The following is a 115,059-nucleotide window of genomic DNA, read 5'->3' on the forward strand; positions in this document are numbered from 1 at the left end:
CATATCCTATAGTAACAGTGTACTGTTCTCCCTCTGCCAACCAGAGGCCATCTAATATGTAGCAATCAAACATCAAGGCACATTTGCCCTCTTATAAACCTGGAAAGCATAGGCAAAACAAATTAAAGTTCTCACAATATTGAGAGATTGAGTAATAGTTTTTCCACTGATTGTGTGATCACCCTTAATGTTTTATAGCAATATAATTTGTGATGTATTTTTTTTTTCCTTTGAGTTTAAATCCAACTACTATGAAAACAATGATTAGTGGAATGCAAATTCACTTCAAAAATATTTCTCTGGTATGGGAGAGGCCTCTGTTCCCATACCCTTTTTAAAATGAAATGACTTCTTCAGAAGCAGCGCTGCTGAGAGGCTTCCACCCAAAACACATCAACACTTAATTAAACTGTGGTGCTATCTGAGAACAGAGGTGCAGCAATTTCAGTGGCTGACAGCTGAATTTATACACATTGATTTGTGTTAGCTATGGCTCTGGTTTCATGATGCCCAGAGTTTGGCGGCAGTTTGACTTCATGGCATTGTGCCCTCACACTGTAGCTCACTACACCTGACTTGTGCCAACATCATCTAATGAGTCTGCAGGCTCTTTTCATGAAATAGATGGGCTCATGTGACTTAAAATGTAGGTTTTTTCCCAAAAACCTCTAAGACAATTCATGGTGCAACCTTTCAAACTGTCACGGGAAAGGTGCCTTGGAACATGAAGTGAAGAACAAGTGCCAGGAGGAAAGCTGGGAATTGTTGCCAAATCCTTTGCAACATGAAAATGCAGCCTGGGGCTGCATATGCTGGTTTGCTCTGTAAATGGGATTGTGCTCGAAGCTGCTTGCCAGCTTGTCTGGGGAGATTTTATACCATATTGCATGATTGAACTTAGTTGTCATTGTTCCTTTTTTTTTTTTTTAAAAAAAAAAAAAAAAGGCAAAAAACCCCACCCTTATACTGTTCTCTTTATCTTAGGATGTGTCAAGGCTTGTGTCTTAATGCAGTAACTGGATGGTTTCCTTTGAATTTGCTGCTTCATTCCCATTGTGCCTTGTTCGTAGATACTGGAGTGGTGATAAAACATTGTTTTTTCCCGAAGGCTGGGGGTGAGGTATAAGTGGAGATGAAATAATTCAAGGTTTCCAACTTCCTGTGATCAAAGATAACTCATGAGTAAAATCCACATATGTGTCCAGGTTAGACTTCTGGGCGGGTGCTGTGGTTTAACCTGGCAGGCAGCTAAACATCACATAACCATTTGCTCATTCCCACAGTGGGATGGGGAAGAGAATTGGAAAAAAAGACTTGTGGGTTGAGATCAAGGCAGTTTAATAGGACTGAAAAGGAAGGGGAAAAAATAGTGATAAAAGAATATATGAAACAAGTGATGCGTAATGCAATTGCTCGCCACCTGCTGACCAATGCCCAGCCAGTCCTTGAGCAGTCAGTGGCCCCCTGGCCAGTTCCCCCCAGTTTTTAATTCAGCAGGATGTCATATGGTACGGAATATCCCTTTGGTCAGTTAGGGACAGCTGTCCTGGATGTGTCCCCTCCTGGCTTCTCATGTACACCCAGCCCACTCACTAGTAGAATAATACAAGAAGCTGAAACGTCCTTGACCCTAGTGTAAGGGATGGTCAGCAATAACTAAAACATCAGAGATTTATCAATGTTATTCTCATCCTAAATCCAAAACACAGCACCATACAAGCTACTAGGGAGAAAATTAACACTCTCCTAGCCAAGACCAGGACAGCAGGTGATGTCGGACAGTATCAACTAATACCATAACTCCAGCAATGAAGCTAGTTTGAACCCCAGCAAAATTTACGTAAAATTTATACCTTCTATTCATCCCAAATTTTCAGCTGTTCATGTATTTATCTTCTCTTTCTTTTTAAATTAAGAGAAAGGGTAGAGGCCCAAGCTTCCTCCTTGTTTATGGGGAAATTAATGTGCTGACATTAAGTGACTGCTTTAAAGGGAAAAATGATCAAACACACAGTTTTTGTGGTTTTTGGCTCACAGTTAATTGCCAGAAAAACAGAAGACCCTTTTTCACTCAGCCTTGCTTTCAGGGAAACATGTAAATGACAATAGATACCTCAGTGAGGAAGGAGCTCTTGGGAGCAAGAGGAGATTTGTGATTTGTCTCCAACAGAGATGTATAGGTTGCTAATATTACATAGAAGCAGAGATGGTTTTGACAGCTTGATGATGGAGTTGTTACGTATGAAAGCCTGTGCACAGTGAAGTAAGTAAGAAGGAAATCTGAAGTCTATGGGAAGAAATTATGTCAAGAGGGTGAAGCCCACAAACTACATGGGAGTTATTGCAGTTGAAAGGAGAATTTGCTATTTCTGGATGGTGCCCAATGAACCTTCCAGTTTCTGCTTGTTTCTGGATATCTCATCACTCCTGTTCTAGTTGAGACTCCCTTTCCGGCAATTATCTTGGTCTCCTTCCTCATGTGTGCCTTGAAACTTTAATTGGAGCCCAGTTGTAGTTTTAAATGTACAGAATGCCACTGGCAGAACCACTTAGTCGTCTTCTTCCCTCTCACCGTGCCACCCAAAAAACCTGATTATTAGTAGGTTTGTTAAACGGAAAGGCCAACTGCATCCTAAGTGCCCAAGACCTCTTTTCCCAAATAGAAGAGGGGGTTCGGAAAACACTACTTGGGACGTACCTTACAGGTTCAGAATGGTAGCGTGACCCCGTGGTTTTTCCAGAGTACAACAGCAATTCTAATAAAAAAAAATAAATGATCCTTAGATCAGTGAATCCCATGTTGTAGCCCACCCATGACAAACTGCAAGTTTGTAAGGCTCATTGTAACCCACTGTGTCTCACTCAGTGTATTAAATAAACATAAAAAGCGTGATGCAGTGGAGGTAATGCTTGATATCTCTGAATTCAGTCTATTCCACTTTTGCTTACCCTTGAAAGTGGAAGCAATTACTTGTCTTTCTAGCAGAATCCCCAAACAGCTTTTAACAAATGGCAGTACCAGCCAGTACCACTAATTTTTCTCTAGAGGCTCAGAAAACTCTGCAATTCTATATTCATTTACTAATTAATTTGGCAAACTAGAAAGATCCTGTTGTATCCAGAAATTGAACTGTATCAACTCAAAACTTCCTTTCCTTTATAATAGATCTGCTTTTTCTCCTTACATAGTCATTAAGCCTGTTTGGGTTTGGTTTGTTTTGTATTTTATTTTTGCTGTAATACCTTCTTAGCATCTGAACACTCTCTTGGCTCTTTTCTCTCATTAGACACAGTTTTTCCATAAATTTGTCTGATTCCCAAGCTGTTCTTTTAGTCCATGAATATAACTCCTTACTAGAGAAACAGTACCATTTATTTTCTTGGGTTTGGTTTGCACAGCTGTTCGCCTTGTATCAAGTTTGAGCATCAGAATATGTGCCAAATCTGTTACTTGATGCTACTAATTCCTTCCAATCCATATTTCATTCTTCAACTATTTTAATACTAGCAAATACCTAAGATTTCTTCCTTGTTTGGCATTGTTTTAACAGTATCTGTGTGAACAAAATTATTCATATGGTGACACTTACTAGCTTGTACTCTTGTAATATCTATTGTCTCATCATCATACAAGAAGTCTGTACCAGATCTCAGGAACCAATCTCTCAACCCCAGCCCAGTTCTTCACCCACATCCTTTCTTTCAGTAGCATGGGCAGGAGAAACTGTTAAAGGAGAAAAGAAAGGGAGAGAAACATGAGTGCTTTATAAAGCGAACCGCTCCCTTTGCATTTTTTACACTACTTAATCACCTTTGCCAAATATGGTCTGCAAGCCCACAATTGTGTTTGGAAAAGCAGAAAGAGATCATGCTGAAATGATTTGGGTCTTCCAGGAAAGAGAATTAAGAATAAGGCCAATTATTATCCAGTGTTTACTTCTGCCTGTTTTATACAACTTTACATCCATAAAGAAGCAGAGGAAAGTGTGACCTGGTCTGTTTTAATTAGGCAGTACTAGTTGGATTTTTTTTATCCTGTTACTTGCTTTCCTCTTCATTAAACTTTTTGTGAGAAATCTTTATTCCTTAGTGGGGTCATGGTGGCTGTTATTCATTTTCATGATAAAAACATAGATTCTGCAGTTTGTTTTTACATTGTATTTTTTTGTACTGTAAAACATCAAAGGACCCAGACCCATTTCTAACCCATCAGCAATTAGGTGGTAACGCTAAAGAGGCATGATTTCCACTTCTGCCAGCCGTTGCATGCATGTTTTACTTGCTTCATACGAGTAGTGGGACTGTTCATGGTAGAAACCTTGAGCATGTATTTAAGCATTTGCAGGATCAAGGTCACAGTCAGAGTATGGTAAAGGAGATCGTGCAGAACCAGACTCCATTTCATTACACTCCCAAGTACTGTTAGGAGCCAGCGGGGAGAAGGTGTTTCCAAATGCCTTCAGGCGACTCTTGTACATTGTGAAAATCCTTATTATGCTGACAGACTTACCCTTGGGTTACATATGTACTGAATTACATCACCGTGCTACATTTCTGCAAATCAGAAACGTGTTTTCTGTTGCATCAGTGTTTCTGCATTTCTGTTTCCTTCTTTGTAGATGGTGCATTGAAGAGGTTGCGTTTGTGTGTTATATTCCATATAAGCTGTAATGGATTTCTTCCAGCCTGTAAGAACTTCTTACAGAATTGCATTGTATAGCATTTACAGCTTGTGTTAATGATGACTATAAAGTTGTTTTTCTTTATGGAATTAGACATATCCATCATACATTTGCCAGTTCAAATGTACTGAGTCTGTAAAGCAAATTCTGCTCACATTTCTCACAGCAGTAATTCCCAAATCATTAGTTTGTCATAATAGGTAATAGAACTGTAATGTGTATAGATCTGTGATGTGTCTCAGTCATAAACCACATAGACATGGTATAGGCATAAAACATTGCTGCTGTTTGAGAAATGCAAAATGAGAAATAAAATTGCCCAAGTTCAATAAGGAGCCACCTGCAAACTTCTCTGTTTTCATATCTCCTTGTGGAGTACTTTTTTTCTGTTTCTCAAATAAGGAAATCCTAGTTCTTAAAGTTTTCACTGGGCATGCTAGAAGTAGTCCCGGTAGTGCAGCCACACCGCTTGACATTGCACAGTTCAGTCAAAAAATGTATTAGTAAAATCATGCCTCTTTGGCATATAATTGTACTTATCATACACTTTTTGTCACTCTCTCTAGAACATCAAGAACTACATGACTGTTGTTAGTTGTGTTGTTATGCCAGCAGATTTCTCTCAAATGGATTTCCTAGTTTTTTCACTTCTAGTCACTTATTTGTTACTGGGAAGCAGTTATTTATATGTATCTATGTTTCATTTCCCTCTCTTTTCAAAGAGGAATATCAGTGCTTGCAAGCAGGAATGTGGGTGGGGTTCTTCCCCCCAATTTTACCTTCTGGCTGACTTTTTTCTATCCTGGCATAAAAAACTTCCCAGGGTGTAGTTCAGCCTGTAAATTGTTGTACATAGTGCTCACAGTGTTTAGTGAATGTTACATACGTAGGAAATTTACTGTCAGAAGATAAATCATCCTGAATAGGTTCCAAAAGCATTCAGCAAGTGTGTGTGTGTTTGTGCTTGGTTTTTGCCTATGTGGATTTAGGTTTTGTATCTGTAAAATAGTGCTCGATCACCATAGAAACAACAATATTCATACATACACTAAAATCACTTCAGTACAGGATATTACAGCAGTTTGCATCAGTGTTCAGCTACGTTTTCTTCCAGAAGAATTTGTAAAACAAATAAATATGTCCTTAAGCAAATCTCTACAATCATTGCAATAACAAAAAGGAGACAGATTGCTTGAAGCACGGAGTGTCATACAGTAATTTCCAAAGGAATAACAGAGAAAATGCTGGTGCCAGCTTTATTTTAGCTAGTGAAGTTTTACTGAGTGCTACTGTCTCTACCTGCTACCCTTAACTTTGTATGATGATAAAACCATCTACAGTTTGAAACTGGTTTTATAGTTTACCCTTCTTATAGGCAAACAGCTGGCAAAAAATGCTCGACTAAAAACACCTAAAATGCAAAATGTGGCAAAAAAATATCATCAATATAAAACATATATGGTTTGCTTAAATTTGTGGTAATGACCTCGCTGGATTCTCCAAAATGCAAAATAATGTGGATGTGTAAGTCAACCCTGAGTGTTAGGAAAGTCAGTGGAATAACATGTCTCCATGAAATCCCACTGGGAAAGTTATTTCTCTAGTTGATACTGTTCTAGACCCAATGTTAAATTGGTCTAGGGGATGGGAGTTCCCAAAAATAGGCATTCTCGCTGCTTTTTCTGTGAATTGGGACAGAACTATTAATAAGGTAACAATAAGATAAGCAATGTGTGAGAAAACATTTTGGAATCTCAGTTTTATGCTACTGTCAAAGCAAACACTCCATGTCCCTAATGCACAGCTTTCTGTATCATAGCTTTATTGGATTCACATTTCTTAATTGTGTTACGCAAATTAGAAGGTTCCAGCAGCTCTTTACAAGGTATAGAAATTACTCAAAGAATTTGTAGCAGAAAATGTTTGGGGTCCTGTCACTTCCAATTAAAAACAAACAAACAAAACAAAACAAAAAACCACCTGCCTATAATTATTTTCTTGCTGAACTTGTCCAACTCGCCAAGTTGACGTAATCTATTTGAATGATGTAAACTGACAGGACAGGAGAAAAAGCAGAGACAGGCTCTGCAGTGCAGACAATTAGGAGGGAGTTACACCGCAGTATCCTGGCAGCTTTCAGCACATCTAACCAGTCTCGGAGCAATCCAAATCAAATCAAGGTATTTTAACTTTGACTACAAGTGACCTCACAGGGAGTTTAACTAATCCATTTTAACATTCCTAGCTGCAGCTAACTCGGATTGGGTTTTCTGGTGTATCCCTAGGCAGACAGCTCTCTTTGTGCGTGATGTATTGAAATTCTGTGGTTCAACGGAATGTGGAAACCATTGAAAACAAACAGGTGAATAGGAAGTCTTGTAGTCTGGAAATCATAGGAGTTACACATGCAGAACTTCAGCAACTAGAAGTTAAATTATATAAAAATCTCCACTGACAACAGCGTATTATTTGTTAGTATGAGTTAGATCAAACCTTGCACACTTCAATCTTTTTACCCCCAAAATATTACCCAAGGGACTCTTCTTCTGAGTATTATGCTGTGCACTGGAAACAGCAGACTTGGATCGAAGCTCCAGATCAAAGTCTGATCAACACAATACCTTGCACTTGAGATTTAAGATGCCTACAGTATTAGTCATAAAATATGGAAAATAACAATGTTTCGTGTTCCAAGCCACCAAGCACATCCAGGTTACAGTGTCTGTGGAATTAGGGCCTGCAATTATGGGCCTGCAAAAATTGTTTGATATATTTGAAATGAGCCATCTAAGAATAGAACTGAGGATTTGAAATTTACTGTTAATAATTGTGAGAGGTCTGCTTAAACCAAGATATCAGTCTGGTTTACTGTAAACTAAGAAATTGAAATTAATGTCTTCATCAGTATAGTTAAAACTAGAGAAAAGAGCAATAGGACAATGGAGCTGATTGCAAACAAGGCCATTCTGGAAGGGAGCTCCTAGGTTTCTAGCTCCAGGTTTCTGCTCTAACAAACATTTATGTTTTCAAGTCACATTTATACAGCTGCCAAGTCAATCTTTAATCAGTGGCAGTCTGTATATTAAGCACACACAAGGCTTTTTGTTTTTCAGTAAGCAACTTGTGTGGTTGCCTATATACAGACCATGATTTTTACAGACGAGTTTGAGCATCCAAATAATAATTTTAATAACTATTTTTAATCATTGTATTCTGCTAGCAAAATCAAAATGTATTTTGGGGCATGTGTGCATTCAGTTAAACAATGTTTATGGTTTATGTTGCTTAACTCAGTTACAGATCATCTAGTGAATCGTACAACTTTTCTTCTATTTCTTTCTTGATTGTTCTAAACCTAATACTTTGCTTCTATGTAAAACAGGTGTATATTTTTATCATTCATACTGACTATCGTATTTGGGTTTCACTTCCGATAACTATTTCTATTAACAAAAGTCCACAGAGAAATGCAAACAAAAGGTGAAATACAGCTAAATGCTGTACTAGTGGCTTTTACAGTTTTGTCATTGAAAATTTACTTATGGACTCAAACCTGAGTGTGAGTGAAAAAAGAAATGTAGATTTCCTTTGTCTAGCTTTCTTTCTTGCATAAAAAGTTAAAATACAACGCATTAACAACTCAAAATTCAGAAGATGTAGGATCCAAAATGTATTAAACAAAAATATTTTTTCAAATCCCTTGAAGATTAGATGCCTCACCCATGATCTGAAGGCATAGAGCTTTGGCAGTATTACAAAAGTCCATGAATACATGTATTATTCTCTACCTTAGAGATAATATTTGAAGTAATTTCCTGTAGTGACAGACAGCTTGTATCTTAATATCCCTTTTCCCAAAACCAGAAGAGGGATGCAGTTTTAATGCACTTATAAGTAAACATTTCTGCAAGTCAGAACAAAAGACTTAGACATTCCTTCTTGATTATTATATTTTACACTACAATACTAGGGCACAAAATACAATTTATGTTTTTAATTTATGACGATTATAATAGTGGAAGTTTAGACCACACATGCCATTACTATGTCCAAATTTCTGAGGTTTTATGGTAGCAGGAAGTGGTCTTGTAGTGTGATTGAAATAAACTTTGAAATCCAGAACATCAAAAATCAACAGAAACAACTGTTCTATATCCATATATTTTTTAATTTGTATTAAAACTTTTGTGTGTGTGCGTACATACATCTACATAGATGTAAACATCGACCTACCAGCTGAACTGCTGAGACTTGGTTAAGGTGATGACAGTTTCTCAGGAATTTTTCCTCCTTTTTTTCCTTTGCATGTGGCAATCGTTTCTATTTCACCACATTTATAAGGCATATCACTGGGGAACTGAGAACACAAAAGAAGTGCAATTCCCTGTGAGCTGTGGCGATTGTTTCAACAGCTGCAGAATTGTGATGCTGTGCTGGCTTGTGTCATTCCAAGGGCTTCATGTGCAGCTCACCAGAGAGAGGACCATTTCCAGACACTTAAATGGATTTCACTTCAGGCTTTTTCTGGACTAATCAACCATTCCTTAGTCAAAACACATTCCTCATATCTGTAGGCTCTGTGGAGCAGCATGTCTTTAGTTGCACACTGCAAAATGATATATTTTTTCCAAGACTGTGTTTGGGAAGCGACCTGAAGTTGTCGATCTGTTCACACAAGGATATCTGCACAAAATCTCAACTCATCTGCAGTCTGTGGCAGAACCTCAGGTGTTTATTCTGGACTCTAAGGAAATGGTGAAGAAATAGGAGATGTCTGTTCTGTCTTTCGAGTACTTCTAAAAGAAAAGGAAATGGTTGCTCTGTAGAAACACATACAATGTTTGCTTTGAATGCTCTGCCTATTACTTTTTCTGTGCAGGATAGGTATTTGCTTCCCTATGTAACATGCAACACCGCAAAACTCATTAGGTAACATAAAAGTATTACTGTTCAGTGTATAAAAAGATTTGTCCCTGGTGGAGCTAAGCTTAATGATACTGTCAGGAGTACAGAGCGGGCAATGAAGTATCTGCATGGGTAATTCATCCCAAATGGGAAAGCAAGGAGACAGGAGGTTTTCATTTCAATTACTCCCTATCTGTGGTGGAGGAAATGCTAACCCACCTGGGAGAGCAGCTTGGTTTTATTGCAGGACTGTGTCTGTCTGGAGTCCTCTCACAGGAGCTGGCTGGTGTATAAATGAGTCTTGTACAATACTGCTTGCTTGGAAACAGGACGAAAGAAGGAACAGTTAATGAGAATAGATAAGAGCTGATCTGTGCTGAGGTGAGAGGGCAAGATAACAGACCATGCTGATGAATCTCAAATTTGTTTGTCTAGTAAAGCTTGCTTTCAGTGATCTTCCTGAAATGGGATTTAAGTTTCCTCTTTCCTTGCAGTCTTCGGTTACTTGTGGAGGTGTTTCAAAAGGCTTGCGTGTAATTGAAAAGACAGCCTGATGCGAGTCATTAAACATGCTTGACAGGAATTTGGAGGCGGGCATAGCGCTGTTAGGAAGAGAGAATCCATGGGGCTTCATCCATGAGCATGGGACAATGCTTGGGTTGTAGTTAATTAATCCAAGCAGTGCTATGTGTGATATTAGCAAAGCAGAACACTATAAAAGGTTCTGAGAAAATTCCTATTTTATTACATTTCCAGTTTGGGAAAGCAGGGGATGGTATGTTTTCATAAATTTTGGCAATCTTCCAGGCCAAGCTGAAATCCTGTTTAATGTATGGAGCTATCGCTAACTTTCTGAATGCTCATGAATTCCCAAAGGAAGCGATAGAAACCTCCTACCTGCAAAATTTAAGCTGATTGTTATTACTTACACTGTAATAGTGCCTTGAGGCTCTAATTTGCATGACATGCTCTTATACAGCAATTTGGCTGGAACTTCTTGTCCTCTGTAGAATCCAAGAGGTCACATTTTATGCTTTTTAATCACTAATTGAACTTAATCAGCGTTTTTTTATTATCCCAGTGTTCAGAATATACTACTGCCTACAGATTTTACATTTCCGTGTGATTCAAAGTTACACTGAATTTCATTCTAGGTGACTTTTGTAGTATAACTTGATTAATTTATTACCTTTTGATTCCTAAGCAACACCTATTTTCTGCCAAATTAGTTATTCCTTCACCTGATGCTCTATGACACGAAATATACAGTAGTTCTGCTGAAGTGATTTGTAGTGTTGCTCAGGGGGATTTTTTAAGAAGGGTTCCAGACTTGGATCTGAACCCATGTACAAATGGTTGAATGTCACTTACATGTATAGCTGCTGTATTCATTTTATAGAACTGGTGATTTCATCCTAGATTCCAGAAAAAAAAGTGTCTGTATCAAAAAAGACACGTGCGACCATTATTCATAACGGGCTTAGCAACACAAGGCAACATAAAAGAGATTTGGAAATTGCTTTTCTGTCCACTGTGACACTTGTGCCAAAGGTGGCTATAAAATCAAAATTATGAACAGGTTCAATATAAAACTGTTTAATCTCCATTTCAATTATTGATTGTGACACAACTTCTAACTCAGGAAATCCCGGAACGGCTGGTTGCTGGAAGGAGCCCATTTTTCAGACAAGAGGCATTTGTTCCCAGCTCTAGGTAGATAAGAAATAGACCAGATCAAGCTTCACTGCTTTCACCAGTGCCTCCAGAAGGAATGCAGTTAGTGTTTTTTCTGAGTTGACTGGTTAGTTCTCCTTTCGAGTGTAGTCCTTTTGTTCAGTGTGTGAATAGCTCCAATTGCTGAAATACACAGATTACATTTATGATATATTTCCTAACACTTTTCTACAGTAATGACATTCTAGCAGTTAATAATTCTGAACTAGAAACCAGCTGAACTAAGTGGTCTGGTTAAAGTTGAAGGAGTGAGGTGTTGGGGTTTTACAGGGGGAGGGGGAGGAAATTGGTTGGTTTGGGGTTGTTGTTGTTGGGTGTTTTGTTGGGGTTTTTTTGTGTTCTGTTGGGTTAGGCTTTGTTTGTATTTTTTTACTGAGAAAGGAAATAAGGGAAGAAATTATATTAGCAAATCAAGAGCATTTTCCTGTAAAACCTATTATGTCTTTGTGATTTCTTTATTGACTCTCCTCCCAATATTTATAGTTAGTGATGTCAACAGTTTGATGTTGAAATAAGCAAACAAGTCTCAGAAAAATGACAACTTGTCCTGCTCAATACATCTATCTTAATTTCATTCAGCCACTTAATGTGGTCACTCCCAGCCCCATTCAGAGACACCTCTTTGGCAAGAGTATAGTGAGGGGATTGTTTCACCTATCCTTGAAGAAAAGAGATGAGATAAGAAGTGGCAAGAAATTTAAGCATTTCACACAACTCCATTGCTCAGTTGTCTCCTAGCTTAGAGAAAACTCAGAAAAATCTCAATGACAAATTTAATATTGTTTTTAACTCTCTACCTTTGTACACTCAGTTGATCATCAGAATGCAGAACAATAGTTTTGTTCAACAAATTGTTGTGGCCCATGATCAGTCTTGTGCATTCAAAAGACAATACTCTGAATGACTGCAAGATTTTAGTGAGTTTGAATACTACTGTCCTGCTAATCCCTATGGATCCTGACCTGAGACACTGCTGCCAATAGCAAAAAAGTTTTGGGGTTTGTTTTGGTTGGTTGGTTTGTTTGTTTTTCCCTCCACTTGCAACAACTCTAGTGAAAGAATTGAGGAGTGGGTGAAAGAAAGCACTTGGTCAAGTATGGTTCTTTTGAGTAATACATCCTGGGAGCGAGAGCCCAGTAACTGTTCTGTCATGCTTTTTTAGCATACTCCAAGAATTTTTTGCTTAATCTTCCATGTAGATAAAATAAAAATTAATCTATTGCATTGCTCAGAAGACACTTGCCCATATGTGCTCACTCTATCATCAGTATGGAAGCAGATGCACTAATTTGAAAAATAAATTATTTCTTATGTCAAATTAACTCTGGATTTGTAGCCATTCACATAGGAAGCAAAGAAGCAGTCTGATGTTCCACAGAACGAGTTGTCAGACTGAAAAAAAAGATATGCAAGGGAAACCAGATTGTCAGTATTATCAAATAGGAAGGCAGGTGATTCCAGACTGCTGTGAAGAACCACGGTTGTGAGAGTGCAAGTCTAAAGAAAGTAAGAGTCATTATTACTTTAATCTCTTGGAAATCACATACTTGAAATTCAATACAGGTATCATTGGTTGGCATTATGTTCTCCTAGCACAAAGTGAATGTAAACATAGGCAACTACTTATGTTTCTGTCTGCTATTTATTTTTTTTTGTCAGCCAGTGTATTTTCCAGTATCAGCTTAGTATCAAGAACTCAATGCAAATTAACCCAACTGCTGTGTTTTAAGCGATCTATATGGTACAAAATGAAGCCTAGCATAACTCTGATGGTTCCAACTGGATCTTTAGAATGACATTTTCCACATTGTTTTTTCACAACCAGAGAAATCAATAGGAGAAAAAAAAAATATGTCTAAAATACAGAATTTCAAGTAGTCCTATATTTAATAACGATATCTCGAGTTCCTTTTGCTGTTATGCAGACCTTCAGGATCTCCTAAAACATCTGTGTGCTTGTTGTCAGACCTTGTATTCTAGAGGTCAGCCTTTTCCGTTAATGACTACTGTCTTTTTGACGTATTGTGAAAACTTAGTGCATGTTACCTATCTTAAGGCATTTTTCTTGGTATAAAACTGCATTCTGCAACCACAGTCAAGTACATAGGGTTATTTTTTTGCTTGTTTGTTTGACTACATTATTACCTTTTAAGCATCCATAGTACCTCAATAACCCTGAAATAGTCTTCTAACAGCGTATGCTTCAGGTCAGCCACAATTATTTTAATTTTGCACTGAATGAAATGTCAACACTGGACAATTTGTTCTGCACTGGGGCTTTTGTGTGATACAGCACTATTATATTCAATCAAATCCTTATTAGAAATGCTCTTTTGGGGCAGTAGGGTATAAGAAGGATGATTATGTAGGGATAGTGGAGTAGCAAAGGCATAAGAGGAAGAGAACTTAAAGCTGTTTATCTTCGGCTCTAAGTCCACTTGTTTGATAGGCAATCTGTAACATATATCCAATTATTTTCTATTTATAAGTTTCTTTATAAGCTTTACTTGACTATTGGGATTCACCTGACCAGTCCTGGTGTTCTGCATCACTTATGAAAATTCAAAAGCGATACCTATGAAATATTGTTTCACTGCTGTTGCCCTGCTCTAGTTGTGCTAAAAAATTACAGCCTCTGACTTGTCGCATTCTGGCTGTCATTCGTCTTTCCAGGCTGCAGTAACAACACACCAAATCGCATTGCTTTTCTTTAGCAAACGTTCTAGGAGCCATTATCATTCCATTTGTGCTTGCCTCGCCTGTCACATTTTTGACTGGTCGGTCATTTTGAATTAAACAGGGAAGAGGGAAAGAATGTCATGAGTTCTGTTGTTGAATATTGGCAGCCAGGTACAGGCAGGACAGGAGCAGAGCAGTTCCTGCGGCAGCAGCGAGTGGGACAAGCGACACTCGCAGGCTGGTGTGTCAGTCAGCGTGCATGTAATTCCAGGCTTAGCACCAGAAATGTTATCTCCTGTCCACTGGGTGTATCAAAGACTGTGCAGATGAGGCTGGAGAAGGAAACAAAAGTAGTCAAAGAAACAACTGGCACATAGTTATGTCAGCACCGTTCAACATGTAGCAGTCTGCCTAGTGAAAACCAGCAATAGAAGAAAACACAACACAGCATTGTGCAGCTTCAGAAATTGCTGCAAATATAGGCTCATCACAGTTTGTGGCCATTCTTCAAATAAAAGGGAAATTTGCAGGGGCTCTGAAGCCAATATCTTCTTTAACAGGAGTTCCAGCAGCTGCATAGCATGAAAATATTGTAGATTCCTAAGAGGTTAGCAACCACTAAAACATTTTGGGGCAGGACAATACTATAAATATCAAACTAGATGGAGGTTGTGCCAGAATATTTGTCGCTGTTTTAAAACATATCTGAAAGGATTAAACCATTATTGGCTATATTTCCAAAAGAACAAAGGAGAATCACTTACAAAACTGTAACATTAGACTATGGAAACGAAGAATGAAGACTTATCTGTGATAAATCTTTCCCATTGCCCTCTAGGCGAGTACAGGACAGTAACTATAGGAAGCGCTTATAAGTGTATGCAAACATATTTGTATGTGCTTGTTATAATTATGTTGTAAACTCCCTTTTGGTCAGGCACAGCTGGTAGAATTAGAAGACATTCTGAAAATGTATTTACATTTGTTTTAATTGCTGATCATTATAAAGTATAATTAAAACTCATTACCAAAGTAATCTCTGACATTATAATGTGTGAAGTGCTCTATGCATGACCTGAAGCTTGTATTTTGTATAGTAGTGAGTCATCCAAATGCCATTTCTAATATTTAACAAGTATTTAAAACATCCTTACAAGCACTTCATTAGCATTCCTCCTTCTGAAGACCATGCACCATTCCAAGTTAAAAGCATCTCTCCCTTCAAGCTCACATTAGAAAGGAGCAGCTTTGTTGCAGCTGTGCACCATAACCTTGAAATCCAATACTTCACGAGGACAAAAGCAATACTTAGAATTATATTTTGCTGTGGTTGTATCCTTTTGACCATCTTGTATTTTCAGCTTTACTGTTGTCTGGAAAAACTGTGCAGTTTTGTGAATGACAGGCAGTTGGTAAAACACTTTGCAGAAGGTTGTGGTATTATGCCTCATAAACTATAAATGTTTCTTTCTTTACAAAGGGAAAGCTTTCTCTCCACTGTAATACTTCAGTTATTCTGAAAACATCCATTCTGTTTAAACTTTCTAGATTTCTGTTGCATTGTAAGGTCATGCCCTGCCCCAGTTCTCTTGCTCTGGCCTTTGTAATTGCACTCATATTAAGACAGGTTCTAAACAAGACAAAGACCTCATGTATAAGAACCTGTGATCTAGGAACAAATTAGACTATTCGTTCTATAGTATCCACGGCAAGGAAACCGTATTGGAGATTATAGCTGTTCTCCAAGAAAGAGATGTTAACAATAGCGTACCAAAGCTTCAAAGCACTAACATCCTGATGGCTGTGGCAGCCTCCAGAAGTGCACTGTAATCTATTAAAACTATTTGGCTCTTCAGAAACTCAGTAAAACCAGAAAAATGTCCACACCCCTCACTCACTAACATCCAGACTGTAGCATTAAAAACAAAAATCAAAGGAGACTTTGTGTCTACGTTTGTATGAGGTTAAGGGCAAACCTTAACTGAGAACTAGCGTTGTTGCAGCAGAAACCCACCAACAGTACTTGCATCGGTGGCAAGCCAAAGAATCTGCCTGTCCAAGGACACTTCCCACAGACTTAACACATGTTGTTGGCAGTATCAGAGATGGGGGCCATGGCCAGGCACAGGCATGGGTGTGACAAACCACCAAACTGGGTCTGTAAAGCTCGTTCCTCTTTCAGTCCTGAGAAGTTCCCAGGATAGCACTCAGAAAAATGGGTAAGGGAGCTGTCTCACTGCCCATGCCAAATAAATTCTTTTGTGCACATTCTTGGTGCAGCAAAATTCGTTTTTCCCGTTACGAGTGAGAAGCCCTAGCTGTGAATGGATGGTGTAAATGCATAAATGCAGCTCCTTTGCAGACTGGGCTTCATAACTGGTAAGTGAATCTACCACATAGTGAGACAGCTGCTTCAAGTTGAGAGGGGTTACAGCATCTCCAATAACACTGAGAACTGTGTGATCCTTTTTTCAGTAAGGGCTTTCCCTGGCATCTGCTACTAAAATGCCCCCCTTTTCCTAAGGAAGCATACAAGGCAACATATCATCCCATTGCTGTTTCCAGAAGCAGTAGGACTATACAGATTTGAACACTTGGTTCTGTTTCTTTAGGTATAATGAACATTATGTAACTGGGAAAAGGAGGACCCTCTAGCAAGGCTGCTATCAGCTCCAAAGGTTTTGTTGTTTCAGTCATTACAGGGACTGCCATGAGACCTGTATCTAAGGTCAAGTTCTAAATTTCCGGAGTGACCTTATTGGCATCAGTTGAGTAGCTGCACATTTACATCACCACAGGCAACTGAGATCAGAACCTGGACCTTTGCCTATGAAAAACAGCAGTGGATTGAGGAAAATCTGTGTTAAATATAGGATAAGTTAACAGCAAAATTCTGGTTATGTCATCATAAACCAGGGAGTAAGCCATGGGTGGAATCTGATAATTCGCAAGTAGCACATCTGTAAATTAATTACCAGGGTCCCCCGACGAAGGCAAAGGGAATGATGTAAGTCCCATGACTCACCAGGTTTTTATTCATGTTCATAATACACTGTTTCCAGTGATGAGTGCCTGGCAAAAGCACAGCATCCACCTGGGAAAGAGCATGCAGTCAAGTCCTGACTTTTTTCCTTTCCCAACAGGAAGGTACGCTGAGGTCAGTGGCATGCAAAAAATTAACTGGGGTAAAAGGAAATGCCTAGTTACTTTTCCTCCTCTTGGAAATAGAAAGAATATTGTCTGTGTGTGTAGGCCAAAGCCCGCTTTGCTCTTACTACAGTTGTAGCTATTCAGCTAAAAATAACAGTTCAAAAAGCTGTTCTTTAGGCAAAAAGCTGTTCTTTAGGCAGACAAAGTTTTCTGGCCTCAGGCATAACCAGGAAGAGCACTGGAATGCACATCCTGAATCAAAACCTTTCTTTTGTAGTACCTGACAGCTCTGACTGGAAGGTAAGAAGAAACATGTAGTCCCAGCCTAGTAAGAATTACCCTTTTAAGACAGAACTAAGCATTAGAAGAACAGTTATAGTGTTATCATAGGACTTTTAGTACTGGAATCTATTTTCTTCTACAAACTGTCCTCTCAAGACCTCATTTATCTTTATTATTTCAGCTCCTCTTGAACTCGTGGGGAGATTCCCTCTCAGGACGTGTACTGGCACAAGGAATGAGAGGCTGCATCTTCCAGCCCTGCATGCTGCTCATGCTGGAGCTGTGTGCCAGTCGCCTCCTGCACCAGAGAAGCATCTCACTTCTGCACCAGCTGCCAGACAAGGCTAGGTAGGGCACAGAAAGAAAATACAACATGTGTTTTTTTCCTTTTTGGAAAAATATTTTAATCTGCGTTCCCCCAAGGTGTGTCTCCTTTTAAAACAGTTGTGGGTTTTGGTTGGTTGCTTGCTTGCTTGTTTCAAAACAACCCTTTAGATTCCCCATTACCTGAACCTGACTCAGTCCAGCCACAAGCGGCTTGGCAACCTGGAGGGAACAGGAGCGGAGCTGTGACTTGGAGACATCCCTCTGAGTCTCACTTCCCAGGGGCAATTCCTCAGAGCTGAGGCTTCAGACAGAAACTCATTCAACCAGACTAATTCTTTGCTGTCCTGTGCTGGTACTGACTCTTTGGTCTCTGTCACGATTGGCTTTGAAGGAAAAGCCTCATTTAATTTTTCAACTGTACTTAACCTTATGAAGCTGCTATCTTCTTGGGCTTCTTTTTGTGTGTCAGATATGTATGTCTCAGAAACAGAAAGGTTAGATTTCAGCCTGAACTGAAACAACTAGAAAAAGGAATGTTTAACAGCCCTACCTTGACTGACAATAACTACAGATGAGCCTTCAACTAAAGTCACCCTCTCTGCACATGTTTAATTGAGTTAATTTTATGGTGTCAACACACAGAGACTACATAAGAAGTACTAAAAATATATCATTTCCTAATGGTATAATAAATTCAGTTTTAACGACTGTATGTTTGAATTAATGTATTCACTGCACTCAAGTTTAAATACCAATGAAGGTTCTGTGTTTTTTCCCTAAGGGAAAAACACTTCTTCCGGCTTTCACAGCTGTTCTGTTCCTTTCACTGAGCATCCTGAATGGGCTGTATAAACCATGCTTGCAGCTCCTGAGTGTCTACAAATATTTTCTTAGGTGGAATATTAATAGCACGTTATCTTCCCAGGCCTCTTTACTTATAGGTTAGCAGAATATTTTGCTGACATAAGCCTACTTTTGTTTTCACAAAATTGGAGAAAAAAGGGAAGTTTTGTCAGGCTCATAAAGCAAGAAAGCCAAGTTCATAGATGTCTGACAGACAGGTTTTCATTTGCAGTTGGGTGCTGACTAACAGGGTTTGGTAATGCTAACGGGGCGCTGCCATAAGGCAGCCCTGGAAAATTGCAGGCTATGTTCTCCTGCTTTCCGCTAATAGCTGTGCTTTTTAGGGAGATAAACTCTCTTGCATCTGCATATTTATTTTTTTCCTACTATTCAAAAAAATTTTAATCCCAAACTCTCCTTTAGATGATTCTGTAGTTCTGCATACTGACGTTGGTCACCAACTCAGGAATGATCCCCTTTAGCCAGCCTCCTACCAATCTGAGTATTTTGGATGTGTTGGAAATATTTTGATTTTATAAGCAAAATCATATATGGCTAGTCACAGGTACATGGATATCATAAGGCGTGATAATAGCTGGTGTATGATATTTTTTAAAACAAACCAAGAAAGAATTAATGAAAAACATATTTAACTACCAGGAAGTATGAATACATTTGATCAGATGTTTAGTGCAATGCTCGAATGTTTGTCTAGGTCCACGGTTCTATTACAGCTTATAATATAAGGACGTTATATTTTGTTTGCCATTTTGCAGTAGGTCGGTTAAAGGCTATATAGCATTACTAATCCAATTTGTGTTTTACCATTTATAGTTGTAGGTTACTATATGTATTCTTTTGGTCTTGTAAAAGTGAGAGAAAAGCAGGACTAAAAAATGTGAATACAGAATTCCTTCAAAGAGAATGTAATTTCAGTATAGGAAAATTTAAGGGTTTCTTCAGTTTAAGGTTCTGAAGCTTGGTTTTTCATTTTTGTTTGTTTGGGTGTTTTTGTTTTTTAAAAGAACTTGAATTAACATGCTGTAAAGTTCCTCTGATTTCAGAAGATATTCTACTTCAAAAGTTAAGCTTTGTAGGTTTTACAATGCAGATGTAACTTTGTCAATATCACTTTCCAGCACACACAAGTCCTTAGGTAGCACATTAAAGTCACTAAATCCACTTTTATTCCTGTGTTCTTCCTGCTGCAGCATTGTGAACTGCAGCACAATGCTTAGTTCTTCCTAAATAGCTCTTTTTCAGTGGAAATTTTAGAGTGGGGACATCTTTTTTCACATTAGGTTGCACAAAATCAGTTACAGTTGACTCGAATTTCCCTCAAGACAGCATTATTTTTTCTCCCCAGAACAAGGACACCAAGTGCTCTTATGAACTGAATTACAGCAGACATCTGGGCAGACAAAATCCAGACACTTGCATTACAAAATGTTATTGAAGGGAATTGAAGTACATAAGCCAACATTCAACACCAATACACACACTGTGGATCTCAGTTAAGAAGCTGCTTCTCATGTCTGCTCTATCCATTTAATGCGTTGAAGGTTCTTTGAAGCATCCACTGGAAGGTGTACTGGAGAGAAAAATGTTAACTCAGTGCCATTAAATTGACTGTCATGCTGCCCCTTATGTTCTGGTACGATAAGGTTGACGTTGGGAACTTTTCATTAGAAGTGCACAAGTGAAAGCCATGCTGTGCACAAGGGAAGTTGTGCTCCATAAGAGAAGACCTAGCCCATCTAAAAGTATTGTGTTCGACAGAAAACTGTTTGAGGCAGCGTTATGCAGAGCCATGGGGAGCAGAGCAAATGTTTAAGAGCATACTGAACTTTCAGTACTAGAATCCATCACCTTTTAAGAATCCAAAGACAGAAAGGTTCGTGCGGAGGGATACCAGCCAGCCCAGCTGTTCGCAGGGAGCAGCTGGAGCTTCCGAGGGCTGAGGTGCACTAGCTGTAGGATTTTGTCCAAGTGGCTGGTTAAGAGTTAATGCTTTATAAAATCTAGTTTGAGTAAAAGTTGTTCCTGTCATGATGACTCATGTTAGACAGGTCAAACCTGCACATTTACTTCAGTTTAGCGTAATCATGCATGAATGTAAGCTTCTGCTTGTTTTGATGTCTTTCAGGACTAGGGTGAAGTTGTATTTTGCAGCTGCAGCACATTCATACTTTAACCCAAATTTTAAAAAATGATAGTACTTTGAAAGGGCGCATTCCCTACATTTGCCACAACCTTACCAGAATTCGAGGGTTTGGGATTTGTGACTGGTTTGTGGCTGAAAAGAAATCCAATACATTCATACCTTCCAGATGTTTGTGGCGATTTCAGAAACACTTAAAACAACCAATATTTCGGGTGGTGGAGGAGCGAAGGGCAAAACGACCACCTAGCTTTGGGAAGGAGACGTGGGACCCGCCGGCAGAAAGGGCTGCCCTTTGCAGCGAGGGAGATGACAGCGGGCGGTGCCCCGCCGAGCTGCCCTGGGGGGACTTCGACTCCCAAATGCGCGGAGCAGCGGGGGAAACAGCAGCATCCGAGCGGAGGCCGCTGGCCGAGAAGGGGCGGGGGGCGCCCCCGGGCCGGGCGAGGAAGGGGAGGAGGTGCGGAGAGAGGGGAGAAAGGAGGAGAGGCCGGGAGGGGAGGGAAGAAAGAAGTTGCGGGGGGAGCTGGCCGGAGGGGAGGCGCGGGCAGCAGATGGGTCTGCAGAGGGGGCGGGCAGCGGGGAGCAGCTCCGGCTGCCTCCTGGGGCCGGGGTGCCCCTGCCCCTGGAGGGGCCGCCAGCCCGTGCGCCGGGAGCCGCGGGGAGGGGCGAGGAACGGAGCAGCCCGGCAGCGCCGGAGGGGGCGGGCGGAGGGCGCTGCGCGGGCCGGGGGGGAGCGGGTGGGCGGGGGAGGCGGCCCGACCCGTCCCGTCCCGCGGGCCGCGCTGCGCCGGGGCGCCCTGACTCGCTCTGCCATGGGCACCGGCCCCGGGACGGGCAGGCAGCGGCGCCCCGGCGCGGGGCCGGAGGCGGGCCGAGGATGCTGTGACCCCCGGCAGGGCCCTGCCCACCCGGCCGGCACCGGCACCGGCTCCAGCACCGGGCAGAGCGGCCTCCGGCGCCTCTCCCGTAGCAGCGGTTGAAGTTGTTGAAGTTGGTGGTGGCTGCGATGAGAGGGGTTCCCCTCCGCTCCCCCGCCCGGCGAGACCCCTGACGGTCCCCAGCCGCGCCTCAGAGACTCCTTCGGTTTGTTGTGGTTTTTGGTTTTTCTTTTTATTATTAGTTTTCTGTCTCGCTCTTGCTCCAGCCCAGGTGAATGGCCCGCGGTGGGTGCAACTGGCCTCGCCGCCTCTGCAAGGGGAAAATGCTGGCCGTGGGGGTGCTGGCCGGCCTTTCGGTGCTCAGCCTTCTCACTTACGGCTACCTGTCCTGGGACAGCCTCGGACTCGGCCCCGGAGTGACAGAGGCGACAAGGACCGGGCTGGGAGAGGAGCTGGGGACAGGCGTCCCCAGCTCGCAGCCTCACATCATCTTCATCCTGGCTGACGATCAGGGATTCAGAGACGTAGGGTACCACGGATCGGAGATCAGGACACCCACTCTGGACAAGCTAGCTGCTGAAGGGGTTAAACTGGAGAACTATTACGTTCAGCCTATGTGCACACCATCCAGAAGCCAGTTTATCACTGGAAAGTAAGTTTACCACTTCATCGTTCACTTCACCAGTTTAAGCGCTGTCCCTGTTGAAAAGAGCATGGGTTGAACCTGGCTAAGTACACCTCTGTTTCATCCTGTAGGCAGAGAGGTGCCTTTCTGATTCACTTAAAAACCTGGGACAAAACGGACTTTCTAATATGTTTAAAATAGTGAAATAAAAGCTCACGCTTTGTGAGCCAATAAGGATTCAGCACTGTGAGCTACTCCTGCTGTGAAGTGCTGTAGGACATTTACATTTACTGCATTACTAACATACGTGCTGGTTGTCAAGTAACGTTGCTATTATTGGGAAGGAATCAGCTTAGGTTTTCTGTGTGATTTCAGAGTGACTTACAGGAGGAATCCGTGTTAGGGAACTGAAGAGTTTGCAGTTTCTCCAGTATATTCATTACAGCCAGTACACTGGATCACAAATCTCACTGAACCTTTACTTAATATGAGTTCTTGCTGAGGGTTATAGTGAATTTGAGAGGATTCTCCAGTGTGTCACGTGTAGATCAGTGCAAGGAATCCAAACTCTCTCTCAGGATCCTCTGAGCTGCAGCACTGTGCTTGTCATGATGCAATTGCAGCTTTATAAACTATTAGAAACTTTTAAGCCACTGAAATAGGTGCCTCACCAAAATGTTAAAAGCAGTGGGTTTGTATTGCGCACTTTGCTGTCTCTGGTAAATTGTGCTTTATTGTGGTCTGTTAAGTAAATAACCAATTAACCCAAGCAAAGGGTCTTCTTACATCTGAAGGTTAATAAGGATTGGGGTTGAGGGTGATGCATTTGAACTGTAGGAACGGTTCCCAGAGAACTCCAAGTGTGGACACATTTACTCTGGAACAAAACCGCCTTGTTTCTGTTTAGCTTAACTCACTTTGACAGGAACAGGGAACTCTTAAAAGAGCAAAACAAAATGAGAGGGAAAAAGTTACTTAGTTTATTTTCTCCTTTGCTTAAGTATAAACAGGAACAAGGCAATGTTAATATTGCTGGTAAAAGAAACACATGTTTAAATAAAACAAGCAACTGGCCTGGTCTCTTGCATCTCCATATGGTAGAGCTGGAGATAATTCCTGGTCTCGGTCTAGTTCCCAGACTTGCTGGAGCAGGGAAATTTTCACAGGGAGCTGACATATTTTCTAGAGTAAGACTTCCCAACATGTGTTATTTTTTTGATTGTTTGTGGGTTTTTGTTGTTAGGAGGTTTTTATTTGTTTTTTATTTGTTTTTGTTAGCTTTGGGGATTTTTTAGTTTTGTGTGTGTTCTTTTTTTTTTTTTTTATGTGGACTGTGTCTTAGAAGAGAAGTTATTTTGAGGTACCTACTCGCTCATTCACAAGAACATAGTTGCCCTGCAGCAACTTAAGTAACAGCTTACAAGGGAAATGTGTATCAGGATAGTGTTTAATGCATCTTGGTTGTCTTTAAGGCCATGCAGCAGTTGGAAGCGAGGACCCGCGCCAGCAGTGTGTAGCCAGCCAGCTTTCTGAGGACAGTGGTTTGGTAACCAGCACTTTACAAAGGGAATGTCATGCTACACAACAATGACTCATGCAGCAGCTGGAGGAATGGGATGACTGGGTTCCAGGGGAACCAGGGTGCTGTGTTGGCTCTTGGAGACTGTAGAGGTTGTCTAAACACACAAAAAAAGTAACGTAAGGGATAACAGTAACTCACTTTAACTATTTTAGTCCTTTGCTAAATATGGACCAGTTTGTGTGTAACTATATCCTAAGAGTAAAAGGTAGGCATGTTCTGAGGAATCCTGGTCTTTTCATCAGCTCATCAGGCGGAAATAGCTCTGCAAGTCTGCCTACTTTGGTTTTGGAACCTTTTAGAGGAAAAAAGAAATTTGCTTATACTTCATTTATATTTTCTTAGTCTGCAGTTTTTTTCATGTTGTTCTATTCTGGGAAAAAAGGAGCAGCAGATAGAAAGGACTGCCTCACATGACTGAGAAATAAGGATGGTAATGGTGAGGAGTTAATAGGTTTGGGTAGAGAATTAACAAGGCAGATCTAGAGGATACTATTATCCCTTCAGTCTGGAGATAAATGCTTGTGATAACTACTTTCAATGCTTTCTTAGTTGAGGTATCTTAATTAAAATGCCAGGACTCAGAAACTTCTAATCCAGGAGAAGTGCTGTTATATCTTGAATTCCAGAATAAGTTAGTTCAAGGCTAAAAGCCTGCTCGACCACTGAAGGACCACCTGGGTGCTCCATGCCTCTTAATACACATACCACACTTAGCGTGTGCCAAACATCACCTGATTGATCTATGCGAAACAGAGGGGCTTGTGTAAACTAGATTCATTAGGGAGCACTGACTCATGTTGCCAGCTGGAGCTTAGACTCCAGGCAAAGAGACTTCAAATGCTCCAAATTCTTCAGAGGTCTCCAGGCAGTCCCTCTAAGGCTTGTGGTAGTAAAGGGACCCTTCTTTTGGTAGCTGTCCTGTGCTGGGGAAGGAGGTTGGAGGTGACATGTTAGAAGGGAGGGGTAGAATTGGCTCTTTTTTCCCCTTCATGCCGTACCACAGCATAACAGCTGGTGAGCTGGTCTTTCTGACCACTTTTCCTTCCCTCTCTTTGCTTTCTCATGTCCTGTGCTTGAGGCTTTGGCCCACTTTCATGTCTTGCTTTCCGCCAGCATTACCTCTTTCTCCATGCACTCCATCAAAAACCATTGCTTTTAGGCTAATAGCAAGGCTGGCTTCCACAGCTTTTTTTCTATTTTGTGCTTTATTTATGGGTGTGGGGAGGGGGTTGCAGCTGAGCTGAATCTTGGGAGCAGAGAAGAAGTGTGAGCCAGTGGGCTGAGAGCCACACGTGATGTGCTGTCCCGGCGGGGAGGTCGGGGGGCGGCTCTCGGGAAGCAGCTCAGCCCTCGCTCTGCAGCTGCACAACTGCAATCGCGGGACCGACCCGGGTGAGAGGGTTGGCTCTGGATTGTGCTGCTCCTGGGACTGCTGCGGTTCCTGCCGCAGCCCCTACAGCTGCTTTGAAAATTTGGTAATCAGTGCATTTTGGAGACTCATCTCTATTGTTGCTTTGTGCTGATTTGAGCAGGGCAGTGGCCTGCATATAGTGGAGAGGTTATTGACCTGAGATAAATTGCAGAAAGACTCTAGGCGTGTTTGGCTTTTTTTTCTTTTCTTCTTCCAAAGGATGTGAATGAACACAAGTTGTCCTCCAGACTAATTGTATTGTGTGATATAGTTTTTTTGCTCTTGTTCTTTTCTCCTTGAAAGTAGTGGGCATGCCTCAATAAGCTAAATAATTTAAGCAGAATTATCCAGCAGGTTATCCAGCTTTAAACCAGTGCTGAGGTGACAACTATCTTACACAGGTACTGAGGTAGATGAGAAGAAATTTGCATGTGTGCATACATCAACCATTCTGAAGTATTCTTCAGATACAGAGTCATGAATATGGTACAGAACACAGCTAAACTAAAAGACTACTTTTAAGCTCATCCTTGTGTTTTGAAAGAAATGAAAAAGATACACATTTATGAGAAGTTTATTTTTATGAACATAAAAATAATGGCTCAGACTTCAGGTCTTCAAGTTCTTTCCCTAGGAAAAGGGGTTAAGAATGCATAAGGATACTCAGCTTGCACCCAGCAGCTTGCTGGCCAAGTGCGTATTGGGTTTGGTGTATCTGTGCACTTAATGGCCTTGATGACTTTTAATTGTATGAATAAACTTGTAGACTCATTTGGTAGTACAGTTTAAAAAGAACTGGATTTATTGAACAATGCAGGCCATGTCATGTACTAAGAAAGTCTAAGATTATTTGCGTGTGAAGTTTTGTGCATGTGTGTGGATGAGAGTTGATTGGGATGAGGGAGAAGGTAGAAGATTGATTTGTTATGGTCAGCTGTGGTATTGCTTGTTTAGATAATTTATTAAGTTACATCACAATGAAGAGTTATCTCCTTTTTAAAGGAAAGATTATTGAGCATAATCAGTGTACTGACAGTTTTCCAGAGGGTGTTTTTTAAATTTTGAAAGATTATGATTGAAAGGAGGAGTATTCCTTTGAGACAAAAAGACTATAAGCTTAGATGAACATCTGCTGGGGCAGCTGACCCAATTCTATAGATGGTGTTATGCAATGTGGTTGCATTTGCTGGAGCAATACTTAATTTAGCAAAGGAATTTGAGAAATAAGACTGACTGATAAGAAGGAATCTAGACATAATGCCCCCCAAATTTATGGCATATTATGTAGGCAGCAGACAATGACTTCCTCTTCTAGGTTCCCACTTTTCTGCTGACTATCAGACTTGTAGCCTTAGGACCATTATATACCCTGGAATCCCTTTGGGCCACAGGAAGGTTCCTGACTTGTGCAAGAATAGGATCTCTGTTTGTTGAAACCGATACACAGCCAGGGTTACAGGTCGCTAAGGAATCTGAACGCCATTTTACAGTGAACACTTATGAATCATGGAAGCACTACATTAATCTCAAAAATGAGCTTTGCATGATGGACGGAATGTGGACACGGAAGATGTTGAGAAATGTTGAACATCTGGGGAAATATATCATTTTTTCCCTGCGATAAAATGAAATACTGAGGATTTGCTCATCCAAAGCAGACAGAAATGGATTGTATAATCAGTAAGCGCTGATTTTTTAATAAAAATAATTACATCTATGTTGTCTAATTATAGAAATATTACACATTTATAAATATATGTGGCTATTTAAATACTTAGTATGCATTCTCTTGTAGGCATCCCTGTGTAACATTACATAGTTCACCATAGAAAATGACGTTTCAGCAAACTAATTTATTTTGACAAACAGAAATAGAGGACAGTTTACAGTACTTTGAATTCAAAGCAGTGCAGCTGACTTCCAAGCAAGCAGAAATATTGTATTCAGGGGGCTCAAACTTCTTGGTAAGCTTTCTCTTTTCCTGCCTCCTGGATGCATAATGGTCCAAACTACACTTTTGGCAGTTTGGTTGCTCTGAGAAGAATCCAGTACAGTGGTGTTGATTGGGAAGTTAATTTCTATGCTCTGAGTTGAAATGAAGTGTCTCAGAAACTTGATGGGATCTTGAGCTTTCTTGTGCCTTGAACAAACCAACAGTGCCCGACTGGTTTGGGGACTATCAAGCAGAGGAAGAACATTGGGCCATGCACTCTCAACCTTCCTTGCAGAGGGCGAAGTCCAAAGGAGAGGGGTGCCAGGCAGCCCTGTGGCCACGGCGTTTGTACCCACATGTACATTTAAGATGAGGAATCTAGTTGTGCGGAGAGAAATCTAACATTACAATGCATGTTCTGAAGGCATTTATTATACTAGAGAATAAATACTGGGAAATGTATGTAACACTCCATTATATGTATTCCTTATTTTGTAGTTAACAAAATATGAAGGACTGCACAACATCAGCCGTAAGTATCAAGAAATGGTCTGATGCTTTATTTGCTCTGAAACACAGACTTGGCAGTCATTGGTCCTGAGTTTGATTCTGATCAGTGTTTCCATTAGGAACCTGGATGATGAAATAAAATGTTCTGGTTAAATATGCCACTAAGATAGGAGGGGCTGCCAGCATTGGGAGGCTGTATTGATATTGGAAATCATCTTGACAAATTAGAAAAATAATCTGAAAAAAAGGAGAATTAAAGTCAGCAGTGACAAATAGACAATATTATGCTGGACCAGGAATAGCTTTTCAAGCAAAGGATGGTGAACAACTGCTTAGACAGCAGTTCTTTAGAAAAGTAGCTGGAATTAAGTGAATTGTGTACTGAATAAGAAGTCAGCAATGTTACAAGAAGTCAAACATCATACTAGTTTGTGTAAACAGGGGAGTGTAGCAGATATTTGAAGCTGTCCTTTTGCTCTATAGCTGGAGCACTCGTTCCCAAACTTGGGCATCTGCTCTCCAAGAACAGTGTGCATAATTGGATAGCATCCAGATAAGAGTGATCAGATATCTCAAAAAGATAACTATGGATAAAAGATCAGAAGAAATGGAGTTGTTTAGTCTAAAGAAGAGAAAAATGAGAATGGACATGGTAAGCCTTCACTCTCTTAAGAGCTATGCAAAGGGAATGGGCATAATGTATTTTCAGTGTCATGAGGGATGGTACAAGACACGAGGGGCTTACTTGAGTAGAGACAAAATATACCAGTTAGATAATAGGGAAAACTTTCCACTGCTAAAGATTGTGAAACACTGGAATAGCTGGCTTTGGGAAATTGCTGAGTTTCTTCGTTGGAAGTCATTAAGAACAGACAAGAGAAATATGTCAGGAATGACATAATGTAGTTGAATCTGTCTTGGGGAAAAGCGTTGAACTGGATGGCTTCTCTTCCAACTCGTATTCATCTGTGGCTCATTTGAAGTACATATTAACTACAGAAGGCATCCTGAAGGAGAGTGTTCATAAAACATTTTTAAACACTAGGAATGATTTCAGCATTCATTCTGAGAGAAGATAGTCTGTGTGAAACTTTCATTTCAGTTTAGCCCTAGAAAGTCCTGCTTTCCATATCCTCACTGTCTTTCAAAAATTTCAAGATTTTTTTCCCCCTAGGCCTTCGTAACTCTTGCAGTGTGTAATTATTTATTTCTACTGACTTCTTTAGGGATAATTTGTGGGACTGCTGCCAAAGATGTTGAGGTATCTTTTTTCCATGTTCTTGTTCTGTCTTTTGCTTAGAATGACATTGTCCATATATATGTATGCAGCATACACAGAGAATGAATAAATCATTAAATGCAAGGACTTCCGTTTCTTGTTTTGTTCTGTCCTCTCCTCTGCTCATTGTACAGAAAATTAGATCCAGTTACTGAATTGCTCTATGGTCTTAAGCTGTAAGAAATCTGTTCATATCTCCATAATTACAAATGCACTGTGCAAAGGAACGTTTGGAGGAAAGAGTTGGAAACTACTTACAAACAATAGAGATTAAAACAAGAAAAACATGGCGGAAGTAGCAAAGGGTAGTAGTACAGGTCGTGATATTTTTTTTCTTGCACCACTTTCTGGTAACATTTAAGAATATTGCTTGATAGTTTAGGTCCACTGCTTATAAGACAAACAGCATTATCTCACATATGTAACTAACTAGATAAGGGAAACTGTTTGACTTTTTTTTTTTTTTTTACATTGTCTGCTTTATGCAAAGTGAAGCTAAAGAAACTCAGTTGGAAATAAATTTACAAAATCTTTGATAGGAAATTGTCAGTACTCTGAGGAGTTTAAGTTACAGTATCACAGTATGTTTGGGATTGGAAGGGACCTCAAAAGATCATCCAGTCCAATCCCCCTGCTGGAGCAGGAACACCTAGGTGAGGTTGCACAGGAACATGTTCAGGCGGGTTTGAATGTCTGCAGAGTAGGAGACTCCACAACCCCCCTGGGCAGCCTGTTCCAGTGTCTGTCACCCTCATTGAGAAGAAGTTTCTTCTCAAATTTAAGTGGAATCTCTTGTGTTCCAGCTTGATCCCATTACCCCTTGCCCTATTATTGTTTGCCACTGAGAAGAGCCTGACTTCATCCTCGTGGCACTCACCCTTTATATATTTATAAACATTAATAAGGTCACCCCTCAGTCTCCTGTTCTCCAAACTAAAGAGACCCAGCTCCCTCAGCCTTTCTTCATAAGGGAGGTGCTCCATTCCCTTAATCATCTTTGTTGCCCTACGCTGGACCCTCTCCGGCAGTTCCCTGTCCTTCTCGAACTGAGGGACCCAGAACTGGGACACAATATTCCAGATGGGGTCTCACCAGGGCGGAGTAGAGGGGAAGGAGGACCTCTCTCGATCTACTAACCACCCCCCTTCTAATACACCCGAGGATGCCACTGGCTGTAGACTTTTAGCCTATTGGTTTGTTGGGTTTTTGTTTGTTTTTGTTTTGTTTGTGGTTGATGTGTGTTTGTTTGCTTTTGGTTTTAACTGGAAAAGATAAATTATATTCCATGGAAAAGTTAGATTTAAAATAATTAAGGAATTTTGCTCATTCAGCATTGTTCCTGATTGGTTTGCTTTGTAATTGATGGTGCATATTGCTGCCAGTAACAATAACTTGAATGAACGGTAGTGGTGGGCTCCTGTTACAACAACTCCCTGTTTTGAATGCTGCCTTTCCTTCATGAGGCCCTTTAAGTGAATCAAGATGGGAAACTGCAACAGGTATCTTGAAATAAAACTGTGTAGTAAAAAGATGGAGTTTACTTTCATGTCAAAGGATTTAGACTTTATCATAATACCCAAATAATGTCTCCAAGACAATCAAGTTAGATGGGACTTAAAATTTGGACAAATTAAATTCACGTTTTCATTAAAATACATTTCATAGAAATATTCGTTGGATTTATGAACTAATCATCAGAAGAGGGAAAAGATCTGTCTACTCTCTTTTTGTGAGGTTTTCTACACTTTTGGTTTTTAATCAATTTTGTATTTGATTTGTTGAATCAGAGACTTTGCATATGTTCACACAATATTGTTTTGAGGTAATGGAGATGTTTAGGCTTATAAAATGTTTGATCATTCTTGAATCCATTTCAAATGTGCCTCTAACTTTTGTGTGTATTTAGCAAAGCTGTGCTCGTAGAATTGAGGACATTCTTGTAATAATATTTTATATCCTTAGAGCACTTTTTCATTAATATATGGACAGGTACATAAGATTATAGTAAAATATGATAAATGAAAAGTGTAAGCATTTATTTTGTATTACCACATGTCAAGAAAGATGAGTGGTTGAAAACTAAACCATTAGATTTATGCAACTTGTGGTTACATTTATTTTTTTTTAATGTATTTATCTTTTCAACAAACTAACATAATAATCTATTTCAAATTTCTGGGAGCTGGATTTTTTTTCTTGTGTTATAGTAATCAGCGTTCATTCCTTTTTATATGAGAAGTTCATAATTTGTTGTACAATCTGGTAATTGCCATTAAAAATCTAAAATACCGATGTTTACTAGTGGATACTGTTAGACACACATGAGCAATTGCCTCTTCAGTGCATGATACATCACACTGATGTTTTCTTATTCTACTCCAGACTAGTGCAGTTTCTTGTGGTATGAGGAGCTTGTGCTTTCTCATTCATTCCTCGCTGTAATTCTTTGAGATTACCCTGTACTGTCCCTGCATTTTTTGCATTGTTTTGTTATTGATCATAGTCAGGTTTTCTACCCTGAGGTGAGTTTACTTAGTTTTAGAATGTGTGCTTAAGAATGAATAAGGTAATTTCACCAGCATTCATTTACTAGATTAATATAAATAGCGCAACATAAATGAAGATTGCGCCTGTGTGTAAATGATCCTGTGTAGGATATGTTTGCTTTCTATATAACTGTAGTCTTTTCATAATAGTTGCTCAATTTATTAGTTTTCTTATTGAAAAGTCAGTAGATCTGGCTGGTGACCTCATTTCGTCTCTGTAAATGTGAATTTGGTAAGCTGAAATGCAACAGGAGGAGTTCAGAAAGAAATCGAGGTAACACTAATGGGTAACAAATTTAAAATATTAATATAAAACATGTTTTAATCATTGAAGATTGACTAAAATAGCTTTTGAATTTTGGGGGTCTGTGACAAAACTGAAAAATTTTAAATAGGGAACTTGATTTTACCTGCTAGCTCATAATAAGTTAAACATGTTTCATCATTCTAGTTCAACTGCAATTGTAATACATTAGCTGTGTCAGCTATCACTTGCTTATTAATGTAGGCTGTTATCACCATACCGTCAAGCTCTGAGTTGGGGAAGGTGGAGGGAAGCATTGCTACAGTTAGAAAACAACTCTGGGAATACTTTTTAATGTGCTTTACACATGAAGTTCTCTTTATGCATACGTAAAGAGATTGTATTAGATCATAAGCATTAGACATTATTAATATTATAAGTATGCTGTGACCACAGAACCTTTATTTTCAACCTAGGGTCAGAAAACCAATAGATAGGAACCAGACTTATATCTAACTTTTCTTAAATGCTTGATTAATGAAGACATTTGTGCCACGGCGGCTTTGTCCCTGTGCTGGCATGCAGCGCGTGTGGGTGGGTGGTTGTGATCTGCACATGAGCCGCATCTCACACTGGGAGAGGGCGAAGGCTGCTGAGGAGTGTGTGACCTGGGGGGTCATTGCACGCAGAGGAGGGAGGAACATGGAGAGATTGTGGTTGTCATCTAAAGCACCAAATGTGCGTTCCCATCCTGCCTGTCGGTGGAAAGAGCAGTCCAATGCCTCCTTTAAAAGGCTTGTAACTAATAATAGAAATGTATTTGGTCATTAAAGCACAAGTATAGATGTGTTTATTCCCATATTTGAAAGCTCGAAATAGTATTAAAAAAGTGCAGAAAACGGTTCCACAAATCTTAATCCTGCTTAAAGTCACCATCCTCAGCAGATCCGTAGAAGAGGGCGTGAGCTCCCCGCTGTCTCAGTTTGCTTATGACACTAAGACAGACTTTGCAATGCATCTTACTCAGTCATCAGTTCCCAGCTTCTGTTTTACACATTGCATGGTCTGACTATCATTTTGTGCATAGCAAGCCACATGATTTAGGTGTTTCAGTATATGATTTATTAATGCTATCAGCTTCTCTTCCTCTTATGTGTTTGTTGTATCATGGCACAGAATGATGGCATACAGGAAGTTTCCATGATGGACAGTGGAAAACTGAAATTTCCCATTGTTGGACACTCAGATATTCAAAAGGATCAAACATATTTCTTCTAATAATTAAAAATACCTGGTAATTACCACTGAAAGCAAGACAGTGTCCTTATTTCTTAGTGATGTTTTAATCTGATTATAGAGCAATGTGAGATTCTAACCAAACTTCTCTGACTTTTACTTTGCTTTTACTTTTGTGGTTTGAAAAAAAAGATTGAAATATCAGTGTAGCTTTCCACAGTACATTTTTAATTTCAATGCATCCATTTGTTGGAATGTTATCTGTTTTGTAGATAAATCTCTTGTGTCCATTTCCAGATTCAGTCCACCTTTCTTTTCATTTCTGCATGTTCCCTGATAGAGAATACTGTACCATTATGAGATAACTTTATATAATTTTTCTTGACATTTACAGAACATAAGTGACTACCAAAGTACTACTGTAGAGGCAATCTCTGTGATAATAAACTCTCATAAGAAATTAGTTCCCTTCTGTTTCAAAGAAAGAGAAAATTACAGATTTGAAGAAACATTACAATCTGAGGAAGATATGAAGCTGGATGGAGTGGAGAAAACTGGTCTCAGGGTAGAATGTAGTATCTTTAGACTAAATATACTTTAATAGATATACTGTTACCACACAAATTGTGCCTCTGAATTTAATACATTTTGTTAAAACAATACTATCTCTATTTAAATTCTTAGTTTTAGTTGTTATGTATCATAGAATCATAGCAAACTGGGTTTGAGGGACCTCTGGAGGTTGTCTAATTAGGCCTCATGCCAATTTACATTACATAGCAGGGACATACTGACTTCATAAACTCTTTTTTTATTGTTTGTTTCCTCCTGAAAATAAGAATAAGTAATCAAGAAACTGGAATATAGACTGTTGTTAGGGAATAGTTCTCTAGCTTTAACAGGTTAGCAGTTTTAGTAAATTTAGGAAAACTGTTTCATGAACTTTTTAATATTTGCATTAATCTCTTACAAACAGATTGTTTCTTTTTAAAGACCAACTGATTAAATTAGTTTGGTGGATTTATTAATGATCACAGCATAATGGCAGCTCCTTCCTTAACTGTTGCATGAGACTTCAGAGAAGGCTATTCTAGTATGCTTGCCGATTTCATTTCAAAGTCCTCCTGATTCGCAGTCTCCTAGAATTTACTATCCTGCAGGATGCTTTTCTTCAGTTATCTCACTGCCAGATGCACAAGGTGAGGCTGTGAGAGCCGTGTTTGTCACTGTGCGGAAGGCGATGCTGAGGGGGATCTCGTCCCCATCTTCAGCCGCCTCCTGGGAGGAACATTGGAGGCAGAACCAGCTCTTTCAAAGGTGCCCAGGGAAGGGATGAAAGGCATTGGGCACTGGCCATGTCAAGGCCAGATCAGGTTGCTCAGAGAGGTTGTGCCATCTCCATTCTTGGAGAAATTTAAAGCAAACTGGAGAGTGTCCTAGCAACCTCGTTTAGCTTGGAATTAACCGTGCTTTTGTGGGGGTTTGGACCCAATGACCTCCACAAGTTACGTCCGGGTTAAATTACCTTGTGGTTCTAATTTGTCACGATAAACATTCCTGGTGGGACATGTGGTGAGGGAGAAGCAACTTACTTCTGCGTTGCATCTCCCCCTATAGAAGTACTCTAGGCACAAAAATAAAGTATTTGGGGTGTTCATCTGTTGGGTTGATGGCCCTCTTAACCAGCCTGAGCACTCTCTCCTGAGTCATTGTTATCACAGCCCTGTTAAAATCTTGTTTCTTTAAGAACACAGTATACCGGTAAGAATATAACACCACTAACTTTATCATTGTATCTCAGTTCTGAACAGTCGCTTGTACTTTTGCCACATCTATGCAGGAAGTATGTACATTACTAAGATAGAGAGACTTACATGCATCAGGTATATATGTCACTGAAGCTGCTGTACAATTTGTCAGATTTATTTCTGTCTCCTTAACTTCATTGTTGCTGCTGTTACAATATCAAATTCATTTTAATAGGATGAGAATTCGACCGTGTATGCAGTACAGAAGGAAGACAACATTTCCTTGGCTCTTAATTTTGTAACCATACAGTTTTGGCCCTTTTATTAATACATTGCCTGTAAGGCTTCGTGTAAGATTTTAAAAAATGAGCCCCTGTGATAGACTGAGGAATATTTGGCCATCTTGGTAATACTAGGCATATATGCTGTGAATGATGCAGTCTTATGTAATGATTAAGAGCTTAGGTAATACGGTTTGGCACCATTACAGCCTTGTTCAGGCTTTACTCTGTCATAGATCTCATTTTATAACCTTTGGCAGTAATGTGCTTCCCACAGTGAAACTGCGTGAGGGAGATTTAAGTTTATCTGTTGATTTCAGTTTTTGTAATGTTTTTGCCATCTGAGACAATTACATGGTTTATACATTGGGTGTCCATTGTTATTGTTACCAGCTTCTGTTTTCACGTTCCTTGTATCAATTTGAAATGTTGTCACTGTTTTACCTGGTTGTAGTAAGGCTTTGCAGAATGAATCTTGCCAGGGTTGAGCTGGTTGCAGACTGGAGCCCAGCAGCAGGAGGTTTTTTAGCCTCCATTTGGAGGAGTCAGATATTTTCATAGTTTTCAGTAGAAATGCTTCTGCTTGCTTTGAGCTCAGAGCTTTCTATATAGTACATTATAGTTCTGCCATGCAAAACATTGGCTATTTTCCACTGCGGAAACATAGCTCAAGTAGCGTGTTAATGTCTTCTATACTAACCTCCAGGCTCTTATCTGTGTTGTTACTACAAGTGCCTTTCTTCAACGTCCTTTTGATACTCTGCCTGCGGCTATTCAATGTGACCTTGAAGTGCAACAGAGCTTAATAGTCTGAGTTGATGCTGTTATCTCCGACGCTGCCGTTTCTTAACTAGGCATGATCGTTACCAGTAAGCGAATTTAATGGTTTTGTTTGTATAGATGTAGCTTTTCCGCGTTTATAGTGCTTTTGAATCTGAAAAACTGGCATGTCAAGATGACACTTTTATTATTCAACATGCATCCTTTACGTAACTGAGTCATACCTGCTCACTTCAGTAACAAAAACATGTATTTTGCTACCATTAACTATGGTGAATCAGTTTAACTAAGAGAAAATTAAGTTTGTGGGCTATTTTGCTTTGTTTTTCTTAGAGTCACAGGCTGAGACATGTTCCCATGTTGTTGATTTAAAGTATATGGAACACACAAATGGAAAAAAATCATCTTGAATGTTTTCAAATTCAGGTATTCATGCCAAACGTATTTTGGTATTCATAATGCAAAGATTTGTGTAACGAAAACAGCGGTAGTTGAAAATAATATGGCTGGCACAATGAAAAGCAGCGGTTTTGTGCAAGTTCGCCCCTTAAGAAATAATCAAGCCATCACACATAATCTACTTCTGGCATCTAACTTACATGCAAATGAAAGCACCTAAGCTGGAACCCTGTATAGCCGTATATATAGATACAGTCACCAAAGATATATGGACACGTCTGAGGAGATGACTCAAAACAACTTAGTTAAATGCTTATATGACTTCTCTCCCTGGGCATACAATGTGCTGAATAAAATTCTTTGAGCCTTACCATGCACGCTTTCTGACAGCTAGAGAAATATCAAATCAAGAGCCATATTGCAGAGTTCTGCTGGATGAAATGCTTTCATGAGGACAATGGCAGAATTATTTACTCGGGCTGGGGAGAAGTGAAATAGCAGCTATAGCGTACTACAAGGATTACCACATGTGTCCTGGACTCAGTCTCCCTTGGATTGACTTTAAGGCTGCAGGCAGACAGCATAACTCATCCAAGTTTCAGTTTGCACATCTGCATCAGTGAACCTTCTTATGACAGTGCTGTTTCAGGTTTGGAGCAGGGGAGGTTTCTGAAATTTAATCAATATTTATTAGCTTGAGCCAGTTCCCAGTTTCTCCACAATCTCCCGTCCTTGTAGGGGAAACACATAGGAAATTATTACGTCCATAGTAATACTGGTTCTCTGTGCAGCACTTCCCCTCCCATCCTTCAGGATGCCTTTTTGACCTTTTTCACAGTATTGTGAAAAACATTTGAAAACTAAAAAACCAAAACCGAACAAATGAACAAACAACAACAACAGCAACCAAAACAACGAAAAACCTGAGCTTTTCAGGTTGTGACAGAGTCAGTTTTAAACTTTTGCAGCCTCCCAAACATCTTCCAGTCTTTCCTGGATACCGGCCCGCCAGGTTGTCCTTTTGGAGTCTTCTGTCTGCTTCCAAGGCCAGTCAATTTGGCTGCCCAGACTTAAATCCATTTTCTTCATTTTCTCTCTATCCTGTCTCCGACACCAAGTGAAGTGGGAGCCAAAGCAACTCTTCTCCGCAAGAAAGAATTGTATCACCCTTTAATTCCCTTTCTCGTTCTTTAGGTAGTTTTTGGCTGAATAGCAAGCTTGATGTATCTTTCAGACACAATCAGAATTTGTCTTCCTGTTAATCAGTTACCAGCATGCATGTGTACAGCTTTTGTATCTGTAAGGTAAGAATATTTATACTTGCCTTATCTCAGTATTTTAAGGCTGGATTAATTATAGTTGATCACAGTAATAAATACACTTTAAGGAGTATCATAGATAATACTCCTTGCACAGTTCTGAAAATATTTTTTAAAACAGTTTAAAAGCCTGCTGTCACAGGACATTTTCTAATAAATGTTTGGTTTTCACCCTGTAGCTTGCTATCAGTGTAGTATTTGAAAACTGGACGAGAAAAGATAATACTAACAGGGAGGAAAAGGCACTTCACAAGGGCTGTGCTAATCCTAGGAATGTTTGAAAAAGAAAACAAACCTAAGGCACTTGGAAGCAGTTCAGGGGGTTCTAATTAGATATGACAAGATAAGATACGTGATGTGATATGATATATAGGCAAGATTGTTTACCTTTTAAGTTCACCCTTCTTTATTCAAACCAAACCATGCTGCACTGATTTACTACAAGTCCTGGAATTTAGTTCTCTGCTACTGCCAGTTTGTCTTAGCAGCGTAGGGAAATTTGTTACACTTCGGTTTGCAATCTGATATGAGAACAAGGTGTTTTCAGTAAAGCAGATGTTCAGTTTAAATCTGCAGTGTCCCGGGTTCAGCCCCTCTTCACGACGGCTTTGCTGGACCCGGCTCTGGCAGGCGCTGCCAGTGTTCCAGTAGCGGGGAGGAACTTGCCGTCTTTGTGCTAAAGGAACAAATTAAACCCTGTGCTGCTCAGGCTGGCTTTTCTCAACTCTTCTCTGTGGATCTATAATAGTTGTTTTTGCTGCACAGCAGAGCGGGCTATGATTGAGAGAATCTCAGCTGGACTGACTGGCTTAGGCACAGCTCCTGCTCTTTTAATGCTCCTAAACTGAAGCTCCCTTGCTTCTGACCGGTTAGGAATGGAGAGAACAAACTGGCATTTTCTGCTTTGCATCCATACAGATACCTCCAGAAAACAGAGATTTAAGAAATCATAATAAATTACCTGGTCCACCCTCCCTTAGGAAATTGTAACAGTAATAGTATTAAAATATGTGGAAATAACTTGTTCTTAAAAGCCTTCAACAAAGATTCCCGTAATTTCCCCAGGCAGTCTTAGCTGTAATTTCAGTTGTATAGTTTTTAAATTGCCTAACTTCCATGTTTCTTGCTGCAGTTTAAGCCTATGGTCTCTTGGCAGTTCCCAAGTGAAGAACTTACTTTGCTACCAAAAGGTGATAAATCTCCTGTGCGTCTGAAGTCTGTTATCATGTCCCCGCTCTTCCCTTTTCTAGCCTGAGCAAAATCAGTTATTTCCATTTTTCCACATAGATCTTAGTTTGTATACCTCCAAGGATTCTTAATGTTCTCCTCTGGGCTTTTTATATTTGGGTCTATTTTTTGTGGAAAGTGACATCCAGAACGGGACACAATGTTCCAGCTGAAGTTTGACCAGTACTGCCTCAAGATTTTGTCCTAAATCTCAAAGTTTCTAAAATATTTTTGCTGTTGAGTAATTGGGAGGCAGTACATCAACTCTTTTACTGGCATGAATTTACCTCAGCAGAAAATCTGGCCAAAGCATCTGTGTATCAAAGAGCATATGACTCTTTTTTTCCGCTGCTGGTGGGTAGAAAATGTCACAAGAACAACAGATCTTGTACTATTTTTACTAGTTAGGCTGTGATCTTCAAATTAAAACAAGATGATTATCCTTATGGGCTTGTTCCTGTTAGAACACCCACATTCTGGTGCAGGTCAAAGTGCACTCATGCCACCCCAAATCATAATAAGAAATGAACCAAGTTTGAGCTTTGTTCCCTCTCCAGTTTGCATGTTTGTATATGAAGAAAATACATTTCATTTTCCTCTAACAGACCTGAAAAAACATTGTCAGCTGTTGCATTATCTGATTTTAAACAGGATGTCATATGTTCTACTTAACCAATCACTTTTATACATCCCAATAAGATGATGCTGTTTTTCGCAGTGTCGGGTCATGGCTGACTCATCTTCAGATTGGGTTACCGGCAAGACTCAGATCTCTATGTATTTTTCCTGTGAGGAAAAAAGTTTGTGCAGTTAATTATTCCAACCTGACAGCGCTATTTTGCACTTGTCAGTGAGTTGCCTTCTGTTAAGTCCAGGCTATTCCTCTAAGTCAAGTTCATTGTGAATTTCAACTTTCCTCTCCAAAACGCAGTGCAGCAGCTCTACTAGCACAAATTCACAGACTGCACAGATAATTAAATATACTAGGTATCAATTTCACCTTAAAAATATGTATTCATAAACAATATTAAAATAGTTACTATAAATTTAATTAACCCAATTGCTTTTATGTCTTCCTAAAAGATGTATTTTAAGAATGAGAAAGGCTGTAGCTTAAATATATTTATTCAAAATGCTTCATCTTAGAAGTCTTGGGTATTTGTTTTGTTTGTTTTGGTTTTGAAGACTTTTTTACTTTCCCTTTGTGTTTCTGGTTCATCAAACAAAATAATTATCTCGGGTTTTGGCATTACGATGTCCAATGAACCACGCCATTGTCCGCGTATCTTGCTATACTAGAATTTTACTGGATGTCATCTGTAGGTAGGAAGTGAAGATAGAAATAGATTTATTATCTGATGTATTTCCCCCCCCCCTATATTTTTCTGAAGGAATGAGGGGAACAGTTACCAAAATGAGTGGACAGAACCTTCTCTGGAGCCGTGTTGTCTTGAAGCTGGCAGAACAAGGCCAGTGCTCACCAGGATACCGGGCTGTCCTGGTTGGAATCTGAGCTGGGTACTTCCCACAGTGAGTGAGGAAGGATTTGTATTTTACAAGTCATAATTTCTCCATAGGTGGCCCTGAGCCTTGTGGCTCATGCACGTTCATGATGAAGTTGCTTGAGTATATTTCTTCACAAAAAATTGTCTGTGTTGCAAATCAAGGTGGTCATAAATCTTATGCGGGGCTGGAAAGCTAAATGCGGGTACAGCTGCTGTATTCAACAATACGAGTATGCTTGTACTCTTTAGTATTCTTATTGTTTCTCTGCTGAGGAAAGACCAATATCATTAATTAATGGAAATTAATGGATGAAGGCATTTTCTTAAAAGACCTTTTGAAGCTTTCAGGTCGTTTGAAGTAGATATATGGTGTTTAACAGCAAGGACATTTTCTACAAAATTACTGTTGGGCCCTCATTAGGTTTTAAAGATTTGAGATGCCCAGTCAGGCATGTTCCAGGTGTTTCCCCTGCTATGGCTAATACCTAGTTTTATTAGCAATGTGACCTTTATTTTGCTTTTGAATCATGTCCAGCAAAATGGAATTGTCGCTTATTATCAGCGAATTGGATTTTGGTTTCAGGAGTAAACCGTGCATGTGCTTAATGATGCATAAGAGTTTTGTCTCTTCCTGTCAAAAGAACATGGGTTATGATTAAGGTAGGAAAAATAATCCCTTACTAGATTGAAACCATCAAGATTATATCACAAAAAAATGAAATAATTGGTTGCTTATTTAAACTAGCATTTCTAGAGATGGCAATGTCTGTTGTGCAGCCAGGAGTTCCTATGTTTATTATATCAGCGTTCTTCTTGTCTTTTTTTTCCTTAAACTGTGATAAAACGCCCTTGTGAATGGCAGATTTTGTGCACAGTACTGTAATTTAGTAAAATTCAGTTTTACTCATAATTTTCAGAAGAAAATGCTGCGGATTCTAAATTTCACTATTCAAAATAATAAGTGCTGTAAAAGTACCCAGACCTTTAAAAAGGCTTCCTAGAAGAAAAGCTTCCACGCTCAAAAATACATTACTACTAAAAAGAAATACTATCATTTTCATTCACTGATGATAGAACAGTCTGTAGAATAGATGTCTGTTGGCCTTCTTAATGTATTGCCTGACCTAATTTTTGTAAAGTGCAACTACTCTATGAGGAATCATCATCCAAATTAAAAGTATGACAGAAGAGTTCTAGTTATAAAATGATTCACACCAAATGATGGAAGCAGTTTTTAAAAGAACTATCTTGTGTGCAGTGTAAAAGGGAAAATAATGGAATACTGAATGCCAAGTAAAGTTTTGGTATCTAGAAAAGTATTAGCTAGGGAGACATAAAAGTTTTCATTTTCTCTACCACTGTTCTTCTATGGAAAATAAATTTGCTCTCTCACTTGAACTTTCAATCTTCTGGCAACAAATGTACATGGCCATAGTAGTTGGCTTGGAAAAAAAAATCCTAACTCCTTGTCTAGCCTAATTCTCTTGGCTTGCATGTGGGAACTTTTGAATTTAGCAAATGGAACAAGCATGGTCTGAATCTACTCTGTTTGGTAGCAGATTATGTCAAAACAGTCTTCTGTACTTGGAATTAAATTCTGCATGGTTTTGAAGGAAACACTTGCAAATATTACCACACTGCGAAACTGTCTGAAACAGTTGGTGCTGGTACAACACTGGCCAGGCAGGGATGGAATTAAAATATTTCCCCTCTGCCATCTGCTCTAGGCTTATCAGCTGGTAATGCTGTTCAGAAACTGTGTCTGTCTATAGTATACTGATCCAAACAAAATATTTTCCTGTATAAAGAGTTTTATTTTCAAAGGAATCTTTCAGCACCTTGGGCTTTAACAACCATGCTTTAACAGCTTGGGTTTTTTTTCATTTTTCTCACCCCAACACCTCCAATGCATCAAAATGCATTGCCCTTTACAATTAATCACTTAACATCAATTGCATTGACGTGAGTGGAAATACTCCGCGTTTGCAGTGGTCCAGTGCAGACTAGTTAGTGACTTCATATTGGAAAGTATTCAATTTCTGAGTCTAAATGAATTAGACACTGAGCATAAATTCAACTTCACATCCTTTAAAAGTATACTAAAATATTTTATGCAAATGGCCCAAACACTGAAGACTTCATATCATAAATTTCAATCACTTCTTTCAGGAAACCTTAGCAAAGGAAAGAGATCACACGGAAATGAACTCTAGAAAAGTTTACTGTAAATATAAATCAGTATAAGCAAGGTTCTTGCAGTTCGAAAATGTAATTGTTAAGATTTATTTTATTATTTTTAATTTTATTTTTACCAAAGACAACCAGTGACTGTACTTCTCTCCCACCTCATGCTGGCTGTATGGGTCATGCTGAGTCAACATATGTAATTCCTGTGGGGAAGTGTGCTTCCTGTTTTCCTCTGTGTCCCCATTCCATGGAGCAAGTGATGCTCAAGCAGTGGCAGGGATGAGGAATGGAACGTGTTCAGCCTGTGCCACCTCCTGTTGTGGCAATATCTTCTCCATGCCTGCAGAAAGAAGGGGAAGAAGGCAATATAAAACCATATAGGAGACATTTGTGTTTTCTACACTCACCATGACTCTTCAGATGCTTAGGACAGCCTTAAAATCTGGTAGAGAGCCAAAGATACAGCTCAGTGTGCTGATAACATCAAGTACATGGAGTCCATCTCTTGCATCACACACACAAGAAACAAAGAAAGCAAATGACCTTTGCCAGAGGTAAAACTTCATCCGTTTCCAGAGATGAAGTTTTATTTAGATGATTTGCTAATTTTCTTAGTTAATGACTGCATTCTTCCTAGTATTTGGTGTACATTTCAGAAATATTTTTCCATTAGTGTTTTGTTACATCAGTATTTCTTTGTTTTGATAGCTAGATAAAGTAAATTTAAGAGCCAGTGAAGCTGTTATTTACAAAATTGTATTTAGTACACATGATTTTGCATGGTTAATGAAAAATATATGACTTATTAAAATAGAAATAATTTGTTAAACATAAAATGTAATTCCATTAAAGCCATCATTTGATATAACATTTAGAAACATTAATGTGGGTTTTTTAAATTAGTTGTTTAGTTAAGCATATCTAAATAATGCCAGACAGCCTATTTAGGTAACTGGTAGGCACTTGAAGACAGATAATACACGAAAACCAGAGAAATGCACACAAACAAAACTGAATGCATCTTAACTGTGTGTCCCCTCCTGTTTTCTGTCCCTTGTTGGGACTGAGGATCCTGGTGAAAAAACGGAGTGTTCTGCATTTGCACGGTACAACTGAAGATTGGCAGGCCAGAAAACATGACAGGGAGAGAACAGATTGCTTCCCTTTACTGAAATAGATGACTTAACCTATTTACTATGTATGGCACACAGTCGTTAGTCTTTAAGAAAAAAGATGTTCACAGGCAGTGTGTGTTTGCTGATACCACTTGCTTCTAAATTTGCACCTCGTCAGTCCATTATTTAAGGAAGCAAGGAAGGAACTGTGTCTTCAGTGGTGTAGGTGGCTGATAATGCAAGAACCAGTGAAGCAGGAGGACAACCTGCTGCTGGTGGGCCAAGAGCAAAACTTCTGCTGTGGGCTGGGGTGCTGGGACTGGGGGGGACGGTCTGCCCTCCCCAAGATGCTGGTCAGTGACGTGGGTAAACTGGAAAAGGGAAAAAATAGCAAAGATGGTCCTGACTCCCTCTTCTGTCTGTCGTTCTCCATTGTAACATGCCCTCTCAACCTGGACTCTCTGAAAGCTGTTTTCAGAGGGATAAAGGACAAGAAATCCAGTATCTGTAATTGTCATCACAGACATTTGAGAAAGTCACTAAAGCATGGAAACCGAAGCTACTTTGGTCTTAAAGCAGACATTACAGTTTTGGTCCTCCATAGCTGCTTCTGTTAAAGGATTTCACACAGCTTCAGAGACATTAATAGGTTTGGCTTCACAGTACTCTGAGAGGAGGATAACTGAATTAATTATTCTCGTTTGATAAAACAAAGAACTGTGGTGGGCGAGTTCATTTTAGCTTAGCCGTGTGGCTTAAGATACTTTTGCATTGCTCAAATCTGCCCCATTCCTGAAGTCCATGTCACTGCCCAGGTGCTAGAGGGAGGAAAAGGGAATGTAATTTTGTCTTTGCTAAGTTGGACCACAGTCTGGGCCATTAGCTTCAACTATCATTGAAGATATGGTTATGTTAGGACTAAAGCAAATTTTATCTGGGGTGGGCAACCTCTGGGGAAGAGTAGAGAGAGCAAGATCTCTAGAGCATGCGGCTGTTTGTTAGAGAGTCTGAATCTTATGTACTTTGTCCCAAGTCTTGAGGTTTGACACAAATCAATAGACTCCATATTTCCCAAATCAGTATTTTGCTCCTTTAGCTGCCAGAATGGAAAAGTGCAATGTGCAGACATTTCATTTTTTTGGTTTCTTTTCTAGAAAATAAACTGTTGGCAGGTAATAAAAGATCATCAAATGCTTTTTAAACAGGCGGCTGAAAACATGGCCATAATTGGGAAGAATTTTGAAGCAGGAGTTACTGAGTCAGGAGAAGTGGAATTTTGTAAGCACATTCCTGAAGGAGTGAGTGGGGGAAATCATTCTTTCTGGTGAGAGCGTGAAATAGTGTATAGGCGTTTGGGGTTTTATTCAAAGGTATAGTATGCTTTGCATGATTCTGCTTGTTCAGCAACCTAATTTAAATCTTCCTTTTCCATCTATAGGCTAATCAAGAGCTCTGTAATAGTCATGCACTTGAAATCTTTAATGTTGTGAGATTATTTTGTCTCATTTTTCCTGTCTCAATAGAACAACTTTTTTTTCAGCTAGAAAAGCAGCAGCAAAACAGGTGAATGAGTGAAATCCAGTGCCACGTTGTACTGATGCATGAGAGCAAGAGAAAAACAAAAGTCTCAGGTGGTGGGGGGTGCATTTTAACATTGAAGAACCTGGTTTTGAGACTGTGATTGGAATCAGGAACCTGAACGCAGGAACTTGAGCCTGTCTGCCCAATATCCTTCCTAATATCCCTGCAGCTGTTAGAATAATGAATCCCTCCATTTCCTCGTTAAAAGTGCTGCACTATTCTTTGACCTAGAGACTGAATCTGCAGAGCAATAGAGTCCTCACCTGCAGTGTAGCTTGAGACCCTGTTCAGTGAACGTGTTAAAAAGAAAAACTGATAGAGATGTGGGCTGCCTCGGATCTCAGGCCACAGTGCTAATGATAAAGGATGACGCGTGTCTCTTCTAAGACATTTTTGAGTTTAAGTTTTGATGGTATTGTTTCTATTAAAAGATTGGGGTTCACTGGATTTTCTAAGGCAAAATTTGTGATGGAAATATTATTTCACCAGAAAGCTGACCAGATTTAATTACTCTGACTTTTCAAAAGTGCTTTTAGTGTGCTAGAGAAGACTCACATGCAATGGAAGATAGATAGCAACATGAATATCCATCCTGATTATCTACTGACAGGCTATATGAAGTGTGGGAAACCTATGGAAGGTGCACTGGTTTCCTGAAGCCTTGCAGAAAATTAAATAGCTGAAGCCGGGCAGAACAGGGACATTCGTGCAGAGGAAAACCATGTAAAACAGAGCAGAAGGCAAGATCAGAACTTCTCATAGCTGGAATCTGTGAAGCCTGTATTAGTTTGGGTCCGGGGACCCCAGTGACCCAGTGAGGATTTTATTCCAGCTCATAAAATCCCTAAATGTAGCTGACGCAAAGGATATTTAAGTGCTCAGAATGAATACTGATGAGAGATTTTTCCAGAACAAATGAAATAAAAAGGAGATTTATTTATAAGCAAGTGCTCTAAATCATAGTGAAGCTGAAGACTTAATTCCGATTTCAACCGTGAAACAGTTTGACCATCTATTTCAGGTCTTGTACAGGAAATGCAGGTAATCTCAGAAGAAAACTACGTATTTCCTTGTCAAAGCAAACATGCTAGGTTAGTTCCTAGAATTGCAATTGGGGTTTTTTCCTTCATCCCACAGAGAATGAAGACAGATGGGAAAAACTGGAGGGGGAAAAAGAAGACACTTTTTCTGAACTTGAAAAGTTTGGAGGATTGTAGAAACTGTAGTTGATGCAGACCTATTTAGCTATGTTGGACTGAGTTACTTTGATAGGCTGTATAAGATGCCTTGCATTAGATATTTATTTTTCCATAACACTACAAAATCTTGTGCACTTTATGAAGCAATGAATGTTAGCCTGGAATAGCCTCAGAATAGCCTGAGTTTCACTGTCACCTGTAATTCCAGATGTGCAATAAGATAAGTAGATGTATACAGCCACGTTTTTATTCTTCTGGTGGAAATTGGGATTTACATTACTCCACTTTGAAAGACAGGATATTCTTCCCTTATTCCTCTTTTAATTGTATTTTTGGGAGTGTCTAGCTCAAGGTTTATAAAGAATTAATTAAAAGCTATTTGAACTTTACTGCTTTGAATATGTCAGAATACAATTGTTTTCATGCAACCTTGATATTAAGCGCAAATTTATTGTCCTTCAAGTTGACCCGTAGCATTTGCAACAAACAGAATTACTGTTGTGGTTTTTTGTTGGAGCTTTTTTGGCAGACAAGGATGATGAATTTCTCATAGCATATGAGCTACGATTTCAAAGAGACAAATGAGAATCAGTCAATGGGTCAGAGAAACACAGTTCAAAGACCCATAGTTTGTAAAATATTTATGTACTGTTATGAAAGCAACGGGGAAAGGGAGCTTATGTAACATACTAAAGAACTGAAGAGTCAACATAAAACTTTCATATCCTACCAGCAAACCTAGCAGACACGTTTCAAGAGAAAGTGTGTCTAGCTACGGCTTTTGTGCAGCTGCCCCAGGGTGTATGTCGTCTCTAAATATAATAATTCAGTTCTTTTCTATTCTGTTGTTCCTAAATGGATACTTCATTTCCAAGCCATGCTTATTGTGACTAAGTGCATAAAACTTGTTTGCCACAAGATTTTTTTTCTGCGTGATAATGCAATCTGCAAATGAAAAAGGGGCAGGAAGGAAGCAACATCAGAAAACTTACTGGACTGTTTAAACTTGAATGACACTAAACCACAACCAACCAAAATAAAAACCACAACAACAGTATCACCACCACCAAAATAACAACAAACAAACAAAACCCCACCCCCAAAGCAGAAATCTTAACTTCCAGGCAGTGAAAGCCTAAGAAGTAATGATGTTGTCTGCTAGCTAGCTCGTGGTAGCTCATCATGTCTACATTAGATGCTTTTCAAATTATTTTTGATTTTCGATAATTAGCTATTTGTTTTTAAAATACTGCACTTACATAACAATACATACTACTGGCCTTATAGCTATAATATTAGTTACTGAAAGTTGTAAAAGAAAAGCGTACAAAAAGTAATGAAAGGCCTAACTTAAAGTTTCAGGTAATCTTAATAACTGGATGAAAAATCGATGTTCTACTCAGATTCTAATGTGTTTGCCATGGATTTTTCATCTTTCCTTTCTTTCTTTCATCTCCCTTCATGCTAATGTGGTGCAGTAGCTGCCATTCTTACCAGGAGAGACTGATGCTGTTTCCCCAGGTGACTGTCAGTACTTCAATACTGCTCTGTTGGTTAAAGAGATTGCATTAGAAAGATAGAAGGAACTTCATTTTCCCAAGTTGCAGCCAAAATGCATGTGTAGCCCACATTCTTAGCTCACCACAAATGCTAGCTAAGGCTTTACAGATCTGCTGTTGCTATCCTGTTTTATTGCTGCTAACTCTTTAGTATTTTGATTTTGAATGCACATATGTGAGCCTGGTTTTCAAAAGGAGTTGTTTGATTTTAATGCAGTAAAAGCTAAGAAGTTAGTCCTGCAATTTATAGAGCACCGCTCATGAAAAACTGGGCATAAAATGAACTGTTGAGGAATTTTAAAGTCATGAAGCCAGATTGCCAGAATTGAAAATATATGATGTGCTGAATATTGAACAAGTCAACTGGGACAGTTAGTGAAGAACTGGTGCACTTAGGCAGCATGGTTAAGTTGCAGAACAAGTTGAAAATGTGTTTTAAAGTGTGCACCCACTCTTGTGAGAAACCTGTTTAATTGATCCTTGATATGTCCATTGCTCTCAAGCAGTATTTGCAAAGTAGGCAATGGCTTAATAAGCTCAAGTTCTCTATAGCAAGGAAATGCTGTACAGGAAGTTTCAGGTTTGGTTAATGTAGATGGATAAAAATCTGTAGAGAAAATTGTCGAGACAAAAGCTTGATCTAGCTTGTACCTGAAAATCAGGTAGCACAATGCATCCTGCTGTGTTCTTGCTTTTCTAACCTTTCCTTGTGCGTGGCTGCGTTTTAAAGAGCTTTCTTGTTTTCCATCTCTGGAGCCCTGAACTTAATCATGGACTTTTCTTAGGCCATTGTGGAGCCTCAGGCTGAGACTGGGAAGATCAGGGCTCTTTCTACAGTTATGCCTTTGGTACTGGGTTACTTCTGTGAGATGCTTCATTTTTTTCTGTATCTCGGAGTGCGTATATTTAAAACAGGGAGGTTGATTTATCTGTTTTGTGAGACACTTTGAGACTGAGAAGGGAAAGCTGTGTAAATTAGTTATATATTGTTATTACTAATAGGAAAATATAGATAAGAATTTGTTACTGAGTTAGCTGACAGGCTCCCTGAAGGGTTTACAGCTTTTTCTGGATTGCTTCCCTCCTATGTGACCTATTAGAGCTACGCTGAGAAGACAGATTTGTTTAGTGAATGGAAAAGTCTCATACAAACAAATGGAACAGATGTGATGTTCTGATATTCGGCAGTTTTGTTAACATCTTCACGTTCCCTGAAATTAGGATAGCTCTGTGGTCTTGTCACAACTCATCAGCTCCGTGTGGTATTGCGTAGTCATAATGCAGACAATACTATGTAATGTCATCAAATTACTGTGCATGAGTTCAGTTGTGCTGATTTTCTCCTCCTTTAACTCTCTTGGGTCTTGAAGAGGAAAGAAATATTTTGTCTTCTTATTCATTACAGATATGAAGGATGCTTGATTCTTCTTTCTTCTCCGTCCATCTTTTCCCTTCACAATCCCCACAACTCCAGTATTGCTCTCCTCACACAGAGATGAATGTTGAAAATAAGAACAGACTCTAAATGATGATGCTTCGTTTGTATGGCATTACAGCATTTTATTAATTCTGATGTTATTGCCATCATGATTAAACACTGAAATCCATGATTTCACAACCCTGGAAGCACGTAAGTGATTTGAGAGCCACAAGTTATTTGCCACTGATTTAGTAATGCTTGGAGTATTTAATCATGCTTGAAAAGGGGTGATAGGTTATGGTCTTACTGTTGTCTTTTTCAACAAACACTTCACTCCCCCAAGAAACTCTAAGGTTGAAGACAAAATGTGTAGGAGTTGCTTTTCTGTGATGATGATAATTTTGGTTTTGAACCTCTGAGAAAACAGAATATGTCCTTTAAATTTCCCTCTTGCAAAAGGAAAAAAAAAAAGTAGGGGGGGACTACATCATTTATGTATTTACTTATATGATATACAGCTCTATTGGGGCAAGAGGATTACAAATCAAAATAGAGAACAATTTACTGATCTCCTTTGTCAAAATAAGGATTTTGGGCAGTGTACATATTTGCTTCTAATCAAAAAGCTACCATGCTGCTCTAAGAACTTAGATGTCATATTAGGCCTCCCCACGCACATATGGGTATATATAAGTTTGTACTCATCTTAACAAATTCAGTTGCCCTGGCTGGAGTCCCAGGGTTACAGAAAAATCTTGAAGCACCAGATTTTTTTAAAGGAAGCTTAATAATGCAGATTGGGAATCAGTGGTCTTTTCTTAGTTGCTCTCACTTATATTGATTTTGTGGAGATTTACAGACATGTTTTGGAGAATCCCAGTAATCACCTATTTGTCTCTTCACTGTAGGGTGGAAAAAGTCCCACAGAAGGCAGACATATAAGGTTGTCAACATTGATACATAGGTTCCATGAATGTAGTAGGATTTAATTGTTTGATATAATGAATGCATACTGCCAAAACTTTGTGTGTCTGATTTACACCTCACTTATGCTTATCCAGCTCACTCCATTACCTGAGTCATTCTTGTGGTATTTTGTCTGGGATCAAAATCACCTAGTAACATCTTAAATAAGGCATGTTTTCATTAGTATATTAATATTTTTTAGCAAATATTTAATGTGTGCTTTGTCTGGTTTTAGACATAAGAGATTGTGCCACTGTACTTGGTGCTGGTGAGGCCCCACCTTGACTCCTGTGTTCAGTTTTGGGGCCCTCATCATAAGCAGGACATTGAAATACAAGAGAGAGCACAGAGGAGGTGATGAAGCTGGTGAGGGGTCTGGAGCACAAGTGTGATGGGAGCGGCTGAGGGAACTGGGGCTGTTCAGCCTGGAGAACAGGAGCTGAGGGGAGACCTGATCGCTGTCTGCAACTGCCTGAAAGGAGGTTGGGGCATGGAGGGTGTTGGTCTCTTCTCCCAATTAACAAGTGATAAGGCAAGAGGAAATGGCTTCAAGTTGTGCCAGGGGAGGTTTAGATTGGATATTAGGAAAAAATTATTCACAGAAAGGGTTGTCAGTCATTGGAACAGGCTGCCCAGGGAAGTGGTGGAGTCACCATCCCTGGAGGGGTTTGAAAGGTGTTTAGATGATGTTCTTAGGGACATGGTTTAGTGCTAGAGTTAGGTTATGATTGGACTCAATGATCCCGAGGGTCTCTTCCAACTGAAATGATTCTATGATAATTGCTATACATGTAAGTGACATGGTTTCTAGATTTATGTTGGACTAACAATTATTAGGAACATATTTCCATTCAAACCCTGTCTTCTCCTGCGTTTTATTTCCAGACCTTTTGCACTGTGGTCTCAGTTTCTGTTAGGCTTTTGGACAGTCCTGCAATGCAAGCAGTAAAGCAAGATGTTACTGAGAAGCAGTATAAATGAGAAATTGCTGATCATTAGAAAGGATTAGTGAGTGCAGCACTGACCTCCAAGATAGTGCTACTTGTTTTGCTAAGCTGGATTTAGGAGGGAAATAAAGCAGCATTTGTCCAAATCACTTCATTATTCAGTCGCATGGAGGCTTAGAAGCAGATGTTCTGCTAACTTCAGTCCTTTATTAGCCATAGTTCTTTTCTATGGTGTAGGAGACTGGGGAAAAGTGTAGCAGGATGGTGGGAGGTGACTTCGTGGCACCCCATGCCCTGGCATCTTGCAACCATCAAATGTGTGGGCTGCCATTAATTACCAAAACGAGAGCTTTCTGATCTTACTACACTCCTGGTCTACAGAGCAGCCTTATATTTTCCCTAGCCTTTGCCTAATTTGAGCAGAGTGCAAAGGTAGCAACTTGAATCCATTTGGTACAGGAGTAGAAAACAGCCCGATGAAGTACTAAGCTCCTGGCTTTACGCTGCCTGGTGATGAGCAGAGACAGCTGTGCAAGCTCAATCTTAGGGCCTTTGTAGCATTTTCCCTGGTTACAGGGGCCAGATTGCAGTGAGCTGGACGTGATACCTGCTGAAGTTTTGCTCCTTTTCAGTTCCAATACATGGAGCTTTTAAGAGAGAAACTGACCAGACCATTTAAGACTACGTTGGAAGAGAGTTCCATTTGTCTTCACACTTTTATCGCTTTCCAGAAATTTGAAAATCCCTAAAGTAAGACAGACATTGTGCATTGAATACAGACATTTTACTTTCCTTTTTTATGCCGTATTATGCAGTATCTCTGATGTGTTAGTTAAAAATTGTCACTTAAATGACTGACAGCACTGAAACACTGCTCCCCACTCCTTCCTGCATCTGCTACAAAAGCACACCTACATCTACATACACTCAGATATTGGCAGCAAAAGCATTTGATTTCCATGTTGAGTCTCCCCTGTGAATAAACAAAGATATGTCATTTCCTCATGTTGTCAATCAGGAACCTTTCATCTGGGACCACAGTTAATATAATATTTCATTATCTTAATGCATTATTTCTTTGGGAACTGCACACAGTGTCTTCAACACCAGCCAGTGTCTCAGTCAAAAACGGACTTGCATGTTGTGATCAGTTCTGAAAAATGGGTTGTAGTACAATATTTCTCAAGTGAATCAGGAAGTAGAAAAGAAAATCCAGTAGCACTAATGACAATCTGAATCTAATGAGGAAGTAGGATCTAGTTCAGAGGCAGCAATATGTGACAGAATTCCTACATAACTACCCATAATTGCTATACATAAGTAGCTGCTTCTAAGTGCTGTGTTTTAACAAATCCAGTTACAAACTGGTTTTAGCATCAGGGTGATGCTCCTTTGCATTCCACCAGTGCTTTTTATCTGAAGACTAAAAAGCTCTTTTTGAGCATAAGCTGTGTTGTACAAGGGACACAGTACCATCTCTACTTGAAGCAATGAGAAACACAAAAGACTAGAAAAATAATATGAAAGTATCAGAAGGACAAAAGAATTAGAGGTCAGCTACAATGCTCAGGCTGCAAACTATGCAGAACCCAGAAGCGAGTGTGTCTCTTGGCTCCCAGCCCTCTGTTTCAAGTCAAAGTTATTCCTTTTACTAATGAGTCAGTGCCACTGCTGTTGCCAGTTAATGTCAGCCCAGAAAGCGATCCATGTTATTGAAAAGTCACAGTGTGTTCTTTTCTTCAATCCAGATAAAACTGTTCTTCATATTATCAGGGCTGTAGCTTTTCTCAGGAAATTACTTCAGTTCTAGAACTAGTTCTGGAGTGGCACAAAATGATTTCTGGCCTGTGTCTGCCCCAGGATGCCTGTAGAGACAAGAGCGAATGGCATCTTTATCTTGCTGAGAAGAATCCTGGCGTTAAAGATCTTAAACAGGAGGCACCTGGGTGAGCATAGCAATCTGTAAATCTTGAAGTTCTATTGTGTAAGTGGATTATGTGGATTACACAATCTCACTTTTTCAGTTTTGAGTAACAGTTTATCATTTAATATGCAACTGATGTGTCTAGAAATTTGTAACTGAACGTTAAACATAAATGCTCAGCTATATCACATTGTTCTAGGTGGATATCTTGCTATGTGATATATGGCAGATGAAAGAAGAGATAATTGCCTTCTGGTGCAAATGTACGTGTTTTACAATAATGTTATAGAATAGAAGGCATTAAGCAGAACAAATAGAATAGCAAAACTGAGATAAAACAGAAATAATAATCCAAGAATATTTCTTAATCAGAATTCAGAATGAATGGCAAATATTTACCTGAAAGAGTATTCAATTGAAATGGATAGAATTGATCCTTCTATTTAAGTAGCTACATATTAAGTGGCCTAGAATCGGGTTTCCTGTCTAATAGGTACTTTGAGACGGTTGAGCTTGAGACATGTAACAGAGCAGGAAAATGGGAATATTATAAATACTGAAGAGAAATTGTGGACATTACCACTTGATTAGCATACTTTCAATAATAACTTATTTCTGATTTTAAATCAGTCTTAAAGACCAATCTAAGGTTTCGAAAGAAACTTAAGGGCCCATAGGATACTTAAGTTCAATAAAGCAATGAAACTATGACATTCTCCTATGTCATGCTCAGAAATGATATGTTTATGTAGTTGTTCAGTGCTTAATAGAAAATTTTAGCTTTCACAAATTTTGGATGTTGTGTGGAGGTGTCTAAAACACTTGAGATGTCTATGAAGCTCTGAATAATCCTGTTTGTTTGTTTGTTTGTTTGTTTTTCTATGTCATAATGTTCTTTAATTAAAAAGCAATTATCTCTCTCAAATGATATCACATAAAACCATGGTATGGTAGTTGTTAACCTGTATTTTACACGTTGTCATTTTGTTCCCAGTCATCCTTGCTGTCCATTCAAGGTCATTTTACAGCATTTAGACTTGATATAGACCCTAGGTAGTGGATACATGAATAATACATGAAGACAATATTAATTCAGAAATACGAATAAATAGTCAAAACGTGTACTTCAATTAAAGTGAATGGCAAGAAAATAACTGCCTTCTACCTTAAGGACTGCTATCAGGTATATCATTTTAATAAAAATGTCTTCTTATGAAAGGCAAGCATATGATGAATACCTTTTGTGTCAGGTGCATCCACTGAATAAATTCTTCTTACATAATGATTAATTTTTCTAAACTATCACAGAATTATGAGTTTCAAACTTGAGATTTGTAGCTGAAAAATATTTTGTACCTGTATACAGCTTTTTTTTTTTCTGGTCATGTAAAAATTGCCTGATTTATGACCAATTAATGTATTCTTGTGGGCAGAATGCTTCAATGAGACACTGAAACATTTACATTTACCCTGTTCATAGCAACGGCTACACCAGGACATTAATAGTTTCTGAGATGGTGTCTCTCAAGTGCAGCAGTGAATGCACAGGTTAAAATACAGGCTCCTTGAACACGCTTTCAATGCTCAGGAGTTAGATGTTGCAGCACAGAGAACAACCTTTCCAAACTGGTGTGTGCTCTGTCCCTGTTCTCACATGCCATTCTTCTCCATCCAGTTTCATGCAATGCTTGCAACAGAGTCTGTAGACCAGTTTTTGAAGTACCCGATGGGGGAAATCTTCTGCACACCAATTTATGGCTTTTAGACCCCATTTATGTCACTCTCTTCTGCTTTTCCTCCTGTAAAAATGACTGAAGCCGGACTAAAAATTTCACCTCTTACTCATGAATTGCTTTTGCTTTGCCATTTTCTTGCCTTAACTTCAGAGGAATATGCAGGGATAGTCTGTTCATGTGAACTTCTTGCGACTGTAGCTCCAGCATCCTCCTGAAGTCACAGCGGTGCATTTCTTTTCCCAGTAGCATGGTGATTAAGTGTAATATCTGATGGGATCTATTTTTGCTGAGAGCCCAGAATTTGGTGGCAATGTCTGGATTTGTGGTTGGCATGCAGAGCATTTAGTCAAATGGTTTTCTTCTCATGTCACTTACATGTAGACATGAAACTGGGAGTGCTGATTATGCAATCACATTTTTTTTCCCCTTTTTTTCTAAATGAATAACATTCAGTGATAAAGTTGGAAACGTTGTGCTCTGTTTCCACAGCTGCAGCGAACTTGAGGCAAAGAAAACAATAGCTGCATATACACATGTGCATTCCAGCTGCTGCCAACTCCCACGTTCTCCTTTTTCCTTTTTGTCCTCCCATTTGGGAAGATAAACTGTCTCAACGACAGGAAAGGTTAGTCGTGGATATGCTACCGTTTCATAACGTTTTGTAAAACTTAGGAATTAGTGTATGCTAATACTAATTACAACTTAATTTGTGGGGTGATTTAAAGATGAAACTTCTGCTTGAACTTCATTATATGAATTTATTTTTTCCTGCACTAACCACCCCTTGCAACCAGTAAGAGTAATTCTGAGGAAACACAGATGAAGGCTTCTGTTTCTTTTCTCTCCCAGCTTGGTTCTATAGTCAGCTATTTTTCCTTCAAAGCTAGCAGCTCTAGAGACAAGTTTCTTTCCTGCTGTTCCCCAAGCTCTGCCTCACTCTTTGGGTGACAGTTGTGTCAGCAGGACATGGAGAAGATAAAAGAGTAGAATTGTTGCATATCCATGAGACACAAAATTGGTCAGAATATAGAGCCATACAAATAAACATTTTCTGGCTTGGTTCTCCAGCTTTTGAGCAGCGGGGTCCATCACTGTGCTGGGATTTCTGAACCACCACAAGGAGCCCACTGGAAGTCCCTCTGATTCTCGCTATTGATAAATGTTTATCTTTGTTAATGTTATTGTGGGTGGCATTTCTAGGTGCCACATGGTAAAAATACACAAAAAGTGATAAAGTGGCGTAAGGACAGCATTGAAATGACCAAATGTCAAAAACCAAATACGTCAAATTCCAAATGGCATTTGGTTAAACGAAGATACCTCAACTCCTGTAGGTCCTTGAAAAAAGGTAATTGGAACAAAAACTGTAACATTATTAGTCTACAAATAAAGCACTACTTTTTTTCCCCCCCGTATTTGATGGAAGAGCCTTAGCTTTTTAAAAAACATAAAAAACCCACCACGACCCCCCCCAAAACAATTTAAAGTAGAGCAAAATTGAGAATCTTTCAAGAGAATTGTTTGCAGTAGCACTGCCAGAGTGATAAAACAGTAAATTGGAGTTAGACTTTTTAGGTAAACACTTGGTTTAGAAGTGGGTATTTTTCTGCTGTGATTTATAAGCTCAAGGAATACAGCTTTATAAGCTTTATAAGCTTTATAAGTTCAAGGAATACAACTGAAGATGAAGTGAATGTGTCTGTATGTAAGTCTGTGTGTGAAGAACTCCGATTATGTTTTATGTGGGTCAACACAGTGAAAGTCTGCAAGGGTTTTGAGTTCACATTTAGTCTTTAGTGTTGTAGATGGATCAGAGAAGGAAATACATTCATAACCTGCCTCCCCCCAAAAAATCTTAAAGTTACAAGCCAGGAGATTAAAATGGTTAAATGATAGAGCAGATTCGTAGAGATTTTTGTAGCATACATTTAATGTTGATAGGAGACTGGAGCAGAGAAAATGCTCTGAGGGGCCTATTCAGATTCCCTTAGGCTTCCCTGCTTGTATGATTCTGGTTCTTTCCCAAGGAAACTTGAGGCAATGACATGCATGTGGTGAGCTTTCTGCATTCAGTCAGCTGAATAGTTGGGAACCAGGACTATGGGGACCGGAGGGATCATGTCTGCTCTGGAAAATGGACAGTTTTTGTGTCTCTCAAATTTAAAAAAAATTAGGTGGTATTGGTCAGGCTGTGGCACAGTATTCTGTCTGTTCTTTGCTGCAGCAGAGCTCATTTGAACCCTCCAGCCATAACTCATATCCCAATGATCAACTGTGTCCGTACTCTGGTAATAAATCTTTGCTCCTCTTTTTTCTGCAAGGAGATTTCCTTCTGTAATTTATGCATCTGCCATCTCAGAGAAGTAACTCGCTAGTTGTAGTACTATTTGTACATATCAATAAATGTATTTCATGTCGAATTCAAACCACTGAGACAATACTGTAGATATGCAGAATATCTTATCCACAATCTTAAGCAGGTAAAAAAATAGGCAGCATAGGCCACTACATCCTTTCTACACTTAATTTGTATTGTTCAGCAAAAGAGTACATTTTGTGACAAATCATGTTCTAATCTATGAGGCATTTCCTTCACTCCCCAGTGTTGTTCAGAATTTTAACCAGGATAAAATGCTACACAGCTGACTGGAGAGTTATTTCCATACCTGTAGCATCACTCACGCTCATGGCACAAACTTCAGTTGCTTACTTTGGTCCTGTTTCAGCCAGCTACCTGGCTGAAATCACACTCTTATTTAAAATGTATGTTGAGCTGAAGCCTTAGCTGTAACTTTACTTTGGAACCAAGTGTCCGGAACTTAGGGCAGAAAAAAACAGTTTCTCCTGCACTGCTGCTTAGCTGCTATTTTTGAAAGATGAACTTATATAGTATAAGCTATGATGGTTTTCATGCAATATAGTCTTCTCAGAAACAAAAACTTTGGTGGTAGCATTTAGACAACATGTCACATGGAACAGTACGCAGTTGACATGGACCATCAAAACTGAAGAAATGTGATTAACACATATGTTGTCTAGAACATATGTTCAAACTTGCTGCCGTAACAAATGCTGAGATGCCAGCTGCCTGCTTTGCCTCTCACAGAAGCGTGGTAAGTGGAAATTAGCAGAGGCAAGACTGGTCACTGGTCTCTAAGCTAGGAAAAGGCTGGAAATAAGAAAGGCGTGAAAATTTAGAAATCACTTTGCTTATCAGCAAATATACTTAACACAAAATGAGAAAGAAGCGCTGTGGCTACAGGCGATGGCTTTCATTGTCATTGGTCTGAAGGGACTACGAATTGATACTCGCTGGCTGCTTTGCAGCAGTTCATGTCAGGCTGCGATACGTTTATTTGCATCTCATTTAAATCAGCTTAGCTCTATCTCTCTGCCCCAGTGTCTCATGTAGCAATCTGCCCTTTTTCCAACTTTACCCTTTGATTCTAGTTTTAAAAACACCAGCAGATTCAGCATAAAAAGGTTTTATGGCAAGTATTTCTAATGCCAAATCATTTTTGTGTGTTTCTTTCATGTTGGTCCATGTCTGATCCAGGAACTTTGCATATCTCTGCCATGCTCTTCACCAGCCTGTTTGGAAGGCTGAAAGCAGAAGACCTTCTGCACAGCTCCTGCTTCCCTATGACCATCTTACAGACCTCAAAACAATTTGAGGTAGAGTAAAAATACCTGCCCAAAGTAATAGCCTTCTCCAATGATTAGGGTTTGTTGACCCCATCCCAAAGCCTCTTGTCCACTATGAAGAAGTCTTCATTATGTCTGTTTTCTCTTACTGGTCATGGAGTCCCACTTCTAATAATTTTTTTGGCAGCAAATGAGGTGCTGGATTTTGTTTCTCCCCACTAACTTAAATTTCTGAGGAATCTCCAAGCAAAACATGTCACTGCTTTCTATATTCTTTATTCACCTTGAGTAGCTACATTTCAAGCTGTTGTGTTATACAAACAGCTTCAGGTAAGATGCCATAGACTTTCTTTAGCAGTTCATACACCTGCTTTATAGACTACTATCTACTTGCTGTATAATCATCAATAATGATTCTTTAATTAATGTAGTATGCATAATTCAGTGCTATCACTCAATTTGCAACTCCTTCTGGCAAATTATTTTTTTATTTAAAATATTTTCTGAGTCCTAGGCTAGAGTTAATTATTTTTTTAAAATGAGAAAATTTCTTCCACATATCCTGAGCTATGCAAGCATAATAAAAGTATATTTTCCACATGTACCTAAGTAAAACTGTGCTAGAAAAAGTTCCTGAAATTAGAAACTTCAAACTGTGCTTCTTTGTTAATCTTCAGTGAGCCTGAAAAGAATCTCAGTTTGAAGAAAATTAATGCCGTATTTTAAAAGTATGAAAGCTTAGAATCAATAGTTTTGTACATGCACATTACAAAATTAGAAACATCCCAGCTCCTTTTCAGTGGAGAACCCACCCCGAGGTTAAGGGGAATATATTCAATAGAAAATTCCTTAGGGAAACATTTTTTAAGGAAAACTCTGCTTCAGGGGAATAGCAGTGAAAATGTGCAAAGATTACTGTCATTGACCGACTTCTCTACTTTGATTTGCTCTCCAGATGCGAACTGGGAAACTAGGGACATCAGAAGTGGGAAATTAAGCCTCCAAATGTTAATGTATTCCTCAAGCTCAGGTCAAATTGACTTTTGTGTCCCTGTGGTGATTTACATCCACAATGACACTGGCACTTGAATGTGCAGTTGACCCTTAACAACTTAATGGTCTCTGCACCTTGAGACCGAAGGTAGGAGCCGTGTAAAAGCCACTGGTTTAGCTTTATGTCTTTCCAGATTGAAACAGGAAGGGAAATCATGTTGGAAAGCAGTATCGTGAGCTCGGACTCAGGATAGAGGATTTATTTGTTTATTTATTTAAGAAACCTCTGAAATGCTTCTCTCAGCATCCAAGAAGCAAAGGACCTGTGAAGTCATCAAGATACTCCCTCTGGGAGTCTGTTGCTTTAAAGTTTCCACTACAAACAAGTAAACAAAGTGCTGTAACAGTCACCCGGCATTAAACAACTGCCTTTGCTGGAACCAGTTATTGCAGCGTAAACACTTGGACAACTTCCACACTAGTAAAATAGAAATGAGTAGAAAACGCGCAAAGAAGAGCCATCCTCATGCAGAGAGGATAAATTAATTTTCAATATGCATACGATGAGCTGAACATTTCACATAAATTTTACTTTGGCCCTTGTTCTACAAATTGTAAATTTCAGGTGTTAAATAGAGACAACCATTATCTAGAAACTTGAAGGGCCTGAAAGAAAGAGAACATAGTACATATGTATAAAGTATTCACAGTTCTTGGATCCCTATACTTTCTACAGCATGGTATCAGTCTATTACCTTTATGTAAATACTGTCCATACAGGTCAAAGTCTAAAAACCTATAAAATGATATTCTGTGGCCTGTCAGCATTTGCTTATATTTAACTCTTTAGTATTGTAATTATGATAATGGATTCCAGACTTTCATGATCGTAATTTGCTTTCTGCATTTGGGATTGAATTCAATCAATTTGTTCTCAGGAATTAGCAGTGTTGAAATCTATAGAATGTATTTCACAGACATGCATGGCAATTAGTGAGCTCATGAGTTTAACTTCTAAAGAACTCCCCCAAAATCATTATCTGCCTCTTATTTGCCTTGTTTTGCCTCATTTTTTCTTCTCTTGCACAGTCTAAATACAGTTTCAAAACAGTAATGTTGAGACATTTTTCCCACTGCTATTAATGCCATTCAGTTCCATTCAATCACTGCTTTGCTCAGATTACTTTGTTTTCCCATGAATGGTCTGCAAGTCCTTTGAAAACAAAATACTTTCACTGGAAAAAGTAATATTGGCACATGATGGATCAATTAGGAAGGCACGTGGCACAGAAAAGTGAACAAATCTTGATCATTTTTTGTAATAGTGAAGATTGTTCTGAGAACTATAGGTTGACCTTTCTTTGAAACATTTCTTTAGTTGAAATATTTTACTTGTAATTGATTATTTTGCAGATCCTTTTTTACATATCTGTTCGTACATATGCGTATATGTATATTCAGAAGCATAACTATGCCAGAAATAGCATACACACACACACATATGGGAAACACACCCGTTGAATGAAAAAAGACAGCCGCGCAGGATCTGAGCAGGACTGCTGTGTGTGCATTGTGGCCAGCACATCGAGTCGGTTCCTGCGGGCGCTGCTGAAACAAGACACGGTGCTGTATGCCAAGTATTTTTCCCAAGAAGAATATGTGTAACTGAGGCTAATTCTTGATATTGTTTGGTTCGGTATTTGTCAGATTAACAGTGTAGGAATTTCATGCTTGGATATATAATTGATAAAGCCCTAGCTGGGGAATCTACATGTTGTTTATGAATTCTTTATGAGAATTAACTTTGTATGAATATCGTACTTTCTCTGTAGGCTTTGCCAACAGGCAAACTGGTTTTCAGTGTGTTGCAAATTCTGTTGCCTGTTTCCCCCCAGGCTCAGCTTCTGTGTTGAGAAGAAGAGTGGAAGGATCCCTATTACAACATCACTTTAGAGAAAATTCTGACTTCAAGCAAAATTAACTTATCAGGGAAGAAACGGTCCAGCTGGGATTGGGTGTTGATCTCAAGATAGAGGAGGCTGTCAAGGTTTAAGACAGCAGAAGCTATTGACTAAAACAGCACGATGAGGCAAGGACATTTTCAGTCGGATCAAATAAGGGGAATTTACTGAAAGGTTTTAACAAGGCAGAGGAACAAGAAGGGGAAGGAAATTAAATGTCTTGTGAACATAGTTGCCCGAGGACTCTCAAAGATGAAGTGAACAGCAGTATGGGGCACTGCCATTAGTCAGCGTGGTGTCCTCATTGTAGTTTACCAGTTTTAAAAGGAGAATAAAGTTATACTTGAATCATGGGAGAGATGTGGGTGTTTGTGCGTGCATGACATTTCTTTTACAAGAGCAAAGTGCAGATCACAGAAACCCATAAATGTGAGAGTATGCTTTAACTACTGCAGTATCTCCTGTGTCGGCACCAGCTTCTGAGTTTGGGGACAATTGGATGGCAGTGCTCCAGATCCACAAACTGGTAACAGATAGAAACAATGCTCTGAAAAAGTGCCAGAGACAAAGAAAAGCAGCAGCACTGCAGCGTACTGAGTACGGGCTGGCTGAAAGCGGAGGAGAGCAACACCCAAAGCTTCTGCAATAAATTAGTTAGACTAGAGCTTCTGGTTCTGTGAAAATAAGTTCAAGAATAAAATGAAAGTTGCACAATTATTACAGGTTGGCAGCCATTAAAGACATCTATGGTGCCTTCTAAGATCTTGGCCAGGAAGACATCATATAAAAGCAAACTTGAAGTTATTTATGGACAGGCAGAGCCTAATGTTTTTAATTTTCTAGATAGCTCAGGTTGCCAATCAGATTGGCAATACTAGCAGAATGTGTCAGGAAACCCAAACTTCTACTACCACAAATTAATTAAAAAGTATTTTTGAGGAAGATTCACAGTAATGGTGGACCTAGCTGTTCTCTTCAGCTAATCTATTCCTATATTCAGGGAGAAGTCGTCTTTGGTTGACAGTGTGCTGTTACATTTTATTTTTTAGTGTCAAATTGATATAAATGGATTTGTCCTTGATCTTTGATACTTACTACTGCCCATGCTGGATTCATTTTCTAATCATATGGAAGCCATATGTATTCTTTACACATAGACTGCACTGCACTGCAGAATTTATTATCCTATCTTTTAAATATACTGCTGTTGCATGTTCAAAGTCCAGCATATTTATATGCTGTAGATGTGTTTACCACTAGCAAATTATGAGGCATTGTAAAATATGTATTTATCCACATAGTTTTCTGTAATCATTGTGAAATGGGGACACGTGAAAGCTTTCTGTGGAGGAAAAAAAGTAACAAAATATCTGCGCTCCTGCATGTATAGGTGTTTTGACTAACTCAGTTCAGGGAGGGAAACATTTCGTCAAACAGGTAGGCAAGGACAAAAAATGATGTCTGAACAAGAGATCCAGTGGTGAAATTATCACTTCCTTTTGAGTGATCGCTCATAAACCTCTTTCACTGTAACTGTAGATGGGTCTTTGAGCTTTGACTGGGCTACTTGCTGTATACGTATACGTACATCTCTTACTCAGGAGATAAATGCCAGAGCGTGGGACTGTAGGTGTTCCAGGAGAGAGCAGAGCCAGGTCCCATCATGTGCATGCTGACGACTGACTCAGTTGTTATAGTGTTAGTAATATCTCTGCTAAATCATAGACCGTATGCATATCGTGTGATGGATGACCAGAAATCAACCCGTGGGGCTTTGTGCACACTGTGAGAGCTGGTCCTGAGTCAGGGACGAGTACTTGTTCATGCTCAGGAAAAACAACACAATCATTCTGCTTTCCAGGGTTTGTATTATACAGAAGTGATAATGGAAATGTCTAGGAGTTTGACTGCTAGCTTTAAAATAGTGCTCACAACTACAAGGAAACTAAAACATCAAACATGAGGCCAGCAAGGAGAGGGGGGTGTGATCCTTCTGTGCCTTGTTTCTTGTTCAGTGTTGTTGCCCACTGGCCAAAGGAGGTGAGGCAACTGCTCCTGAATGCTTGTGAAGGCAAACAGATGCCATTCTCCTGTTTCAGCAGATTTGATAGTATGACCTTGTTAGTTTTTGACATAGACACTTCGAAATCTTTCCAGAGAAAATGGCTTTATGAACAGGAATTTTTTCTGTTACAGTTATGCACATGGGTGTCCATGCGTAAGGGCCTGAGCATTTTTTCCTCTCACTGCCTGATGTGTATGTCTGTCTCCTCCCTGCCTCCAGGTACCAGATACACACCGGCCTCCAGCACTCCATTATACGGCCCACTCAGCCCAACTGCTTACCTCTGGATAACGTCACGCTACCTCAGAAGCTGAAGGAGGTTGGTTATTCAACACACATGGTTGGCAAATGGCACTTGGGGTTTTACCGCAGAGAATGCATGCCCACGCAGAGAGGATTTGACACTTTCTTCGGCTCACTCTTAGGCAGCGGTGACTATTACACTCACTTCAAATGTGACAGCCCTGGGATATGTGGCTACGACCTGTATGAAAATGACAATGCGGCCTGGGATCATGACAACGGCATCTATTCGACACAGATGTACACACAGAAAGTACAACAAATCTTAGCTTCCCATAACCCCAGCAAACCCATATTCTTATATATTGCTTACCAAGCTGTTCATTCGCCTCTTCAGGCACCAGGCAAGTATTTTGAACATTATCGATCTATAAATAACATCAACAGGAGAAGATATGCTGCCATGCTGGCTTGTTTGGATGAAGCCATAAACAACGTAACCCTTGCTTTAAAGAAGTATGGTTACTATGACAACAGCATTATCATATATTCTTCAGATAATGGTGGGCAGCCAATGGCTGGAGGAAGTAACTGGCCTCTCCGAGGAAGCAAAGGGACCTACTGGGAAGGAGGTATCCGTGCTGTTGGGTTTGTCCATAGTCCCCTTCTGAAAAACAAAGGGTCTGTGTGTAAGGAGCTTGTGCACATCACAGACTGGTTCCCCACTCTGATCACGCTGGCGGAAGGGCAGATTGATGAAGATATCCAGCTGGACGGCTATGATATATGGGAAACCATTAGTGAAGGCAGGCGTTCTCCACGGGTGGACATCCTACACAACATTGACCCAATTTACACCAAAGCCAAAAATGGGTCCTGGGCAGCTGGCTATGGGATTTGGAACACCGCAATTCAATCCGCCATCAGAGTGAATCATTGGAAACTACTGACGGGAAATCCAGGATATAGCGACTGGGTCCCTCCACAGGCCTTCAGTAACGCGGGCCCCAACCGCTGGCACAATGAACGTGTTTCTTGGACAGCTGGCAAAACAGTGTGGCTTTTCAACATAACTGCTGACCCATATGAACGAGTGGACCTCTCTGCAAAGTATCCAGATGTAGTGAAGCAGTTGTTGCGGAGGCTTTCACAGTTCAATAAGACTGCGGTTCCTGTTCGATACCCACCTAAGGACCCTCGGAGTAACCCGAAGCTGAATGGAGGAGTCTGGGGTCCATGGTTTAAGGAGGATGAAAAGAAAAAGAAATCGGATAAAAGTAAAGGTGCAAATAAGCAAAAGAAGAATAAGAATAAGAAGAAGGCAAATCGGAAAAAAGGGCCATCATTACACTGCCGTTCACGTCTTGCTGGTGGATAGACTCGAGCGCTCTCTTTTGCCAAGTCTAAGTCAGCTTGGTCCAACTTCCTTGAACTTCTGAGAGAATTTACTAGAAATGCTATCTCTGCACTATGGATGGAAGTTGTCAACTTCTAATTTCTTCCCTGATTTCACCAACACAAGATATCTCAACACTCTGCCTTGAGTGTATGTAAATGTCCACATGACAAACTTTATCCTCTGCAGGAGGAATGGTGCTCACCCATCACAGCTACATTCCCGATGACAATGGAAATAACTCCCAACTTCAGTAATACTGTTTTTGATGGAGAGATGGGGCTTCCTTGCCAAAATAACTGATTTGGAGAGTATGGATATGTTAAGGGTAAATGTTCTCAAATTGACAGATGATTCATAGAGAGAAAGGAAAAACAAAACCTGAGAGCCTCTGTGGGTCAGAGCGTGTTAATCACTGACCTATGATACTTTGATACAAACACAGCAAAAACATGAAGCCATCGCAGTAACGTTTGCAGTGCTGGGAAAGGGGACATGATAGGAGGAAAGCTGCTTTGAATTAGACTTTGTCTGCCTTACATAAATCAGAAATATTTTAAAGATTTCCTAGCTGTACTAAGCTCCCCCCACACTTGTCGTAAATCCTGAAGGCTGTTATTCAACACACATGAAGAGCTAGCACACACCATATAGAACTTATCATAGGTATAGACAAAAACACATCACCTAAGTGAATGTAATATTTAAACACGTTGAGATAACTGTTCTGCAATACATAAAGTATGTAATTTATTTCCCAGAACAATACTTATTTCTCTTCCATTGAAACTTCAATTAATAGGTGATGCAAAGTACCTGTTTGGGCGCTGGGGGTTGTTTGGATTTTTTTTCCTTTGATTTTTAATTTTATTTCCACTCTGTCATTCAGATTTTTATTTAACAAATCCATATCCTCAGAGTACTGTAAAACAATAAAATACTGTATACACTGCTAGGATGAGAATGATTCAGGTGCATCGTGTCATTATGTATTTGCCTCCAATTATTTTGAATGTAACAAAGTGATTATTTAATTTAGTAGTCACGTGAATATTGTTCAGTTTCTGTACAGAAGCTAGGCCATCTTTATGTTTGGGGGGAAAAATGATACTTTAAACGTTTTATTTATGTATCTATTAAAATAGTTTATTTTTATGGCATTCATAAAAGTAGTCTGCTTTTTTTTTTTTGCTTCCTAGACAGCAATTCTGTCCTTGTTTATTTTCAAAGAACTCAGTAAGCTTTGTAATTACATTTTTGGTGCAGGGATGATTTTATTGACATTTTGCTTCTGAATCAGAATTTATTCTTCCATTATGTATATAATGTGAGAGTGGTTCACACTACCGGTTTCCAGCGTGTCTGCATGGATGACTAATGGATGTACCGACTGCATATTCTTGGTGATCTGTAATAAGTGATACAATATATATGCACTTATAAGTTTCAAGATGAATTCTGTTAAGTAAAATTGATGATTTGTTTGTTAAATAGCTACAACATACTTTGGTGAAATTTAAAATAAGCGTGCTTTTCAATTACGTCTTGCTTGACGCAGAAATTACATTTATATCAATGGATTACAGGTGAAAAATTAAACATTCATAAAATCTGAACCATGTCCAGCACTCCAACACCCCTTGACCTTTTCTGAAAAGAAATTAACTGCAAACACATACCACCAAAAACTACTAAATTGCATATTTGCAGCTATAAATCAGAATAAAGCTGTCACGACTGAGCACTTAGAAACAAGTTAGTCATATTATAGAGTTACTTTAGTAATGATTATATTGAGGAGAAAACAGAAATGGACTTCTTGAATCATTACCTATAAATAATATTTATAAAAGGATGATGTGTATCTGCATAAGTGTTGAATGTTGTCACTGTTCTTTCTCACACTGTGCAGTCCTCAAGAGGACTAATGGATTTCCTTAGGAGTCTGTCTGGCTTTACTGAAGATACAGAACTGCTCCATGGGTAACCGGGATCTCAACTGTTCTCTGACTTTTTCCAAACGTACCATGGTGTTCTTAAAAGAAATTATAATAACTTCTTGAGATATTACACTCCCAAGTGCGGTGTGTAAAATTAATGTCTGACAAAATACCTGTCTTTTTTGTCTTTGAGAAAAGGTGAGACTTTTCAAGTTAGTTTGGATCAGCTATCAATACAAAATTATATTTACAAATTGGGCAAATGTAGAAACGCTGACTTTTTATGATGTTCATTTTCTAGTTTGGGGGAGAATCTACATTTCGGTAATGAATGTTAGGAGAGAAGTCACGGAAGCAGGATCTGGTTTTGAAACATTATACTGTCTAGTTTACAACTTAACACATAAATCATTGTTTATGTTTGAAATACTTGAGTTGCACACTGAGTTCAGCATTAGAAAGAAATAGTAACTTTTCTGAATTTCAGAAGTCATTTAGAAAAGGTCAAAATTAGATGTGTAAGCTAAACCGTACATATAAAAGAACTGAGATTTTTTTAAATTTATTTTGGCATAATAGAAATGAAGGCACTGTAATAGTGTTATCCTCATAGCACCAGTGACCGCTCTTTTCCACAGAAGCTTTACCATGGTTTTGGCTTTTATTGGACTGAAGCAAGCAGACAGCTTTATTCTCTGACAACATTTTATTCTGTAATTATTTATATCTGTTCTTTCTCAGGCAAAATGGGAGTCCTTGAAAGTAATTGGTGGAAAGCAGAACAGTGGATCGGTTCTTGCGTGACTGGTATATTAAATAAGTGTGCCACTAGAGTAAGTGTTTGTATTGTACACAATGGGAGTACGTTTTCTAAGGCTGCACTGGCTTTTAGTTAGGCTGATGCCCTTAAAATCAGTACTCTGATCTGGCATAGGGCAAAGAGTGGATTTACAGTGGGTTTGAAATCACCCACAATTTGGAAGCCTTCCTGAATATTTTGTGAAAAGATCCTGATGTGAAAGTGCTGTGTTGCAATTTTCCTGTCTACTTTCACACATTACTTCTCTTTTCACTCCAATACAGTGGGCTCTAGCTTTTGATGACACCATAAAGCTCTCAAACCCGACTTTCTGTTTACAGAGTTCTAAGCAGTTCATCATTCCCACAACAGGATTTCACACGTTATTTATGTCTTAGAGTGTGTAACATGTCTAATCTTAGGCAAGGTGTGAAAGGTAAACACTGCAAACAGTTCAAAAAAAGGCTACTAGGCTTACTGAAACCACAGTCCTGTATTCTGAAAGAAAACCAGCCATCCTCATCATTTCTGGGCAGACACAGAGGGAGTTACTGCTTCACTCAGGCTGATACATCTGCGCGAAGGCAGTCTTGAAAACTAATTGATATATGGTCTAAATCAGTAACTGGTCTCTCTACTCGTATTTTTAAGGGATCCAGAAAAAAGACTGGGTGGGGAGAGGATTTATTTATTATCTCACGATTTCTATTCCCTGTATGCTATTATGGATACAAGACAAAAGCAAATCTGATAGTAACTCTCTGATCTGGTCTTAGTGACATCTACGCCTTTGGGAGGACCAGCCTGAGCAGGGAGACAATATTTCTTCCTTTTCCATGTGTTATTGATAGCTGTGATCCTGGATCATCTTTTCTACACCACGGCAACCTGAAGAGTGAGAAGGATTGCTCCAGAGAAGGGAGGAAGAAAGAAAAACTTGAGAAAGAAAAGACCAAAAATGAAACCAGAAGCAAGAAAACTTTGCCTTGTGATCTGTGCTCCCTGAATGTAGTACGTCATGCTGAATTGCTTTTAAAATCTTCTAAGTGCGAAAAATACCTGTGTTGTTCTTTTCAGGCTTTCTCAATTTTATTCTAAAGCCCTTTGAATTACTTCACTAATGGTTAGATAATTTTATCTTGTTAGCTTTTTGTTGTCGTTATTACATAGTTTGACGTAAAGTTGGAGACAAAACACTCTCCTGGCTATAGATACAGACTAGTGGATGGAAGTGCCAAGAACGGTAAGTAAATCTGAAATGGCAGTCTTTATCTATGGATCATGTTGTAAGGTTTGAGGGAAAGTCCACGTGGTTGTGAAGCTCTGTCATGAAATGTGAGTTATCATAACTAAAGGAGCCATTCGTGTCTGAAGATATCCAAAAGGTTCTTCTATTGCTGGGACATGAGGCTTTTTGGAAAGTGAATTAGGCCATTAGACCCAGCAACTTTCTCTGTCTTCTGGAAGTAATTGAGTCCTGAGTTCAAGCTGCTGAAAGCACTCATGTTTCCATCTGTTCAGGATTGTATGTAATGGGTTGTCTGAGGTATCTAGACAGCATTGAAACTCAGGTTTTTGTGATCTCACTGCACAGAACAAGCTTCTTTTTCTTTCTCTATGTTTCATGTACTGCACATTCAGCAACCAGCTCTCCTACTTTTACATATCCATCCACATTTTGAAAGTTACCTTTTATATAAACCATGAGCTTTTTGCAACAGAAAGCAAGACAGCAGCAAAAGTTATGTCGTATAAGGTCAGATATTAGGCTGCAGCATTTAGGGAATAAACTAGGGGTGGACTTGCTGTTAAAATGTCTTTCAGTTGAAGCATCTTCAGATTTGGTTGATAGCAAAGAATAAGAGTAGTTTCCAAAATGCAGTTAGACAGGAGAAATGAGCATGGCTGAATTCTTCTTAAACTACAAGGAGATACTGAATTCCTCCTAGTGGCAATCATGAGTGCAAACAAGAGTGCTGCGTCTGCCAGCTTCTACTCTAATGACAGTTCAGAAAATATCTGAAGAAAGAAAAAGAAAGGAAGAAAATAACGTATGGTATGTTTTATAAGTTTTTTTTCGGAAGTGGAGATCTATGAACAAAGGATTGTACCTTTTCTGACAATTGTGTCTTATACATAAATCCTGGAAAAACTCCGTGGTAATTTTCAGTATGTAACATATAGAGACTACAGGTTCCTTTGGTCATCTTGCTTTAAAACCAGTGGATATTCACCAGCAATGTTGATGCAAAGCAAGTTAAATATAGTTTACTTCATAGTGCATATACTGTATATTATACTAGGTCCACTTTTCCAAAAGATAACATTAGCTCAGAGAAAGATACTGCAATATACAATATTCCTGTTGACTACTGACTTAATAAGCTGTACTTTCAGAACAGGAGTAACTTCTCTTTTTCTGCTCTCACTGTTTTATGTTTTCATTTCCAAGAACAGGCAGAGAACGCGTTTTCCCACAGACAGGAAAGAGCATAAGATTTAATTTAGCAGTTAGATAACAGAAGCTTCACTTCAGCGTTCTGTTGTGTTCAGCAGAGTGCTCAATAATGTACTCCATTTCTGTGGAACATGTCGAGGTCTTGATGAAGTGGAGAGGTTGTGTGAAAGGCAGGCCACTGTGAAAACAGAAAACATTCTCTTTCCCTGAATTATGCTTGTTTTCACCTCTGCCAAGTGAGTTAATAGTAGTAGATACAAATACAGTTAAGAGCATGAAAGAAGATTTAATTAAGTGCCTGGATTTGAATTAAAGTTGCAACAAAGGTATAGCCCGTAATATAGTTAAAAGTTATTTCATGAATTTCATTAATTTCAATTATAATCAGAGCAACACTGCTGAAGTTTAGCTTGTGACTGAAGTAACAGAACTGATTAATGACTGTTATTGTGGATTTCCATAACGAGCGGAGAGCAGAGTCCCGAAATGTCATACCGACATAGCCTCAAAAATATATTTTTAAGATTTCTTACACGCAAGAGTCTCAGAAAAAGTCAAGTGTTTAATCACCTAAAATTAGTGCAGGCTGCGAAGTTTGTTACTATTCCCTAGGCTTGCTTACAAAGATCACTCTGGAGAATTACTAGGTAAGGCCATGTTTATTCCTCCTTTAAATGCAGCTTTGCTTCTACTAGTTAAGATTAGCCAGTACAGAGCTGCACGCAGGAGAAAGTCAAAGGGGCTCTAAAAGTAAGAATGGTCCTTCATTATAAGTATATAGTATGCAGTTTGGAAAAGAACATCACTAGTATCAGAATCCAGTATATTTGGAATGATTTGCCAAAATCTAATGTGATAGACTGATTCATTCCTTTTAGATAACCAAGGTGTATTTTTATTCTTTGAGATAGCTAGAGAAGGAGGGGAAACATGGCCCTGTGAGAAAATGAAGAGCGCCAAGCTGTGACTGCTGTGGGACATGGAATGAAGAAAGTTGCAAGTTGCTTAAAAGGAAGATTTTGGGAGGGTAAACTGAATGTCATTAAATAAATACTTCATCTATCATAATCTGTTTTTCCTTTAAAAAAATCCCAAACTTCAAAGCTCTGAATATTGGCAAAACTTAAAGGCCAAGGGTGTAACTAGTAATGTCTTGGGTTTGAGCAACCCTCTGAAGTCTTTCTCTGACAACATACCTTTTTTGTAGTGATTCATTCCGCTTTTATTTGGGTTTTTGGTAGCAGGTTTCTTATCACTCTGGATGGACTGAACATAGTTAGTGTTGAGAAAGAGCATGTTGGAGCTTTCTGGTCAGTGTTGTTTACCAAATTGTTGAGCCTCTCAAGTAATCGCTAAACAGTCTCTTAGACCTATTCCTAATATATTTAAATAATTGATCTCTTATTACTATGTGGGTAGCTATTGAGGATTTGAAAATTACATGTACACCATCTCCATTCTGTTTGGGCAGCAGAGCAAAGTATCTGCAGTTAATAAATGTTAATCTCCATGAGGAAGAGTTAGCAGAGATACAGAGGGAGCGCACAGCCCTGGCCTTCAGCCTGGATGACTTCAGCAACTCTCAACCTTTTGTCTTTAAACATGATTTCTTTGACATTTTTACTGCCAGTAGATTTTTTTTTTTGCCTTCTCTTTGAAAGGAAAAAGGCTAGATGACTAATTTTGCTTTCGACATTGGATGTGAAAGTCTGCTTAGAAACCCCCCTGCGTTGTACAGCAGCACAAGCAGAACAAGAAGTGCCTGGTTTGCGTCAGGAGGAACATGCAGTGATGCTTCCCCTCCCACCGCTCTCCTCAGCCTCCCACAGGCCCAGCTACCAAGGCATTAACAGGAAAGTCACTGAACTTTTTAGCATGTGAGTATGCCAAGATCCAATAGTTATCCCCAGATAATGAGCAAGTCTAGATGACATGGCACCCATTCTGGTTCCTGTATTTTCTTTCCAATCACTTTCTCACTTCCACACACTGACTAAACTTGAGGGGTGGTTATATTAAAATCAGAGGAAGATTTTCTCTATTACAGATTCATCAGGGTGAGATCTCACTGACATCTGTTTCCTTCTCATCCGTGCCAGCAAAGACCAGCATGAGGACTTCTACTCGAAGACAGTCCTTGAAGTCCAGCTAAAGTCATGTCTTTCTCCTATTAGTCACGGTTGTTTCTCAGAGGTACACAGGAAAGCACTTCATATAATGTAATCCTAAATTCTGCTAAATTCATAAACAAATTATAACTGTTCTCATTGTCCTGTCTGCTTATACAGTAGACTTGTTTAATATACAGTGTCTTGCTAAAGACAAGCTTGCCAGGTGGCTGTTTCCTACACTTTTCTTTAATTCCCATCTCATTACTCAAACCTAGTAATTTCTATTTAACTAGAAGAGAACTGATACTTAATTAAACTTCATGGAAAGCATCCAGCTCTGATTTAAAGCAGAAAAATATGAAGAATCTATTACTTCCCTTTGTAAAGGTCTTGCAACAGTTAATATATGAGTTAAAAATATATATGTGCCTTCTTTCTAATTTGATTTGATTTTTTTTATCTGGCTACAGATTCCAGCCTTATGTTATTTTTATCCTCAAGACTAAAGAGTCCATTGGCACCTGGTGTTTTCCCCTTACAATTATACATCTGTATTCCGATCTTTATTTTTTTTTTTTAGAAGCTGAACAGATGGGGTCCTTAGGGTCTAATTATTGTATGCCACTCTCTCCAGTTCCTGAATAGGAGCTAAGGCTTTTTTGTACACCTTCTCCAGTCTTTCAGTAGACTGTGAAAAACATGGACAGATACAGTATTCCAGTACTAGTTTCACTCAAGCCATATAAAGGAAGAAATACCACCTCCTTAGAAGTAATGAGTGCTCCTCTGCCTCTGAACTGGATGCCCGTTGTGACTCTTAAATTGTTTTAAGGGTTCTCACCACTCCAACCATTCTCCTGGTACAACTTCATTCTTTATTACACATATTTTCTAGCAGTCCATAGCTAGTTTCAGTGAAACACATTTTGTGGAAGAGTCTGAATTTCTCCAAGTCCATGAATTTTTCAGGTAATCTGCATCACTTTGTGGTTGCCCTATCCTCCTTGTCGCACACCTCTCCAGCAGTCTTTGTGTCACCTGCAAATCTTGTCTGCAGTCATTTTGCAGGGCTGGACCCAGTACTGCTTCCCATGAAAGCACCTCCTTTTAATGATGATTTCTCATTGCCAGCTACACTGGAGGCCTACCAGGTAGCCACTCCTAATGCGATTTGCTGCATGCTCTACTTGTACTGAGTTATTTTAACCTGTTGCTTGCTTGGTTCAGGTAGCAAAACAGTTTGGCATCCAGGAGTCTTGAAAGCCTAAATGTGGTGGGACGGAAGGGAGCTGTAGTGCTCAGACTCTGCCCTGGGCGTAGAGCATCCCCTGCTGCCTCAGTCTCGGGATCACACTGTCCTGGGACTGTGTTTATTTTGGTTGTTTCATGTGAGGCAATCTCTTACCCCTTAGGTGTTGTTTATTCTTATATGGGGAAAAAGAAACAAAACTAAATCAAGTTTGAAACTGCCCTGTAAAAAGTATTTGATGCACAGCGATTCTGTTCTTTGTCTCAACTTCTACAGCCTTTTTCTAAAAGTCCCCTGTGCAAAACAGAGGGTGAAAACTTGTAAAATAAAGAGGATACAGAATAAGCTCTCTAATTATATTTGAAATCCCGAATTATACTAATAGCAGCCATGCCTATAATGTCCAATTTAGGAAAAATATGGAAGTCTTTCTCTAAGGAGTGGATTTTCACTTTTGCACATTTCATGATTCCCGAGGGTAGTCACTGTTTAAAACACACTTATTTAAATCAGATATATCATATTTATTCAGATATAACCTTCAGGGTAGCATGCAGAACTGAGGTGTTTTAGTGGTTGCATTTTCCCCACAGAACATGTTGAAGATCATCTAGATGAGTAATCAATGCCATACAACCGCTACTCCAGTTCCATTGCCACGGACAAATCCTCATGCTGATTTTCCTGGTTCTGATTACAACCTGCTGCTTTACCACTGCTGAATGGTGAAACTCACTCTATCTCATTGATACACTACTGTGATATAAATGCCTAGTTATTTTTTCCGCTGTTTTACCTACCACTCTTGATTTTGAGCTGTTTCTGTACATTTACTAAATCTACCCTCACAGTTTTCAGTGCAGGGCATTATTTCTATCCCTGTTTTATGTATAGAAAATAAGTCACAGGCTGTTCCAAGATAACAGAGGAAGTCATTGGCAAGGGCTGGCAAAAGCCCTGATATCCTGAATTGGAGTTTAATGTTTAAACCATAAGGTCCTCATTCCTCAAACAGTTCATCAGGTGTGCTCTACTGGAGTTTTGTGGCAGCAGCAGTTAAATCAGTGGGCAGTAGTACCATGGTAGCCTCTTGAAGGCTTAGTTTAGCTGTTGCATACCAGGTTTGGAGATGAAGAGCAGATTTGGATGTTCTCATTACCATCCTAATGGGCTGGGGAGGCGAAGGTCACATTCCAAAATCAGCTCCTACCTGTGCTCACAGTTCAGTTGGGAGGAGACTCAGGTGGACTTGGTGATTTGCATCTTAAAATATTTTGCTGCATCTGACAAGGTGAGTAATTTTTTTCCCTAGGACAGTATCAAAGATATTTGTAAAACTGTCATCTAGCTCCAGAATTTATTCAAACTGTAATTGCCCAGTGATGTGATTTCCCCAAAGAGATTTTTTTTCTTCCACCGAGTACTTTCTGAAAATCTAAACAAAAGTAGAGTTGCACAGCATCAGTACTGCTGGAAAACATGAACAGCTTTAATAATGAAAACAGGCAGGACAGAGAGTTTGTAGTTACTGCTGTTTAGAGTTCCAGGTGAGATATTGTTAATACTTACTGGCTTAAGTGGGCATTTTGTGAATTACTAAGGTAATTGCAATTTGTGTATTACGGAGAGGGTAGATGGAAGAAAAAACACCGTAGGTGCAATGTTACTAACACTGTCTTTTATTCCCAGAGGAAAAAACCTGTTAATGGCTCTCTTCTGCGTTTTCTTCTGAGACAGAAGACTTCCCAAGGTACAAAAGCATGTTCCTAGTGCTGTTGTTGAGATTTATCGATGCACTGCTATAACTGTGTCATATTAAGGTTCCTTAGTTTACCTTAAAGAAAGAAAGAAATACTTTTTATTGTCTGTCAAATGTACTGCATTTACCCATCACTACTTCTACTGCAACATCTCAGTGATATTTTAAGTCTCTACCATTCGTTATAATCACATTAGGTTTCCTTAGATTCGCTCAGCCCTCAATCTCTCATTCTTTACTAGAATTTAATGTCTTGTTTGTCTTTCTCTTCATTTGCAATTTTAATTTATTTTCATTAAAAGCAGTAATGCTCTTCATAATTCTGGATCTGCACTGGTCCTGTAAGCATGTTAGTTTTTAAGCAATGCAGATATTTCCTGATCCGTAATACGCCATAAACAGGTTATCCTGTGCAACTAGATGGAAGATTAGACCGGTGCTTTTGTTAGCTAGTTGAAGCACAGGCTTTTGCTAAATTATCCAGAATGCCTTTGCCTGACCATCTGTTTCAAACGGAAATGAATCTTTGGCTTTAATTATAAATCTCTTATGAATATTATTTTTATTTTCTTCTTTTCTAACCCAATCTGGCCTTTTGGAGATTGCTTGAAATCTCCCTGTATTATTTCAAATGGGGATGGGATTACCAGAGTGCTTGATAGTCTTATTTAATTTTTTTTATTAGCCTTCCTGTTAATGATTTTGAATCTATCTATGCATTTGCTTCAAGTTTAAGCAAAAATCTGTTACCAAACTGTGTTTATAAGTTTGTTACAAGATACCAAGTTATGAAGCAGTCTAAGTACAAACATGTTAAACCATACGGAAAATCCGCCCAAATCCTGCTAAATTGTTCCAATGTTTAATTACCCAGATCATTAAAAGTGTGCACCGTCTTTCTAATCTGTTTTTATAATTTCATGGTCTAGCCTTCAGATCATATTGTAATTCTTTATGTGTTGCCCATGAAGGTGTGCATAGATTGAGACCAAACACAAAAACTCCTACTTCAGGTGCCTTCTCCAAAAAAGAATTACTCATCTCAGTAAGGATTTGTCATTAAAGTGCTTTGTAATTTTTTTTTTTTTTTCCCAAAGAAAAAGTGAAGTCATTCTTTTTATTTTAAATTAGATGGGGGGCAGGGAGAAGGAAACAGAGCTCTGGGCTGGGGTGTCAGGGGAAGTCCTTACTAGTGGTAAGTTACTCTGTGGAGCTTTGATCTCCTTTCCCTTCCTCTGGTAGAGCGGCTTCCTTTCCATTCGTATTGTCAGCAATCCATTCTCCATTTGGTTTCTTCTGGCTGCCTTGGCCAACATGCCTTTTGCATCTAGCACGTACTTTTCTCCTCTGCCTACCCAGTCCAAATCACAGTACTGTCCTAACTTGCATCTTCTGTGACGCAGGGCAGCAACTCCTTTTTACGACCAAGAAAGAAGAGAAAAACAGAGTTACGCTTCTTGGCACGTTTTCAGTCTTCGCTAAAGAACTTGGCCCTTGCTAGTCAGTAAGAAGAGCTTGAGCAAGCAGAGGAATCTTTTTCCTGCCAAGCTGTCTTCCTGAGCAGAGGCCAACTTGTAGCAACACAGTGTGGAGATGAGTCAGTGAAAAATGGACTTAGGTAAACACTGTTAACTAATGTTACAAAAGTTTCTGCTGTGTTTCCAGAGACAGCTGCATTTATTTCTTCATCCAAGATCCACTGAGGTGGAGAGGTATTTGAACACTCCTAATTGAAATCCTACGGTATGTGCTGGTCTTCTCCTCATAACTTTACCCCTGCAATTTTTGGTTCCCATCCCTCCTGGTCATCAGCTGTTGTTGCATGTCATCACAACGCAAGCCCACGCATAGCACTGCTTATGAAAAAGAAAGTGTTTAGCTCATTCTCTTCAAAGGTTTTGCAACTTTAGAAGGGTGCTAGATTACCTTTATATCTTCTTGAAGGCATTTTCTCTCCAGAATGACCAGAGTGACTTTTACCCAAATGCACTTTATTCAAATGGTCTCATAAAATTCTTAAATTAAAAGCAATGTTGTTTTAAAAAAAAGCATAAAAAGAAATGAAAATGGGAGGGTTTTCTTGGTTTATATAGCTCACTGTCATTCTGCAGAAGTTCATCCAGACAAGGCATACATAAGATGCTTACATTAAATAAAAGGAGAGGAATTTCTCCACTCTTCCCTTGTGGTCAGTTAGACTGTACTTGTTAGACACTTTCTAAATGTATATTTTGTACCAGTATAATTTGCTGATGTGATTTTGCACCAATGTAATTAAACCAATACATCATATCCATGATCTCTTCTACAGTGATGGAAAGGTGTTTTATAGTAACATTGCAATATAGAATATAGATGGGTATACCTACATGGGCTTCTTTATGGGCCTTCTCATAGGGCAAATTGCTTGGTAGAAGGCAGAGAAACCTTCCTGCACCCTTTGAAAGTGCTTGACCATCACAATGCTTCTCTCTTGCCTTTGAATTGTGTCGATCTGCCTGCCCTGTAATCTCACATGGTGATTTGTGCAAAATTCTGTGCAGATCTCCCAGACATTGGATTCCATCTCCCAAAGCCTGTCATCTTTGTGCTCACTGCCACTGTTACATCAACCCGCGGGGACTTTTTTTCCTGTGTGATTTCCCTCTACAAAGTGTTTGTACAGAAAGTGTATCTACACTAAATGTTTCATACAGCTTTTAAAAGAGTCCTGAGAAGGTTTAGCTGTTACTTTATAGAGTGACAGAGGCAAATAGCTGCACACTCCTCCCTTTTCCCCCTCCATTTCTGTACTATATTCAGTAAGTGAAAATGATTCACTATGAATCATTCTTATTCCCTCCCAAGCTGTGTTCTACCCTGAAAAGTACAATATTTCTTTTCATATTCTCCATGAATACTGTGGCTGTGACGTCTTTCTCCTGTGTTTCTCCTAGAGAAGTTTAACAGCAGCCCCTGGAAAGAATGGACATCTGAGGAGCATGAGAGAAATCTGGTATTATATCTGGAACCAACACTGTGCACCTCTCGGAGAGCAATGTATCTGCTCTTGGCAAAGGGAAATGTGCTCTGAGAGTTGTTCAACTGGACCTTAAAGTTACTGGGCTATGAAATGCAGAATAATAGGATTAGAGGAGCAGGAGATGGAAGTGACCTACAGGGTTCTCTTCATTTCCCTGCAAATGAAGGCTATGGCTTTACACACTCAGCCTCTGAAAAAAAATGTCAGTGACAGGACAGATAGAATGGGTTTGTGTAAAGCAGGAAAGATGTTGATACTTCATCCAGTTCTTTATCTGTGTTTGAAGGAAGGCCTCCAAACAACAAAAGCATTTGTCAGGATTTTTACACCAGTAGATGACTGTTTACAACATGTATTCTCAAACACTGTGTATGTGTGTATTTAGTACTAGGAAATAAAAGATAAGCCAAGAGACTTGCAAACATTATATCATATGATGTTAGCAAAGTTACTCTCACAGCAAGACAAATAGTTGTATTAAGCAACCTGATCCTGGAATTTGGGCACCCTTACTTTTCCATTCATAAATCTAAACCTGTGGCTTCTGAGTGTTTATCACTAGCATTAGGTCTCTTTATACACATGGTCCTTAGGAAACGAAGCTTTGAATATTTGTTTCAGGTTCCAGCTGCTCTGCTGTGGTGTGCGAATAGTGTGCTCAGACTCATTAAATCTGCAGGGCTTGGAAGCTGTTCTCATGGTTACACCACAGATAATGTCACATGCGAGACCCAAGTGCTGCGAGACTTTGGCATGAAGCACAGTGCATGCAAGAGTTCGGCAGCAGTTCCAGAGCCGACTGTAACACATCTCCTGTTTTTCAGCTGCTGACGAAAACGTGCTTTTTAAAAAAGTCAGAAGTTAAGCAGATGTCCTTGGAGAAGCTGAAGATGGAAATATTTCTCATGTGAGCAATTGCACACACAGAGAAAGGAGGCTGCTCTGGTAAGTTTCTCGAGAGACCAGCAACCTTACCTGCAGGTCATGGGGAGCAGAATTGCTTTGCTGTTTTCTGCCTTGAGTTTTGCAGGTGAAACATAATATGGTGCTTAATGTTAAATTTTCAAGCACATAGAAAATAAAGTCCTATGGGTCCAAATTTCCCTTGGCTAAGAGGGGCCAGTACTTTTTAAAAACGTGGATAAGCCAGCTCTGCTACTGTGGCACTTCAGTTGCTTCCAACTACAAGCAGAGCTCCAGAGGCTGTTTGAAACCCACAAACTATGTTTATGGACTTAGTGTCTGAGAGGTCAAGTTGCAGTTGCCAGTACATAGCCGATAAAGTAGATGCTTTTGTGCCGCTGTTGACAGATGGCAGGGAAATCAGACGGAAATACTAAGTAGGAAATTATTAGCTGATGAAGGGAGGGAAAAAGAAGGAATCTTTTAATTTCCTTTAGGCTTGCTCGTTTCTTGAATTTAACACAGATAACCTGAAATAGTCTATTTTTTAAAACGCTGCTTCTCATTTGCTTTTGCATTGCTTTCATCTAGAGTGTGAAATTCCAAGTCACTCTGAAAAAGCTGCCCTAGGAATATTCTTGGCAATACTGCAAGCAGAAAGTACAGGAAACCTCACAAGCAAGTTTGTTCCAGCAACACTGCCATCCACGTTTCACAGCTGCAAGGACATTCAAAGCAAAGCTGAACACTGTCTTTTCCCTTTTACAGAACCTTGCTGAGGTAAAAGTACCTGGGACCAGAAAAGCTGAAGTTAATGCCACAATCACAACCCACTGGAATAAAAGGAAAAAAAGTCATCCATGAGAAAAGTTTTACAAACCAAAAATGGGGCAAGATGTTACAACCCAGTGACTGCATGACACGCTGGCCACCAGGCAGAGCAGGAAACCAAAGGGGAAATATTAAGAGCAAACATTTCTCTGCTGATTATTGCAGGCACATTTGGCAAACATCTGTAAGTGAATAAAAGCTGTGCAGTAATGACTGTTGGAAAGAGGAAGGGAGCGTTGTCTCTCCCATGTGCCTCCAGTGCTACGTCGTACAACTGCTTCTGTTCTAGTGGACCAGTGAAGTTTTTTTTGGACGTATTTTTGGAAACTGATCATAGGCTAGGTCTCTGAAAGCATATATAAGTAAAGAAAGAGGGTGTATATGTTTATGGGGGGTTAACCTCTCCAGTACTCTTACAGGTGCCCTAATTTAGCTGCTAAGCTTTGCTGCACAAGTACATTGGCTTCATCAGTGAATGAGATGAAATAGAATTTATTATTGGTACAAGACCTTAAATGTCATCTTAATCTCTGTGCCTCATCTAAAAAGTCTGTGAGATAGAAGAGGTCCTGACCACTGCATTTTGACCAGAAGATTATTCCTCTAGAAAAGATACTGTGGAGGAGACATAAAGTTGTATTGTGCTGTTAAAATACAGAGGCCTTCAGTGCTGAAAACTGCGTAAGAATTTGAAGGAAATAAATGTGATTCATAACTTTATTAGATTATTTCACCCTGTGTTTAAGTGTTCTCTTCCTTGAATGACACAGAAACTCAGCTTTGACTTGTATATACTGTTCTACAGTTTTTAAAGCTCCTCAGGGTGCTCCTAAAGAAAAGGTAATATCGCCAAAGTTATACTGAGAAGTATACTGGCATAATTGCTCTTCTGTTTGGTTTTAATCTCAGTTTTGCTTCAAGTTTACAATATAAGTAGCACGTTTAAAGTTCATTACTTTTAGAATTCTTTTCCTTTCAGGCAGTAGATGGGTTATTTATTTATTGGTATTATTTAATTTTCTCAGTTCTCTATTGGAATTGACAGATCTCTTTTTCTAATCCTGGCAACTGTAATAACCCTGAACTTGCTATTTAACTCACCTGTGTTTATTTATGAAAGATCATCAGAGAAGTCTCCTACAGTTGACAAAATACCTGTATAGCAGTGTGAATGTGTATATATGTAAACAGTGAGGCATATCAGGAAATAATGTATCAGTAATTTTTATGCGGAAGTCCGGCTTATTATTTTCTGACATATAATATTGGAATAATACAGATTTCACTAGGTAAATTACATGCGGAGTAAAATTCAGTGACAATGCGAATATTTGGCTCAATGAATTAGAATGCTTTACTGCTAGTCAGAAAAATGCAGTAAATTATCAAATTCTAGGCTGGTGAATTTATTGCAAGTGTAATCTCTAAGTAAGAACGACTGCTAATGGACTAAAGTCTAACTGGCACAGGGTTCAGAAATTAAAAGCTGTCCTCAGCATTAACAGTAAGATTTACATATATTAATATAATTCCAACTGTATGTTCCAACTTTTGAGGATACAGCACTGACTCCAAAAAGGCATCCTGGAGCACATCTTTATTTTGTGATGCCTCAGCTCCAGTTGATTCAGAGAGAAGTTAACTAATAACATTTAAGTATAGCTACATCAAAATCTTGTGTCAAACTATGTAGGTAAGTGAAAATGGAATAACAGTCAAGTCGTATGCTTTTGAGACATTTCCAAATATATTAAACCTAAGAAAATATCTAAATATATTTTTTAAGGAATTACAGGAATAGGAGATATAATTTTCTTGCAACAAATGACTTTCAAACAGAAAATACTAATCACAAAGAAGAGGAAAGTATTAACAAACACTTGATTGCACTAAATAATCCTCCTTAAAATTGTTTCTGATTGTCATGACCTTTTCTCTCATTTACCTGATCTGCATGTTATGAGTTACTAGTTGGATTGAGTGTAAAAACAAAAACAAAACCCCCAAGTCTTTCAGAATGACTTAAGTAAAACCAGATGACAGAAGATAGCTATGCTAGAACTGCAGTATTCATTATTAGAGAAATATTATATAGTAAGCTATATAGAGCACTGGGGAAAACATTGGGAGGAGGGAGTATACATTTTTTCCAGTTGTTATATTATCTTCCAAAAAAAATACAGTCGCACACAGATACTATGTTTGCAATAAAATCGACACATGGAAAAAAAGGTTCTCTAAAAATTGCAGTGTTTAAAAAAATTGTTTATTGTATACTGCAAACACATACACCAACAGTCAACTTTTGTTGTTAATAGTAGCTTTCCTTTCTTTTTAAAAAAAAAATAAATATGAAATCTTTGAATTATGCCTTATTGGTCAAACCACTACAAAAATAAAAGAATATTCTGTGTAGTTGTATAACTGGACTGCTATGGCAAGGAAAATTAGTAAATCTATATATCAGGGTAAAAAAAAAAAAAGAAAACATGAAGGATCTTTATGCCCTTCTCTTATTCATTTAACTTCAAAACCAAATTCTAGTCTGTCTCTGATAGTACGTGTGCCAGATGTGTCAGGACAGGGTTCAAGAACCTACATATAGTTTTCCATGCTGGTTCTTGCTGTGATTTGCAACAGTTACATATTGACCTAGATATCTGTACGTGGCATTTAATATAATAAAAACTCAATAATCATGATGTCTCTATAAATATCTGGTGTCTCCTTGTGAGTTTTGCTAAGATGTTGCATTTGGTGACTTCTGGTGGTATTGAGTTCCACCATTTGATTACTATGGAGAGGTATTTTTGTGTCAGTCCTGGTTTTCACACCTTTAATTTAATTGAATATCATCTTGTTCCTGGGCGGTGAGGTGCAGAGACAGAAGCTTCTGAATCACCTTCTTTATTTGATGTACTTTGACGTATCCATCTCTTTGAGTTTCTCTTCAGAAAACAGAACCTCCATCTTTTCTGTCCTTAGTCATATAAAACATTTTACAGCCCCTTAATCGCTTTAGTTCTTTTAATCCTTCTACTTCTGCAGCACACTTCGTGACATGAGGCAGCAAGTTCTGTACGGACTGGCTGCAGAGGGCTATGCTTGTTGTTGCTTCATATTAAGAAATTACAACTTTTGCTTTATTAATTGGCTTATTCCTAATGAATCCTAGCATTTTCACAGCTGCACATTCTTCGGAGACTTCAGTAAAGTTTATTGTGAAGTATCAGTGAAGTATGAAAAACAGATAACTGATGAGAAAGGGGTATAATTTACTAAATATATTCAAGATATAAGAGACTTAATAACCTTTTTTTCTCCCTGAGTGGTTATAACGTGACACAAAGGAAACATACACTTCAATCTTTTGCTAAGATTATTTTTTCCTTTGTTTTCCTTGTGTGTAAAGTAAATCACCCATGCAGAAAATGAATAGTAATGGTATAAGTACTGAAAACTATTAATCATACGATAGGCAGCAGAAGGAGAGGGCTACCTGGAGGTAGAGGATACCCTCAGACCTCATTACATGTATCTGGATTATTTACTTTTGTTTTAAGAAACTGCTTGAGTGTCATTTTAGATCCCTTTACATTGATGTAAGTGTCATGTTTGATTTGTATACATATTCTTGTATTAGCAGTTATACAAAATTATAGAGAGGTCAAAAAGATGCCTGCCAATTTCCTTATAACTATAGGAAAGGTTTGTTACATACTGTTTATGTTGCTGTGACTTTGAAACCAATGGGAAGATACTGGTGAGACAAATATCAGGTCTAGGCAAGTTGTATCTCCTGTTCATGGTGTTGATTGCTAACTGTGACTGCCTGCTTCAGGTCTAGCCCAAAGGCTTGGCAAATACAGGAGAAAAAAGAATCCACGTGCAAAGTGAAAGCATCATCTTAATGCAGCAAAAGCTCCAAGCAGCAAGGTGTGATTTGGTATTATTAAGTGCAATGTCCAAGGGAATGAGTCGTGATAAGCAAGAATTACCAAGTATTCATTTCCACCGCATTTGGCAAACCTACTCTAATATTGTTTTCATTTGTTGTGTCTAATCAAGTGTTTGTTCCTGGAAGGCATGGGAGTTGTAAGTTGGGAGTGGTGACGAGTTTTGACAATCACTAATTCTTAGAATGAGAAGTGTTTGAAAAAATTGGCCTATCCAGTTAAAATGCTGAGAAATTTCTAGACAGGTGAGATGTAGAGGCACCCAGGAGATTACACACTCTGATTCTGCATTACCAAAAAGTTACAAGGATTTCGTTTAATAGGTACACTGTGGTCAAAATGAAGTTTTACATCTTCAAAAGATTACATTACGCTTTCCTACAGGAGTACCTTAGCACTACATGAGAGCGGGCTCTTCCTGCCAGCTTAGAAAGCCATTTTACCTACTGCAAACATGAAAACTCTTTGAAATAAACAGAGCTACAAATGAGTTCTGCAGACATTGGATTACGTACAAAACGCCGTGGTTTGAAATGGTTACGCATACGCTTGCACAGAGACCACACAGGCTTTTCTTCAGTTTTGCTGGGAAACTCTTATCTACAAAACCTTCCAAAATCTCCATTATTGCTCAAAAAGTATCAGTATGAACCAGTAAATCCAGTGGTTTTTTTCATAACTTGGCTGGAATCACCATAATGACTCTCAGTATGCAATAAGATTTTCCCATTGGAGTTTGGAGAGTAACAGTTAAGAGAGCTCAAATCCTGTATTATTTTGGGCAGCTGTAAAGGAAAGTATTTTGCGTTTGGTCGAGAGAAATTACTCAAGCATGTATTTTAAATTGAAAGTGTTCACAAAACCAAAGTGACCTAAATTGAAACTATCATAGTTGTTCAAAAGCTTTAATATTTCCTTTAATTTGATCAAGGTCGGTGTGAGGATGCAGAATTATTACTAAAAGAAAAAAGTGTAAAACCCCCACTTTTTAAGGAAAGTAATTTTTGTACGTTATTTCTAGAAAGTGAATCAAACCCTGGTTTAATCCATGTAGTGATCCAAATATTGTGACTGCAACATTTTCTATCAGATTTCAGTGGAACAGCTATTGAGTTTATGTAAACTGTCGAGGGTTATTAGGCTTTCTGGTTTTCATAGTATTGGTAGCTGAGCTGTTGAAGCCTAAAGCTAAAGAGAACTTCTGCATGGAGTGATAGAGGCAGTGTTCAAAAATATTTATAGTCAAGAATAATGCAAAGAGAGAATACATGAAAGAGATTATGTAATATCAGGGATGTCAGAAGCCTCCTATATTTATGGAAAGGGACAGAGAATCAATATGCAAGTGGTGACTTAAATGTTCATTTATTGCTTTGATTTCTACATTTAAATCAAGTATGTATCCAAATACTGCTTTTCCTGACACGTAAGTATATGGATATCTTTGCTCATGTTAGAGGCTGAGAATGTTGTCTAGAGCCACGATATGAATGTGCTGCATTCAACATTTGCAACATGTGATGCTTTTGCTTCCAGCACTGAGTGATCCTGGAGATTTACTTACTCCGTTTATACCACAGCTTAAATTTCCTTTTGATTTCAGCAACAGGAAACATGGCAATGATGTTTATCTCCTGAAGGAGACACAGCAAATGGTAAGAGCAAACATCCATTCTGTCAGGTGGTGGCTATGAAAATACTACCCTACCTGAAATACCAGTAACCTATGTTTTTTGGCTCGGTGTAAATTTGTCCTGTCCCAGGCAGAGAGTCAGTTGCATTCTTTCCACTAGAGGCTGACAAGGTGATTTGCATTTCTCATGCTTTTACTTTATCTGCTCTCTGAACAAGCAGCAAATTTCAGCAGCTGGTATGGCTGTTACAGTCCTTCCCTTATTTACATAACAGGAAAGGAGAGAAGGAATAGGAGGATATCTGGAAAAAAAATAAAAGAAAAAATAAAATTGAAGTCATAGGGAAGATACTGATTCTTTCTGAGTACAGCAATTTGAGTCTATAATAAATGGGGTCAGATTAAAAAAAATAAAGAACCATAACAAATATCATGTGCACTTATTATTCTGTAATGATTTAAGCTATCTGGCTGTTTCTGGGAAGCATCCCATATGCCATGATTATTACTAGTGACAGCTGTCATTTGTTGGTAGTTCCTCCCAGATTGCTCAAGCCAATCAGATAAATAAACCTGCTTGCCTGCTATTACCAGTTAGTACTTGTTTGGCTGCATGTTTTCCTTTATGTCAGAACTCTGACCAGAACACTTAAGTATTAAATCATGAAATTCTGACACAATTTGTGGAATCTTCGTAGACAATGAAGTACTGACTCATTGATATGTTTCTACTGTACAATAGATGCACTCCTGAAGTGGAAACACATACTCCCTCAAATAACATCATTATTTTCACCCAGAAGCCTTTGTAACTTTTCTGTGGAAAGATCCCTCTGTCAGATAGGGAATGGCTACAGAACAGGTATCTTATCTACCCAATCTGCCTACAGTAGATGGAAAATGATAATGCTTAACATTTTCTTTAATGACCCATCATCAATCTGTCACTTTGAAAAATAAGAAATAGTTAAATTAATTATTCTCATATTGATTCCTCTTTGCCAGATTCATTAGACTATCCTATCCCTGCATAAAAAAAAACCCAAAGACCGGTCTGGGTATAACTTTGGCAGAAAAATGCATTGCCTCCACCAAATGACTCATTTATATTTCATTATTTTAAGAGGTTTCCTTTGTAAATATTTAATAGATGATGTATATATCTAGATGAATATTGAAGCAGAAAACTTAAAAAACCTTGACTGCAAACTTTCATGGTTCCTGATGAGATGAACTTTTTTAGTCAGAAAGGAATTAACGGCTCATTCCTAGCACAAGCTGGTCAGATTTTTTCAAAATGTGAGTAATTGCTTAAATACTAGGATCTGTCCAAATACTTGCCATTAACAAAAAGCATGAATTTGTAAATGCTTGCAAACAAGATTGTAGCAGTTGTTCACCTGTGTTCTTGCAAATGAGTCTTATTATTCAAGTCAAGAGTATTAGGCACAAGGTCTATTATTTGAATCAAAACTGAATTTGTATCTCATGATGTAGAACAGAGAAGGTGTCTATGTATTTCTTCCACACTTCTAATACTTGCCACCAGAAACCTTAGCTGACTATTTCTTGGCAGTTTCTTTACATTTCAGCTGGTTCAGAGAGACCAGTGTGCTTATCATTTACACAGAGGATGAAGCTGGTTACAAAGCACAGCCATAGTAGCTCACAAGAAATGTAAAGATTCGACTTGTAAGCATCAGGGAAGTATGCAGGGGCATCAAAATTAACTGTACTTGAGTGTAAACTGTTGAAAAGCTAAATCTCTTCAGGGAAGGATTTGTGGAAGTGCAGTGTTCTTCAGGGAACCTTGCAAATCTGCATTGCAATAGCCTGTTTCCTGAGACTTCCTTAGGGATCACAGAGAATTTATAGGAAGGCTGTATTTTTTGTAGCTACTCCAGCTTTACCAGCTGCACAAAATTCCTTCTTGAATGACTGTGTTCCATAAAAGCAATCACAGAGAATTCAGGGATTCTTATTTTCATTTCCTTTGCTAGCTCTGTAGAGATAACTTTTCTTTAATAAGTAACCAGAGAGTGCATATGCAATGACAGAGAATGGTATGAACCAGCCTGCACATTGATCCTTTACACTGAGGATATTTGCAAAATGCTATTATGTTTTCATGCATACTGTATGCTGTTCAATTGTAACAATGTATGTAGTAAGAAATATTAAATAGAGCGTAGAAAGATTTACTTAATTTGTGTATACATGTTTGGTGGAATGCAGAAAAGGAAATGCTGGAAGGCTTCTGTGAAAACAATAGCTCAGTCCTTGAGGAGGGACTGGGTACTGATGGCCATGCAGATTTTATCTTTTCTGGTGTTGCTGCTTGGGAATATGGTACTCTTATCAGTACAGAGAAAGGGCTTTTCTTTCAAAGCAACAGCACACTAAAAGAAAGGAAAAACTGACCTCATTTGTTGGTAGCAGCGTTGAGATGAACTGCAGCTCTGACCTATTTCTCTGGAGTTACAATTATCTGCTGTAATGGTACCACTTCACCTTTAAAATCCTGGGTGACAGTACTTTGAGATTAAGAGAAGTTACTCTCTGGTTACAGACCTTGTTACTTGAGGGGCGAGCCAGCATGAGAATGAATGTATGTGAATGAGCAACGACAAGCTATGTGATCAAGTAATCGTAATGAGTTGGTAATTTTTATTTGAATGCACATATGTATATAATTATACAATTTATATATATATAATTTGATTTATTTATACACACACACATACATATAAATAAAATATATTTATATATCCATATGTGTACCCACACAATGAGCTCAACTGAGGTCATGTGCTGAGGGGTTTGGGTTTTGTTCATTTGTTTTGCAGACTTGACTTTGCTGAGATCTGATCAGCTTCTCTGTGCAACAAGGGAATGATAAATATAAAAGAATTTAAGAAATCAAGTTCTTACATATTCAGAACCAAACCCCTTGGTGATTGAAGTTGACATAGCTGCCTTTAAGTCAATTTAATACCTGCTTAAATCAGTGGAAGGAAAGCGAATTACATTACATGGGGATCTGGTATTTGTAATCTGATTTTATTTTTTTTAAGAGTGTATCCAACCTTACAAAACAAACTTTCTTTTTCCCTGAGTTTCATATTTATCTGTCACCAAAATGAATAGAAAACCCGATCTTATGTTTTCCTCAAGTCAATTTTCCTTAGTAAGTTTTCAATCTTTAGAACGTATAATTCATCTTTTTTGTGTGTCATCACTCAGGATACCGTTCGCAGCATTCGCAGCAACATTGCGCTGGTAACAAACATTGAGTACTGCCAAACCCAGTCATGCAGAAATCGTGAATCAGATTCTCACAAAGCATATGATTAGCTCTAAAACTCAGTTTTCAAGGTGGGTTGGGGAAGAAAAAAACACAAAAGAAACCCACCACACAAAACAAGACACAACTTCATGTCTTTTTCATTTACCCTCTGCCTTTTAGCACATTTTTAGCTTTTCTGCAACCTGTAAACACTGATAAAATACTTAGCACCATGACTCTTATACAATTATATGCCAACTGCTATAAGCATAACTCTCCAGTTTCAACAATAACAGTACACTATCAGTTCAGGCAATTCATTTTGGACAGGTTAGACATATTTTACTCAATTATTTTTGTCTGCCATCAGTTTAGTGGAAAATCATCCCTTCTTTGGTAACAGATCAACTCTATAGAAGGTGATCAAATAAAATGGTTGTTCCAGGCTTGTTGTTGCCCTGCTGCCTTTCATCCCTGTCACTACGATGCTACGAGCGCTGTCCACAGAATTAATGAATTTTAAAGAGAGAAGGCCTTTCAGTAGTTGCAGCAGGCTGAGTTCAAGTGAGGACAGGAAAGTAAACTCTAACTTGAATTCTTCTTAGTGAGGGGCCTCATTTGTTTTTCTGAATCCTGTGCAAAGTCATTAAGTTTTGCTGGGAGGGGAATGGTACTCGATGCAGTTTTGAGGAGACGTTTATGGCTCCATCCCCGGAGGGCTGACACGCAGGCTAAGCATCTGCTAGCATCAGCTAAATATGCAGGGGAGAATACAAGTATTTGGAGGAGCATTAGGATAACATTTGGCCGAGGCAGCTGAGAAGGATGAAAAATTGCTGCTGTTACTGAAATTACTTAAATTTTAAATGTTTTCCTGTCCTTTTCCATCAAGGTAGCAAAGAAGTGATTCAGATTCCACTAATGGAAAGGTTTGGAACAGAAGTGAACAGAAGATATTGCCATGGTTTGCTCAAAAACGAGACAGAACGTTTTCATTACTCTTGCGGGATGTTGTCTCAGAACACGCAAAAGGTGGGTGCGTTTGAAGTGGCAATAGGGTTTTGCTATAAAAGTAGGAAAGTACACTAGCATTTCCATCACTTGTTATAAGAATAAAACAAACATTTCCCATGTTCTCTGAACAAAATAGCTGAGAGAATACAGCAGGAAAGGCAGATGAATAATCTATTCAGCCTTGGTTCTCATCTCTCCAGAGAATTTCATGTACTTTTTGAATCTTGTGGCTTTTACCATAGCAATAACGTGCATTTCTTAGATGGGACTTTTCCATAATTTTCTTCTTCTTTTTGTCTACATACAAACTTTTTGTGATAGCAAGACATATACATTCAGATGTCTTCCCCTATATAATCGATTACATAATTGTTATGGCCGTTATCATAATCAATTACTTTGTTTCCCAATAAAATACTTAGTTACTTTCCAGCTCAAGACTACTTATAAATGTTCAATATTTAACAATTACCCAATACATATTTAAGTAAAATTCTTAATAACATCAACAGAGATCTTGATACAGACTTAAAATTGTAAAGTTTGTTCTAAAGTTTTCATAATGGATAACAGTTTCAATTAGAAGAAACACACATTTAACACTGTCACCTAGTGGGACCGAGTCTTAGCAAAGACATTCTGAAAATAAAACAGATTGTATTGTCTGTAGTTGCTGTTGGCTCCAGCTGAATACAGCGTGTTAGTCCTTGCATGTATTCAGAGTAGAATTTATAGATATTAAAACGAAGGTTGTGGTGAAGGTTATAGCAACAGGAAACATCTTCTCAAGTTTCAGTCCTTCAGAACTATCACCCGTGTCCAAATCAAACAGGGCTTAGTCTGAGCTAAGTTTCAGCCACTGTTTTGTGTCTGTTACAAGCTGTACTTTTCCTCAGGATATCATGTATCACCAGCAATGTAATAATCTAATAGACACAGATGAAAATATGTGTATTCCTTTTTTATGGATCTAATATAAGAACTAATTACCTCTTACATCATGCATTGTTTAAAAATTAGGTAATGTTTCTAGACTAAACATAAAATTCCAGGTTATGAAGTGTATCATGTGGACATTTTTTCAGCTATCCACCTCATCTTCTTAGAACAGAACATTTTGCTATGAGGAAATTGTAGTAATAGTAATTCCTTCCTAAGAAAAATAGGAACATTTTTTATAATGTAGCTTAGTTTATTTTTCATTATTAAAAACTTAGAGTAACTTACCAATTTTATTTTGACATCACTACATCTTAAAGACAAAAGCACAAGAACTTTATAAAGTAGTAAACAGTTTGTCTGTTTTGAATCAGATTTCACACTATGAAATTTTAACCGAAATACGGGAAAAAAATGCAATTAACTATGGAACTGGTCAGGTTTTAAATGTCAAATGCTGATTAAAAACAAATATGTTTAAAATCTGAAGCATGTGTCCAGCTCTCCCCTTTTCTCCCTTTTTCTCTGCTAGCTCAGATGGTAGTTTTTAAAGAAGAGGAAATAAAATTTCTGTTCACCATCTGTTATCTGACATTTGAGAAAAGTCATTGTTTGACCAGTAATGAGACAGTTAGCAGCATTTGGGCTGTAAATCATTAGCCTCTAATTTGCAAAGCTGGTGCATTTTTAAAAGCAAACCAGATAATGCCCTATATAGAAATGGCCCCATCACCCAAAATGCATAACCCCATCCAAGCATTAAAACACAAAACAGATGGAGGAAACCTTTCAAGGCAATATACATAAGGAAAAAAAATTGCTGTGAAATATAAGGAAAGAAAACTCTGCCAAGCTCAACAGGACCATTGAAAGCGTTAATGACCCCAAGGATTATCTTTTCCAAAACTAAATGAAAGACACAACTATGAAGAAAGATGTTCTCCTAATACAAACATCTAATCAGGAAATAGCATATACCGACATGGGATTATCCCTGAAAGATGGAATTGGAAAGGATTTCCCATCCTAGTTACATCAACTTTTTAAGGGTCAAGTTTAGAAAAAACATCCTGAAGCTGACTTGACAACTTCACAGAATGACTAAAAACAAACAAAAAAAACATAAAATAAAATAAAAATTTTTTAAAAAGCAGATGTTCTGTGTTATGGGAGACTTTGTATTAATGAATCATATACATTATATAAGCAAAGGATTAAAAAAAGACCATCTGAAGGCCAAGAAATAGATGGTGGTTTTGCCAAGCATTGTGAAAACACGGGGTATTAGTTCCTGCCTCAAAGAGTTTGAGCTGTAAATAGAAATCGGTAGAATGCAAAGTGAAGGAGAACGGTGTTGTAGTGGTAAAACCAATGAGCATTTACATTTATTTCCTTTGCTCCAGGAAGGTTTCCCTGGGAGGGAATATGCAACACAGTAGAAGGGAAGTGAGGAAGGAGGAGAGGACTGGGCCCATCGTTCCTTTTCTTTTTAGCAGAAATAAAAAGGTAGATCTTATTGACTGCAGTAGAATGTGATTTCAACCTATGTGAACAGCATTTGGATAAGAAATCTGTGAATAATTTTTGTTTCTGTTTGTGCATTCTGGTTCATATGCTCTTGAGAGATTATGAATGTGCCTCAACGTTGTCAAAGAGTACAGACTCTGCGGTCACGCTTTGAAGTCTGTGAAGGTCGCCCCTAAATCCTTGCTTTCTGCACAACAAAAGGACATATATGAACGTGTCTTGGTGTTTTTACCTGCTCTACTATGGGTGTACAAACATACCATCTTGTATTATTAGATTAGCAGATTGGTAATTGTCAGCACTTACTAAACGGACTTCCACAATGGGCAAACATTTGTATTACACAGACCACAGGAGTTTTTACATGTGTCAGAGTGAAATGGGGACCCTGAATGTAAGAAGCGACTGTGTCTTTTTGTTACTGAAAATGAGATGCAGTCTGTAAAATACATGAGTGAAAATGGAATATGTTTGCTCTTCAGACATTCAAAGTGAATAGAGTGGGAGGGAGGAATAGATATATCTTAGCCCTGAGGGCTGTGTTAAGAAGGCACCAGGACTTGGTGACTGACAGAGAAAATGACCTTACAAATAGGGGTCCATTCTTCATGACAGTCACCTCATTCTCTTTGATGAAACACTCTGTGAAGGATTAGTTTTAGCTATATGTTTCTAGGCAGAGAAAATGCAGTGCATAAGCTGTGTAAAGCCATAAACTGTTCAGAGAGGAGCTGTGTTTTGCTTAATCACAATATCTCAACTGTCACTTGCTCTGAAAAAATAATTTTCTACTTTTTTATAACATTCTACCTTGGCTATGTCTCTCCTCTTTCCTTCCTTACTACAGCTTTTATTTGCTTGCTCATGGGAGGAAAAGCAATAGGTAAGAAAAGCCTAATTGAGGTAAGATTAATGCAGTTCCACTGAGAATAAGGAAAAGATTTACTCTCTCCCTCCCTTCCACAGATTTCTTGTTAGGGACTCAGCCTCGCCTTACATATATACCTTTATTCATTTACTTCCTTCTCGTCCGCTGGGAGAAGCCTATCTCGTGTAATTTATTGACTTGGCTGCTTTGTTTGTATTCACGGTAATACTAAGATGTATTGAACACTCACATATTAGTCTTATTCTCAGATGCGCATGAAGGGGGGTTATCTATGTTGAAAAATATGTACATTTGGCTTGCCACAAGTAGGAGTTACCGTAAAGAAAATGTTGAAATTGGAGCCTCTGAGTTGGCAAGAAATGTAAAGGTTTGAAAGAGTGGGATCCAGCAAAGCTGCTGAAATAAAGCATCAAGTTCTGAAGAAATGGGCAGCCTCATGATCCTGCTCTATGATTTTCTTTCTGTTAGCTGACTGTCACCTTGGGCTGACAACTTTAGCTAACGACGACAAACATTAGCAAGTGATGGAGGAAGGAAATATTTATTTTAAATAACTGTTTGATGAAAGGCTGTGAGAGGAGACGAGGAGAATGTAGGAGTCCAATTTAATTTATATATAATTGACTTAGGCAAGAGGAAGGAGCTTGGGCCAAACACTGCGTATCTTGCTTTCTTGATAATCTTGTACTTGGGACTCTGCTATATCAGAAGATCCTTTACAGTTCTTTCTGGAAAGGACACATTTGAAAGTCACCCCATGGCACCATTGTAAAATTGTACTCTCTCTGAGGAACAGACACTTATATCAAGCCTAAAAAGGAGCGTTTTTACTCATTGTCAGGTTCAAAAACCTGTCATTGACGTTACAACGCTTGAAACAGGCATTGGACCTTTTTACCAGGCAGCTGAATTTACTGAAATTGCTGATATTTTTCTGTATTCAGAATGACACATTCATTTTTCCTTTTGAGAAGAGTAACACTGCTGTTCTTTGCATTCTAATATGCAGCTTACCATTGATATTTCACGACTTGTCATCTTGCCAAACATAAAGCTCTTGGAAACAAAGTTCTGCTGGGATGGTGTGAGTGATGTTCCTGTTACTACTTCTCAAACTGGTCTGAAACTGCCATGGACAACATAGGGACCAAGAGTATATTTTTAAAGCTTTCAGTGTTTCAACTTTGCTTGCCACATGCATCTTTTTGTGCCCTTTGCTTCCCTTTCTTCAAAGTGCAAGTTTTTCACTTATATTCACTGTTATTTGCATCTGTTTCTCCTGTTATGTGGCTTAGCCCAAGCTTAGGAAGGAAGGGTGTATTGGTTAAAGGGGCAGCCTGACTTCCAAGGAAATGAAAGCACCAATATTTATCTTGCTTTATTGTGACTTTCATTTCTTTCAAAGCCAGGCTACTTTTTACCCACAGTTTCCTTTTTCAGCCAAAGCTTCTGGTTTCAGGTGATCTAATAGAAGTGGGTTTTTTTTATTAAGTTCTCAATTATCTGTCTCCTTTTTTCAGTTTAATTCTATCTTTTAAACACCAACTAAAATATACTATTATTCAATGTGGGAAATGGCTTTTTGAGTTAGGGAACTCTGCTATAGTCTGTAGAAATTCTAAGGCTGTTTCAGAACTAGAGGCCCAAGGCTGTCACCAAACTATAGATAGGTACTTACTCCTACTCTCAAGGATGTTCTTGTAGCACAAGGTAATGATGAATTCCTCTTTGTGATTTAGACTGTAGAGCTTTGTTCAAGACAGCAAGTGTCCAGTTTGTCATTTTCTCAGGCCATGATTAGACATATACGTATAAGATAGATAGATAGATAGATAGATAGATAGATAGATAGATAGATTTTTTTTTAACAGGGTACTGATCTTACTTCCCTTTTATCCCCTTGATTCTGGCTCCAGTCAGTGATTTAGCAGTTCATTGGTGAAAAACAAAACCAACCAAACAAAACCACACCAGATGCAAATGATACCTGCTAAAATAGGTGCATGCTAACTAATAGAAAATTCCAGTTGTTTTTATTTATCTCTGCAATAGATTTCAAATACATCTTCACTTTTGCTAAGTGATTCCTTGATATTTTTCTTGTAATCTTGACTCCTGCAAGGTGACTTTTCCTATATTTTTCCTGTTTCTACTTTTTCATTGTGTTGGCTTAAGGGTCTCCTTGCCAGTGTACACTTGGCTCATCATAACATGTGAACAAGCCGAGATGCCTTAAAACTTTTTATACAGCCAATGGTGCATTTATGGATTTTTCTCTTCTCCTGTGGGACAGGGAGGATTTCTAATAAGATCCTTTAAATATTCTTTTCTACCAAGTTCTTCTGAGCTATCTGAAATTTTTATTGGGTAGTTATGAGGCCATAAATACCAATGTGAACTGTTATCAATACAGATTTGCCTACTACCTCCAGAAATATAACACTCCTATACCTCGACCACATGTCCTTGTTCAAGGGAGACCATTCATACTCCTGTTGATTTATTTTTTACTGCAGAATCTAAAATTAATCTCAGTTTATTGTAAGACACACTAAACTGTCTCAAGTTGGGATGCTCAGCAATCCTTGCCTGCACATTATGAATCTCTGCACTCTAGTCTACCAACTCAGCCTTCTGAGATATTTTCTGTGCAGCTAGAAACCAAGTCAAGAAAGCAAACTTGCCCTGTGCATCTTTTCATTCCCCTCAATACTCCTCTTTGTCAGTCTGTTTGCTACAGACTAATTTTCTATGATTTGTTTGATTTGCTACATGAGCACACTGATCACATGTAACACCTTTTAGGGAAAGCAAATGAGATAGTAATTTGGGAGTTATGTCTGAACAATGATGTTCATTCAAACTAAGAAAATTCTGCTTCTGCAAGGAATTAGTGATTATTTTCAGCTCATGAATAATCAGTAGTATTTGAAAATTATTTGCACTGATCCATCTCCAAATAAAAAGTGGCATTTCTCCTCTCAGTCTTAGATCACTGAAGATAATTTATCTTAATCTTGCCTAAATCATCCAACCTCCAAAACCAATAGAGAGTCACAACCAGGCAGTTGGCAAGTCACAAATACCAGCCCTGAGGGGTTGTTGTGATGGTGAATAAGCAATTTGACTGCTCAACAGATCACCAAGAGACGTTTTAACCTTCACAATTATTTTTCTCAAGGTCAATGACGTCATGAGAGGAGCCAGAAACATATTTCTCTGGACAATTATAAGCAGAGATTGCTCTTGACCTTGATATTTATAGGGTCTCAACCATCAAGAGGCTTGTGGCGGGAGCTTATATGGGTCTCCAGAGCAACCCTGCCAAAGGTTTGGAAAAGTTCCAAAATAGCAATAATCCGTGATTTCATTATGCATGGCTAATTGTTTTTCCCGAAAGAAAATCTCATATATTTGGCAGGTAGCTCTGTAGCAAAGAGATAGCAGGGGCTTTAAATCCCTGAACAGCTATTATTGCACAACCAAACTATGTAACTCATATATATCTCCCCTGGAAATACAGTAATATGCTGCTGAAGTCAGAAGAAAAATGGGATTTGGGGCCACAGTATTTTGTTACAAGCTACAGAGCAGAAACTTGAGACTATTTTTAAGAAATTATTAGTTAGGAAATATATCAGTGTGATAGTATATCAGTATGTACTATAAATATGGTCAAGAGGTCTATTTGTTCACTAAATGGGAAAAGCAACAACAACAACAAAAACAAAAGCAAAAACAAACAAACAAACAAAAAACCCCACCAAAACACCGCTAGGTAGATTCTACTTTTATAAACAAAATTTTGTACAGAAACACAACCATTTACCACAGAAAATTTCTTTCTTTCACCAGTGGAAGGAGAACACAAATAAGAGGAAAAACTTTGATGAATCAAACATCTGGTCTGGTCTACTCATCTTATGCCACAGTCCAAACACTCTTGTCTTTCATGGGGGGGGGGAAGTGTCCTCTTTTGGACTAAATCCGCATTGAATCTTGGCTGTCTGTAGTTGGATGTGTGGGCATCTTGTTTCCTTCATCACTTGGAAAAGGCTATTTGGAGATAGGCTCGGCTTTATCTTATTCAGGTGATAGTGATATGGGATTTGTGGTGCTAGAATTTATCACAGTAGACATAAATATAGGTTTATATTTTAAGCAGAAATAGAGAAGGACTGATGAGATAGATGTGTGTGTGCCCCAAATAATTATAAATGAGAATTAGATGTGTAATTATAAGTAATACATAGAATTTGGCTTTACCATATTTGAGAAAGTCAAATCTGAACAGCTACCAGGGGAAGATCTGAGGATGACAGGGAAAAGGAGAACCTGTATTCTCATCAGAGATGAAAAAACCAAAGACCAATAAAGGATGAAATTGCACTCTCAACACAGAAGAGTGTTAACAGCATTTGGGGACAAGCTTAATGGAAATTAAAGGACAACATTGGAACAGAACAAATGGCTCCAAGCTCAAAATGGGTAAATACAGGTTGGATATTAAGCAAAGTTTTCTAACCCTTAATGTGGTAATGGTATTGAGCTGATTTTTAATCTGATTAGCAGAGGAAGATAAGAAGTGAAGCCTGGCCATATTGTAATGGGCTAAAATGGCCCAGGAGCACTCTTTAGGTCCTATACGTTTAATTCCTGTATGTGGCATGCCTAGAATAAAGACAAGGCCTGGGGCCATGCTTATCTGCAAAGGAATCACACAAGAAAAATTGGAAAGAAACCCAAGCAGCTCATAAGTTTCTTGCTGAGTTTTCCTGTTTCTTCAGAGGTTGTCATCCACATTGCAATTTCATAGACTGAACCCATTCTGTTCATTGTTATGAATCTGATCAAAAAGAAACAAACTAGCAAATAGTTAAGCAAGTGTATTTCTAAGTTAAATAAAGATGGAGCAGTGAGCAAATGTAGACTGCAGTTGATGGCATGGAACAGAACCACTTTTGTTCTACACGTATTTGCTCTAATCAGCCTCTTCCCTGTTTACGTTCTCAGAGGCCATTGATTTGGTAGCATCACAACTGATCTTGTGCATTTGTGCATTTCAGGTGGTAAGCAATTTTTTTAGGTCACTATAGGTTATCATAATCAATTTCTTCATGCTTTTTCAGTGTAAAATTTGATCCTTTTTTTTTTTTCAAAAAATGTATTTTAAAAAATTCTATCAAGAATACTTGGATGATTCTTTGCTGAGTAAAAGTATCTGAAACTTTGCGGTGAATATAAAACTCATAAGCTGAAAATAGTTTTTAATACATATATATAATGACCTTATAAACATGTTTTTCTGTGTAGCAGTATCCTCAGTGTTTCTTCAATTATTTTACATTTTTTATCAGAAATAACTAAACCTTTTCCTGGCTCAATAGAAAATAGAACCCAGGTTTTTTACAATTTTTGTTAGTTTGTTAGTGGGGTTTTTTTAGGGGAGGGACGGAGGGGAGAAGTGTAATTATTTTTATACATATTTATTTTACTTTTTTTTTTTTTACTTTTATTTCTTAATTAAAACTGTTGGCTGCAATATTAACATGCCAATCATCTCTTGGATCTATTCCAGGGGTTATCTGTTTCCTACATGATTATCCGTGCAGATTGTTGACCACTGAATTGCATAGCAACTGTATTACTTTCTCCGATTCAGGCATTCCTACAGGAGCACACTCATTCCCTTTCTAAATGAGCTCTTTCAATGTTAATGATGACCAGGTACTTTTCAAGCAATCGGCAGGTGAGCTCTCCAGAAGGCTTGGCTGGAAAGCCGGCAATTAATCCCAGGCAGGACTGACCCAGGCTCCCCTAAGACGCCACATTCTCTGTGACATGTTCATTACCTGCTGGCAACATGTCAGTTCTCTGGTGGCAACTATTAAAGCCAGAAGAGCAAGTGTATTAGATGACTGCGCCTGACTCCCTCATAAAACAGACCATTCTGCTTCATGCGGTCTCCTCTGCGCTAAACCTCGCAGCTCCTAAACCATCAAATTGCCTTTGAGAAGAGCAGCTGGTGTTGCCTTCGGAGCATCCAAAGATGAACATTCAGTTCTTGAGCAGTTTGCCTCTTGTCTAATCATTAGGAAAACTGGAAAGTACCCCAGACTCTACCTTGAATCTCCATGGTTAGCATTATTCCATTCACTAGCTTGTGGTAACCTAAATTTTCAACTTGATCAAGAATTTAAACTGGCAGGCAGTATCTATAATGCCCATAAGTTCAACTATGGTATTTGCTTTTAAATTATTTGCATAAAAGCACATGCTTTCATTCTAGAGAGACACATCAGATAATTCTCTTATGAGCAGTTCATTTATTAAACGTAAGCAATGATAGGACAAGCGGCAATGGGTTCAAACTGGAACTTAGGAGGTTCCACTTAGATATGAGAAGAAACTTTTCAGTGAGGGTGACAGAGCCTGGCCCAGGCTGCCCAGGGAGGTTGTGGAGTCTCCTTCTCTGCAGACATTCAAACCCGCCTGGACACCTTCCTGTGTAACCTCATCTGGGTGTTCCTGCTCCGGCGGGAGGATTGGACTGGATGATGCTTCAAGGTCCCTTCCAATCCCTGACATTCTGGGATTCATCCACACTGAAAAAAAAAAAAAAAAAAAGTCTGAAATGCAAAGAAAATTTTCTGTATTGGGAAAAGTATTAGGGACTGATATTCAACCCCACCTGCTAAGAACATGAGAAACACTGTGAGAAACAGTGTCTAAATCTCAACTGAAGCCCTCTCCTTCTCATTATTACCATGTGTCTTTTTCATACCTGAAAGTTGTAATGTTTCTATGAGCTTCAAAAGATGTGTGTAATTGGTAAAGCCAGCACCATTACTGATACTTGCTGTTATTAATCTTTTTTTTTTTTCATTTGAGAAGAAATGAAAAAACTTTGAAAATGACTGCAGGGAGAGCAGAGAACTGCATAGAACTATTTTGCTTTAATCATCCAGAAAATATCTTTTCCTCAAGTCAGAGGTTTTTCTGTGATTCTGTTTCAAGGTCAAATAAACGTCTTATTATTTTTCAGCATAGATTGGGAAGGAGATGAAAGACGTGGTACCACTAGAGTCCTGTCTCCACGTTCTGAAATAAAGAACCAATCTTGTGTCATGGATGAACTTTAACAGATTATGGGTAAGTTTATTCATCAGCTATTGTTGTTCATGCTTCCAGAGATGCTGTATTATAAATGCAGATGAGATGTAACGCTTAGGAAGCAGCCTTTCTAAAACCTTTGGCAGGGCTGTTGAACTAAAGCTTTTCCCTCTCAGAGTCTCTTGGGGCATATTAATCCTTCACTTGGAGGTCTGTCAGGTGAAAAGCTGCTTGAATGGTTTGGTATTTTTTTAATTGTGTCTGAAATACTATCAGTACTGTATACAAAGAAGATGAAGCCAGCATCGAGACACCAAAAATCTTACATGATGCTTCTTTCATTTGCAAGGTGCCCAGCTGACCTGCTGCTGCTCAGAAAAATGATGGTTGGGCCTGAGTAACAGCCCATCACTTCCAGTCTCCACTGAAAAGCCCACTGGTGACAGCTGGCAGACAAGACCACTGTGGAATAAGAAACTTGCTTCTCTAGGAGGGTAAGCCCAGATGCATGATGGCTACTTTGGGTTACTACTGTGTTTTACCAAATTGGCAGCTATAACACTGGTTAAGCACAGGCTGAAGCACAGGAGGTTCCATCTGAGTATGAGGGAAAAATTTCTTTGCCCTGGGGGTGACAGACACTGGAACAGGCTGCCCTGAGAGGTTGTGGAGTCTCCTTCTCTGGAGACACTCAAAACCTGCCTGGACACATTCCTACGCAATCTGCTCTGGGCTGGACTAGGTGAACTCCAGAGGCCCCTTCCAACCCCAACCATTCTGTGATTCTGTGATATCAGGTGTTCAGCAAACTAATTAACTACTTGTGAGTGCTTTGAATGGTTTCCTTTAAAGAGACATTTTTTAAGACATGATATAGCTCTCTGTGAATGGCAAAATTTCACAGACTTATCCCCTCGCTTTCTCCCCATCCTCTCTTGACTGTTTCTATATGCAATATATCACAGGTACTGTTCTAAGCCAGATGTGCATTTTGGGGGTGCTGGAGTGGAGCTGGCAGGTAGGCTCTGTACTTGATCCCCACACAGTGCTTTCTCCTGCCCCTGGGAGAGACAACGCACGGGGCTGGACCGGCTGCTGCTTTGAGGCAGCAGGGCATTTCTTATGCTCTTATGCTAGTTTGATCCTACAAATCCTTACTTATAAAGCAATCTTCTCTCATATAAGTAGCTTTGAGCACTCAGGCAATATATGGTTCTTCATCTGAGCATCCGATCCACATTTTCGATAAAACAAAATGGGTCACAGTCATTATTCTGTCAGTCTTTCATCTGACAGATCTACACCAAAAGCAAATCCGGTTTGCTGCATTTATTGAGAAGCCTGCTTTCCTATGCCAAGTACTTTGCCAGCCATTTTTGAAGCTTATCATACCAAGGTATTCCACGCAAAAATGACACTCATTTTTTCAGCAAAATGAGAGAGTAGCAGCCGAATTTAATGCAATCCCTGAAATGTCTCTTTTGAAACTCAGACAGGATTCAGAGTTGTTCAGACTGTTCCAGTTATGAATGGCTTGCTGAATTTTGAAAATCTATTATTCAAATCTTTCTTTGCTTTTCATTTAGTTTGCTGCCTTTTTTAAAAAAGTATTTTCAGAAAGAAAACTTGGCCACTGTTTTCTACTTAGTTCTGAAGTTGGTAAGACAGAAAGAAGTGTGCAAGAAGTAACACACTGGAGCAGCATTTAGTTCTGTTCTGTAAGCAGTCAGAGAAGTAATTTGTGCCACAAGAAAGCTTTGTCTCCATCAGATACCAAAAAATACCATTCCATTAATGGCACTTCCAGATTTTCAGGTTGCCATTTGTAACTTTGTCCGCTATCAGACACTGGAGTAGTTGTACTTTCAGCGTGTAAGTACAAAAAGTGCTGTGACCTCTTCTTAATCCTGACCATTTTTCCTCCATTCTGCCCAACAGAAACCTGAGAGAGCCATCATTTGCTTCATGCAGAGTTGGGCATAAATGTGAAAAGTGAAGAGACCACATATTCACCATCGTTCTATGCAAGTTGCTTGGGACTCCTGTGTATTTTGCATGTATATTAATGTGTAAGAAAGGGACAAATACATTGTGAATCTCACTAAAATTGATTATTAATATGTGAACATACCAAATTGATAAATCTCATTATGGCAATAAAAATACAAGACAAATAGAGTATATTATATGTGCAGAACACCAAAGATGATGTAGAGACAAAAAAGAGTTCACATTTTCAGATTTTAGTTTTACATTTTACATTTATTATTAACTTTAAATAGTTTACAGTAAGAGAGAGACGAAAGCAATAGCATAGGTACAAGCAAGAAATGAAATTATAGACCAAGGAAAGAACATTGTCAGTGATTTACCCGTAAGGCTTAACATGTCCATGAAAGAATGTGCAAGTTCTTCTTTTTGTTTTAACTAACTCATGTGACTGTGGGAATCTCTCCTTTGCCCCTCTTGCCCCCCCAGTGAGGATATATACCTGTAGGTCAAGTATAGAGAGTCTGAAGAACTACGCCAACTAGGAAACAACGCAGAAACAGAATCCTGAATCAATATTCAGTCATGCTCATTAATTATGCACTCATTTTGTACTCAAGTAAAAAGATCTTTAATTCTGAAGCAACTTGTGCCTGAGATAAAGGAGTGGAAGAGATTGTTATGTCCCTGTGGGCAGCAGCTGTTGGGGAGCATGATAAAGGGAAGAGATGGAGAGCATGGGAGACACGGAACCTCAAACAGTCTGAAATTCAGGAGCAGTGATGATACCCAAGGAGAGGAGAAGATGGAAGGAAGGAGAAGAGGGAAATAAATTATTTTTGAAGCATGTAACAAGCTGAATTTGCCCCATCTCCATATCAGCTGGGGCATCTGGTATAAAAGGAAATGTCTGCAATGAAGAAAAAGTGCAAGGGTGTCAGGCCATGGAAAAATCTCTTCATGGATTCATTACTTCCATGTTGGAATTCAGGAAGAGAGGAATGTAATATCAAACCAGCTCACATTCCATAACTCCTAAAGTGGCTTTTTAAAAATAATAGAAATCATATCTGTTCTCTCCTTTTAAAAATAAAAAGTCTCATATTATACATAAATTTACATGTAGTTCTGGATCAAATACTGTGGTCAGAACCTCAAGCAGCTTCATATAATCAAAACTCCAGTCAAGTTCTTTCAAAGGAGAATTCAGATTCCTCTGTGTACGTGTCTGTGCTTGAGTGGTTGCAGCATGAAAAACATCCAACCAGAAATAGCTGAGGTTATGAAATAGCTGAAATAGAGGACAGTGACAACCAGCTTTGGAGTAGAATTCTAGTTGAAACACAATAAAACATCACCATCATTGGAGAATTAATTAAAGTATGTCAGTCAATGTAAACATGAAGCATAATACCAGATTACAGATATTCTTCCAAAGAAAATTACTTCAGAGAGTTCCTGGCTTCAGACTTGCTCAGTCTGAGCTCTGTCTCTGGCAGCCTTCTGTCAGATGTACATAAGATACGTATGGACATATGAGGCTCACGTGCTTCAAACCCTGATTAAAAGATACTGGGAAACAGGAATGTTTGCTGAATGGCTAATCAATACTCAAGGTTGTATTAAGTTTACAACCCCTCCACCCTCCCCACTCCCAGTCCTTCCAGTCTGCCCCACAAAACATCTGGGAGTACAATTGCTGAGATACTGATACTTGAAACAAGTAAATTGCAGCAAGAATCCAATGGGTCTATACATCTCCTGTGAGGAGGGAAAGGTAAACAGCATTTGAACAGGCAGCAGCCTGCCAGCTAATAAACAGCCCATTACTTTGCATCTCATAAATCTCCATGAAGTTAATTTATTCCCTTCTGCGAATGACTAACTAATGTGAAGCCTCTTTTTGCCAGTTATTGTAGCACTACACAATGCAATTTAGATGTGGAAGCTGCTATTAATAGCAGCGAACAAGCTACTAATTGGATGGTTATGTAATGGCATTGTTATAAAACCTTGTTTGGGTTTGACACCTTCTGTTTTCTAAAAACAACACTAAAAACCCCAAGCAGATTCATGGTTAGCAGTACATAACATGAAACAAAGACCAAATAATTACCAAATTCAAATTAACAATTCAAAACTCAAATAGGATTAAAAAGAAAAAAAATCAGTTAATTTATCTGAATTCTAGTAGAAATGAGCTGGAAGCGTATCATTCAACTGATCTGCTGTTCAAAGGCAGAGTTTAAAGTAACTTTCTTTAATACCTACCCTGCAAATACTGACAAAGGATTCAAGGTGGCCTGTTGCTGCGACTTGTGAAATCTCAGAAAGATTTTTTTTTAATTTAAAAATGGGCTTTGAATGGGATCTAGTACTTACGGAATATAGTTTAAGGAAAAAGAATGAGCAGAAAGTATTTCTGTGACACGCACTGATACAAATCACTTACTAGTATTCGGTATGGATCCCTCCTTTTGTAAACAATACAGATTTACCTATAGAGTTTCACGTTTGTAAAGTAACTTTTTTTTTAAAAAAAAAAAAAGGAAGAGAAACAAATGGGGGTGACATTTTGTTCTATGCCATATAGAAGGAGAGAAAATTGCTCTCTATTAGGAGAAAGGCTTTTGTCCAGGGTGGCCCTTTACAGTGCCTCCATTCTCGGTTGTTCTGAAGGCCAGAACATCACTAATGCAATGTACATCACTGGGAACTTCTGCTGATGAAACGCAGCTACTGTCCTGTAGCTGTGAGGTTGTTTTCCTTTTGATACATCAAATGCAACAGCACACAGAACATATAAGAAGGATCCCTCCAAAGGTTTGTAGTTATACGTATGCAAGAATATTTAGAGATTAAAATTTTTGGTCAACACTGCACAGCTCTAATGCCTCTTGGTTTAATCTCTGACCGTGTAATTACCTCTCAGCATGCAGGGTGCCAGCAATTGTTATTCGATCCATGTTATCTGAAAGGAGGTTGTAGCATGGAGGGTGTTGGTCTCTTCTCCCAAGTAGCAAGTGATAGGACAAGAGGAAATGGCCTCGAGTTTCACCAGGACAGGTTTAGATTGAATATTAGGAAAAAATTATTCACAGAAAGGGTTGTGTAGCACTAGAACGGGCTGCCCAGGGAAGTGGGGGAGGTGTTTAAATGGCATTTAGATGAGGTTCTCAGGGACATGGTTTAGTGGTAGAGTTGGTTTGGGTCATGATTGGACTCGATGATCCTGAAGATCTCTTCCAAGTGAAATGATTCTATGATTTCTATGATCTATAACCTTTTGTTGCTGAGGTAAATCAAGGCTGTCTCTCCAGAGCTACTTCCTTAATGAAGCAGCCCAGGATTCTCACACAAGCAACCTAACTTCAGATGCCTGTCTGCAAACACACATCCTCATGTTCGTGCAGAGACATCCATGAAGTTGCTTCCCATTGAGTCACCTCTTAAACTTCAGGAAGCTGTGGGAGCACTCGGAGTGGCGTGGGAGGAAAGCAGGGTGTGGTGGCAGCATCATGAAGCACGTAAAGGAATTCAGCCCCCAAAATGGACAGTGGGTACAGGAGCATGCACCGTCCTGCAGCCAGACACGGCCTTCACGTACACAGATGTACACACACCATCACATGGATTGCCTCAGTCGTCTGCAGCAGTTTTGCAACTGGTAGGATATTTTGGGTTATGCTCATTTTTATTGCTTTTAATCTGGCAACAGATACCATACTCAAACATGCTGACTCCATGCTATTTTTCATTCCTTGTCATTTTATGTTGTCTACGTGATGATTTATCCAGCACAATATGTTAGGAAGGGTTTATATCAATATAGGAAAACTCTGCCTCAATTCCTTCATTGTTAAAGCACCAGTCAAAGGGCCTAGAGACATTTGATGCACAATGTCCCAGCACCACAGTAATTACAGCTAGCGTGTCTAAAAAACAGTGATAACTTAGGATTCAGCAACTGTTGAAAGGAACAAGACATTATAGAAACCAAACAGCAACTTGGGTGGTCCAGATGTCTTCTATATTAATCCAGTTAATTATAAAGAATTAGCATTTCTTATCTATTGTATGTCTCTCTGTGGGTATATATGTATTTCCAGACTATTAACTTCATTAGAATATTTTGGGACCACAATGTGGCAAATAATACCAGAAGCTTCTCCTAAAATAAAGTATCAGCATGCTTTCCCACTCCCACGCATCAGATTAAATAAGTTTTCACTTAAATGCACATTTTCACTGATAGTGTAGTCTGTGTTGTTACTGCTCTTTTGTAATTTCACTTGCGTGAGAAGGAAGAGGTTTGCAGCAGCTCTGCCAAGTAGTAATGGTATTTCATATTTCTGTCGTGATAATACTAAAGTGTTCCAATAGGATACAAACTAACTTTGTCACCTGTTTCACCATAGGACTGGAGTTCATCACGCCTACAAACTTTATCCACAATCTTGTGATTTCTCAATTCTTGATTATCCTGAATTTATACTGGTATAAATTTATGCTTTAACAATACTTCAAAGAAATTAAAATACTTTAAATACTTTCTAAATCTTTAAATGCTCTTTACACATCAAATACCTGAAAATATTCTAAAGTTACCTTTAAATGATGATAAATTAGGGGAAATTTTTTCCTGTGTCTGGTATCACTTTTTTTTTTTCCTCTGTAATAGTGTTTTTTCCACCCTTTGCATTGCTCACCTTTCTGCAAGTGACCTGCAGTGACAGTACATCAAGCTACAACTGCTCTCCATATATACTGCTCATCACTCTTTTTCCCAGGGTATGACAACCCAAGCTTTCTTGTTGGTGAGTGCATAGAATTGTTGTCTGTCTATTGTTTATTAACATCTGTCACCATTTCCTGCTGGCTTTATATACTTCATTTAATGCGATGGTTATAGTTTAACTGATTTCTGGCATTTTATGCTGCTGGTCAAAATTCACAAGAAAAAAGAGAAGTGAGAACTAGAACCTCTGGACCTAGTAATTTCCAAAGATAATTTTACAGTCAGACTATTTATTTGCGTGGAGAAGCAGATTGTTCATTTGTGATGCCCCTTTGACGCTATTTTGGGAACCCAGCTTACAGAGTGTTAAAACCCCAAAATGTTCCTAGGCCTTCTGGTCTTGCCGTTCAAAGGACAAAACATTGAGCAAGGTGATGATTAAGGCTGCAACAGAAAAGCCTTCCAGGTTGATTAAGCTATTTGGGTGCTCTTTTCTCCTTTGTGGTACTTAGCTGTGGAATCACAGAGGAAAAATATGAGCTGAAGGAAAGACGGTTTTCCAATGGAGAAACCAAGAAGCTACTTCTCAGCAGGATATTAACCAGGAAACACCTTTTTTTTGTTTTCCTCTGGATTTTACCAGGTCTTTTTAATTAAAAAACTGCAACCAACCAACCAAACCAACCAAAACAAACCACACACACCAAAAAACCCCAAAACTATCATTACATTTCTGGTACTGTGCTATGCACATAACCAATTCTATGGGATGCGGTAAAATGCATTAAACCAACCAACAAAACAAAGAGAACAACAATAGGCAGAAAAGAATGCATTAATTCTGGCAATTAAAGTGTTAAATTGGTATTTACAGACAAAATTACTAGTAAAGGTACACCTAAAGCATAAGTGAAAACATTGCATCTATCTAATCATTATTTGGGGTGTGAATCACCCTATATTTCATAATAATTACTAGAAAAATATTTACTTAAGCCAAAGCTTAGATACCATTAAGGAGATTAATCTAATTCAGCAGGTTTCTATGCCCTGTATTGGCCATCAATTTTACTTGAAATAAAAGTAGCACATCCATCATATTTCACAGTTCCAAGAGAAAAACTAGTGCTGCAAGTGTGAAAAATTCCTTCTGGTTATTTATACAAGTTATTTGATGCTAATACATTGAAAGGAAGATAGGGCTGTAAAGCTGATAAGGATCCAGGCCGAATTAAATTTCCTTCTTGTAACACAGTATTGAATTTGCTGATTTTTCCCCTCCTCTGGAAAAGCTCTCATTTGGTCAGATGTCTCACTGTGAAATTTCTCCCTTCTTTTCGAGCAAGGGGATTGGGAAGGGCTTGGCTGGTGAAGACACTTGCCCTTAACTGACCCAAACACTTTGCACTTTATATCTGAAGTGATTGCAGGCAGTAAAGTCTCAAAGAACTGATGGGATCATCTTTGATTTGCTCAATAAACAGAGAACAGTAAAGATCTTTACAGTAGCCTTTTGTGCCATAAAAACAGGGAGAACAAAGATCATATTACGTATAACTGATACGCAGCAATCACATCCACAGCTGTGCCCTTATCAAGATCTTTCTACAACAATAGATGTTCTGTGGAGCTCCAGATAACACAGTAAAGGAAGTGTTGGGAAATGCTGGCACTCTTGTAAACAGTCAAAACAAACATGCAAAGAAGGAAAAACAGGTCTCTGGTATTACCAACTTCCATTTTGCAAAGTAACTCCACTTGGAAAGGAAACCGAAACTTCCCTTATTCAAATAGTTTTGTTCCAGTGAGCTGATTCAGACAACGTGCACTTAATTCAAGTAGTCATTTTTACTTGATATTTTTTGGCCAGAAAAGAAGGATATATTTGTTGCTCTGAGTATTCTAAAATATGCTGCATGCAATACAGAAAGACTTAAGAAATGGCATTCTGATAAAGGTAAAATAGTCTACAGAGAGTTGTACATATATTTTTTCTTATTTCCTTTCATTTGTCTCTCACCATTAGCACTCCCTGCTGTCTAGATCACTAAACCAGTTACTGTATTTCTCCCCTACTTATATTTAGAGCCTCCACAAGTCTTACATCTGTGTATTTCTCAAAAGTCAGCCTTCTTCACAGTCAGCACTGTCTCAACATTAGCCCATGTACTAGTTCTTTCACTATCTTCCCTTTTCTGACCACATCCTTTCTCCCCTCTTCAGTTCCACCTGTCCAAATGATTGCCATAAAAATATTTCAATTTTCTCACCATTCTGAGAATGTTCTCATACTTCTAAAATCTCAACAGTGACTTATTTCTCCCATAAAATTCAAACTTGTCTATTTTCAGAGCTCTGATTAATTCCATTACTTTTTGGTTTTGACCTCACCTCTTCTTGGAAAGCCTTTTAGTCTCCAGTGTTGGAAATGCTGCTGTAGGGGAAGCAGGGGACATTATTAATATCCTTCTTTAAGTTTCTCGATCAACAGGATGCTCTGCATCTAAAATGCATTGTAGATTAAATTACTTTGGGTCACCTCCCCCATTTGTTTTAGGAAATGCCTGAATATATTTACAAAACAATCACCAGAAAGCATTCAGAATGAAGATTCAGCATGACTTAAATGCCTTTTAATTTCTACCAAATGAAGGGAAATCTTGAACTTTTGTTTTATATCTTTGACTTTGGTTAGGCCAGACTAGGGTTTGCTTCTTGTTGTGATAACTGGCAATAATTTCCAGCAAGCTTTTGGGTGACATAGGAATAACTGAAGGACGACATATTATTACCATTCCTTTTCACTGGCTCTTCCTATTCCAGTTTCTATCAGAGCTGTGCTGCTGGATTCATAAGACCAGCACATAGTCACAGTAGGTTTGGAGCATTTGGGAGTTTTCTGCAATCTCTGCTGCTTTTACGTAGCTTGCTTAATGCAAGGGGAGCAGAGCAGACAAGAGAATGCAGACTCCTGTGTTTTCTACTTCATTTGCAGACCTGTGAGCTTCTGTGGAGTATGTCAACCCAGATTATAGTTAATTCATAATCTTGATGATATTGAGGTTGTCATAGCCACCTTTTCCAAATGTGTATATTTCTCTTGAATTTATATGACAAGAGAACATTAAAACCAGCCCTCTTACCATGCCAGAGAAACACATGTATTTCTCTGAGTCTGTCACCACTGAACCATAAGTAACAAACCCCTGGGAACGCTGGAAGGAGATACGCTGATCCTTTCTGAGTCATCCGGTCATCCAGGGCACAAGGCTGGTGCTGAGACTTCCAGAAACATTTGGAAAGCATCCGTAGAAATCAATCAAACAAAAAAAAACCTCAAAGAGAGGTAAGAGGAAGCTACAGGAGCCCATCAGAGCCAGCAGTCGCTCATCAGACGGTCCATGTGCCACTGTTCCTACACGTGAAATGAGCATTGTCAGCAACAAATCTATACCCTTACGCAGACAAGATTTCATGAGCAATTTTCCAAAGGTAACTTGATTTTCTGGGGTCTGATCAGTTTTGTTGTTTCTTTTGCTTTCCTTGAAAGGAGCTTTGTCAACCTGATGGTTGATTCTTCTGAGTGGGAGATCTCTTTCCCTACTCCTCCTCAAATAAAAGTAGAGAGGGATTTGATGAGGTCTGGTTCTACATAAGTTTGAGATAAATTTGTAACAGTTACGTCTCTTCATCTCATCTGCGTTTCAGACCAGAGCAGTTTTTTATTAATGTGGGCAACTCTGAACAAAAAAAGTATTAAAGTCATTAAATGTAAATTATGTTAGGCAGCCGATAGGGAGGAAAGTACAGATCATGTTAGTGGCATCTTGGAGTCATTCAATTTTAATTCTTGAAATAAATATCAAAGGTATTTTTCCTGTACAGAAAATTTTCATAATCTCTTTTTTTGTGTGTATCTGTTCCTCACAAACTGCAACATAACTGTGCATATGTGTGTGCACATCCCTATATGTAGTTACTGACAGCATTTGGGATATCAGCTCCTGGATATTGTATGAAGCAAATCCAACTGTATAAGCAGTTTACAACCTAGTGAAGTCTTAAGGAATTCAGTCAGGGGGCCCTTGTGGCTCTAGTGCCCAGAAGAGAAGTGCACTCTGGAAAAATCTTCTCTGTTTTCCTCTGCAAAGTGGCTTTTGAGGTTCAGCAGTAATCTTGGCAGCCTGTAAGCTAGCCTGGTTGCTTAAGAATATTTACAGCTCAACTAGTCCAGGATGTTCTCTGCACCACGTCCACCAGGTGATCTACTGAAAACAAAGGAAAGAATCCCATTAATTTTAGTAGCTGTTGGGGTAAGTCCTTATTCAACTTGGAAGAGAAGGGTGATTTGCCTACAGATAAATACAACTGATGATGAAACAAATAATAATCCAGCTAGTCAACGGCTCAATTGTGGGAAAGAGAAGTATCCCTTTCCCCTGTTAGAAATATATTGTAACTATGTAGTAATGCTCCAAATGTTACCATTTATAATGCCTTTATTGAAACATTCTGGACACTTTCTATAAATCCCTGGTCATTTCCCAGTTAGGTCTGAGGATTCAGACGTTATTGCTTAAGAGCAATGGTGTTGCTGACTTTGTCACTGGATCTGAATTAGTGAATTTGGCGTCTCATTGATGTGCTCTCAGTCATTAAGTGCATAAAATAACAAACTGCATGCTTTTCTGTTCTTCCTTCTTCCCTTCTAGTCCTTGCTCCATTGCCTAATTCATTCACAGTATGAAGTATCTTTTAAAAAATAATATCTGTCATTCAAATCAATGTCATGCCAGTCAATGGCAAAAAGTATCATTCTTGGAGTGCTGCTGACTTTGTTACTTGCTTGTAAGAAGAGCTGGGTAAATAATGTAATATTTTGTTTGCTAGGAATTCATAAGCATTGCTGAGCTCAAAATTGAATTGCATTAAAAAGAAATCACTCTCTTCAAAAGTATTATTTTAAAGGAACATTCTTAATTAAAATACCTTCAAATAAATAATAATAATAATAATAATAAAAAAAAATAATAATAATAATAATAATAACTTATTATTCAAAGTACTGAGGTGAAACTTCTATCTTATTCAAGCATTTGTTTCCTTTCCAATGCAAACAAATTAAAACATCTCCGTTTTGCTAAGTCTGTATTTTTGTCCTTGCCACATACACATGTACTGAAAAAACAAACAAACAAACAAACAAACAAACAAAAGAAATTTAAAAAATATAAAAATCCACATTAATTCTTCACCTACTTCTTTCTGTAGTGCGTCTGGAGGTAGGAATTAAATGGCCAGCAACATCTCCTAGTCTGTCAGGAGTAATGCTTTTTCAGGCCAGAGAGAAGTCTTGGTCTCCTGCATACCAAGAGCGTGACAGAGTCACTGAGCTATCAAATCAGTTATTCTGCCAACATCTTTCTGGTTCACTGAAAAGCAAATTAATCCTTCGTAAGAGTGTTCCAGCAGGAGAATAAGAGTGAACACACACACACACACACACTGCCATAGTCAGGTAGTGAGGTGCTTGCCAGCAGTGTAAATAATGGATAAACAATTAATTTTCTTTGGGGAACCTTCAAGGATCTACTTTTCTGAGTGCTTATGCATGCATAGTGGAACAACTGCACCACGGGACTGAGCAAGAAAGCTTCCCCATGGAAAGAAACCAAACCTAGGGCAGGTTCCTCAGCAGCTCCACCTCAGCTCTTTAGGATTCACTGGAGACCCAGATTATCTGGGACTGGCACCTGGTATCCAGAGTCAGCACACGGGCCTGTGGGTGAGAAGGTGTTTGAAAGGGAGCTGCTCCAACAGAAGACTTTAGGACACATGCTAGTCCACCACCATCACTTGAAAATTACAGGCTATGATGAGGGAGTCTCTGACATGCCAACCAGGTGATGTTACCACTGCCTCTGCCTCCCAAAAACTTTACTTAGGAAGGTCCAACAGCTCCAACGAGAAAACAAAAGAGAGATACAACATGTGGTGCAACAGATGATTCAGGACTGACCTGAAATCTGTTGCCTCCAGTTCAAGTTATTGCAATGAACAGGAAACCTATATATTGCCTCCTTTGTGATTTCTCACTGTTGATCCTTTTTTTTAGCTCCTGTTGCTACACCTTCCCTTGTTTCCACATATTTGATCTTTTCTCTGATGAACTTCTGTTTTTCCTGCTATCTTCAGATATCCTTTCAATATGTTGTTAAGGAGGTGACTGCCAACTAAACTGTAAATTTTAGCAGTTTGGATCTCATTTTAAATCAACAAGGTAGGGATATTTTATTGATCAAATTACAGGTTTTCAGCTTTGCTGCAAAAATGTACCTGTAACTGCCCCAGTGTTGTCAGTCAGTTGCCCCAAGGCCGTAAGCACTTTGCCACAAGAATACATGAAACCTTTGGAAAGACTAAGGATTTCTGTTCAAGACCATCTGGTCATAAAGTGAGGATTTATCTAAACCCCAAGATTACTCAGGCTTTCAGGCCATTTTCTGCCTAGACCTCTGCTCTAAATGGCTGCTGCATTTGTTCATGAACTAAATATACAATATTCCTAGCAGTGCCCATAATGAGAAGTTTACCCGAATGACCTTTTGAAAGCCCTCTGACTCCTTCAAAACATAAGCAAATTGAAAATCTGTATTTGCAAGATCAGAAATAAAATGAAAACCTCACTTTGGCCGTCTAAAAATAAAGCCATATAAAGCAATGACCTTGCTGAATAGCAAACTCTTAAAATAATTAAATTTCCTTCGCCACAATAAGTGTTTCAGATTCTGAAGTTGAACATATAATTCATTCCACTGAGCTGTAGCATTTTGTTATTCAGTTTCTTACAACATGAACTGCTTACTGCTCCCTGAGAAAAAAAAAATCTGAAGAAGAGAAACATGCTCTGGGATATTTTTAAACCTTTATTTGTTCATTATTGAGATCTGACTTTCTGTATCCACTAGAGCAACTACAGATTAAGTGCTGCTGTGGCCTTAATAGAAACTTGAAGCTCTAACCAGCTTTTAGAAGTTAACCTAGAGGGGCAGATCCTTGGCGGCCATTCTGGCTGCTTTGGTCTACTCCAAAAGAATTTGGGGAATTTATGGAGTACTTAAACGGCAGCTACAAATTACACTTTTGTTTCAGCTCAAGAGCGAATTACATTAAAGAGAGGATTGTTGTAACAAGAAAAAAACTAAATGAAACAAAGAAAAGAACCACACCTGAAGTGTTTCCAAGCTATTAATCACTTCCCTAGTATCTCTCCTCATGGAAATTCTCCAAGTCCTATGATACTCATCTTGTAAACAACTATTTCTTTCCTTAGCTCCTATTAAAAAAATCATACTTGATATTTCTGTGAGAACTCCTTGGCCTCTTCTTGGACTTTGTTTGTTTTCAGATTGTAAAATTGGAAACAAACAAACAAGCACAAACAAAATGAATTAAAAAAACCCACAAACCACTCTGTTTGGATCATGCATCCTTATGTCATTAAAAAAATCATCAAGAAGACGAATTGAGTTTAATAATGTCTTCTGAACATTGTTTATTAATTAAATAATAAATGCATGGCATACTACTGATATTTTGGCCAAATGCTTGTTGTCAACATATACTCTCACATAGGACAGGAGAATATGTTTTTGAATGTCTATGTATGTACAGATAAGGAACCTGGCAGACATATC

General features: G+C 38.7%; 1 protein-coding gene and 1 long non-coding RNA gene across 5 annotated transcripts; both read left to right on the forward strand.

Moving 5' to 3' along the window:
* Nucleotides 1-21,569: 21,569 nt before the first annotated feature.
* Nucleotides 21,570-66,822, forward strand: ARSJ (arylsulfatase family member J). 3 transcript variants are annotated; one of them, XM_071808112.1, is made up of 3 exons: nucleotides 22,168-22,296; nucleotides 61,437-61,630; nucleotides 63,787-66,822. In XM_071808112.1, the coding sequence occupies exons 2-3, from the start codon at nucleotides 61,626-61,628 to the stop codon at nucleotides 65,186-65,188; spliced, it is 1,407 nt and encodes a 468-aa protein (XP_071664213.1). In that variant the 5' UTR covers nucleotides 22,168-22,296; nucleotides 61,437-61,625; the 3' UTR covers nucleotides 65,189-66,822. The 3 variants fall into 3 exon arrangements, with proteins under 3 accessions (XP_065693867.1, XP_071664213.1, XP_071664214.1); XM_071808113.1 differs by lacking the exon at nucleotides 22,168-22,296 and adding an exon at nucleotides 58,461-58,578; XM_065837795.2 differs by lacking the exon at nucleotides 61,437-61,630 and having other exon boundaries at nucleotides 21,570-22,296.
* Nucleotides 66,823-71,929: 5,107 nt separating this feature from the next.
* LOC139827844 (uncharacterized) lies at nucleotides 71,930-82,992 on the forward strand. 2 transcript variants are annotated; one of them, XR_011738910.1, is made up of 3 exons: nucleotides 71,930-75,513; nucleotides 77,188-79,489; nucleotides 80,039-82,992. It is a non-coding gene; the product is annotated as an uncharacterized lncRNA (long non-coding RNA). The 2 variants fall into 2 exon arrangements; XR_011738909.1 differs by having other exon boundaries at nucleotides 71,930-79,489.
* Nucleotides 82,993-115,059: the final 32,067 nt, after the last annotated feature.

The sequence above is a fragment of the Patagioenas fasciata genome, chromosome 4 (genome assembly GCF_037038585.1).
Source record: "Patagioenas fasciata isolate bPatFas1 chromosome 4, bPatFas1.hap1, whole genome shotgun sequence".
NCBI lineage: Eukaryota > Metazoa > Chordata > Aves > Columbiformes > Columbidae > Patagioenas > Patagioenas fasciata.

What these genes read in the sequence shown, in the direction of transcription:
- ARSJ (XM_065837795.2), top strand. Translation starts at nt 21,920, where the DNA reads ATGGCCCGCGGTGGGTGCAACTGGCCTCGCCGCCTCTGCAAGGGGAAA. An exon ending in AGCCAGTTTATCACTGGAAA is followed by an intron (nt 22,297 to 63,786) that starts GTAAGTTTACCA and finishes CCCTGCCTCCAG; the next exon opens with GTACCAGATACACACCGGCC.